Source organism: Mustela lutreola, chromosome 9, assembly GCF_030435805.1.
Source record: "Mustela lutreola isolate mMusLut2 chromosome 9, mMusLut2.pri, whole genome shotgun sequence".
Lineage (NCBI taxonomy): Eukaryota > Metazoa > Chordata > Mammalia > Carnivora > Mustelidae > Mustela > Mustela lutreola.
In genome coordinates, this window is record NC_081298.1 from 141718130 (window position 1) to 141861112 (window position 142983).

The 142983-nt window shown below is 51.4% G+C and overlaps 2 protein-coding genes and 1 long non-coding RNA gene across 5 annotated transcripts in view; 1 reads left to right on the plus strand and 2 right to left on the minus strand.

The window, feature by feature from the left end:
* Positions 1-6832: 6832 nt before the first annotated feature.
* Positions 6833-113915, minus strand: RNF144A (ring finger protein 144A). Of its 3 annotated transcripts, XM_059132743.1 has the most exons (9): positions 113846-113915; positions 91380-91577; positions 43226-43371; positions 33212-33316; positions 33009-33069; positions 27656-27863; positions 24263-24410; positions 18710-18799; positions 6833-11105 (listed from the first exon to the last, which is right to left on the minus strand). In XM_059132743.1, exons 3-9 carry the CDS (start codon positions 43358-43360, stop codon positions 10974-10976), a joined length of 879 nt encoding a protein of 292 aa, XP_058988726.1. In that variant the 5' UTR covers positions 43361-43371; positions 91380-91577; positions 113846-113915; the 3' UTR covers positions 6833-10973. The 3 variants fall into 3 exon arrangements, with proteins under 3 accessions (XP_058988726.1, XP_058988727.1, XP_058988725.1); XM_059132744.1 differs by lacking the exons at positions 91380-91577; positions 113846-113915 and adding an exon at positions 60325-60425; XM_059132742.1 differs by lacking the exons at positions 91380-91577; positions 113846-113915 and adding an exon at positions 59422-59443.
* A 320-nt stretch (positions 113916-114235) lies between these two features.
* On the plus strand, positions 114236-118561 carry LOC131807422 (uncharacterized). The gene is made up of 3 exons (XR_009344482.1): positions 114236-114845; positions 115444-115605; positions 117326-118561. It is a non-coding gene; the product is annotated as an uncharacterized LOC131807422 (long non-coding RNA).
* A 7085-nt stretch (positions 118562-125646) lies between these two features.
* RSAD2 (radical S-adenosyl methionine domain containing 2) overlaps positions 125647-142983 on the minus strand; it is an 18846-nt gene continuing 1509 nt past the window's right edge. Inside the window, exons 2-6 of the mRNA XM_059132747.1 lie at positions 137217-137378; positions 134571-134800; positions 131986-132135; positions 131191-131223; positions 125647-129063 (exon numbers count right to left, since the gene is read on the minus strand). Coding sequence (XP_058988730.1) covers positions 128899-129063; positions 131191-131223; positions 131986-132135; positions 134571-134800; positions 137217-137378 — 740 coding nt within the window. The 3' untranslated portion in view covers positions 125647-128898. The remainder of the gene's footprint in view (positions 129064-131190; positions 131224-131985; positions 132136-134570; positions 134801-137216; positions 137379-142983) is intronic.

The window sequence follows — 142983 nt, forward strand, 5'->3', positions numbered from 1 at the left end:
AAAATCATGAATGAAAGAGGAGAGATCACAACCAACACCAAAGAAATACAAACAATTATAAGAAAACATTATGAGCAATTATATGCCAGCAAATTTGACAACCTGGAAGAAATGGTGAATGCATTCCTAGAAACATATGAACTACCAAAACTGAACCAGAAAGAAACAGAAAACCTGAACAGACCCATAACCAGTAATGAAATTGATGTAGTCATCAAAAATCTCCCAAAAAAGAGTCCATGGCCAGACAGCTTCCCAGGGGAATTCTACCAAACATTTAATAAATAATTAATGTCTATTCTCCTGAAACTGTTCCAAAAAATAGAAATGGAAGGAAAACTTCCAAACTCATTTTATGAGGCCAGCATTACCTTGAGCCCCAAACCAGACAAAGATCCCATCAAAAAGAAGAATTACAGACCAATATCCTTGATGAACATGGATAAGATAAAAAATTCACACCAAAATACTAGTCAATAGGTTCCAACAGTATATTAAAAGGATTATTCACCACAACCAAGTGGGATTTATTCCTGGGCTGCAAGGTTGGTTCAACATCCACAAATCAATCAGTGTGATACAATACACTAATAAAAGAAAGAACAAGAACCATAGGATATTCTCAATAGATGCTGAAAGAGCATTTGACAAGTACAGCATCCTTTCTTGATCAAAACTCTTAACAGTGTAGGGATAGAGGGTACTTACCTCAGTATCATCAAAGCCATCTATCAAAAATACACAGTGAATATCATTCTCAATGGGGAGAAACCGAGAGCTTTTTTCACTAAGGTCAGGAACACAGCAGGGATGTCCATTATCAGCACTGCTATTCAACATAGTACTAGAAGTCCCAGCCTCAGCAATCAGACAACAAGAAGGCATCTGAAACAGCAAAGAAGAAGCCAAATTCTCACTCTTTGCAAATGATATGATACTTTATGTGAAAAACCCAGAAGAAAAACCACTTTCAAACTGCTAGAACTCATACAGGAGTTCAGTAAAGTGTCAGGATATAAAATCAATGCACAGAAATCAGTTGCATTTCTATGCACCAACAGCAAGACAGAAGAAAGCGAAATTAAGGAGTTGATCCCATTTATAATTGCACCCAAGACCATAAGACACCTAGGAATAAACCTAACCAAAGAGGCAAGGAATCTGTACTCAGAAAACTGTGAAGTACTTGTTAAAGAAATTGAGGAAGACACAAAGAAATAGAAAAAACATTTAATGCTCATGGATTGGAAGAACAAATATTGTGAAAATGTCTGTGCTGCCTAAAGTGATCTACACATTTAATGCAAACTCTATCAAAATACCATCCTTTTTTTTTTTTTTTTCAAAGAAATGGGACAAATAATCCTACAACTTATATGGGACTAGAAAAGACCCCAAATAGCCAGGGGAATGTTGAAAAAGAAAACCAAAGCTGGTGGTGTCATAATTCCAGACTTCAAGCTCTACTACAAAGCTGTCATCATTGAGATAGTGTGGTACTGGCACAAAAACAGACACATAGATCAGTAGAACAGAATAATAGAGAGCTAAGAAATGGACCCTCAACTCTATGGTCAACTAATCTTCAACAAAGCAGGAAAGAATGTTCAGGGGGAAATAGACAGCCTCTTCAACAAATGGTGTTGTGAAAATTGGACAGCCACATGCAGAAGGGTGAAACTGGACCATTTCCTTACACCGCACACAAAATACACTCAAAATGGATGAAGGACCTCACTGTGAGGCAGGAACCCATCAAAATCCCTGAGAACAGAGGCAGCAACCTCTTCAACTTCAGCCACACAACTTCTTCCTAGAAATAGTGCCAAAAGCAAGGGAAGCAAGGGCAAAAATGAACTATTGGGATTTCACCAAGATCAAAAGCTTTTGCACAGCAAAGGAAATGTCAACAAAACCAAAAGACAACCGACAGAATGAGAGAAAATATTTGCAAATGATATAACAGATAAAGGGCTAGTATCCAGAATCTATAAAGAATTTATCAAACTCAACATCCAAAGAACAAATAATCCAATCAAGAAATGGGAAGAAGACATGAACAGACATTTCTGCAAAGAAGACATCCAGATGGCCAACAGACACATGAGAAAGTGTTCAACACCACCAGCATCAGGGAAATACAAATCAAAACCACAATGAGCTATCACCTCACACCAGTCAGAATGGCTGAAATCAACAAGTCAGGAAATGACAGATGCTGGCGAGGATGCGGAGAAAGGGGAACCCTCTTACACTGTTGGTGGGAATGCAAGCTAGTGCAGCCACTCTGGAAAACAGCATGGAGGTTCCTCAAAAGGTTGAAAATAGGGCTACTCTATGATCCAGCAATTGCACTACGGGGTATTTACCCTAAAGACACGAATGTAGTGATCTGAAGGGGTACGTGAACCTGAATGTTTATAGCAGCAATGTCTACAATAGCCAAACTATGGAAAGAACCTAGATGTCCATCAACAGATGAATGCATAAAGAAGATGTGGTGTATATACACAATGGAATTCTATGAGGCAATAAAAAATGAAATCTTGCCATTTGCAATGACGTGGATGGAACTAGTGGGTATCACACTAAGCAAAATAAGTCAATCACAGAAAGACAATGATCATATGATCTCCCTTATATGAGGAATTTGAGAGGCAGGGCAGGGGTGGTTGGGGGAAAAGGGAAGGAAAAATGAAACAATATGGGATCAGGAGGGAGACAAACCATAACAGATTGTTAATCTCATGAAAGAAACTGAAGGTTTCTGGGGGATTGGAGGTAGGGATAGGGTGGCTGGATGATGGACATTGGGGACAGTATGTGCTATGGTGAGTGCTGTGAAATGTGTAAGCCTGATGATTCATAGACCTGTATCCCTGGGGCAATTATTACATTATATGTTAATAAAGAAAAATAATTCAGATCCTGCCAGTGTCCCTGTACTTTCAGGTAGGACGGTGGCTGGTTTACCCATTGATCCCATTAGACCTTGAGTCCCATGAGGACAGGGCCTAGGAAGCTCTGCATCTCCTGGTGTTCCTGTTATCAGTGACTTCCATAAAGCAGGTGTCCAGGGCAGGAGCAATAGCACCGTGTCTGTTGTGTTTCATCCATGACCTGCAAGTTCATACCTGGCTTTCGGGTACAGTGATTCTCTTCCAGAAGGTCCTGAGTGGCCTTTGTCAACATTTACATCTGTGGTTTTCAATTTCATCCTTGCTCTTCTTTTGATTCCATTTCATACCATGGGGAATGTCTATTTCCAAGGTGATCTTGTCCTAGGAAGTGCTTTACCATCCTAGAAGCCCACTTTGGAAAGTCCTCATGCTGTTGGGAATTCCTCTCGATCCCAGAAAGGTGGCCCTATTCCCCCATCTCTGAAACATTTTCTGAGGAGAGGTTCCCCTGCTCACCATGGGCCCTTGCCCTTGACGTGGCTTTTGGGGTCTTGCTCAGGTCCTGATTTTCCTTCTATAAGACAGGAGGTGGGTCTCTGCTCCACAGTCTACTAATCACTGTTATTGGGCCCATTCTTAACAAAAGTCTCAGTTTCCCTCACCTAATATTTTCTTTTCCAGGGTTGTTATGAGAATGAGTTTCAGCTGTCCACAATGTTGATCTGGAAGGAACAGGATCAGCTCCAGAGACCCTGAAAGGTCATGGTGTAATAAATGGGGGGTGTTGGTGAGACATGTTTTGTTCAGAGTATCTGAAAGCATCTGAGACAGCCTATGTGCCTCTAGAGGAACGATTTCCCCCTTGAGATTCCCTGGGGCCCCTATTCTCCCTCACTGAGCAGGATAAATATCTGTAGGATCAGGATCTTCTGCCTTCAAATGCAATACTATCTTCAGACCCAGAGCTCCACCTCTCCCAGGGACAAGACAAAATAAATAAATAAATAAATAAAAAGCCACCACACACCTTGGAGGGATGTCTCTGCACATTGACAAGGGCGGGTCAGAAAAGGGAGGGCTGGAGGGGCCCCTGGGTGGCTCAGTTGTTAAGCGTCTGCCTTCAGCTCATGTCATGATCCTAGGGTCCTGGGATCAAGCCCCGCATTGGGCTCCCTGCTCAGCAGGAAGTCTGCTTCTCTCTCTCCCACCCCCACTTCTTGTGTTCCCTCTCTCACTGTGTCTCTGTCAAATAAATTTAAAAAATATATTTAAAAAAAAAAAGGGGGGGGACTGGAAAGCAGTGTAGTGGGGGCATGCTGGCCCAGCAGGCTGCCCAGGGTCCCTCCCTGTGTGGCTACTTCCTATTGGTGTCACTTGTGGTCATGACTCCCCAAGACCCCGTTTCTTCACTGTAATATGGAGACAATTGTCTTGGCAGGTCTGTGAGCATTCAAATTAACCCATTAGGGCATAAGCCAAGTTCCTGGCTCATAAGAGGGTCTCAATTCCTAACAGTGATTTTTTACACCTTTAATGAAACATCTACTTCTAGACTGTCTATATACCTCTAGCTCAAATTTGATGGTTGATTTCTTTAACCAAGTGACCCCATGTGATTGACACTCCTTCCTCAAACACACACACACACACACACACATGCGCGTGTGCGCACGCACACACACACACAGCAACAGCTGAAACTCCCTTCATGGAACAAGCATTTAATAGATCCCTACTGTATGTCCCACCGTAGTAGGAGTTGGTGATACAAACATAAACACCTCCTATTAATAATGTTCATTTCCCAAATTCCTAGATAAAATGGAGTCCAATTGTCAGAGCCTCTCAAAATTTATTCTCCCTTACATTTTGAGCCTTTCATAAAAGTTGCGATAAGTGGAGGTCCCAAGGAGTGGAAACAGACTATGCCCCGCAGGGTCCTTCGAGTGTGGTGGGGAACACAGTTATTTACATTCTGTATGGATTTTCTAAGTCAGGGACAAAAATAAGTTAATAGAACAAACAAAACTATGTATTTAAAAAGACCCAAATAATTGCCTGGGGGACCAAGTGAATGACTTTTGAGTTTCCCATATGGAGAATTGTGCCCCATTTTCCTTCATGTTAACCAGAGCCCTGCATAGCCACGCATCAATGTCCCAGGTAGCGTGAACCAGATGCAGGCAGGAAAGTGGTCAGACCCCATCTGAGTCGTGAATCCAGGAAAGAGAACATTTGGGTGGGTGATGCTTTGCTGTTTGGGAGTTAGAGGAGGCGGGCATTCCTGACAGGACGGTCATCCCCATCACTGCTAGGACTCATTCATGGCTTCAGATCTTACCACTCTCCTGTGCAATTGACTTGACCCTCCCCATTTATCCTTAGAAAGATACTGTGAGGTACTGTTACCTGCGTTTTCAAGTGAGGAAACGGATGCCCCAAGTGGTCATGTGCCCAGATCAGAGCACGTCTGGGACTTGTTTCTGACCACTAGAGGCCGCACCCTGGAGTCGGGGAAGGACTGTTTCGGGGAGAGGGGGCTTCAGCAACAGAAGCTTCTGGACCCCAGGGCAATCCTTCTCATTTTGTTCTTGTCTGTCTTCCCTGATTGGCCTCGTCAGGGCAGGACGGTCTACATGTGGGCCATGCTCCCTGTTATGGACTAAGTTGTGTCCCCAGAAAAGATGTTGGAGTCCCGGCCCCCAAGACCTGTGAATGTGAAATGAGGCCTTTGAAGATGATCACGTTAAGATGAGGTCATCATGGACTAGGGTGGGCCCAGGTACAATGACTGGTGTCCTCATAAAGAGGGACTTTGTACACAGACATGCACACAGAGATGACACAAGGTGAGGATGAGAGAGATTGGGATGATGCATCTATAAGGCAAGGGACATGAAGGATTGCCAGCCAACCAGGAGAAGCCGAGGAGAGGCCGGGAACAGATTGTTCCTCGCGGTCCTCACCCACAACACTGCTGGCACTTTCGTCTTGGACTTCCAGCCTCGAAACCATGAGAGAATAAATTTCTGTTGCTGGAGGACCCCAGTCTTGACAGCCTTGGACCAAACTCCTGCTTGATGGATTGACCGCTCCTTCGAACACTCTTGCCCTGTGTTTGCTTAGCTGATACCTACTCATCGGCAAGACCCAGCTCACACACCGGGTCCTCCCAGCAGCCTCCTCTGACCGGCTCCCTCGGCTGAGTGCTGTGCAAGTGCCCACCAGAGCACCTGCCACACCTTATTCCCCTTACTGTTTGGCAGATCTGCGTCCCCTCCAGACCAGGAGCAGGAGCTCCCAGTGACTAGGAATAGTGTCTTTGTGGTCAGCCATGAGTCACGGGCTAACAAAACACACCTCCTCTGATCTGCACCTTATGATTCTAAGGATGGTTTTGAACATGCAACCATAGGACCAGGACCAGGTGCCTGTTCCTAGCCTGCAGCTTCCTGCTAATGAATAAGGTATATATTCTCCCATGAAGTCTAAACGAAGGAATGAAAAGGAAGGTGAGTTATCAGAATCACTAGGAAAGCAAACAGCATCAGTGTCTGCTCTTCCTTCCCTCAGTAGTAAAAGGATGCCCACTGGTCGTCATGACGTGCCCATCAACTCTGATAGGGTTGTAAGTACTTGTCTTGGACTGGGAGGCAGCCAGGGTAGAGATGCTTTCCGACGCCGTGATACCAGGCTGGCACCACAAGGAGAGGAGGACACATGCCCCTTCCCCAGCCACTCAGATCCATCTGGCACCAAGAGTTGAGAACACTCCCAGCAGAGGAAACCTCAGAACAGACACGTGTTTGTGCCAGTGATGGGAGATCCCTCTCCCACGGCCCCTTCCGCTCCCGTCTCCTCCAATCATCGTATTATCAGTCCCCCAGGCCAGGCGTCAACCAAGAACATGCAAAAGATGGAGCCAGACAGGATTTACGAAAGTAACCTGTATTCCAGCCAAAATCTCTTTTAAAAAGAAATCCCTTCTAAAGGGGCACAAACTACATAAGACACAATACATTTAAAATATGTATTGAAATTACAAATCAAACTTCTCCATGAGATTCCAAAGTACAAAACACAACATTAAAAGGCATTCAAACAGTTCTTTTATACATCACAGTGTTAGTGGCACGGAGTGGACTGACGTTTCAAAAAACACAAACCGAACTTTTGTGTTTTACCACCGCTCGTCAAATACGTACTGTATACATGTGCGCGACCTGTTCATGCATAGGTTTATACAAGGTTAAAATACACCCATGGTAAAGTGAGCAAAGACTGAAGGAAAGGCTGGGCGTGTGGCAGGCGCCTTGCCCTCGCCGAGGGCTCCCGGAAGTGTGGAAGACAGGAGTACACAGACCAGAGGAAGGACGGAGCTCTCTTGGGACTGATGCTTTAGCAACTATATCTGAGTGCAGGCCCTTCCTTCCATTTGGCTATTTTGGCAACACCAGCCAGAATCTCTTCATGTCATGTATTTTCAAAAGGGCTTAGAGTAATTAGAAGGAACAAACAAGCTTTGGTATTTTTTTAAAGAGACCTTCATGAAGCTTTATACATGCAAAATGTTTTCCCTTGATGATTTTACTGTGATTTACATATATATATTTACATTTATATACAGGGGTATTTATTAATAAATGAAAATCTGAGAAATATACAAAAGCCCTCCCTGGTTCTTTCCAACCCACTAAGTTTTAAAGACCACCAAGGGAAAAATGTCCTCTTCGAATTGGTTAAATAACTATTAACTCTGCAATATAGACGAAAAAGATAGACTCATCTTGGAGTAAGTTTTGCGTAGCTGAGACTCCCTTTCTCTGTGGGCCCTGTATTCTAATCAGGAATCGGCCTGGTTCCTAAACTGGTTTTATGAAATAGTATGTCGTAAAGAGACTTTGTCCCCCTTTTAAAAGGGTGTAACAAGTGATTTCCCCAGTTTCTGGCAACTCCTGGAGAGGGAGGAAGAACGAATCTGGACAGTGGCTCGCGCAATTGAAGGATTTGATTATGGTCAGACCTGGAGCCAGTCTCTGCTGCATGACCATCCGTGGGGCCTCCTCCTCTGAGGGCACTGGCCTCCGGCGACCAATGCAAAGCTCAAGGGCCGGGCTTCACAGTGCACGGACAGCCGGACCGAGAGACCAGGCACGTCCACTGAGACGGCATGATGGCTCAGAGGGACACAGAGGACCTAAGGTCAGCCGCCCCTCCAGCGACCCCAACCAGACACCAGTCGAGTCAGCCATGGTCTAACGTCTTCGCTCGCCTCCAGGATTCCAAGGCCTCCAAAGGAATAAACATGCATGTGCTTCCAGAAGGCCAGCATGAAACCGTCCGTGAAAGCGAATGCAATTTTCAACTAAGACAAGCTCTGCCATGGGACAGTCCCCCTACGAAGCATAGACAGCCCCCCCGCCCCGCCCAAGTTTCCCCTGGGAGCGATGGTGAGGTTAAAATCTAAGACGCAGGCCTGCATCCCCATGAACGATGGGACGGAGTTCCCTACCGAAATCGAAGCAGTCAGCAGGGGAAATCCAAGTTCACGTAAGACCGCAATGCAGTCCTGCTGGCATCTTCCTAAGAGTGGACAAGTCTAGTTGTGTGACTATGAAAGCAAAGCAAGCGGACGGAAGCACGGTTGGTGCAAAGACTCAGAGCAGGCAGGCGTGACTGGCTGCGGCCGGCCCCATCTCTGTGGTCCTCTCCTGGCTTGAAACATGCGTTTGGGAGACGTGTCGGAGGGGAAGGCACGAGGACGGCTGAGGCTACGGAGGAGTGTGATTTGCTTGTGGGTTTCTCCAGGCTACACGGAAGGCCCGATCCACTAGGACATCTGAGCTCCAGCCCAGGGAACGCCTCCTTTCCAAAGGGTCGGGTTCTCCCCCCCAAGGAGAGGGGTGCTGCTACGGGCGGACTCGGGGACCGCGCAGTGGGAGGCAGCAAGCACAGGAAAGAACGGTGGCCCGGGATGGGGCGGGGCTGGCCCGTGGACACTGGAAACCGAGCCACAAGCCTGCTGCTGTCTTTGATAGGCATTTGGAAGGGTCTGGCTACACAAGTGCATCTGTGGGTCCCAGTCTCGGCCGCCAACTCGATCCTAGGACTCCTGGAGCACCACTGTCTCCAGAAAGCCATCTACCACCAGACCCTGTTGCAACAGTTGGAGCTGCAGAGAATCACTGCCCAGGCTCCACTGAAAAGATGATCTTCTGTGCGTTCTTGTTTCGTCACTGAATTAAAAATTCAACCGTGGTCGTAAGGAGAATGTTCTGAATGTGATTTCGACACGGACTAGTTTCCTACCGGCTTCAGGTCATAAAGATAATAAACACCACAAGTGGAGAGTGAAGGGATACTGTGTCTTCTCATCTATCAAACGTTAAGAAATAAGGTAGATGCTTCTGTACAGGGAAGCAAACCGGGACCCGAGGCCCACACACAAACATAGAAGTCAAACACGCCCGGAAAACCACTGCATTTTATGAGCAACGAGCAAACTGGTCTGATTCTGTTTCCATTTCTCTCCTTTGTGGAATGTCTAGGAAGTTTTAAAAAGCGCCACTATAATAAATCTGCATTTGCCTATTAGTTCTGAAGTCCCAAGTTCAATGCAGTCAGTTTGTTCCTTAAAAGTGCAGGTGGCTTTGAACGTCCTATTCAAGCCCGCTCTCTCTAAAGAAGACGATTTCTCCACCTTTTAAACATCGACGCCTACAGCGTGCGTCTTACTGACCCGCCCATCCCGCTGCTGGGGGAACAGTCACCCCCAGCCCGGGAGGGGCTGAACGGGAAGATCTCCTAATCAAAATAAGTGAAATGGAAGGTTTTTTCCAGTGGGGCAAATGGTTAGCAACAGGGCTTGGAGCTGGGTCAGACACAGATTTCTCCAAAGTAACTTAGTCATTTGAAAAAACTGAAAATTAGGAAGCTTCTCCCCCGGCTCCCAGGAGTCCTCCAGTCTTGCCAGGAAGCCCTAATGGTGAGGACCAATAGCACTGCCCTCCTCTCGCTGTCGACACGAGGAGGCGGAGGCAAGCAGCCAAACCACCGTGACTCCCAGCAGAGCAAGTCCCGAGTAAAGCACTTGGTTTCCAAAGACATTAAAAAGTATTTGCTCATACCTGGATGAGAAGAGAGAAGCCCCGAGAGAGAGAGAGGGAGAGAGGGAGAGAGAGAGAGAGGGAGAAAGGGAGAGAAAACAAGAACAAAAAAGGAAAATGTAATGATGAAGACACTCCTCTTAAACACGCTGGTATTTTCTAAGAAACACAACAACAGAGGAACCCACGTTTACAACAGTACACCACTTGTCGTGTTCGAAACGTCGTTACAAGTTTCTAGAAAAACACAAAGAGCGCGTAAGGCTTTCTAAATCTCCTGAAAAGTGGCCGAGCCAGAAAAGTCGTTTATCGATATCTTCCTAAAATGCACATTTCCAGAAAGGCATAGGATGGTGTAGATGCACCTTGTTGATTTTCCACTACTCAGTTGGAAGAAGGAAAAACAAAAAACAAACAAATTAAAAAAAAAAAAACGCCTTCTAAAAAAGGATTTTACTAAATGCCATTAGTAATAAAAACAGTTGTCATAAACAGAGTGCTTTTCTCAAGTCAGAATTATCGGATTCCGTCCGAAGTGAGTTGCAATCCTCAAAAGAATTCTTCTCCCAGCAACATGGCACCATCTTGACGCCAAGGAGGAGACGGACGCCAATTGCACGAGAGGGTCTCTTAAGCAACCATCAGACACTCCTAGTCTATCCCCACTGGGAGAAAACCGCCCGGTGTGCTCCGTGCAGCACCTCCCTTGTCAAGTCGGCAGAGACGGATTGTGGTGACGTGCCCTCCCCACGCCAGCCTGCCTTCCCCACACCCGGGTGACTGCCCCCAGGGCCTCAGCAGAAGTTCTGACATTAGTCCCTGAAATCACGGCATCCAGCGTGACACTGTGAAGCTCAATGGGGCACATAAGGCAAGAAAGATGTTTAGTGAGAGGGGACGGTGGGGCGGGGTGGGGGAGAGCCACGCTTCCCAGAGGCAGGGTCTTGATCCAGCATCGCGCCTTCCTCTAGGTGGGTAATGGGTCGTCGTCACCTTTACTGCACTTGCACTTGCAGCAGAGTACAAATGGAGTGGCCAAGAGCAGGAAAGGCGAGGCCACCAATAGCAGGAGCCCAAATCCAGCAAAAATGCCCACGACCTGTAAGAAGGGAACACAGGAGCAGAGGGTAAGGTGGTTCGTCTGCAAGTTCCACAACCGAAGCATAAGCCACACAACCGCCCACCCACCCATCCTCTACCCATCCACCATCCCTTTATGTGCCTCCCTCAGCATGGGCACAGAGCATGAGGCTATGTGTGTCTACACAGATGTCCACACACACACAGAAAAAAGATGTTATCTCTAGCAAAGTAAAACTCTCTGGCCACCCGTCTACCCATCTATCCGTTCCTCCATCATCCATCATCCATCCGTCCATGAACCCATCATCCAGCCATCCCTCACCTGCTATTCATCTGCCCACACATCCGTTCACCCAACCACACAGCTAGCTATCCACTCAACCACCCACCCATCCACTCAACAACCCATGCATCACCCTTCCATCCATCATCCACCCCACCCATCCACCCATCCACCCCACCCATCCATCCATCCATCCATCCAACCGTATCCCACCCATCCATCCATCCATCCATCCAACCATATCTCACCCATCCATCCACCCACCCACCCATCCATCCATCCATCCAACCGTATCCCACCCATCCATCCACCCATCCATCCACACATGCATCCACTGCCCATCCCCCATCATCCTCCTATCCAGCCATCTACCCACCCCCCTCCATTCCTCTACCCATCCGTATCATCTGTCCCGTCAAGCTCCCATCCATTCCTCGACACCCCCACCCAGCCGTATCCCCCGTCCATCCTGCCTTCTACCCACACGTCATCCCCACGTCATCCACCCCGTCCTCCTCATACAACCATACGCCCCCCACCTACCACCTACCTATCGTGTATCCATCAGTCACCATTCACCTACCCGCCCATCCACCAATACTGCCTCCCCTTACTGCCTGCCCCTCACTCCTCCTGCCCTTTCTTTTTCTTCCTTTCCCTCTCCTCCCCCCTCCTTCTATCTAAGCACCCAGACCGCGACCTATTTATAGATCTACTTAGCCAACAAGCCTCCCCTGAGCCAGACACTGTGCTGGGTATTACAAATACAGAAACACATCAGACCATGGATCCTAGAGGAGCACCCAGTTCACTGGAAAGACACTGAGATTTAACTGATTGCCAATACACTGCCATCACGTTCCAGGTATAAAGGGAGCCCAAGGGTCAAACATTTGCTAAGAGGATGGAGGACTGAGATTACGAAGAGGAAGGGGTAGCTGATGAACCAGAAAGACTAGGATCGGACGTTCCAGATGGGAGAACAGGAGAGACCCAGGTGCAGCGTATCAGGGAGGAAGCAGACCCATGACACTTCCAGAGTTTGAACCCAGGACTACTTTCAAAACTGTTACAAGTTCTGGCTTTGTTTTATAATGCATGCTTACGCCGAGGGATGAGTAAATGTAGACATGTTGTCAAGGAAGTCGGGCAGTGTAGCTGGTTAAAAGAGCCAGGTGTTTCCTCTTTGAAAGCCTTTGGCCAGGGCGGCACACCCCCCAGGCGGAGGGCAGCCCCAAGGGCCATCTGAGGGCAGAGTCAGACCGCCACCTAGTGTTCACAATGATATATATACACGACCACCCAGGCACGCCGTTCTAAGCCAGACTCCCCTGTTAGTGCCTCATCATTCTCAAAGACAAAATAAACCATCGAGGTACAGGATCTCTAAGGGCCATTATCGGCTCTGAAGCTGGATACCAGGCCAGGGCACCCAGATGTGTGGAAGAGAGGACACCTTCGCTTAGACCTCCGCCTGGAAACTGTCCTGCAGGCACCACATGCTTCTGCAACCGCGTGGCTCACGCAAGGAGCCTGGCTCTCCCGCCTGCGGACTCCGTCCGTCCGTGGAGGTAATGTCGACGGTGGGTTACGGGATGTGAAATCAGGTCAGGCTTTATTAAAATCACGTGCACGCCAATACTTCAGAAGAGATGAAAACGCCAGCAAGGGGTTATTTCGAGGGCGCTCACACCATCCCTACCACTTGGAGCGCTTAGTCAGTCCCAAAGAAGCCAGGGACTCCTCGTGGCCACAAACATACCAATATCCTTGACCAAACGCTCCCATTCTTGGGAAATAACACGCCTTCGTTTTCACCCTCTCTTGCCTCTTACTCTGCCTGCCGTTTCGTAAGCAAGGACACCGATCTCTTGCCAACTGGTGGCAGGAAGGAGCAGATGTTGCCAGAAGGAAAACAGCCAGAGGTAAGGGATGACATAGGGAGCAAATGTCGCAAAGCAAAACCAGCCAGTCAGTGAGTGTGTTACAAACGTGCATCAGGCGCTGGGTCCGTCGCTGCAGGAGACACGGGGGCCCGGGGGTCCAGGCTCCGCGGGCGTCACCGCAGCGCAGCACCGCTTGTGCTGGCGATCTCGGGGAGTCCACGGCCTGGCGGGGCTTCTCTGACCGCGCGCGGCCCCCTGCGTCTCCCACCGTAAACGCATCATGGATGTTCAAGAGATGAGCCGGCTGCGGGGAAACCGGTAGGCTCGGAGTCACCTCCCCCGGAGAGTTCTACAAACCACACTCCGGTGCTGGGGGACAAGACGCCAAAATCAAAGACATGTGAGGTGAATGCGCAGAACGTCTTTAATTCACTGGTGCCGGGCACGTGCCCCCAGCATCAGTGCCTGCCCAGCACGGGCTAGATGCGGCAGAGGAGTCTGGGTGACAGGGGAGAGGGACCCAGGGCTGTGTCCGCTCACATGGCTCTTCCTAGTTCCCCCTGCAGGGACAGCACGGATACAGCCTGAAAGAGCCACCGCGGGAGTATTTGCACCACGCGGCGCTGCAGACTGGGGTGTCCCCTGCCTGGGAGCCAGCAGTTAAATACCCACCATGGCACTGCTGGGGTGTGCGCTTGAGGTGAGGGATTCCGGGAGGTACGACAGCCGGCAGTGAGCCGAGCCTACGCCGATGTCCACCAGGGGACAGCGCCACCTCTCTCCTGCCTGCCTTCGGTCATAGCACCTCTTTCCTCTGCTGGTGAATACTTTTTGCTCTGAACTCCTTAGGCTCCTCTCTGTTCTCTGCACGAACGGGTTCTGCTGCGAGGGCCAGAAGACACCAGTTGTGACAAAGGGGTGAAAACTGCCCAGACACAGATTTGAGATGCAGAAAACAGGTGCTGGGAAGCTCGGGGGCTTCTCTGGGGAGGCCACAGCTCCAAGCGGCGTGAGCCAGGTGCAGATGTGCTGAGGCGGCCAGAAGAGAGAGTCTCAGACAGTCTGGCTGAGCAGAGCGAACACAGATAACCGGACGAGTGCAGGCAGGACACCGGGGTGGAGTCCGGCAGAGCCAAACCCGGGAGCGCAGGGTCACCGCTCGGAAGCTGACCGTTTGTCATGTTGAGACACTAGGGAGCAGGTGAGTTCCAGGGGCTTTATGGCGGATGCCCCACAGGAAGGAAGACGGAGCCGGGAGACCCTTCCGGGACTCCCAGCAGGCCAGGCAGGTGGAAGGGGGGAGGATGATGGGGAGGAGAGACTCGGACCAGAAGACAGTTCAGAAAGCAAAGTCAGCAAGACGCGAAGGGATCCAAGAATGCTGCGCTCAGTTTTGGCCAGAGGGGACAAAGTTAATGTGACCTCGGTAATGAGAGAAGAACCGTGAGTTCCACTCAGATGTTCTGAGCGAGAGCGACGGACGGATCCCCACGTGAAGATATCTATGAGGCAGTCGGTGTGCCCATGGGTCTTGAGCTCGGGGAGGAGCCAGCAGATTTCAGGACCATCAGCACACAGATGCTCATACGAGGGACTGCCTCCCAGGGAGGGAGCACGGATTGCAGAAAACAACTGAGTTAAGCCATCCCACCATCTGTGTGCAGAAGAGAAGGCCATCTAGAAAGCTCTCATCAACTCAGGCCACCAGAACCAAGCACCACAGACATCTGTCTTTTCACCATCCTTGGGGGCACGAGGTCTGAGGCCGAGCCGCACCCTCTGCACTGGTCTGTGCCCTCATCTTCTCAGAAGGGCACCGGTCACGCTGGATCAGGCCCACCCAGCAGCTCCCCAGTCACATCATCCCCTTTCCGAGGGACCCACTTCCAGACACAGTTACGCTCAGAGGCACTGGGGCTTTGGGCTATAAGACGTGAATTCTGGGGGTGAGGGGGCTAATTTAGCCCCTAACAAAGGAGGTCCCCGGGAGGAGTATCTGTGTACGTGTGTATGTATATGTATATGTGCTGCCAAAGTGAGCTCAGGATTACAGGAGAGTCAGGAAAAGCTGAGCATCCGGGAAGCCCCCAGGTGGGGTGGAGTGGGATTGGGGGCTGACACAGGTATCACAGGGACGGACGCAGGGACTGACGGCACCCCTCTCCGGGAGACTTGGATCCCATGCGCTGGTTCTTGGGGGCCCCCAACGGGCTGCCCGCACCCTCTAGACCGACCTGTCCTCAACTCCCTCTACTCCTCTCCAGGCTCCCAAGGGCTCTGGGGCACCCACCTTCCAACTCTGCACCACGAGTGCTCTGGGGACCCAGACAGTGAGGTACCTGCAAGATGGGCCATGAGGGCCACGGGGCGGACGGCCGGCCTCGGCCGTGCAAACCACTGCATTTCCAAGAGGGTGGGACAGTGGTGCTGCCTGAGGGGAAGCGGGAAAGGGAGCAAGGCCGGGAGTGGGGTTTAGGGCACACAAAGGAGCCACACTGGCTGCAGGGGCGTGAGCCCGGGAGGAACTGGGGGGTCTGGGTCACGCAGGCTTCTTGTCTGAGTGACAAGGAGGCTGGAGAGGCACGTCCCCAAATGGGCAGCACGTGGAGGAGGAGGGGACCTCAAGGGAAAATCCAGTCCCACTCACACACGTTCTGTCGCCCCCACGGGGAGAGCTAGTGGCAGCTGGGAGCCGAGGGGGCTCTGCGGCCCCAGGAGGGACCGGGAGTGCACCAGGAGAGCTCCCCCATCACTGGGGTCACAAGGGCTGGTCCCACCTCCCCATAAACAGAATGAGAAGCCATCGGTGACCCCTCCGTCACAGTCCACTCCGGGTCCTCGTCTCACCGGCACAAAGTCTGCGGCCCGAAAGCAACGCAGCTGTCTCCAGATCTGCTGCAGACTGAAGGCACGGGGCACCCTGGGTTAGGACAAGAGACAGTGCCTGTGCCCGTCCCACGGAGCTCTGGGAGACATACTCTCGGGCGGGCTCCCCGCACGGGCCGTCCAGGATGGGCTGCCTGGGGCACGCTCCCGCCCTTCAGCCTGGCCCCGCGGGTGCTCGTGGACACAGGTCCGGGCACGGGTGTGCGTCCAGAGCCTGGTTATCCGCTGGAGCCCTTAAATGCCATCCTTTGGCTAAAAGGGAGCCCCCCCTTCATTGCGTGGGAAGAGACCCGAGGGTTCCCTGCTCAGGAGCGAAGGAAGAGCCAGTGTGGAGCAGACCCTCGCCCACGGGGTAACGGAGTCCTCTGGGAGGACACGGATCTAGGGCGGAGGTCATGGACTTCCACCCCTGACGCTGGATGCCGACGCTGGATGCCCACGCCGGACCCCGGGCCAGCACCAGAGACAGCGACCGTGGCTAAGAGACGGTGTCTAAGGGACGGGAGAGGGGCAGAGGACGCGCAGACAAGTGAGCATCTCCTGCCCCCATCGAGCACTCTGTGCGGGGTCAGGGGACGGCAAGCTGGACAGCCCTCGCACCTGCCGCCAGAGCCTCCCAGACCTCCCTGCGACGGCTGCCTCCTGATCGCAAGACCACGTGTCCACAGAGACCCTGTGACACCGGATAAACGAAGTGACGTCACTCGGGCAGAATGGAATTGTGCGAAACTTTTACGTGACAGACCCTTCTGCTCACGGCAGGACACCTTGTGAGAAAACTCACGGCGGGGCTCTAGGTAGAATGTACTTGGCACGTGATACTTTTAGTCCCACGAAAATACGGGGAGCAGCCTACAAGGATCAGGAGAACTCACGCTAAAATTCTCCAAAAAAATCTCCTAAAACAATGTTGTCTAACTTTGCATCTAAAATTGGGAAAGCAAAGGCACAGGGACTTTGTAACGTCAACAAATGACACAGAGTGACCGATCACCACCCCTAGAAATGGGGAGTCACTGTGGGGCAGTTGCCGGAGGAGAACCCAACAGCCCTGCCAGGCACCTCAGCAACTCCACCACGTGGGCCGTAGAGACGGTGATTCAGGCACTTCTGGGGCCTCTGCCCGGAGACCTGCTCTTCCAACCCCTCCCTGGGCAGCCCCACCCGCCTCAAGCAGCCACACAGGGGCGGTGAGCCCGAGGGCAGATGCGGGCTGGCCTCTCATCCCATCTCTGACTGCTCTGCTTCACCCCTGCTCTGTCCCCTCAGACCATCACCCCATGGCTCTACCCCCAACCCTCCCTGCCCCCCTTGCCTGTCTCCCCCCCTGCCTGACTGACTGTCCCCCCTCTGCCTGACTGTCCCTTCTCTGTCTGACTCCCCCCTCTGCCCCATCCCCCACTCCCACAGCCAGCTCCTCCTCGTCACTGGGAAAACTACCCCAAGGAAACCTCATTTACAATGGCATCAGGGGGTCAGCAGGTAGACCTCAGCTGTCCTCAGGGTCAGACCCAACAGGGACCCACGTGGGGATAGTACTTTAGCGACTCCTTTGCTTCCTCAGCAGGAGGAAGGACAGTTTCCTCCTCCCCACGTCCCCCAGGAGCAGCCCAACCACGGAGAGCTGCTCACAGCTCCGCCAGGGAGAAGCCACGACATCTGGGGCTCGCAGCTTGTTTCAAAGGACTTCTGATGTCCGTGGCAGCCTTCCCTGCGGCCGCCTTTCTTCTATCAAAGGGACTCGCTCTCCTCTGCTCTCCAGACCTGCCTAGGGTTTGGCTGTAGCTCGCTCGTCCCAAGTGGCATTCCTATGCTATTGCCCAGTACAGCCGTTTTTGCCAGGAGAGCCGCTGGGAATTTTACTCTTAGGGCTAGCGTCACTCAGCACTCCGCCGTGGGCACCACCTCCTACGGCCCTTCCCGGCCAGGCCCTCCTAACCCATCTCCTCTCCCGCTGACTCCTGGCACCTGTTATTCCTGTCCCTGCACGGAACGTGGGTCCCGCAAGACAGGGACACACCGGTCTTATCCCCTGGAGTATTGCCAGCCCTAGAAGAGGGTTGGCGTGCGGGAGGAAATCGATGCGAGTTCCAAGTGTGAAGGAACACGAAGGCACAGGCCCTGCGGAAACCCCGCCGGCTGCCTAGACTCTCCCGGGGAGGGGCTTTTTCCATTCTCTCTGTCCCCCTTTCCTGGGACTACCTTGCTTACCCCAAGGCCACTAGAGAAAGATCCGCATTAAGGGCCACGCAAGGATTAAGCCACCAGAGGCTCACCATCAAAGCCGTGGGTCAGGTGCGGGGAAGCCAGTCTGTCCTTAAGGAGCTCTCACGTGCTAAACACAATGCATACTTACTGCCACTTCGGGCCAGGGCTACCCCGGGGGTACCCTGCACACCTAACCCTTCGGTACCCTTAGGATTATGGTAAGCATGATCTTAGACCAAGAAAGTGAGGTGCGACCCAGGCCGACCAGCTCTGCTTTTCCATACAGCGTGTCTCCAAGCCCCTGGCGCACCGGGTCTCTTTCCCGGAGATCAAAGTTCCAGGTGAGTCACCTCCTACCTGTGTCCGATGCCAGATGACTGACGCCCTGGAATGGCCCAGCTTATTCCGGCACGGTCCTTTATCGTAATGGATCAGGAGGAAATCATCCTGTGAAGACGAGAGAGAGAGAGAGAGAGAGAGAGAGAGGAGAGAGAGAGAGAGAGCAGGGCTGATGGCAGGTTCCTCTCCGAACAGTGAGCGAGTCCTGCCAGGGCCGAGTTTCTTTCTTTAGTTCCAAAGCGAGTCAGGGTCTGAGAGGGAGTGGGTGGCTGAGGAAGGACACCCACGGTGCTGGGCGGCCAGTGGGATCTCAGTCCTCAGGGTCCCGGTCCCGGGAGCATCCCCAGAGGGAGGCGGCTGTGGGCACTAGAGGGAGCCCTGCCCCAGATTTCCGCCTCCTGCTTTTGCAGACAGATAATCTCTGGGAAGCGGGGCTTATGAACAAGTAGGTCACAGGCTCCTGCTAGCTCAGGAGCGACTCGGGGGCCCTGGCTGCGTTTGATTCCACGGGAGCAAGTCGGCTTCACATCTTCCTGCCGCCTGCCCGCAGGATCACCCCTGGATTAGAGGATTCCCTTGATCTCTGGCTCGTCCCCCTCCATTACCGAGGGGCTTGTCACCGGTGAAGTGCCTTTCCTTTCTGCTCAGACCACGAAAGCGGACTCATTACTCAGCACAACTGGGTCGGCAACCACCTGCCGCCTACGGGCCCTCCGATGGTCTGAAGTGAGTTCTGACTCACCGAGACATCCTGTTCCTGCTGCTCCCCACGCCCCGAGCTCTCTCCTCCCATCCAACCTCCGGTCGCCCCCAGGCTCTACGAGTTGGGCCCCCAGCTGAGGACAAGCGTGAACTACGTGCCTGCCTCTGTGCGTGGCACCCCAGCCCTGAGCACGCCCCCGCTGAGCCAGCGGGAACGGGGTTCTCTACCCAAACCCTCCGCTCCCCGCCCTCTGAACAGGAAGTACCATTTTCTCTCCCGTTTAACAGACAAAGACACAGCTCCATAAACAGTACCCAGAGGGGCTGACGGCTGTTTACTCACTCAGCCAACGGTGTAAACAGACAGCCTCATCCTGAAAAAGGAATAAATAAGCGACCAGGACCCGTGTTACTGAGGGCGGGGAAGTCACTCTTCCCAGAGTCCTGGGCTGCCGCGCATTCAGCCTAGAGTCTGGCCCTTAAAATCAGCCTGGCTTGAACCAGACTGGGGGACCGCGTTCAGCGAACCTGGCTCCCCTCCGGAGAACGGCGCCGGCCTGGAGTCTGTGGACCGTCCAGGGCCTCCTCCTCCTGGTGCCAGGCTGCACCGTGTGCATCACAGAGCACTGGTCTCTCTGGGGTCGCAGTGGGAAGCCTTGTGGGAGGCTGGAAGGCCCAGCCTGCCACCACCTGCCTCCCCGCCATTCCCTGAGTCTCTTGCACGGTGGGAGGAAGCCCGGGCGTAAATGAAGAGGAAGCCTCTTCCAGCCCGAGCTTCAGTGTCTCTGAAACAATTTTTGACATCTGTCCACTGTGGACTTGCTTCCTTAAATTTCTAATTAAGATTTTATTTACTTATTTATTTATCTGTCTATCTAGAGAGCATGTAAGTCAGGGGGAGGGGCAGACAGAGAGGGAGGCTCTCCAAGAGACGCCCCGCTAAGCGCAGAGCCCAACAGTTGAGCTCTATCCTGAGATCACGGCCTTGAGTGGAAGCCAAGAGTCAGTCGCTTAACTGAGCCCAGCTGAGCCACCCAGGCGCCCCTCGAATTCTCCGTTCCGCTTTCCCTTCTGCTGACATCATCGTACGCTGAGATTAGCTCATTCTCCGTGCCTGGGTCTTGCGCTCCCAGACTGCCTATCACAAAGTTTCGCACCATAGGCGAACAGAGAGCTTCTGAATTCGTTTTCTGAAACAAACTGGAAATGTGTCCGGGCGACCCCAGCTCCTCCTGATCGGGGGGCGCTGCTGCTCCGAGTCCCGGGCTGAACGGAAGCACATTCACACGGTACCTTCCACTCTACGATGCTTTTTACAAAATATAAATGATTTCCTCGTGACTTGAAGTATATTGGCAAAGGCCTTGGGCAGAACAGCCCCCGGGACCTGCCAGGAATCCAAGTGTATTTCTGTACGGAGACAGTTTGTCCTGACTACTGTTCAGGGAGGTCTCATGAAGCCCCTGGCTGGAAACAGAAACAATGCAATGCAGCAGAAAGCTGCCATCACAGAGATCTTCAAAGATAAAAATAAATCCCCTCGGGCCTTTTGAGTCAAACTCTGGCCGGCGCTAGTCTAACCCCAAACTGTGGTATTTTTCGGAGACTGAAAGATGAAAGAGTGGATGCGGGTTCATTCCTCACTCCTCCGGTGCCTTTGGGGAAGGCTGTTAAATCTTCCTGGGTTCCCCATGGGAAAGGAAATACCTCCCACTCTCACAGAAAGAACGCACGCATCAAAGACGATGGGTGCGCAGAGCCAATCGCACAGGGTGGGCACTGAACAATTACCCCCACAAAGATGATCTAGGTACTCCCCGAAAAGACAGAAGAAAGAAAGAAAGTGCGAGTGTCCCTTGCTGGGAGGGCATCCCAGAGGGGATGCGGGGGAGCGCTACGGGCGGGCCGTTGAGGACCCTGGACAGGCACAGACCTGGGAATGAGGCACATGCTGGGAGGAAGCAGCTGCACAGGATCTAGACTCCCCCCCCCCCCCCCAGTCGAGTGGACAGGCACAAGCAAAAGACAAGTGACAGGCGTTCCTGTGTTAGAAGCCCTGCCTGCCTCCAGCCAGGCGTTCGCACTTGTCTTAAATCACGGTGATGGCCCTGGGTGAACCGCTCCACAGCAGACTCCCTTTCTCTGAGAATCTGCGTTCTAAGGCCACAGGGTCATTTCTCAGCAGCTCTTTGTTTACAAACAGGAAGCACTTGGCCTTGAGGATGGATGACTTTCATGGTGGAAAAGGGCAAGGCGGTGCCCGAGTCCTTAGTTCAGGCAGAGTAGGGATGGCAGGGCTTCAGAACTCAGACAGACAGACAGACAGACAGGGTGCTTCTCCAGGGAGCAGAGCAGGGTCGACAGTCTTGAGTTCCGTGAAGACCACTCCCATTCCTGTAGCTTCATCAACGCAGGGCAGTGATCACGCCCGAAACTATACCTCCTGCTCTGTCAGCCTGTTTCCAATACTTTCCCCAAAGTCTCTTCAAGGAGACTGGGCAACACAGAGTAAAATGGACATTTCCTTCCACTCCCCTTTAGGAAAAGTCATAAGGAGTGGCAAATCACAGACCAGACACTAGATGATACATCCTAACTTAAAAATCAGTTTTCCCCATAAAATTGGAACATGGTATGATACAAAACTATATATATAATGTAGAGAAAGACCATATATACACACATATATTATCTCATATATATACTGTATACATATGTAGTACACAGATCTGAAAACTTCAAGGCCCTAAAGACTTCAGAGTGCTTGAGACAGGCTCCTAGATGTCTCTTCCCACCACACAAGGTCACAGAACACACTTGCTTGGATCTAAGATAAAGAAGATTAATCTTGCCAAACTGATTTCTTAAACTTGACCTTGGATAAGATAATGAAGCCTCCAGGATAGCAAAAGGGTGTTATCTTCCCAAGATTTGTTGAATGGTTCAACAAATGGTTCTACTGTCGCTTTAGTAATTTATAGTTAATAAAGGAAAAACAGACTTCTCAAAACAAACCAACCCCAAAGAAGCAATCTAGCTGACACCTTTAAAGGTGGCCTTCAGGTTACAGACCTTCTTGGAGACTCCATCTCAAACAGGCATTGACTTTCTTCCTGATAATCTGTAGGCCCATCCTGAAGACAACAGGCCAAGTTTCAAAGTTACTCCACTTGACCCACTATTAGGAACCCTTCTTCCTTCACCTTGGCAGCCCTGAGACGCTGGCCCCTTTTTGGCCCTCAGGAGTTAAGCGGACTGCTCTGATGTGGGCCCTATGAGGGACACTTCTCCTGAAAAGTGCTTTGATGGCACAGAGGGAGGGAAGCAGGGGTAGGCTGTGGACAATTCCTAAAAAGGTAAAGCAGGGATCTGCGGCAACCCTCCTTTATTTCAGTTAGGTCTTAATGGCTTAATACTATTTTTGGAAGAACTGGACAGAGTTGTCCTGCTGTACAGGACAGACATATATAAATACATAGGACACATGATTTGATGTGCTTTGACAGTCACTAAGCACAGTCATTTAACAGATGACTATCTCTGCTACTTAACTGTGGTTTAAAAAACCTAGGTACAGGGGCACTTGGGTGGTGCAGTCGGTTAAGCGTCTGACTCTAGGTTTTGCCTCAGGTCATGATCTCAGGGTCCTGAGACGGAGCCTGGTGTCGGGTTCACAGGGAGCATGGAGCCTGCTTAAGATTCTTTCTCCCTCTCCCTCTGCCCCTCCCCACAGCATGCACTCTCTCTTTTTACACTAAATAAGTAAATCTTAAAACAAAAACAAAAACCTAGGTACAAATAAACTCTTGTAAAACTAAAGTCCGAATGTCATCACTTTGGCAAAATGCCCATTTTCCTCAGCGGGCTGAGGAAGGAGACTATGGAACTGAAAAGAAGTGTTCTCTGCATCTGGCCTTGAAACTCCAGAAAAACAAACAAACAAACAAACAAAAACAAACCAGGTGCTTCAAGAGGGGAGAGCCAGGCACTCCCAGCAGGAAGTGCAGAGATCCTGGGGTACAGAAGCACTCAGCACAGGGCACACTTGCCAGGAGGTGGCCATATGAGGCCGGGAACTTCCCCTCTGCCAGATGGCTCAGAGTGTGAGTTTTTCTGTCGTGAAGGTGACAGATCAGCAGAGTAGCTGTGTCCCCACGACTCCAGTTCCCTGTCCCGTGCCTCTGTTACCCTTCCCAACGCACTGACAGCCCCTGCTGTGCTCCCTGCGGTGCGCTACACATTTACACCCCCCCAGACTCCTAGGTTGAAGCCAAGCCCCGCCCCCTGCCGTCCCGTACCCTGGGATGCTATCTAAAGTGGGATCTTTGGGAGGTGATTAGGCTCAGATGAGGTAATGAGGTGGGCAGACGCCCCATGACGGGATTAGTGCCCTTGTACAATGAGAGCGAGACACCCATCTCTCTCTCTGCCACATGAAAGTGGCCATCTGTAAACCAAGAGAAAGCTTCTCTTGTCTCTCTGGGCACTGGGTCAGATGCCAAGAACCGAATCTGCTCGGATCCTAATCTTGGGCTACCCAGCGTTGGAGCATGAGCAATAAATGTCCTGTTTCAGCTCCCAGTCTCTGGCGTTCTGTGACAGCAGGCGGAGCCAAGACCGTCCCCACAGACCAAACCTGCGGCCCGAAGACCCCATCCACCTGGGCTGAATGCCAAACCCAAGCTGATCTTCTGTTTCACGGAACTCCTCCCACCACGGCACTGATGAATCCGTATTTCCATAAGCACAGAGAAACACCCGACGGCCTTACTTCTGTTCCAGACGCACTCCCGAAGCTCTTTAGGAAATGGCTGGTGTGTTCCCCCCTCCCGGGCCGAAGCTCAAAGCCGAGCTCGAAGCTGTACTCACGTCCAGAGACTCGAGGCAGTACCAGCAGAAGGCGTGTTTGCAGTTCTTACACATCATCTGGGCGCACCCCTCGTCCCGCTCGATGTAGACCTTGCACTTGGGGCAGCGTTTGATGGGTGCGTCGTCCTCCTCCAGCTTGAAAGCAGAGCTGCAGGGGGAAAGTCCATCAGTGGGAGGCTCAGCAGGGCTGGGTGGGGTGGGCGGTGCTGTCAGGATCAGCGAGGCTGCAACCATTAGTGTGACTAGAGGGGGCCCAGGTGACTTCTAATTAAATGTTATAAAATGAAACTAAGACTCCGTAAAACATTTACCCAAAAAAACATGTGGATCAGCCAGTTGGGTTTAAAAGCAATTATCAGTATGTACTTAGGTTTAGATGTGTGCAGACAAAAGAAATTATGGCAGAGGTTTATAAAGAAGGTGTCTGCGTCATGGGATGATGGTCAAATTTTATGTCTTTATTCATGTATTTGTCTAATTTCCAAAGGATCGATGAGAATTTTTACGTACTTTGCTATTATCAGGAAAAAATTAATAAATGTTAAAAATCCGTGCTCATCGATGAGTTAGATCTACTGGGCCTGTCTTTACAGAGTCACTTTCCTGAGAAGTCTGGTGAGGTCTGCAGTGGTTGGCGTGACGGGCTATAAGCCCGGGGTCTCACGGCTGGCGTGACACAGACTGGCTGTAACAGCCGCACCGGGCCTCGGGCCTCTCAGTGTGGGCATGCTGGAACAACACATGGGACAGGAACACACTATCGCATCGAGCACGGGTGAACTTGGCCATAAACGGCATCAATCATTCTATGTTGCTAGTAAAGAGAGGACAGAGACATTTTGGTGTGACCCCAGAAGAATGTTCATCCCATGCCATTAAATTTAAAGAGAAAGCTAAAAAAAGTGCATGGAAACATCTGGAAGAAAAAGTGGTCAGCTGCTACAAGCAGTTATCACCGACTGTGGGAACGCATTTGTTGTATTATTTGAACTCACTCATCAGTCCAACATCTGCAGGAGAAAAATGATCTCCCACTGGAATGAGCAGCCTTCTAGAACATAATGCCTTCTGGAGCATATGCTCACGGACAGGGAGCAGATTCTGGCATTTGGAGTACATTCTGGAGGAAGGACCTTCCACAAGCATCAGAGTAAACATAACGATTCAAATCGTTTGCCTATAGTATAAGCTATCGGATAATTAGGAGGGGTTCCTCCTCAGTGAGGCGTGGGATCCCGCTGAATGTGGTTGTGTGCTGGTCACTAGCAGCTGGTGACCAGTGGGGACATCCCCAAAGGCGGCAGCGTGTCCTCACAGTGAGGAGCACGGGGTCTAGAGACAGTTCCTGACCATGTGGCTCGGGTATCAGCAGCGTGAGTGTGTCCCCTGCTCTAGGCGAGGCTATCGGCCTCCACCTCGGGGTGCAGTGGGGCCGGATAGGGTTTCTGTGCACGTGGTACACACACCCAGAGCTCGGCGGGCAGGCAGTGGGCACTCAGTAAGCGACAGCTCTTATTCTAGTCCCCCTGAAAGGTAACAGTCTCTCCTGCTCTGATTCTTGTCCAATATGAAACACACAGCTACCAGGCTGCACAGGACGGGCTCGAACTGAGCCAGGGCGGTCACACTCAAGGGCCTCTAGCGGGCCCAGGGAACACAGTCAGCTCTGCGCAAACACGAGCTGTGCACTCTGGATTGCTGCAACGTGCCCAACAGTCATGGGCACCAAACCCAGAGACCGAGGCTGCCTATCGGGTTAGATAACACTGCTTCGGTCTGAAAGCCAGTTGTGACCCTAACGTAATGGAACTAATTTCCTCATGTGAGTCATAAGCTCATTTGGAGGGAAATTGCAGGAACGGGGACAACGTTATCAGCGGAGAATGAAGACCATGTCTCAGGGAAACTTCTAAATGGGAACAGTTGAAATACGTAAGTTCTGGTGTGGTGCGGGTGCCTAGAAATTCACGTGGTATGGACGATGGTTTCCAAACACCTCCAGGCACCTGAATTACATTTCAAATTATTATTAACAACCGTTACTATTATAAACTCAAATTTATGAAAGTAGGTTAGGGCATCTTCGACCGCTTCCCGCCATCGGCCCAGGGCAGACACACCGCAGTCATCAGCGCTGGTCAGGTGCTGGACGGGAACATGCGCTGAGGGAAAAAAGAACGTAACGCAACCCTACTGCATGGAAAAGGAGGAAGCGGTTCATTCTAGTATCCGAGTGCCGGCTGGATGCCCAGATCTGGGGTGACAAAGTCCCCGCAAGCCCAGGCCGTGAGGTGGGGAGCTCAGCTTAGTGGGAGAATCAGCTACACACGCAGGTGAGCTCCAGCAGAAGGTGCCTGGCGTTCCGATCAATACAGTATCTGGTGGGGGCACACAGGTGCGGTCAGCAGCCCTGCCCTGGGAATGGGGTAGCTTGATGAAGGAGGGATGTGAGCCCATCTTCGCCCGCGGTGAGGGGTCTCCAGGGAAAGAGGGGGTTGGGGGGCACGCAGGCACAGGTACAAACGTGCTGACCCGGGAGAGGAAGGATGGGCCGAGAGGTTCTCCGTGCAGGTGCAGCTGTGGGCAGTGGGGCAGCGGCAGCAGGGGGGGAGAGGAAAAAGGGAGCAGCTGGTGACCACACCTTTGGGTGGCCAGTGGGAGCCCCTCGATCAAGAACACAGCCTCAACAGGCACAGGGCCAACACCATCTTGGGGAACCATCTGTGCTACAGACTTCACAGGACATCAATTGCTGAATATTACCAACTGCTTATGACTCATCCGACTTAATTTCAGGGTACATACACTGATGCTGCCCTGTCTCTCTGGGCTTCGGCCTCAGGGTCTGACCAGGGGACAAGAGGGGGGAGATGCAGTCTGTTTCCCCGCCCTCGCCCATCTTCCCGTCGGCCCGCTCTGCTAGGGAAGTGCAGCCCCTCGCTCCCAGACACCTGGAAACCTATTTCTGGCAATCCCTTTGGTATCCGCAACCGCTGACCACCTACCCTTGTCACTGTGCCCCCTGTCTCAGATCACCGTACACACGGGAGGGTCTTGGACAACTTTAGGTACCATAGGACTTCAAACTCCTCATGGTAAGAAACTGTCTCTACGTTTGTCCTTCCAGACAGGCTGTGTGTGTCTGCTTCCTGGGCAGACAGTGCTGGCTTACTGTGCCACTGCTTCACATGGTACCTGACACATAGTCAGTTCTCAGAAATAATCAACCCACTCGCCCACCCACCCAGGTTTATTAAACGAGGCTCAAGAGGAAGAGACTGATCCAGAAGCAGTCACATCTTCTGAAGCCCCATTCAAGGACACGTGGCTTCCTTCCCTTCCTTCTCCCCAGCCCTCTGCCCAGGCCTCCCACTGTAACTGGGCAGAGGGTACCTGGTCTCTCCGGGAAGGAAGGTGATCGGCATGGTCTCCGGGCAGCCTTGGCCAGGGTGCCAGCTGGCTTTGCAGGCAGAGCAGAATTCCATGGCACAGGCTTTGCACTGCACCAGCTGTGGGCTCTGCAGGCCCATGTCCTGGAGTTGGCACACAGCTTGGCAGGTGGACGCCGGGCACCAAGTCCGACAGGGGTCCAGGAGCACTTCTGGCACAGGGAGACAAAAATGGGCAAGTCAACATCTGCACACGGAGGCTCTCGGGGGTGTTCGGACTGAGGGAACACAGTAGCGTGTGGCTTCACATTTTTAATAGGGAGGGAATGTCCAGACCCTGCAGTCTTTCCATGTCCCTCATGACCCGGTGCCTGTCTGGCTCTTGGTCCACCCCTCCAGATGCTTCCCACTTCCAATCACTCCCAAAACACACCCAGAGGCCTTTAGTAATGCTGCTGGCTGTGGCTGCTGGGTAGCACCCCCCCCACCACCACACACACACCAATGGTTGGTCTGGGTTCTCTCTGAGTGCCCACAGGCCACGGTCCACTTCCTGGTCCACCTCCCCAGGGTGCAGCTTCCTGAAGTCAGGCCTATGTCTTTGGTTTTGTGGCCTCACAACCTGGCCCAGGGCAAGGTGTGCAGGGGTCCTTGGGCAACATTTGGTAAGGAGCACAGAAAGACAGGGGGGAAGGAACATGGCCAAATTCTTCTCATCAAAGGGCTCATTTGCCTAAGGCTGTCCCTTCTCCCAAATTTAAATCTAAGCCATGAACTACTGTGTGAATGGCCAGGTTGCCTCTCCCACTGGAGACCAAGATGTTAAGAAGCCCCATTACAGTGACAGATTTTATTCTGAAAAGCAGGAGACCTTCCTGTTTCCACTCCCGCTCGGGCCCGAGCTACCCTGCCTCGCGAACCTGGGTGATTGCTTCATTCCCAGCCTGTCGGGGTAACGCCGAGTCCTCGGGGAGGGGCAGTGGCAGGGAAGACCTGACAGGAAACCACACAGAACGCTGAGGCTCCGCCAAAAACCTACCACAGGCCGGAGGGCTATTTTCAAAGGCCTTCAAGTAGGCCACTGGTTTCTAAGCTTTCCAGCCACAGCTCTGGGGAAGTAACTGGAGACCACTGGGTTCTGCCAGGGAAACTTGGAAGGCAATGAAAGGACTTGGGAGCTTCCTGGCCGTGTGACTGACCGACAGCCAGGGGTGGGTTAAGTTCACCTGCATCGCGGACAGGACGTGCGCACACTGGGACCTACAGCCGCTTGGGGGCTGGACGGGGCTGGAAGTGCGCCCAGACTTCACCTACACGGGCTGCCACAGGACACGCGTAGGTGTGCCATGTTCCCCAATTAAACGAGAAGCCGGATTCAGGCCTCTAGGAATAAGCTGTGTCAGGTACAACCCTGAAAACGGTCTTCTATTCCAGGAATGAGCAAACATTCTCTGCAAAGGAGCAGACAGTGAGTATATTTTAGTCTTCGAGAGTCGTGTGGTCTGTCTCCAATGACTCCGCTCTGCTACTGTAGCCAAAAGCAGCCATGCTGATCCGCAAATGGCTGTTCCAATAAAACTTTATTTACAACGCCAGGCTGTGGGCCGGGCCACTCTGGGCCTCTGGTCATGGCTGGCCCACTCCCGCTCTAACCTAACTCCTCCCCTGACCTGTTATTTGGAAGGGAGAATTAATCAATGGCTGGAAACTATCCAGTTGGTAAGTCTAGGGAGGATATAGTAGAACCTGCTAATATGAAGGGACTCTGGAATCCAGGAAAATGTGCTACTTTTTAGCTAGATTCTGGGGTCCCCTATGAGCAGAGCACCTGCAGAAGGGCCAAGCAGGTCACGTAGCACACGAACCTCCCCAGGGCACGTGGGGAGAGCGCCTGCGCCTGCTCTGCTCTTCCCACCGGGACCCTGTGGTTCGCGCTGGTCCGGCTGGGGGCGTCAGTGAGCCTGCTGCCCTCCCACACCCTGTGGGTTCTCTCCCCGCCTCTGCTGTGAGGGGTCCGGAGGCGTCTGGGCCGGCTGCGGGCCCTCACACACCTCGCGGCCGTGCCCAACCTCCCAGTTACTCTCCTCACACGCAAACGCAGCTGCGCAGCGGCCTCATCGTCAGAGACCCAATTACCCAGCGGAGCAGAGGCCAAGGAGACCTAGTGAAGGTTTCCATGGTAATGGCTTCAGTTGCGGGACTTTTGTCCTCACGGAGCTGTGACAGGAACTGCCTGTTCCTGGGGGGGAGATTCCCTATCGGAGAAGGAAAGGGCTGAGTCTGTCCCTGCCTGCCTAAGGCAAACACCCTTCCCGTGCCGCCAGGACCCCTCAAACCCCCGAATACAGCCGCGGGGCTCTTCTCGTGGGCTGGCACCCACGCTCCCATCACCGGGCCGAGTTCCGCCAGCCGGTGTACAAGACAGGAATCGGTCAGGAAGAAAATCCACACCGGGAAAAGAGAGCTCTTCTTTGGGGGAAGCATGTCAGTACTGACATCTAAGGCTATGGATCACATATATATTAATATACATGGGGCGTACCTCACGTATATACGATCTCTCTGATACACCGTATCTAATGTTTTACACACACATGTCTGTGTACAGCACAGGCTTTCAAGCAAGGCCAGTGGCCTACTTTCTTGCATAGCAGAAGAAAATACTCTCAGCTCCCATCTCCCAGAGACACATTAACCCTAGATAAAGGAAGCAGGTCCCCAGTAGCTCTGCTTATAAAAAAGCCCAAGACTTTTTTAAAAAGGCACTTTTCTTTTTAAACATGGTGCTCCTGGAGAAGCATGCAAGAGAGTCAGGGTTCCGGCTTCTACCAAGCGCCTGTCCAGGCTCGCGCTCCAGCCACACCCCTGCAGCAGCACATCCGTCCGGTGGAGAGTCCTTGGCCCGGGTCAGGTCTGCCTACTGATGGATCAGCTCAGCAAGTGGGTTCATCTGTCTGGGCTTTACTCTGGCAGAAAGCACCAACGCCACACAGGACAAGACCTGACTTCAGCATTCATCCGACCTGTTGTCCCAAGGATAAAGAACCTAGGAGGTCACAGATACTGCCCCTGGATGGCAAGGACTTCAGGAGCGAGGAACGGGGGAGAGAAACACCTGCCTTCTGACTCCGTGGCTTAGCCAGAAGCACGGGTGTAGCACAGTGGGGCGTGCAAGGGGCCAGCCCCCTGCAGTGGCGGCCCCCATGGGCCTCTGGAGTCTCCGACATGGAAAAGTGGGCAGTCAGAAAGAAAAACAAGCCCACAGTCTCCTTGGCAAAGACCCCAACTGGAGGAGTGGCAGAGGAGATGAAAATCAAGCTTGCGATGCCTGAAGCTAACGCGACATTGTGTCAGCTACTTCCACTTTAATGAAAGATCACGGCCGGAATGTGAGAGGAGACGTTCTAAGACACAACAGAGACAATGCTTACCACTTAGACTGATTAGGAAGGAGGTGCTGTCAGAGGACCGGGGAGCTGGGTCCTCCTCCTGGACGCCCTCCCTGAATGCATTTCAAAACGACAAAGGAGGCCGGAAGCTCCCCATCTGATCGTACCTCGAAACGTGTTCACCGCCGTACTAGCTAGAAGCAATTGCTTCACATGAGCTCCAACATTTTAACATTTCACTCAGACAGGTCTTGGGCCTGAGTTCATTGTGTGTTTTCACGTAACGCTACCAAAATGTTCTCAAGTAATAATAGCCTTGAGAGATTTGGTTAACATAAGTCAACTTGGCTTCCTTTTTATGCAAGGTTAAAAAAAAAAAAAAAATCCTTGGCTTATCCAAAGCACTTGAAATCACAAAGTATTTGAAAGTACAAAGTTGAAATTATTAGGTAGGAAAGTTTACCCAGCTGCATTTTTACATGAAATTCAAGGTCAGAGAAAGTGAATTTTCTTAAAAGCCAAAGAACTACCAGTTTCTGTCAAGATTCTCTCTGGAAAATATTTTCAGACAAGACTGAAAATTTCAGAAATCCAAATTAATCAATTGTATAGCCCCACACGCTGACCTCTATATCGCATGGTGTTACATTTAAACTATAAACCCAAACAAAATGATATATACCATTTAAATAAACAAGCTCTTGAAAACAATTTCAATGCCATCAGAATCCTGTTTGATTAAAAAAATATATATTTAACTTGGCCTCCCACTGCCTTTTCTTTTTCCCCCCAGAAGTAAGCCCCAAGAGGCAATGCAACTACCTTTAACATTTCGTAAAGAAAGAAAGAGCTCTCCACACTTGGCTAAGCTAGTAAGCACTGGATCCTTTCCTCTGCTCTACTCTGCTTTCTTCCCATCTCGAGTGTTTTCCTGTAAACACGCAGCCCAGGACTGCCTCTCAGTAATGCGCATCTGATGCAGAGGAGGCTCTCTCTGTACAGAGCAGGAAGAGGGGAGAGCACTCTTGAACAATTATAGTGTGAGCTGAAAAGGTCAGAGTTGGATGCACAGTAAAATCGTGCATGAGAAGCATCATCTAAATGTGTCTGTTACTCTGCTTCTTTTCTGGTGCGCCCAAGGTCCAGGACACATGAGAATGAAGCCAAACGGAAGGCACAGACTCTTTAGAACATCATTTTATGACGTTGGCACACTGCAGTGAGCCAAGCCAAAGGCCAGTCCTGGACATCCAACACATTTCAATGCTTGGCAAGGCCACCGTGGAAATGATGTCATCTCCACTCTGCACGTGCCACATGGTGCTCCTGGGAAACCCTGAGGTCTGTGGCAAGGCCTGGCTCCTGCCAAGTGGGTGTGCAGGACACAGATCTGGTCCGCACTGCACCCTACGACGCATGAGAGCTGAAAGTCTGGGCAGGTCAGTCAGCCTCTGCAGGGGCCATGTTTACAGAAGGGAGCAAGCTGGCAGGGCCACCAGAATACTTACAAGGGACTCGGGGCCGGCCCCAGGGCAAAGGGACAGACTACACTCTCTGTCAAGATGCCACCTATGGTGGCCTCCCAACTTCCTTCTGCGCCTTTGGAACTTTTAAATTCTGCAGCGTCTAAGAATTTAGTCCCGGTACTCTTAGCCCTAACCTGGCTGAGGAATCATCATGCCCCATGAGGGTCAGATCTGTTTAAACCACCCCCTGCACCCAAATCTCCCTAACGAGGTGTGTTGTAGGATTCCTTCTCATTACCGCGCAGAACCCCAACAAAGACTTTCCACCTGGGAGCTCTGCAGAGAATCAAAATGACGCAGACATTTCAGGAATCTAACTTACATCGACGCTTTCCTTCCAATATGGCCAAACCAGGCGCAAGGCTATCCACCGAACACGCCGCCCCCGCCGCCCCGGCTCTCCGCCCCGGGAACCATGACCCCAACCACGGCGGGCACCTACCTCTTTCAAACTGCAGCTTTTTGTATCTTTGCATAATTTCGGCGGCAACCATGCACTCAATCTAAGAAGAGAAAGAACACAAACAAGACCTTTAGTGGCTGTGCGCTGGAGCAGAGCCTGGCCGCCTGCGCAGAGCCCACGGCCCCCCGTGCAGCAGGGCACCCGGCCCACGTGCAAAACCCCGTCTGCTCAGGCGCTCGTGCCTCGTCCTCCCGCAGACGGCCCTGTTTAGGGCAGGCGGCATCGGGGCAGCTGATTGCGGTTTCTAGTCCTTCCTTGATCAAGAGCTCGACGTACTGTTTCAGGCACTGAAAAGAAAAAGAACAGAGAAGCGTCTTTCAACACCTTGACCTCCTTCGGGGCGAAGACCCGTTGACGCTTAACCCAGCGCGCCACCCGGCTGCGGCTCCCTGTCTTCACTGTGCGGCTCACAGCAACCACCAAATTGGAGGTTCTGATCACTGGACAAATATTTACAGGGTGCCCCCCCCCCATCCCAGGCCACAGAACGAAGGCAGCAGGTGGATCCGCACACACAACCTTGGCCAGCACCACGCTGGCGGATCTCACGGCAGGAAGAGAAGCAGAGAGGAAGGTTGGAATCAGACCTCAGGCTCTGTACCCAGCTCTTCCTACTCCACTGTTTCCTGCACTCCTTAGATCATTCTTACAAGAAGGGGAGGACGGTTTCACCTTTCGGGTGTGAACACTGAGTCCCCACAGAAGGGGCCCGACAGCAAGGGCAGAAAGCCCTGCATCAAGCCCGGCCTGGCTCGACTCGGAAATGCCCCGGCACCCCCCCACCATAACCTGTACGTAGATGCCGTCCCTCACCCCCGAATCCCACTTCCCCAGCAGTCACTGACTCCCACTGCACCCACTGAAGGACTGCTGAAAGTCGCAGCCAGACAGATATGGGGGAGACACCGCAGAGTTCTATAGAAGAGGAGGAAGCCATACACGGTGCCCATGTGTTCCCGTCCCGTCTATGAGCCTGGGAAGCCCTCTCTCCCCGGAAGAGCACAGTGAGAAGAAGGATGCGGCCTCCCTGGAGAGGCTTGCCACTGAAAGCAGCAAGAGAGGCTGAAAGGTTCACAGGAGAACCAGAAGAGCACCAACACTGGGGCTACTATGGGAAGAGGAACCAGCGGCAACCATCTCAACAGCCTCCCCACGTCAACTTCAATCACAGCCCAGTCCAGTATTTGGGGTTCATGATGCCGACACCACTGTCACAGTAACACAATTAAACGTTATCATGATTCAGAGCACCTGGGTGGCTCAGTTAAGTGTCTGCCTTTGGCTCGGGCCATGATCTCAGGGTCCTGGGCAGGGAGCCTGCTTCTCCCTCTCCCTGTGCTGCTCCCCCTGCTTGTGCTCTCTCATGCTCTCTCTCAAATAAATAAATAAACTGTATTTAAAAGAACAGTGTATGTATGTATAATAATTCAATCTAAATGGGTAAGTTTCACCCTTCTGGCACATCAGAATATTTATTCCACCGGAGACACAAGGCAGCCGTTTTGGCAATCCTCAAAAAGAGCCATTTCCCACAGAATGCAAGGCTTCGTGCGTCAGCAGCAAGACGGCTGCCCAGAGCCCAGCCCAAGGTCAGCTTGCTCTCCTCAGCCCTGCCCGGGCTGCCCGTGAGTGCAGAGGCTCCATGAACTTCCATAATGCCCAGACCTCTGACATCTCACCAGGGTGATGGTTATGGAGAGCTCCCAGAGGCCTGGGTTTGTGGTCTCAAACGTACGCCATCAAAACCCACACCAGGAGGAGGCCGGGCAGCAGAGGAGGGGGCTTTCCCACAGAGCCGCAGGCAGGCCTGGCCCCCACCCCCACTCTGGCTGTGAGCGCCACGGCAGCTGCCTCAGGGAGACAGCCACGCTATGGAGTGGTGGCCTGCGATCCTTGTGACTATGCTGTGTTTCCAGTCGGGAGCAACCTGGAATGTACCAGGGATGGCTGGGCGACTGTGAGGAGGGAGGAAGACCACAGGCTTTGGAGCTAGACAGACTCATGGAACTGCTGTAGGCAGAGGCCACAGAAGGGCTCCCTAATGAGTTCAGGCCACAGCTCCCTCGACCATAAAACAGGGATGGCCAACTTGCTGGGCTTCCGCGATTCTAAGGAAGAAGGTAAAAGCACCCAGCACAACTTCCCTGACCTTAGCGACTGTTGGCGCCTCTAGTGTGTCTGTCTGCATGGTAGGATTCCTAGAGTCAGACGCATAAAAATCTACAGGAACCTTAGCCACAAGATGATGATTTTATTTTTTCTCATCAGTTTGCCTATCTGGGATCTCTGCAGAACGGTCCAATGCCCTCAGCTCTCTCTGGAGAATGGTCCAATGCCCTCAACTCTCCCAGCACTTTGCAGGGCCGTGCACCACAGCACCCTCTGGGCTCCCCGGGAAGCACACCACCTAACACCCGTGGGAAACTGCAAGAGGGCCTCTCAACGCCCCCGAACATCACTGCTCAGAATGGGCCTGCAGCCCAACAGTGAGCACGTCACGTCCGGCTGGATCCCTGGGAGCCTCCGCATGGCGCACACAGCGACTGCGTTCTGGGAGCTCCCGTGTGTTTACTCTGTAAGAAGACATGCGGATCCAAGCGTCTGGCTGGCCCTCCCCGGAACACCAGCCTAGTCTCCTTCCAGATGTGAAGAGATCATGACTGCAAGCCTTGTTTCTCCATCTAAGCGCAAGAAGAGGTCCCAAAAGGAGGACGAAAGAGCGGGCCGAGGAACTTCTCTCAGAATAGAGACACAGGGGCGCCTGGGTGGCTCAGTGGGTGAAGCCTCTGCCTTCAGCATAGGTCATGATCGCAGGGCCCTGAGATCGAGCCCCGCATTGGGCTCTCTGCGCTGCAGGGAGCCTGCTTCCTCCTCTCTCTCTGCCTGCCTCTCTGCCTACTTGTGATCTCTCTCTCTGTGTCAAATAAATAAATAAAAACTTAAAAAAATAATAAAAAAAAAAATAGAGACACAGTGCAAAGGCCAATGGATGGGTTTCCTGCTCTCGGGGATCCAGCGGCCTCCCTGCGGCAAGAATCTGGCAAGGCCTCAGGGCTCCCAGCTTACAGAGGAGAAGACAAAGACTCGGGGAAGTGACGCATGGACCCAAAGACACACTCCATAAGTGCTGGAGCCGGGGCTCACTTGTGCCTGACTCCAAAGCGGGGAGGGTGTTTTTTGTTTTTGTTCTTAATTTCTGCCTTCTTCCTCAATGAAACACTCTTTCATGGGCAATCATTTAGTAATTTAGTACGAACTTCCAGCTCCCTCTTACATTTTTTTTTTTTTAAGTAGGACATAGAATTGTAGGTACTTTTTTTTTTTTTTTTTTGAGTAGGTTCCACACCCAGCATGGAGCCCAATGCAGGGCTTGATCTCACGCCCTGAGATCAAGACCTGAGCTAAAATCGAGTCAGACCATTAACTGACTGAGCCACTCAGGCACCCCTGTTGTATGTACTTTAAGCCGGAGAAGTCCCAGTCACCCTGCAATGCATCTGTACACGTCCCTGATGCTCGGAGGCTATGACCCCAAGCCCCCCCACCGCCACTGCGGGGAAAGACGCTCCTGCAGGTCGGGATGGTGCCGTGTTCCCAACACCCTAATGGGGAGTAGGGCCCCCCAGGGGGTGGTCAGGAAGGCTTCCCAGAGGGGACACACTGGCCAGAGGGACAAGGGCATCCCAGGAAAGGGGGCATCTGCTGCACAAAGGGCAGAAGGAAGGAGGGGGAGCGTCAAGAGCCACAGAATGTTCCGGGCATTTCATTTTCCATTTTGTCTTCCAACTCTTGGAACCCAGTTCCAAGAGGAGACGGCACTGCAGATTTGTTTCAGTTTCCTGCCAAGGAGAAGTGGGCCACAGAGACCCAGCGGCCTTGCCTGAGCTACAGCAAGCCTCTGCGCTGTTTTCTCACTGGAGGGTCTGCGGGCTGCTGCAGACCCAGAGAGCAGGAGAAAACCGCTCAGAAACTGTGCTTCAAAGCGCCGGAGTAGTTTACAATCCTGGGGGATCCACTCCTTATGAACAGGCAGGACAAGAGATTGCAGTGAGACCCCAGCGGTGGGTCCCCAGCAGACACCATCTGAAGAACAGGGGCCCGGGAAGCACAGCCCTGGGTCTGACTCCCAGCCTACCCAGCTCCCAGCTGTGCACGAGGGACCATACCTCCCGGGGCCCCATGCCACGTGCTGTGGGAGGAGCGAAGCCGCCCACCACCACCAAGCCTGTTCCAACCACAAGGCCAACCCAAGGTGGCCATGGTCACATGCCCAGGCAGGCACTGTGCGTCTTCCGTGGGTGTCAGCACGGCAGCCCCTATGGCTATAGCTGCCCCGAATATTAGTGCACGGTGGGCCGTGCACACAGGTCAGGACCCAAGGAACGCACACCCCTCTGCAGGCTTGTGCTTACAGATGCCCAGTAAGGATGGGGAGCCCCAGACCTGGCGTGAAACACTCTCTTTGAAGAGCACCAAGTCGGAAGTCCACAGGTGTGAGTTTGTCACCTGTTTGGGGTTTCTAGATCGGTTCAGCAGGCAGGACCTGCTTTTGAGAGAGGGTGTGCCAGAACCGTACCAGAGGCGGCAACTCTTGGGGGGGGCTTCCTTCAGCACAGTCAAAGCAAAGAGAGAGACGAGCCAGCTATGGGTTACGTGAGGACAGGGCTGGACGGGGGCTCGTTCAAGGAAGGCAGAGCACAGGGTGCTTACTCCCACGTCAGGCCCACACGATGCACAGCGACCCCAGGAGGGCTGGCTTGACCACAGGTGTGCCCCACACCGCAGCTGGTACCGGAGAGGCAGGAGGGGGCCCGGGCCACATGCAGCAGTGGGGGGCTTCGCGTGGGAGGTGGTGGGGACTCCTCCCGGTGTGGCTGGAGTGGATTTACCCCAGTAGAGTCTGCATTCAAGAACTCAGCCTCAGAGGGGTGAGGTAAACGTGAGTGGGGCGAGAAGACCAGGTAAGCGGCTCAGGCCAACTGTCCCCGACAGGGCAGTGTGCCACCCTGGCTTCAGGAAGTAACAGTGACGGCAGCTCATCGGGGGAGCTGGACACATCCCACTGCCTGGCCTGGAGCCAGCAGGGACTGGAAAAATCGACCATCAAAATGAGGCGTCCCCTATGGAGTCCTGCAGGGGGTCCCTGGCCCCGCTGACGGAGCGCAGGAGGACTGTTCTGAGAACCCGGCTGCGGCCAGTAACCGGCAGGCTCTGATGAGGCGGGACCAGAGCGGGGCATAGGGTGAGGCTGAGGGAGATCTGGAGGCGACGGTTAGGATGGTCTGAAGAGGACTCAGTCCCGCTCTGACAACTTGGGGGCTTTTCTGGGGACTCAGAGGCCTTGGCACCACTGCTCTACATGGAGCGAAGAGCCTGGAGTTGAAGCTGGTCTGCTCCTGCACAGAGACCAGGGAATCCTGGACCCCCTTCTCCTGGGGCAGTGGCTGCACTCGCCAGCTGGGGCAGGGGTGAGAGGCGATCCCGGAGAGAGTGTGAACCCCTCCTCTGCAGGGGGCACAAGCCCCTCCCTGGGGAGGGGGACACAGCCTCCTCTTTGGGGGCCGATGGTCCTCCCTGGGGTGTGGGAAACACAGCCTCCTCTGTGGGGGGACATAGCCTCCTCTGTGGGTTGTGGGAGGCAGCCTCCTCCGCAGGGCGGCGGGGGGAGGAGGCAAGCACAGCCCCCCACCCCACCACACCTGTAAGCAGCAAATGCGGACAAGGCTTGCAATCAGCTGATGTGAAAAACCGAAGTCACAGAGCAGCGAAGATGAGTCTTGAAGCAAACCTCACCGTCACTGCAAAGACCTCCCAGCGGAAGGCAAGCAGAGGCATTGTGGAGGGAGGGTGCTAACACAGACGTTAGAGGCAGAAACACGGAGAAGCCGTCATGTCACACACTCAACAAATACCGATTTGCTCTGCACCCAAAGTCTAGGAGCCAACACTATGGAAGGCAGAGAAGTCTCGGGGGGAACTCGTGCTGATGGGAGAGTCAGTGCATTTCTGTGTGCGGCTCTGTGGGGTCTCTGTGTGTGTGCGGACAGAAGGGGACACAGATACGTGACTTTGAGGCCCAAGTGGCAGACAACATGAGTCCGCACACGGCTGCTCAGAATCAGGACACCTGAGGGTTCCTTCTGTAGAGGGAGGCTCCACTCACTTCCCCTCAGTGCCCTAGGCTGTCTCGACTGTCCACAGAGCTGAGGACTATTCCAGCAAACAGAGAAACCGACGACATGCTTGCTTGTGGACAAGAAGGGGCGGGGGCACTGCTAAGAATCTCCATCCGGGGACCTTGCCCACGACGGGGCAGGGGTCCAGGGCCCTAACTGCAAGAGACTTGGATGGGTCTCCTGGGTGAGAACAGGGAGGGGGGCTTGGGGATGGAGGGTCAGGTGCACATAACAGGGAGAGAGAAAGACCCTGCGTGTCCTTCCTGGTTGGAAGGTGCCAAGACCCAGGGGTGTATGGAGGACGGCTCCTGCCCCTGACCTGGAGTGGCCCACAAATGACACCAGGGCAGCCCCCAGGCCTGTGTGTAGCTTCTCAGCAGAACAGATGCCAGGGGTCAGAGTTTTCTTAGGGGCAGCTAGTAGACACGCTTCAGATCAGGACACAAGTGCCAAGTGAGGGAGGCAACCAGAGAGCATTCTGGAGCGGGACATTTCATCTCTCTGAGCTGCTGTGTCTCTTCATGAGATGGGGGAATTCTGCCCACTTCAAAGGATTTTATGACAAGTGAGATGAATGTGGTATGTCACCAGCAATTAACAAACGGTATTCCCCCTCCTGTTCTACCCACAAGGCAGTTTGAGGGAACCTAGAAGACAGGGATAAAGACAAAAATGACTGTGGCGTGCCTGTGAGCAGTGGGGCAGAGAATCCGAGGGCCTGGGTGATAGCTCGAGACCATGCACATCAGGGAGCAGGTCTGCACAGGGACACAGAAAGGCCTTGCTGAGCTACGTGTCCATACGGCTGCCATCTTGGCGGCGGGAAGTCCCAGGCCATTCTCAGCCCCGGACCACAAGGTATGCCTTCCCCCATCGTGAGACCCAAGACTAGGATGAGGCCCTCTACAGCACCGGGCCCCAGCTCAGAGAGCAGAAACTGGGGAGCTGTGCCCCACAGAGGCCTAGGGAACTCAGAGCCCCCAGGAGCCAACGTGCAGGACAGATGACCCACCTGTGGGTCATCTACACTGACAGAGAGGCCTGCTTTAACCACTGACATAGTCTCTCCTGGAGACTTCATCTGAATGAACCTGAGCTGAAGGACACTTTGAACACCAGCCCCCCGGCACTCCCTCTTACCATGTGGTGAGCCCCAGCTGGCTTCCTCTTAACCTAAGACACTAGGATTTCCTAGACCCGGCTCAGATTAGAGGGAGAGGCAGAGGGAGAGCAGTTGCGATCGTGAAAGTAAGAAAAGTAAGAGTAGCATCTTCCTCACGCAACACAAGCTGTTGAGAACTCAAGCACCGACCATCCCAGTGACAGACACTTTTCTGAGCGTCACTGTGTGCCAAGGCTTAGGGAACAATGAAACAAAATTCCTGCTCCTCTGGGGTGGGGGGGTGGTTATCAGTAAGGGGATGTTACAACACAGTGGGGCAGAAGGAACCAGATACCGTAAGAGGAGCTGGAAGCGCCCAGTAGTTCGGAGCAGTTGCGGGCAGGAACTGAGGATGGGGGAGGGAATAGGAACAGGAGCTCGGAGTCTGGATAAAGGCAGGGACCCAATTACATTGGTGGCATTTCCACCCCAAAGGGCCCGAACTACAGAGGGTCATCTGAGCTAGCTATCGGAGAAAGTGTGAGCGGATAGAGCCACGTGGACACCAAGCAGCAGTGGGACTGTCGTGGTGCAGGGGCTGAATTGGGAGGGTTTTGCTAGGAAAAGTTTCCACCGGGCTCTAAAGTGGCCCCTCTGAGCCAGCCTCGGGTCGTCAGCTGCCCTACCAGGCCAGAGCCACCCAGGGGGCAGTAAGCTTAGGGGCTGGACCGTGGGTACATTTTCCAGTGAAAATGTACGGCACCGCCCACCTCAGGAGCCACGGCGTGGCCATCGTGGAAAGAGCACTTGACTACAAACCGCAAGTCTCAGCTTCCCCCACAGTTAACTACTGGGGGACCCAACATACAGAGGAGGCCTCAGCGGCTGTCAAGGTCAGAAGCAGCGCCTGCATTTCAAGGCAGAGATGCCTGACCTCCCCGTCCTGGATTCCCCTTGGGCCCCTCCCTGCTTGAGGTCAGCGTCCCTCAGAACCTAACAATAATCGTCCAGTCACTAGAAGAGGGCTTCCTGCCTTCCCGACAATTTTCTCTCTTTTCTCTTTCCCCCCTTCTCCTGTCTGTCCCCCAGGGAAGGGGCAGTTACGACGCCTCTGGCCGCGGCCCATGGTGGCGGGCTGGGGTGACTTGAGGCCCCCACACAGGGAAGACATGGGACGCAGGCACCTCCCCCACTCTCAGTCTGTCAACACACAGGTGCCTCCTCTGTTCTTGCTGCAAAAACAAGTGCAACTGTTTTTTCAACATTTTCATGTTTAATACCTGGATGTGAGAAAAAATAAATAAAATCTCCACTGTCCTGCTCTCTCTTAGAACTGCAGACGCCCCTCTTCGTGGGGACCGCGCTCTCTCCCCTCCTTCAAAGTCGGCCCCTTACATTAAGCACTTGATGTGAATTGGAGTTGCTTAAGGTTTTCACTACAATTCTCTAGAAATAGAAAACCCAAACAACAACAAAGAAGGGAGGAAAGGTGGGGGAGGGGAAGAGCCGGTGACGGAGAACCAGCAAGGTCGCCCACGGGCACCGGACAGGTAGGACTGACTCCACCCCTGGAGCCCACAGAAGACTCTCCCTCAGGTAAGAGGGAGGCAACCTACAGAAAGGAAACCTTGACTCGGTCCTGACTGCTCCCCCTCGCCAGCTCTTCCTCTAGAAATGAGCCGAGTCCCACGGCCGGTGCGCAGGGGCTGGGGGTCCCCAGCTCTGCCTCCCCCGCTCCCCTCTCCCTCCCAACCTTTCCTGTCTCAGGAAAACGTCAAAAGCAATTTCCTGGCCTCCAGGCTGAAGTGACTTTCCTGAGGCTTTAAGGAGCTGCATTTCTCGCAGATCAGCACCGAGGCAGACCCCCCCGTGGTGTGGTCTAGCGAACTTTTAGTGACGAGCAGCGGTCAGTCCTGGTGGACAAGGTGTTTAAGGGGTACGGAATCCCGCCCCCCAGGAAGGCAGCGTCAGAAGATGGACACGTGAAGGTCAGCAAAGCCCCGTCTCGCTATCTCCGAAAGAGACGCGCCGCCCCTCGTGCCCACGTCCCAGGGACATCAGGAGACATGAAGTCAGGTCTACGCAACAGGGGCGGGGAGGGAGGCCGCGGCTCCTGCAAAAGGGTGGGGAAGGCTGTCTGGTGACAGATTTTCACCTAGACATTTGAAAAACACACCGGCAGGCCACCCAGATGGTCCATTTATAACACGGTTAAATTCAGAAGCAACTTTTTGGGGTTTTTTATAGTTGGAAGAAAACATTCCTTTTTTCTGGACTTTCTTTTTTATTCCTTGAATGGGAAGAGAAATCAAGTAGAATTCAAGAAGATGAACTGAAAATAAACCCCATATCCTCACTTTCCCTTTCTGAGGGGTGACAGGCTGGGTATGAGTGAGGCCCGAGGGAGAGAGGTCCCTGGGTCCCTGTGGTCACTAAGAGCAGATCATTAGGCCCCAAATAATGCTGGCTAAGGCACACGGAAATTTAAATGCGATTTCAGCATCCTCGGGAGCGTGGCACGGAGCAAGCTGAGGGGAGTAGCCAGTATCCCACATGGTGTCCTCCGTGTGCACTCACTAGCTTAGCACCTTGAGTTATAATCTCAAGGATGCAATCATTAAATTTAAAATGAGGTGTGGTAAAGCTTTTTCTTTCTGGAAAGGAAAGCACACATCATGATCAGCTTTCCTGAGCTGCATTTCCAGCTTCTACAACTCCGTTTAACCTCTAACTTTTGCATCGCGAGCTCCTGGGCTGGAAATCTACTGGGGTGCCTGACGGATTCCAAGGCGCATTCTTCCAGGAACTGCATGAGAGACTCTGTCCCTGGCAAAGGTGGGGTCCAAGGTCACGAAAAACAAACGCAAAGGCTCCTCCTGGAAGTGTTTTAACCACTGTTTTCTCCCCAGGGGACCAACCAGAGTGCAGAAGATGCACTGGCACTGGGCGATGGTCGTCATCTGCTCCACTGGATACTCCCCGAGACACAGCTTGCACGACACCAGCGGGTCGAGGGCCAGGTCCCACGTGGGCCGGTACCGCGCCGTGGTCATGGCAGAGCAGTCTGAAATGAGAGAAGCGCAGGCCGTCAGACCCCCTTGTGCGAACTCACCAGCAGAACCGAGGCGGGGATCCCTTCCGGCTGCAGCAAGATCCCTGGGAAGGGGCCCACAGTTCTAGACAACGCATTTGGGCTCCCTGGGTTGTAACCAGGGATTCCTGACTTGGATCTGTTGGGGACCCCTTTCCCACACAGCTGGCATGATCGTGTCGACCCTCGGAATGGCAGATGACCCACCCAGCCCTCCATCCGCCCATCCGTCCATCCGTCCCTCCTTCCTCTGGGCACTGAGTAAGTCCTCTCCCGCCGACCAAGCACCTGGCTCAGGAGACCAAAACCTTCGCAAGCATGGAGAGGAAGCTTCTGCTGAAACAGTCTGGTACGATGAAGCTGCTCTCTGGTCTCTGTGTTGAACCAACCCCGGGGGAGCAGTGGGTGAAGCCCCCTCCTCACGCTCACGGCCCTCCAAGCAGAAGGCACCATTCCTCACGGGCTTCCAGCCATGCTGCCAGGTGTCACCTCACCCTCGAGAGTCAGCATGACACCTCCACCTCCTTACACACGCGCAGGTTTCCTAACATGTGAGCTGGAGGCCGGCAAGGGCCTTAGAGCAGACTTGCTCACGTGCATGGGCCAGGTGCGCCTTACAGGGCCTGGTGTCTAGCAGATTCTCCCTACACACGAATAAAAGCCCCCTTCACTTCCGCATCCTTCCCAAACCTCCCACCCTGCCCACAGCCTGCCTCCTGACAGCATGTTCATATTTATCACACCGATTCCCACCGCTAGCTGCTTGGGGAAGGCAGGGCAGGTGTGGGCCTCCAGGTGGTAGCTCAGCACCTGATCCACAGTGGCCTCTCCGCACCTGCTGGTTAAGTGAACGGACACATGCTTGCCTCTAGGCAGGCACATTCTCACCCTGAACTCCTGGAGCCTGACTGAAGCTAGTGAGGGCCAGTGTGCTCCTGCAATCAGTAAGCATGTTCCTTGCTCCCCAAACTCAGAAAGGAGTCAGGTTTGCTAAAATCTCAGACACAGTCCAGGGCCATCTGAATGCTGAGAGGGACCTCCAGCTACCCAGCTCTCAGGGTTCAAATGGACTTAGACAATGGGTGCCCTTCTCTGTCCAACCCCGCTTCTGAACTGGGGGACAGAAAGCAAAAGATAGCAAGAGACACCTGCTTTCCCTGCTAGTTGGCAAGGCCATGGCATCGGGATTTGTCTTGTCCAGTTTTCTACTTACAGCAAAGGCAGGTGTACGTTACAACAAAGATATAACACAGGAAGAAAAAACAAATCAAAACACAAACCAATGACCGGAAGGGACACAAAATGATTCTAGCATCTTAGAAAGACTCAGAGACGTAGGAGACACAATTTCCCGCCTTCGGGTCTTCAGATTCAATTCGCCACATAAAAAGCTAACTGATAATATAAGGCAGGATGTGGTCGATGTGAGAAATCAGCGCTCTAGGTACGTGGTAAAGATGCAAGGAAGTCTGGGTAGAATCGTTAAAATAGTTTCATGAGGAGGATGAAGTTTGAGTTTCGAAGGGAGGTGCCATTTCACACGGGTCAAAGAGAGCGGCTATCAAAACGGAAGAGAAGATACGCGAACATCTTTCCCTGGACAGAGACTGGCAGCCCCACGGTAGGAAGAAAAGGAGCTCTCTGCTCTGAGACAAAGAGGACACCCAGAACCAGTACGGGCAGCTCTGCGCCCATTACTGGCCTTGGTGCACTCGTGTTGTGATGGGGCTGATGAGCCCGTCCCCTGGGGATGCTGTGAGGACCTGGCATATACAGGAAATGCTCAGGAAAGACCAGGGAAGATCCCTACTCCCCCTCCCAAGAGGTCTCATCCAGCCATCCTTTTATGGATCTGCGAGAAAGACGGAGGAATCAGACATTTCCGTCACCTGTACCAGTTATCTCTAGGGACAAGGAACTGTCATGAGAACTTCTGAAAATGTATTTATGTCCCTTTCTCAGGTTCTGTCAGTCGTAGCTCACTAGGTATCACTAAGCCAGTGTTCGGGCAGAACTCAGCTCTGTGGACTCTATGCTGGGCGTCTGGATGGGGGAGAAGCTACAGCACAATCTTGAACACAGTCTGAGGAGATAAGACACAGTGACAAAGAACACAGGAACATCAGTGGTGTGAACTAACAGATAAGCAGGGAGAGCCTGACCTTCAAGAGCCAAGCAGATGAGGGCAGCTACGAAAGGCCGGCAGGAATCCCTGTGGGGAGTAAGGGCAGAGATCAGCATTCAGGGCCGGAAAGGGACAGTGCCCGTGAGGATCCGGACTCCTCCCAAGACTTCTAACAACCAGGAACACCTTAATCTAAGGTGTACTTCCTTTCGTTAGAAAAGAGCTCTTTGACACAAATTCAAATAACTTTTGGATTGGTTGGAGCTTTCAACGTAATTTAAGCAAGTTGTCCTTTGACCAGCCACCTAGGGGGCCAGCACTCACGATCTGGGGTCACTCAGCTATCTGGGGGTGCAGAGGGAACCAGATGTGCCCTCCCCTAAGTTCATTTTAATTTGGAACATTCCTCCACACCTTGAATCTATCCATACTAGTATTATTATTATTAATTATTATTATAACATTGTTATTATTACTTTAGATGTCCACAAGCATTTTCTAGATCCTGGGCTCATGAGTCAAGGTTTTTGTTTTGTTTTGTTTTGTTTTTCCTTCATATTCTTCTGTATCTTTTTTTGTTTGACTCTCTAAGGATTTTTTTTTTTTTTTTTTCAAGTAACATTGCTTAAACTCACTCTCTAGAGTGAGGATTAGGTTTTGACTATGAATGTTAGCTGGCCCTATAAGGGATCAAAACCTATATAAGAGGCATGGCAGGCCTGGGCCAAAGGCTTGTCCCTCCCAGAGAGCACAGGGCAGGTGGCTGCGAGCTATGGCCCAGGCTTGGATTCCAGAGGGCACTGTAGCAGCAGTCTCAGGAGAAAGAGCTCCCCACTTTGGAAGGGAGCAGACCTGGGTTCAAACGCTTGTTCTGCCACTTGGTCACTAACTTTGGAGAAACATCATAACTTCTAGGAACTTTAGTGTTTTGACTTCTTAAAACTAAACACCACAACCTCCCTTGCTTGTTGTAAAGAGTGAGAAGAAATATATTTACAATTCCTGGGTCTTTTTACCTGTTTGGTAGGTGGAAGTCACTATCATATGTCAGGTTCAGGACCCTGGACATGAACCCATGTGGGCTAATGGAAGAGACAAGCTGCTGAGCAGAGAAACTGTAGGATAAATTCAGTCTTTCAGGAAGCCCCTCGTGCTGGTGGAAATCTTTGGAAGAAGCAAACCAAAATGAAAGCGTCCTGCCTTTTTTTTTTTCCCTTAAATATTTATTTATTTTAGAAAGAGAGAAAGAAAGAGAGAGAGAGCACACACACCTGAGGGGCAGAGAGAGGAGAGAGATCTCAAGCAGACTCCATGCCGAGCACAGAGCCTGAGGCAAGGTTCAATCTCACGACCTGAGATCAGTGCCTGAGCTGAAACCAAGAGTCAGTTGCCTAACCAACTGAGCCCCCCAGGCACCCCTGAAGCCTCCTGCTTTATGGTCCACTGTCAGTGCGGTCCAAATTTGGACCACACTCCAGGATGCGGCAGAAAAGCAGACATCTACGGACAAACCTTCCTACAGTCCTCACAGCCCCAACCGCACATCCTGGGCAGACTGTGCATCACGGGAGCACTCGCCTGCCCCAGAAACCGCCTCTGCCTCCACACTAGACCACTTGTCCTCTCCTGGCTGTTCGCTCTCAGACACTCCTTGCTCTCCCCAGCCTCTGGGTTTGGCTCTGTTTCCTGTTTACAGCATCTCTGAAGACATGACCCTTTGCACAACTCCAGCCTTGACCCCTCACTTCCTTTCTTCCTGAACCACGATTTCCACTTGACCTCAAGACAGTGCGGCTGCCCGCTGCCCTGTGTACATGTCAACCATGGCCTCTCACTTCCCTCCCTGAGAACTACTCGAAGCAGGTCAAATTCCGACTTCCTGGCACCGTGTCAGTATTCTTTCCCCTCGAGATTAGAGACTCTCTGACTGCCCCAAATCAGGATTTAAATGTAGGTAACAATGGAACATATTTTCAAAAAAAAGAAAGAAAGAAAAAAATACTGTTTAAGCCTGTCATGGGCCACCCCTGCACACAGGATGCACCGAATATGATTTTACAAACACTGAACAGCTGCAAAGCTGAAATAGGAATTTGCTAAGAAAATCACAATGCACAATAAAAGAAAAAAACAGTCTTTGTTTTCCTAATGGGAAGGTCAAGTCACATGAAGCCAACTATTTTAAGAACATCTGGTCAATTATGAGTATTACTCAATGTAAGGAATTCAAACTGTTTCTGAGGGAAGCGACTTGTTACTCACTGCCGGGTCACGCGGAGCGGCACGTGGTGGAAGATGCGCGGCCTGAGGACGAAGGCTGGAAGGGAAAGCAGGCTGCGTGTTAGCCCAAGCCAACCCCGGGGATGGGCCAGAGCCCTCCCACCCCTGCGCTCGGGTCTGTGCTCATCTGTAGGTCCCTATGCTCCCCACCTTCACCCTTGCAAAGATGGCCAAGGAAGGCAGGGTATCTGTTGGCCACTCACTGTCCACCTGTCCCTCTCCCAAGGACTCCAACAAGCTCACCTCAGCTGGCTGAGTCTCACCCATTTGCTCCCATCCTCACGCCTTCCCTGTCCCATCACATGTCTGACTCCTCCGAGCCCTCCATGCACACCCTCAGCCCCTGGTGTTATGAGGGCTCCCTCAGTTCTCTCATCCTTTCGGCTGTCCCCCCTTCCTGGAGTCTCTGCTGCCTGCAGTCAATTGATTCTGGACACCTGCTCCCCAACACATCAGCCCCGGCACTGCCGGAGAACTTGCTAGTATGCGACTCCTTGGGCCCTGACCCAGACCTACAAAATCACAAACTCATGGGGGTAGGGGTGGGGGGAGCAGGGAGAGACCCAGCAATCTATGTCCCCATGAGCCTCCCAGGGATTCTCACCCACAGGGAGGTCTGAGAGCCGCTGGTCTGTGACACTCCGCCTCCCGCACTCCCCACCCAGGTCCACCTGAGCTGAAGCTCCAGGAAGTTATTGTCCCGCAAACACCACAGCACAGCACCGGTGTGTGCCAGGCACCGGGCTAGACTCTGCATACTGACTTTCATCTATTCTTTTTTATGTCTCTCTCTGGGTGAGTGTGGCTCTCCAGGTCTGCTGCATGTTTCAGCTTATCTCACCAACTTGCGAATTTATTATCCAGGGCTGCATGCTATTTTCTCTCCTCTCACCAGTGCTGGTCACAGGCAGATCTTCCTATTATATGAACATGTGTGTGTCTACATGTATGTGTATATAAATACACACACATCTTGATTGCTTCATGGCATCACGCATTTTGCGAATCCCTTCCATGCATCATTTCATTGATCTGCATGATGACTTTGAGACTTTAAAAGTTGCCATCATTCCAATTTTACAAATGAGGAAGTCAAGGCACAGAAATCGGGTAAGCCGGGTTACACAGGGTGGGGTCACACACAGCCATCGACCAGCACACTAGCCGTGTGTGCAAGACAGGAAGGTCCAGGCATTGCTCAAGCTCATTTTGATCTCCTTCTGGGAGACAGGAGAACAGGGCCTCCTCGGTCTGCAAAGATATAAGAGAAAGGAATTTCAGTTCTGCCTCTGAGCTTCCCGGGCCTTATTCATTTTGGCGGTGGTGGTGGAAAGCTGCGGCCTCGTAATTTGGGGCCGTCATGGTAGCAGAAACACGAGAATGGTAGCTGAGTAGAAAGTTAACTGTAGAGACGCCGACTTATCCAAGCGCACGGTTTCCTGATCCCTCAGGAAGACACACGGATGTTACCCCCTCCAAAGGAGAGGACCACAGCTCAAGGGCAGACAGTCACGATTTCTAGCCAACTGGGCTGCCAGGAATTTACACGAGTGACCTGAAAACCGCAGTCCCGGGAAAACCTGCACATGCACGTATAGAGAAGTTTCATGCACAAATGCCGACACTTGGAAGCACCCAAGGAGACGTCCTTCAGTGAGTGAATGAAATACACCAGTTTCTTCAGCTGGTGGGATGCCCAGACAATAAACTGTTATTCAGAGCTAAACAGAAATGAGTCAGGAAGCCATGAAAAGACACGGGGGATACGTAAATGCATATTCCTGAGGGAAAGAAACTGATCTGAAGCGTCTGCATACGGTGTGATTCAGACTACAGGACATTCGGGAACGCACAGAATTAGGAGACCCGTGATGGTGTGTGGGGGGAAGACAGAGAGCCGAGCTACGGAGGATGTTGTAGGACAGTGAAACTACTCAGAACGATACTGCAATGGTGAATACTGTCTTTGTACCTTTATGGAAACCCACATGACACGCAACAGCAGGTGTGGGCCCTACTGTCCGTGTCACGGACAGAACTGTGTCCTCCCCAAATCCCAAAGTTGTAGCCCTAACTCTCCGTGTGACTCTCCGTCTTTACGAGGTCCTTCAGGTTGCATGAGGCCATACAGGGCGGGGCTTACAGGGGAGGACCATCTGGGTCTCTCCCTCCCGCACTGTCTCTCATCTGCCTGTGAGGACACAGGGAAAAGGCGGCCCTCTGTGAGCCAGACAGGGGCTCTCTCCAGAACCTGCCCACGTGGGCACCTGATCTCAGACTTCCGGCTCCAAACTGCGGGAAAGACAGTCCTGCTGTTTAAGCCCTCCGCCCCTCCCTCAGTCTGCGCTGTTTTTTTGATGAAAACCTGAGCTGACAGGGTACATGATGGTCTTCAGGTGATTCTCATGTGTCCATATATGTTCATCCTGGGAACAGATGCCCTTCCTGGGGTGGGATGTCAGCAGTGAAGGTGAAAGACGTTGTGCACGTGTGTGAACTCGGTGCACGTGTGCGAACTCTGTGCACGTGTGCGAACTGTGCACATGTGCGAACTGTGCACGTGTGCGAACTCTGTGCAAGTGTGCGAACTGTGCACGTGTGCGAACTCTGCGCACGTGTGCGAACTGTGCACCTGTGCGAACTCTGCGCACGTGTGCGAACTGTGCACGTGTGCGAACTCTGCGCACGTGTGCGAACTGTGCACCTGTGCGAACTCTGCGCACGTGTGCGAACTCTGTGCACGTGTGCGAACTCTGTGCTTTGCCATCAGTCTTGCTATGAGCTTGAAACCTGGAGGAAAGAGCTCTTCTTCTTATTCTTTTTTTTAAAGGCTACATCCTGTATGGTTCTAATTACACGACATACTGGAACTGGCAAACTGCAGATCAGCCAACAGATCAGCAATCCCAGGGGACAGGAAGGAGGAGGAGGCCGGCTGACTAGGTGGGAGCAGGGGGTGTTTTAGGGCAGGGGGATATGCCACAAAAAGCTGCAGTGATATAGTCATGTCACTGTGCATTTACCAAAACTTCACAGCACAGAGAATGAGCCTAGATGCATGCACATTTAAAAACAAAAAACACAAAAAAACTTTAGGAAGCCAGGGCATCCTGAGACGGGGAGAGAGAGTCTAACTCTACCACAAACACACAAAATGACCTCACTGCAGGGGAGGGGCCGGTGCTGAGCCGAGTAAGCCTGGGAAAGAGTCGAGTCTGGAAGACCGCAGGCACAGGGAACGTCTACAGGCCCCGAGCCCCCGCCGATAGAGCCGTCTCCCCGGCAGGGTGGCTCAGCGGTGCCGAGACGACCATCCGTGTTCACTGGAATCAACACACAAGCAGGCGACGGCAGTGGGCAGGAGCCAGGTTTCTCACTGTTGGGAGTGGAAGGTCCAGACGAGCCAGGGGAGGCGGCCCACATGACCCACGTGGTCCCCACCAGAGCGAGAGTCAACAGCGGGAACTCGCAACAAACACGCCTCACGCAGGTGCAGACGGCTGCCTACAGGACCTCTTACGGACACGTGCGCGCGCGGGCTCCCAGGCACACAGCTGTCCCCGCGCTCGGCCGGCTGATGGGGCCCAGACGCAGGTCATACGTACAGGCAAGGACACCCCCGCCTGCAGCAGGCATACCACGTGCCTAGACCTGGGCTCCTACGGGCAATGAGGATACGAAGGAGGCCGATTGAAGGACCTGCGCGGGAATGTTCCCGCTGATTCTGGAACGTCCTGTAATGCCACAAAGCAAGACGTCCTCGAGCGGGGCAGCCGGCCACAGTGCTGGGGTATGTCACCGCAACACGGGAGCCAAACGCACTGGCCCTCAGGGCCTGACATAAAGTGTACAGATTACTACACAAAATAGAAAATAAATGTCCATAAGCTCACGCTGACATAAATACGTGGCTGAATGAATGAATGAATGAATGAGAGAGAAAAGATACTTCTCTCATGCAGAAAATAACCCAAGAACTCTTGGTGGCTTCCCCACCAGAAGCAGGAGCCTAAGTCCCACTCCACGTGTGGCTGTGCAGGGTGGCTTCCTGCGGGGAAGACAGCGTGGACGTGGAGTGGGGAGTCACCGTGCGGTGAGAAAGCGGCCGCGCACCCGAGCCAGACGACCCAGGCAGCCTGCGCCGTGGTGGGTCACGGCGACCGCGTGAACCCTTGAGTGTAGGAGACAGACACGGCACCTGTGTCTCCGTGGTCTTCTTCCCCAAACCCACAAGCCAGCCTCAGACAAACCCCCACAAGCCTCAGGGTCTTCCGAAGCAAGGAAAGTTGGAGAAACTGCTGGAGGCGCGGGAAGCCGGAGGAGGCAGGAGAAAGGCGTGCCCTGGGTGTCCTGGAGGGGACGGGCTTCGGGACAGAGGACGGACACTGGGGGCAGAGCATGGGTGTGGGAATGAGGAGTGGACTTCCATCGCTCACGTTCCAGCACCAGGTCACAAGCTGTGACAAGTGCAGCGGCCGCTGCGGACGTCACTAGTCCGGGGAGCGGGTGCGGGCGAGCTCCCAGTCCTTCCCATCTGCGTCATTTTCCTAAACTGAAATCCAGATCTGCTAACTGAATCTAATCTAAGTCTGTACATCTAAATCTGAAATGCACGAAAATAAAACGCTTATTAGCAAAAAAAAAAAAAAAAAAAATACACCGCCTTAACTTTTCCACTTAAACCCAAATAAGCCTACTGAAATGCAGATTCTACTGGAAAGGGTAACATTTTTAAGCCATTGTTTTCCCAAATGGCCTTATCAAGGGTGACACTGAAAACCTGAGAAATACATTTATTTTCATAAATGTCACCTGAGAAATATTGCGTGAAGTCTAGTTAGAGGGTTTGTTGCTTATTTTTAACCATTAGACTGTGTGGTTTCCACCTTTCTGGGCAGCCCAGTGACGCTGGAAGAAAGGTTCGAGTCTGAGTGGACCGGACCGCACTCGCTCACTCAGAGGCCACCACAGATCATCAGTGTGCAGGGGGCAGGGGACGGGGAGCTGCTCTTAGTTCTTTATCTGAAGCACTCCGCCCTCAGAGTCTGCAGGGGAGCGGGGAAGGGCAGACACCATCGACAGAGGAGGAGCCACAGAGCGGAGAGGGCCACCGCCCGTCCGGGTTGCCGCTGTGCACAGCCCCCATTCTTAACGGATCCACGCGAGAGACTGCCACGGACTTGCTGCGTGCTGCTTGGGTGGGCTTGGTGAGGACAGAGAGGGCTCCGCCGTTTGGAGCGGCCACAGCGGGACACTGAGGGCCCATGTCACGGGAGACATCTCCTGCCCCAAAATGCCACCCCGCATCTGTCCCGTCACAGCACGCGGAACAAAACACAGGGTTTGAGCAGAGGCTGCTAGTCTGATGCCTTCTGTAGCAAGGCCCCTGGGAAGCCCACGCAGACAGGACAGATTCCTACAGAAAACCCCCCCAGAGACACTTCCAGTCATGTCGGGGGCTGGGACTTTGAGATTCTTGCTCCCTGGCTGGGCAGATCTGCAGACTTGCAGACCTGCTTCCAGAAGGTGCAACTCTGGTGGGCAGCTTGGCTTGGGACACGGTCGGCATTCAAGGCAGGGCACTCACTCTCACTGCTCAGGGGGATAAAATACTTTGCAGACAAGCTGCAAATGAGCTGGTAGCTTCCATGCCCAGCCAGCTTCCCACGGACGGCCCAGACAAGCCTGTGCCCTGACCTCCATCCAGGAACGAAATGCAGAGGAGACACGAAGGACTTAGTGTTTCAGCTCCAATTTGCAAATGTTACACTGTGGCTACCAGCAAGGGACGCTTTAAAAGTCAAACACAGAACACCATTACTTAGGCTGGAGGAAGTCTCTGGATTATTTGTCCTCTTTTGTAAAATTTCTTTTTTTTTTTTTTTTTTTTTTTTTTTTTTTTTACTTATTTAACAGAAAGAGAGAAAGCACAAGCAAGGGGAGTGCCAGAGGGAGAAGCAGGCTCCCCGCTGAGCAGAGATCCTGATGCGGGGCTCCATCCCAGGACCCTGGGATCATGATTGAGCCGAAGGCAGACGCCTCACCAACTGAGCCACCTGGGCATCCCTGACTGTCCTCTCAGAGAGGATTTCCTTACTCTGAGCCATTCAGGGATCTCCTAAGAAGTCACACAAACACCCACCGCCCCACCCCACTTCCTTCCACCCGAGGATGAACTCCCTAAAGCATTCTTGCCAAACCCCGCCAGTGATACCGTCATTATGTCCCATCTGATTTTTCCGGATACGGATACAGAGATGAGCTGCAGAATATACAGACGTCCATGATGAAGCCTGAACTGATCCTAACCACACTCTGACCCTAAGCGATCCTAACCGCCCTCGGGCAGACAAGGGACAGTGTGTGGGCAGTAGGAGGCTGGTCCACGCCGTGGTCTCCCTGCCCCTGTAAGTCGCTGCTGGGTGGCAGCACGTGTCTGGCCAGCTCATGGGGGTGGCAGGTCCGACACAGTGTTGCTTTCTTTGAGGCACCGGCAGAAGCCTTGTTGCTAGGACGACAAGCCTGGGAAATTCCTGTACTTGGGGCTTTGCCAACCCCTTGAGTTCATGCATTAAGACATAATGGAATAAGGAGCAGGCAGTGGAGTGGGAGCAGGCCTCTGGGAAGAGTCAAGAAACCAGCTCTGTTGCTCACTGACCACACGACCCTCACGGCCCGTCACTAGCCCTCCATGGATCCATGGCCTCGCCCTCACTTTGGCCGCGAGAGCTGGCCCCCAGGGTTCCTGAGTCCACGAGCCCCTGCTGCTCCGACACAGCGGAGCAGGGTAGCTCGGCTCCCATGAGAGGCCTCCCCCCTGTGCTGCCGCCCCAGCAGCAAAGGTCTTCCCAGAGGTGGGCAACGGGTCTCAAGGGAGACAGCAGCTCCCGGATGCAGCCCTGCTACTACGGGTCTGCCTCCGAGCCCACGCTGTGCCTGCGCCCCTGAGTCCTGTTCTGTCCATCAGACCCTGTAAACACTCAGCATCCTCCCGTCCTGCCAACAAGTGCCCCTCAGGAGGCCCTCCCCCTCCCATTCCTGCACCTGCACACCCCGACCCTTTCACTGGCATCAGTGAGTTAGCCATTGTTGGTAGGTTCCCACGAGTCCGAAGCACCGTTCTGGACACGGGATAGAGAGAGCCAGACGTGCCACGCTGAGCACCGTCGGGTAACCAGAACCTTCCTTCCCTGGCTGAAGCACCTTCCCCGGGAGATCTCAGCCTGAAGGAAAAGGGATCCAATGAAAGGCAGAAAATGACAAGGAATCTGTTCAAAGAACCTTCAGGGAAGGTGAGAGGAATCCCTTTTCATTATGCTGAGGTTTGAACTTATTTGATCTACTCCAGCCAGAAAACTGAGTAAAATCTGCACCTTCCAGAGACATTTTACTGTACGGATATTCCAAGTTCGGTTATGTCTGGAGTGTGTCTTTGCCTTCTGTCCAGGAGCAGATGGGGAGGGTTATGGGGGGTCGGGGGCACTGGAAACACAGGACAAGGCAGGCACCGGCACTCCTTGCAGCCAGAGGAGGCAAGGAGCTTGGGGCAGGGAGGCAGGCACCGAACTGGCAGGACCGGGACCCACTCGTGTGTCTCAAATAAGCAAGCGGCCTCAACGGCCCAGCCTGATGTCCCGGTGGTGCAGAGGCAGGCCAGGACCAAGAACACTCCAGAGGTCAGCAACAGACGGGGTCTCCACACCTGGGCACGGTACACGCTGTTCACAAAAAGAAAGAAGCCCCAAATGGAGTCACGAGTCCCCAGCAGCCTCTCTCAGGAACATGACCTTTTGAAAGCCCTTCTAAAAGGTCCTGATGAGCTCTGGGGAGGCCATCTGCAGGATAAAATCCCGACTGCCAGGGCAGCTGGATGGCTCTGTTGGCTAAGCATCTGCCTTCGGCTCAGGTCATGATCCCAGGTCCGAGGATCGAGTCCCATGTCGGCCTTCCTGCGCAGCAGGGAATCTGCTTCTCCCTCTCCCTCTGCCTGCCTCCCCCCCTGCCCTGCCGCTTGTGCTCTCTCTCTGTCAAGTAAATAAATAAAATCTTAAAAAAAACAAAACAGAACAGCCCTGCTCTTCTTTCTTCCCTGGAAAGAAGACGCCCTGGCCTGAAGCAAGCCCTTCTTCCCTCCTGCTGCTGCTGGCTTCTTGCCCACCGTCCTTCCCACAAACAGCCTCTCCTGTGACACCCGCCAGAACTGCTCCCCCTTGCTGGATGGGGTGCTGCCCGGCTCAGGAGCTGCTCAGGGAAGCCAGCCCATACCCACACTCGTCACTCCCTGTCACCTTCCCCTCTCTGGCCCCCAAGGCCATGTTCCGACGTGTGCAATGAGCGCATCTTGATTTCTTTGCTCTCTTCCCCCTCAAGAATGCAAGCTCCACGAGGAGGTCAGTATAACCATTGGACAACTGGATTTCATTTTTTAACTCATGTACACACCCACTGGAATTTCTGAAATGCAGGTTGATGCTGCTGGGGTGGAGAAAACGTTACTCAGCTCACACAGGCTGCCACAGACGGTGGGGACCCCCACCCACCCCGTTACTAACCGAAGGGGACCCCAGAGTGCTGGGCTCCCACACGGCTCCAGTCACCAGGAAGGTCAGCCCTGAGCAGATGGACAGATGGTCCCGCCCTCGGGGAGCTTACGCTCCATGGGGAGTGGCCGCAGCAACCCAAGTCAGAGGTCGGGACCCGCTGGGCAGGACATGGTGACAAATAGGGCCGATGACAAGTGCCCACATTCTGGACACTGAAGGAGAAGCTGCTGGGACAGCTGAAGGTCAGGTGTGGGTGTGAGCAAGAGCAGTCTGGGGCCCGGGCTCTGACCCAGCAGACAGGACAGAAGCCAGGGGAGGAGCTGGTCTGGGTGGTCTGAGTTTCTCCAGCACCTGCCCGCTGGCTGCGGGAACATCCGTGAGACCCCCTGAGCCGCCCCCCTCCTACCCCATGAGGCAGACAGTATTTTGGGAGTGGCAGACGAGGCGGTGCTGGGCCAGGCCGAGCTCCGCAGAGCCTTTATGGAGCCAGGTTTGTGGACCAAGAGCCAGGCCCTCTCCTCGGATGGCCTTCAAACTCAGAATGCTTTTTTTTACACTTTTGAAGATCATAAAACCACCAAATAACAAGCCAACAAAGAAATGTAGGCCCCCAAAACCTAAAATACTCACTCTCTGGCTCTCCCCAGAAAAGTCTCCTGACCCCGGCCCGATCGGTGGGCACCTCTGCTCCACACATGGGGCCCACCCAGGCTTCCTGAACAAAGCTCACAAAGACCCTGAGAGCTGGTTCCAGGTCACGACCACAGCGAGGACTGGAGTAGCCGGAGTCCGGAAAACGCCAGGTGCGTGCACACGAGCGCTGGCCTGTACACTGAGACGTCTGGCTCCCCGGTACGGGACCTGAGGGGGACGTGCGACAGGCGAGTGCAGCTTGTGAAGGACATGTCTCTGCTTCCCTGCACTGGTGCCCCAGACCATTGAGACCCTCAGGCTCCCAGGATGTGTTCTGGAAAGAGTTTAGCACAGGTCAAAGGGCCCAACCCACACCCTTGAGCCAGGGGACACTTGCGTGGGAAAGCCCACAAGAGGCCCCACTGCTCTTGGGAGCGTGGCCAGGAGCTCTCACTAGGCCCCCATGCAAGCCCTGCAGCCCACGTGGGAGTCCAGACACATTCAGGCTCCACGTCTCTAGATATGGAAGCTGTATTGTGTGCCATCTGCCGATCCCAGCAGGGGACCAACAGGCGAGTCCCACCTGAAGAACAGGACTGGTTCTCCCTGACCTGGAGCTCACTGTACCTGTGACAGATCCTTCCTATGACATCTCCACGCGGATCTCTAACTGTGGCCATCATCAGAGCTCACTGTTAACGACTAATAAATTGTGAGCCGCTGTGCACGGGGCTGGGCAGAATCCACGGCGTTCTGGTCCATGGACCTCGACTATCTTATGCTATGACACAGAACCGCCGTCCAAGGGCTCTCTTGTTAGAAAACAAGCAGGACAAGCCTTAGGAATGGTATGTCACCCCAGCGGTATGATGATTGGGACAACCACGCTACTAACCTTTATGTTTTCCCAAACACAACGGCCCGCGACTCAGTACGGCCCCCTCTTCCTCAGCCCTCTGATCCCCCACATGAAACCGCCCATACCCACACTCGTCACTCCCTGTCACCTTCCCCTCTCTGGCCCCCATGGCCATGTTCCGACGTGTGCAATGAGCGCATCTTGATTTCTTTGCTCTCTTCCCCCTCAAGAATGCAAGCTCCACGAGGAGGTCAGTATAACCATTGGACAACTGAAAAAAACCCACTCAAAAGAAAAAAGTGCCAAATGCGATTTTGTTCTCTCCCTCACTGCCTCGTTAACTAGGTGGGAAAAGACGTGTCTCCATGGGGCAACGTGGGTTTCCCTGGGGCGGAGAGGACAGTTCCCTTCCCCAGGAGCCAAGGAGACAAGCCGGTGGGTCTCACTCTCCCTGCACAGACAGCAGAGAGGCGGATCCCGCAGAACTACCTTCTGATCGGAACAGCATCTCTTGTGCTCTTAGGAGAAGTGGCCTTGATTTCTGGCTTCTCTGCCCCACCTCTGTTCTGCACTCCATCAACCAACACTGCAGGGGCAGGAAGTCGGCTCAATTATCTTCACTTAACACATTAAGAAGCAGAGCTAGGGAAGATCAGTGATTTGCCCGAAGTCCCACAGTAACAAGTGGACACGCCCAGATTCTTCTCCTGCCGTGGGAAACCCACATTCCCTTCACATACCACACGCCCGGGCTGCACCAGGTCCCAACGGTCACCCCACGGCCCCGCCTGCTGGAGCCTGGGAGGGCTCCTTCCCCCACCAGGTCACCCCCTCCACAACACACAGGGGCAACTGCTCACCTGGCTGTCCTAGCTTCTAGAAAATGGAAGAGGCTGCCCTCTGAGGGCATGTACTCCTGGTGCTTTAAGTTTTCCCACCTGAGAAGAATAATTTTCATCACAGAGAACCTTCCGGTTGTTCCATTTGCATCTTGAGTAATGATGCAAACAATATGACTATTTAGTGGGCTCCAGTGCAGGGGCGGACCCAGCACTCCGCTTCCCTAATGAGAAGACGGTTCATCCCCACACGAAGGCTCTTCTGTCTTGCCCAAAGTTAACGCCAAAGACTGTCCTGCTAATATCTGGAGGGGAAAATCTCTCCTCTCACTGAGCCTCCCAAGCTCTCCACGAAGAAGGCTGGCCCTCGTTGGTCCTCACACAGGATCGCCCGGAGGTCTGGAAGCGCCCACCCGCCGCAGCCCCGTCCCCCCCCACGTCAGAGACGGGTCCCAACGGTCCTCGCACATCCAGACCCCAGTCACCTCTCTAGAGCTCACATTCCGGCAGGGCCTCCCCATCTCCCCCAGTCCCAGCCCTGGGTGGGGAGACCCGAAGTGCTGATGAGCTCACAGGACGGACACGGAGCCACCAAGTCACGACACAGAGAGGTGACAGGGGCTGTGCTGGAAACCCCTTCCCGCGCCCTCTGTTCCCGATGCCTCGCCTGCCCCCACGCTGCAGTCTCCAGCCAGACCACGCTGGGAGCTGTACCAGATGTTAAAAACAAACGGCAGAACTTACTCAAAATTAGCTCTGACATGGTGGCGTGGGTCCGCGGGACACCGGCAGACCTCTCACTCCAAGAGAAGAAATGCCCCGGACGAACAGGGTCGGTGCTCCACCCGCAGTCCGCTGCTTCCTGAGCCCGAGCTTCGTTCACAGCCCACCCACGGGGGACCGAGCATAATCAAATAAACTGATGCAACCTTTCCTGATGGGAGACGAAGACGCGAACTTCTGATTATTCCCAGGAAAACACCAGCCACAAGCCGGGAGCGCGCTTCCAAGGGGAAGCATTCCTGCTGGGAATGCCCAGAATAACACAAGTCTCTGAACCATATTCGCTTCCAGCGCGACCTGACAGCCTGGGGGTTTCCTCCCAGGACCCGGGCATGGAGCGCTTGGCCGCGGAGAGCAGACGTCGGCGTCGGGGAAGGACAGCACTGCCGCAGCGATAATGGGTCTAATGGGACCAGCTTCTCTTACGGACGTAAAACTCTGGTCACTTGAGAATCATTAGTGTAGTCTGGCAGCACCAAAAATAACAGAACCCACTCTGTCCACCACTGTTTTCCTCACTCACAAGTTAGCACCGGGCTCAGACACATCCACGGCCGTGCACGGATTTCCTGGCGTTCCAGAAGGAAGCAGGTCCAAGCTCTGCAGGGTTGCGTAAGGCTAAGTCTCCCCTCCTCTCCTGGCCGGCTCACCCTTCCCGCCGCCCCCCGTGCCCCCTGCAGGAACAAAGGGTTGGGCTGGGTGCTTTCTCGGGGTCCCTGCCAGCTGGGCACCTGGCACCACCATGACCACAGCCAGTTTCTCCCCTAGAAACTGAGGGTCTTCTCAAGAGCCTCCCCACCCACACGTCCTCACGTCTCTCCGGGCTCCCCTCTCCGCCCCAGCACTCCTCACCGTCTCGCTTACGGTACTAACGTGTGGACTCTGTCCCCGCTCCAGAATGTGCTGTCGCCGACGCAGCAGTCTCCATGTGGTCCGCTCAACCCTCGGTCCAGAGACCCCACAGCAGCACTCCCACAGCAGACCCGCACAAGAGGAGGTCGGCACACTCACACGCCAGACATCGCCTGGCCGGGGGGGCACGCGGGGACAGGGCGCTAAAAGGACTGCCCCTTCTATTACCTGAGGAGCTCCCCGAGTGACGGGGAGAATCCGATGCCCGTGGAGCACTGACTGCCTGATACAACGTTCGACATCACACCTGGTTCGATGTGCTCTACACGGAAAGTCAGTATTTGCTGAGTGGATGGCTCAGTAACTACTAGCAATTAAGGGTGATTTTCTCTACAGTGAAATAAAAAAAATAAAAAAAATTAAAAAACACAACAACACTCATTTTGGCCCAATAAATTTATGTGGAAATTGCCCAAAGGACCATGGTGTGAACATGGAGAAAATCTGCCAAGTTTCTCTTCCTGGGAACCAGGGCGCTGGCTCCTGGCCCCAGCTCTGCCCTCAGCCAGCTCCGTGACCTTGGCAGATCTCAAGTGCTTGGAGACCTAATGCACGCGCGTAAAAAATGATAGGGTTCATTTTCCACCTGTAAAAAATCAACTGCACATTTCCTAAATTACAATAACTTGGTTAGAGTTAAAGAGACACCAATCAATTTGCATCATTGCAAGTGCAACAAGAGGCCTTTTGGACTAGCAACAGGCAATATTCACTGACGTGCTTAACAGTGTTTAAATCCTTTGATCAGGAAGTCCCGTGTCTAGGAATGCACAGAACTGAAAACATTCGGGGCACGAAAATGCTCATTACAGTATTTCCCGTAACGTGGTTAAACGTGAAGTGCAAGGATACGATTTTTTAAAAGACTCAAAACCAGCAGAAGCATGGAAAGAAGAATGGAGAAGTGCAGGCGCACGGGTTGAAGTTCAACATGACACAGCAGGTGGAAAGACGTCTTGGTCGAAATCTGCAAACTGTACCTACGTTGACCCACTGACCCAGAAACCCCACTGCTGGGCACGGGAACACGATGTAAAGTCAGCCACAGGCGCCCTGTTTGAAACACCAAAAGATGGAAAACGATCCACATCGGACACTGGAGGAATAAGCCATGGGGCGTCCACGCCGTGGACAGCAGGCCGCTGCCGACAGCATGGACGGCTTGCTAGCCATGAGAATGGGAAGGTCTGCAAGACAAGTTAAGCAAAGAGAAAGCACACAGCGGTACGTCCTGTGCCCTGAACACTGTGAGCTTCATGTACGCTTGCACTTATGTTTACCTGCATAAAGAGACAGGGCATGAGTACCCTGGATCTTAATTAAAACAGCCTCCTAATGCAGGGAACAAGGCTTGATGGTGGAGGGAATGGCCAGGCACAAAGGCAAAGAGAACTTCTCAATATTTATGTTTAAATAAATCTGTTTGCAAACAATATGGACATCCCTATTTTAAAATCACAAGGTTTTGGGGGCTCCGGGAGTCTCAGTCGTTAAGCGTCTGCCTTCAGTGAGGGTCAGGATCCCAGAGTCCTGGGATCCGGCTCCGCAATCAGTGGGAAGCCAGCTTCTCCCTCTGCCACTCCCCTATTGGTGTTCCCTCTTTCACTCCCTCTCTTTGCCAAATAAATAAAATCTTAAAATAAAATAAAATAAAATAATAATGTTTTGGGCTTCCTTCAGCAGCACATATATTAAGATTGTGATGTTCTAATAAACTGAATTCGAATGTTATACTCATGGTAGTTCAGGATAAAGAAAGGGTCTCCTTCCTGGTCTTCAGACAGTGAAGGGTTAGCACCTTTCCACGCGGCACACCTGCTGCCTACCTAGGATAACGAAACATACATCACTGTTACGTAATTTGAGAGAAAAGTTCCCAGTGATATTTAATAGCATTTTTCTCCTCTGGGCTGGCTTAGAGTTCCAAAAATGTCAGTGCATCTCTGCTCTCCTACGTGTCTCCTTCGAATTCAAGATCTGACATTTAATTTATCGTTGACGGGTTCAACATCTTTCAACGGGCTGCCTGTCAGAGCCGGGACTTTGGACGAGCCCTTGTCAGCTCAAGGAGAAAGGCGTTCACAGGGCCAGGCTTCCCCACAGGGGAAAAAAAGAAAAAAGTGACATTAATTCAAATAAGAATTTTAAAAAATAATAATAATAGCTACTGTTTATTAAGACCTCCTGGGACACCTGCCCTTGTCATGCATCTGGCAGAGGGGCCCAGGCCCAGGGAGGCCGGCCACCAGTCCAGGCCCGCTCTCCGACCCACAGGGCTCCCTCGTCTGAAATGAAATTAGACCGGGTGAAGCCACAGGTGTCACAAGGCGGCGACACCACTGGCCACGTGTGGAACCGTGCTTCAAACCCGGTCAGACGACACCGGTGGAGAACAGGTGTGAGTGAGCTTCCGCCTCCCCTTCGGCAGGGTAGGATCTGAGAGGGAGCCGGTGACCGAGGGAGCCGGTGACCGAGCCGGCCGTGATGCACGGGGGAGGAGGAGCACCAGCCACAGCCCAGGAAACCGTGGGACCAGTCCTGAGTCCTACATCCTTCCTCCCGCCGCGGAACAGCCTGCTACCCCAAAGCCCAGGAGACGTGCGGCGCATCGGTCAGCAAATTTTATCCACTTGGGGTCAGACGGTAAGTATGTTGGGTTTTGAGGGCCACACGGCCTCCGTAGCGACGACCGGACTCTGCTGTTGGAGCCCCGCGGTAGCCGGGCACAGGTGCCGCTCCCGAGGGGCCGGGCGCGGGCGTGCACGTGGGACCGCCAGGGCCGAGATCCCGCTGGCCAGCCCAGCCCCTCCCCTTCTCCACACGGTTCACTCGCGTGACAAAGGTGCATCCCCCTAAAATTTCATTTCCACTCCAAAATGCCTGCGCCTGCTGGGATGACACGTCCCAACCCCTTCTCGGCCCCCACACCGCCCTCGTGGCCTCCCAGGACTCGGACCCCATCGGCATCGAGAAAGAACATTCCATCTCGGCCTCGCGCCCTAGTGCTTTTTGCCTGAAGAAGTTCTGGGCCTTCCCACACACGGCCTCACGGGCCCCGTTTCAGCCGCACAAACACCCTCCCCCTCCTTCTCCACGAGTGAATCTGCGTCCCTCCCTCACGAGCCTGCTGGTGGCATCGCCCAAGACCCCCACAGACAAGCAAGAGGACCCCGTGTGAATCTCAGGGGCCCGTGTCCGAGGCAGCTCCCCCCAAGTTAACCTCCACAGCAAGTGGACAAGCGTCTCGGGGTCGAAGCGGGGCCACCTGGCCTCACGCTTATGACTTTCTGTAGCTTTTGTTCTGCGGGTTTGACGACAACATGGCACTTTCCTACGCCCACATCCTCACAGAGGCCCAGGACGTGCCACAGGACGAACCCAGCCAGCCTGCGGTTAAACAGGGGATGTAGTTCTGAGGAAAGAGCCTCAGTCTCTTTTATGCATGGAGTACAAGACACCATGTGAGCCTCACACAAACAACGTCCTTCATGGACGGTATATGTGGTCTCTGGGGTCAGAGGCCACTGGGTTTGGATCCCACTCAGCTGCCACGTTACCACGTCAGCCACGCTGCTATGACAAGTCCTGCAAGGCCCATGGTTCCTGGGGCGCCAGATTGAACACGACACACATACCGCTTCACTTAACCTTCTCGCTGGCTGTGAAGTGCACACTCGTATCCCCACTTTACAGATAAGAAGACTGAGATGTTCAAGTCCCACAAAGTCTCCCCTGTTAAATATTGGAGCCCAGTGTCACCAAGGTAATGCAGCTCTCACAGCTCCAGCCGTAACTCAGGGCGTTGTGGGCACTGCTGGCGGCAGGGTCTTCCTGCCTCTGATCATTCAACATGTGCCTTTGGGATTTTCTGCCCCCGTTGGTGGAAGATGGGCACGGCCTAGCTAAGGTGAGCTGGAGAACTGATCTCACGACCTCTGTCCTGCCTGATCACCTGCCTTACAGCGGCAAGTGTCTATAAAACGTTTCCTCTGGAAGTTCCAGCCAGGACACAGTCCACGGAGAGGACCCCTGACCTTGGCCTGTACAGGCGCATGTACAGGTTGGACACATCCCAGAGACACAGCTGGTGCCTTGTCAGCCACGGTCATAAGAAACATCTGTAGCCAGTCTCTCAGGCAGGGGTGTTTATAAGCTCGAGGGGCCAGGAACCAGAGGACCTAGAAAGGGAAAGGGGTGCCAACAGGAGTCTGACCCTACTTTTCCACTCCAAAAAATCACTATTAGCCCATAGAAGACACCACCTGAGGCTGCCTCTGCTCAGCCCAACCCACTCGAAAAATTCTTCTAAAGGTAAAAATAAGTTGCAGGCATACGAAGATGTGCAGTTTAAGAAGACGAGTGGGGGTGAACGCCAGAAGTTATATAATATCCCGGCTGTAGGGCGGGGGGAAGTTCTCTCCCCAAGGTTGACAAACGAGCAAAGGGGCACGGCAGCATTTCAGACTGTCACTCCATCGCCCACAGAACCGCCACGCAAATGAGCGAGCTTGTGCTCCTGGGACAAGGAGGTAGGGAGGCGGCGGAGGAGGGGGACCAGTTAAAATTAGAGTCTGCTCGGGGGGTGCCATTGCTCGGACTTCCAGCGAAGAGGGTGGGAGCCGCTGGCTCCAACCTGGCCACCCGGTTGGCTTGTACTTGTACAAGGTGGTGGGCATGGGCGGGGGGGAGGCGCCGCCCCTGCCAGGACCCCACACATGAACCGGGCTGCCATCCCCCGACCCTTCTGCAAACCAGTGAGAAGGGGTCAGAAGGAAAACCACTTTCAGCTCAAAAGCAGCAAAGCAGGAAGCTAGAAATAGCTCTTCTGCACTCTCTTCATTTGCAGGAGGAAAGCATTCAAGGCCTCACTTCAAAGGTGGAGGACCAGGTGCGGGTCAGACAATCGGGAGTTGAACCCATGCCAAAAATACAGTAAAAGAACAAGGGAGAGCCTTGGGAATCCTATTGTCCACACTCTCGTTCTCTACGTCACTCAGAGATAAGTGACTTCCTCTGCCGAGGACCCAAGCGGCAGAATCAAACCAGGAGACAGGACTCCTGATGCCCAGATCATCGGTGTTGCCGGGCCGCCCCACTGAGACTCCAGGGCTGCCTACACTTCCTCTCCAGATTGACTGGCGGCCCATTCCCTGCGAGCTGTTCCACGGGGCTGAAAGACTGGGCTGAAGGCAGGAAGTCTGCCAGAGCGAAGGGTCGGGGAAAACACACCATCACCCTAAAACTACCTTGTCCTCAGCCAGACCCCACCTAAGAAACCCGTTTGGTTTTCAGTCATAACCTTCCCATCCCAAAAGCTTCTGTGTTGTTTATCTTGCAGCATTCTGGATCTTTCTGGTACCTGTGCCAAACGAGATCAGGATTATCCCGTAGGGCAAATGGGCCGCTCAGCGGGGCCCTCCCCACTCCGTGCAAGTCTCATGGTGCCCAAGGAATCAGGCCGGCTTGAGAAACCAGACAACTGAAGGCCACTCCTCACAGCCTCTTAGACATCGAGGGAGCAGAGAGAACACCCGTCTGCACAGCCCTCCCAGAGGTCCCAAGTAACTTCCGGGCTGGGGCCAGCCTCAAGCCAGCTGGAGTTTCTGGAACAAGGCCAGCACAGCGGGGCGGCAGGAGGCCAGCAGACAGCAGCAGTAAAGCAAAATGAAACGGTGACCCGTGCTTCTGGCTTTCTACGGCCGCCGGATACTCAACAAGGTGTGTGCTCACCCTCCCTCATAATCAAACAGGTAAGAAAATGCGGCAATGGAAAAAGACACGTTTAGGAAAATCATGTGGAGCCAGGAGTGATTTCAGTGCACAAAAATCCAGATCCTTGAGGTTTACTTTATTTAAGAAACATGTCTGTGCCCTCAGTTCTATGCAGGCCATGGCTTTGGGGGCATAAATGTAGCTCAAAACTTCCAGTGAGGATGAGGGTCTGGGAGGAAGCACCGGGCCACTGAGAGGTCACTGCAGGAAAGTTGTACGTAAAGAAGGCTCACGTCACCCACATTCCCGGCCTGGACACCGAGTGCTGACCCCAGGGGCATCACATCACCTGGTCACAGAGGCCTGCAGCTCTCCTGGGGAACCTCGGCAAGTCACTGAATCAAGCCAGGCCTCAGTTTCCACATCTACAAAAGGAGGGTGACTCCTGTAGTTTGCGAGTTCTGCCAGAACCAAGGACGGCAGACCGGGTGGCGCACATGATTTACTGTGGGCAGTTGTGGGGGCTGAAGTCTGAGATCAGGTGTCCCAGGGCTGGCTCCTTCAGAGGCTCTAGGGACAATCTGTCCGGGCCTCTCTCCCCTGGCTCACAGGTGGCTGTCTTCCTCCTCTGTCTCCTCCCGCCATCGTCCCTTCCGATGTGTCCGTCTCCACGTTTCCCCTTTTTAGGACGATACCCGCGGTGCTGCTGCACAGCCCACCCCAGTGTCCTCGTTTCTACCAGATTCTCTCTAGAAAGACCTTGTCTCCCCATAATAGCACATTACAAGGTCCTGGGGACAGGACTCAGCATGGGAATCTGGGGGCACACAGCCCACAGCAGTACTCAGGGCCGTCGTGAGGAACAGACACATGAATAGACGTGACACACTGCTATGGGGCCTGAACTGCATCAGTGCTCAGCCAGGAAGGGCAGTTGCTGTGGTCGTGATGACGCGTGCTCCATCACAGATGACGGGCTGTCACCAAGGCCACAGCCATGGACCAGGAGGCAGGAGAGCCGAGATGCCTGAGGCCATGGCCACCATGTCCCTGAACCTGAGACCTCATCTGACCGACACACTCTGCCAACCTCCTGCTGTCACTGCCAGGGAGTAGGACGGCTCTCGGAGGATGTGGCATGACAATCACTGCCCGTTCCTATATTTGAGGAGAGTGCTTCTCTGAGGTGTTGGCAGATGCCCCACCGGGTCCGAAAGTGCATCCTTTGTCCTGATGAAGAGTTACTTTGTTTCTCCCCAGAGAAACTGGCTCAACTGATTTGTAATCAACAAATTTGTAGGTAATTCTGGCTGCTACATTGTATGGCTGGAGAAAAGGACCAAGTTACCAAGGTGGGTTTGTCTGCTGTGAGGAGACCAGGCTGGCCCTGAGGAGCGAGCGGAGGGGGTCCTCTGGCCCTGGAGCCCTGCTGGGAAGCCCAGGGCCTCATTCCCGCCGGGCCACAGGCCACACTGTAATTACTGGACACTGTGCCATGTTCCCAGAATAAACCCTTGGTTTGCCCTGGCCGAGGATATGACTAGCAATTGGCTAAGTTGGATATTGCCAACTAGAAGTCTGTTCTGGCATTAATTCTGACCTGCCTGCCTTCTGTGCCCTAAACGTTCACTCTCCTCCTCCTTCAACCAAAGTAAAGTACAAATGCCTTCTGCCAACATATTTTAACTCGCGAGTCATCCCAGAGGATATTCTCATTCTGTATTTTCTAATGTAAATAAGGAAAGCCAGAAGGTTCTAGAATGCATCTGCAGAGCGGCTGCCGGAGAATACACTTGACGAAGGGACCCAGGCAAGGCTGGGCAGGCTGGTCCCACCGCTGTCACCGTCAGCCTGGGCCCTGCGGTCTTAGCCTCACACCATCCCAGCCGATGGCACAGTGCCCTCCCCACAAGTCCCCTCTGTTCCACGTCACAGCTGCAGGGCCCCCGGGGGCCAGCATGGTAGAGCAGGAGGGGCCCACATTTAAAAGCAGTGAACAAGTCCCAGAGAATGCAGGTTCCTTTCAAGAGGAAACCGTTTCCCCTACAGATGTCTGTGTCTCATTGCATGCAGTGACTCGTTTCTGGAAACCATCTGTGTTCCTTGAAATGCTAATAAGAGGCACCCCCAAAATACAGGTTCCAAAAGCAAACAGATCTGTGCTTTGAGTTTAAAGGTATGTTCATGTCCTTCAACTGATCTGATTCTCCCAGCAAGCTCCTGGGTTTTTCCCCATTCCCACACATAGGAAAATGGAAACCTATGGGAGAAACGCACCTTGCTTCCTTCAGAAGCAGACTCTGAGACACTGACCGAGTCAAGTAGCTTATTTAGAAAGAGATGCCAGGAGCACGGCCGTCGCTGCGGGGAGCTGAGGTAGGCTGGGAAAGGCGAGTGGTGAGGATCTGCTCGCCAGCAATGGCCAGGGCGGGGAATGGAAGCTCTTCCCTCTGGGAAGGTGGGGGGCCTCTGTCACTCCTTGTTCATCGTCACCCTATCCTAGAGGCAAGGGAAGCAGCTCTCCGTGGGCAGGGGCTGCTCCAGGCGGGGCTGGTGTGCTCGTCTCCACACCTGCAGCCCCCACAGGGGCAGGTCAAGGGGGCTCCTGGCACTAAGACCTCAGGCAAGGAGATGCAGGTGCCCACAGCCAGGCTAAGTGGCACTGGGGGGCAGGGGCAGGGTCCTTGCCGGCCCTAGGTCTCCTGTCCTTCCCCCGGCTGGGCGTGCCTGAGCCCTGTGCTTCTGGGAAGCTCTCCTGTGGACGGTGACCAGGAGCCCGGCCCTTCTGCGGAGGAGGAATTCCATGGTCCACGTACAGAGCCACGTACAGAGCCTGGTTTGCGGTCATCTGTCAGGCACTGGTTCGCGGTCATCTGTCAGGCACTGGTTCGCGGTCATCTGTCAGGCACAGTAGACTCTGACTGGAGGAGGAACAACTCGATGGCGCAGAGATGGGTTAGAAAGTGTTCCGCTCCGCGTGTGAACTGCTAAGAGCCTCTGGTCCTGAAGCGAACAACGGACCATTGGGGAGTCCCAGGAGGGTTGGGGACTGGGGGCATGCACGAGGACATGGGGATGGAGGGGCTCCCAAAATGCCCTGCAGATGGCTATAAACTCAGGACCCCATTAGCAGAAAACAGGCAGGAACCCAAGGGTCGATTTGGGGAAAGGCGTCTGTGCAGTGTAGACACATGCCCATGCAAGAACAGAGGGCTCCCAGGGGGCAGTGTCCAGGAGGCGGCGGGGAAGTGGACCCTGTGCCTGCTGGGGATCAGGGCCCCTGCAGAACCCCAGCGCTCGCCCACCCATGGGCTCCCTCTGCATCCTGCGCACACAACATCCCCCACGGTTCTTATTCCACTGAAGGAATGAGCTTCCTCAGACCAAGGGACCAGCTCCCCGAAACTATTTACTGTGCTGCGGGATGCCGGGGGAGGAGGCCCTCCCGGAGAGGGCACTGAGTGACGACGGACCTCTACCTTAAAATGTTCTTTTTATGACAGTCTGCTAGGGATATTTTGGGAATTGGGGATTTCAACAGGGGCAATTTGTCCTTCTCCCAAAACAAACCTCAAAGCACAGGCTCGCAGGTTCTGGGAAGCCGCTCCTGCCGACCAGAGACGGCCCGTCTGCGTCTCTGTCGTTTTGCATTCTGCTCCCTGGAAGGACAACATCCCCCACATGGGGGGTAAGCCCAACGCTGAAATCTTCCAGAAACGCCCCGGCCAGCGTGTCATGGTGACACTCACAGGGCCGACCAAAACACCTCTTTTCTTACTAAATACAGGACTTCAGAAACCGGCAAACACAGGGCCTCACAACAATTGTTTGCTGAGTGAATGCCTTCTCTTGGACTGAATGTGTGATTGTGGTGTTTGGAGTGTGTTTTCCTCTCTTTCTTGTTTCTTTCTTTCTTTTTATTTTTTTCTTTATTAAATTACACTAAATGTTTAACTCTCTCAAGACTAGAATGGACATCCTGTTTCAAGATGGGAAACAATACAGGAAAACCCCAGTGAACTTGTACTGGCTGTGAAAACAGGCATTTCCTCTTACTATTATAAAATTAATTAGCAAAAATTTAAAAAAAAATAAATATCATGCTTCTTTCACTGTTTACCCGGAAAGGACAGGGAAATGGCTTCATCTATGGAGCCCTGAAGACGCAGCCCTGTAATGTTCCCCAGAACCCGGGGCACGGGCCACCCGGCCTGCACCTCCTGTGAAGTCACACCCACATGCACCTACTGTGGATGCGAGATGTTCACGCCCATGTCCAAGGGTGTAAGAGGGTGCCCAACCCCTCGTAATGATCCCCAAAACTCATCAAACCCTAAACATACAGACCTTTCTGTAACTGGGTAATTGCAAGAAAACACATTCCCTGTAAGAGGGGGCCCAGGGCTGCCAACCCGCTGGCCCAGCCCTCCCCCCAGATCCCACGAGCACGGCTCTGCACACACACCACTGAGCAGCTCAGCCTCCCGCCACGGCCACCAACACGCCCCCTTGCAGCCACCAAGGATGTGTCCCATCTCCCCTCCCGGCCACGTCACAAACCACTCCAGGCAGAGTGTTTTATGCATCCTGTGATGCCCCCTCCCGGCGGCGCTCAGCCCGCGGAGCTGAGGGAAGCTCTTGTCTACACACCCCTCCAAGGACGCGTCCCGCACGGTGATCCGGCTTCTGCACCCACACCCCCCACACCCTCCTCCATCTCAAGCCACAGGACGGGGACTCCACGGAAGGAGAATTCGACCAGAGGGCGACGTGCTCTCTGGCTGTCGGTTTTGTTGTCTGTTCCTTTACTAAAGTCTCTGCTCCACTTGCAACAGTTTCCTCTTGTGGGGGCCCCTCTGTTAGTCCTGCTACAGTGCTGCCTCTGAGCTGGTTGTGGGGCCCAGTCGGTGAGTGAGGAGGCCACGAGACTCGACAACCAGTCCCCAGCGCAGCTCCCAGAGGGACGGTTCTCCCGTGCAAACCCCTACCGCGTGCACGCCACGTGCCCCGCGTCTTCCTCTCGTGTGCGGCTGTCTGGGGGCAGAAACTGTATAAAACTCATCTTAAAAACCCCGATCCGTCATCCCGCGATGGCACGTAAAGGACATCTAACCCAGAAACCCTGGGTTTTACCTCCAGATGTGTCTGGAACCAGCAAGAAGGGCCCCTCCTCGACAGAAAGGAAGGACAGAAGGGAGGTAACCTGCCCTCCCGGGTCCGTCCGAGCCCCTCCTCTGGCCGTGTTCTCTCCTGTCCTTCTGGGTGGAGGCCCCCAGGGGAACGGCATCTACACAGATTCGGTTACACAGATTTGTCCGAGCAGGGAATGAAGCGAGACAAAGGGACTTCGCAGAGAACAAGAGCCAAGCGGCAGCTCAGCCCATGGCAAGGCATGTCGGGTGCTGGGGGGGCCCAGACCTCCCGGCTGATGGCACCGAGGCCTCAGTGGGGACGAGGGAGCACACGGAACCCATCCGACCAGCGGGCTGCGTGTTAACTCCAGGGCCCCAACAACAAACTGGGCGGAAGCTCTCTCACCCCTAAAATTGCAAGGACACGTGTCCACCTGAAGGCTCCTTGCCTGGCCTGTAAGAGCGAACATCTGCCCCACCAGGTCAGGCCTGCGTTCTGAAGGAGGGAACGTTCCTTCCCCTGGGAACTCTGGATGGCACCTTGCCCCCTCCTCTCCAGACCCCAGTGTGTCTTTGTGGAAGGAGCAGTTCAGAAAGCAGCGTCCTCACATGTCCAAACCCAGACACCGGATCGCAGGAGTTGAACCCCTTCCCCCGGACTTGAGAGCCCGAGTCCAGTCTATGTACAGCTCGTCCCCCCCAGTCCTCAGCTCCTGTGCGCAGGACAGTCCTCGTACTCATCCATCTTTTAAAATCACCAGTATGCTCAGGCTCCTGGATGGTCGGTCAAGCTTCCAACTCTTGATCTCAGCTCAGGTTGCAATGTCAGGGTTGTGAGATCGAGCCCCATGTCAGGCTTGGTGCTGAGTGTGGAGTCTGCTTAGGATTCTCTCTCTCCGCCTCCCCCCCACCCAGGTCCATCCCCAATCTCTCTCTCCCTCCCTAAAGAAAATAATAAAATAAAATAAAATAAAATCATAACACTCATGTGGTCTCTCTTCCATGGCCAACCCTACCACAGTTCAAAGACCCCCAAAAGTTCGGCACCAGCCTCATGATGGCACAAGCCAGAGGAAGAGCATGGGGTTGTCCAGTCAGGAACTGAAGATATCCTCTGTGTGGGGGCCTGGGCTGGGCGCCAGCTAAGGACACCCCACCTCAGGAAGCTTACACAGAGCGATGAAATAACTCACACGCATAATTAACCACATGATTGACTGATTGCCCGGTATGACCTATCCCATTGAAGTAGCTGTCGCCACAGCCCAAAGGGATATATACGAGGTACCCTGAATTTACAGATGAGGACACTGAGCCAGAAGGATAGAGCTCACACAAAATGTGACACGTGTTTACAGTAAGTGACAGGGAGTTCCCAAAGGCCAACAGACACGACCAGTCCCACGTCCACCCTGCCATCCAGGGACAGCAGCTCCAGGAGGAGGCGGCATGTCCAGGCGGCCTCGCCAGGAATGCTTCACGGAAGAAGGCCCTCTGGGATCGGGGGGATGTCGCTACATGAGAGCGAAGTAATGCCGGGCAGGACCACAGACGAGACACGGCCCAGCCACGCTGTGGAAGTGAAGGCGGGGCCTGACCGAGCCCCCCACGGCACGATGGGCCTCGCCAGGGTTCCCGCTTACTGAAATCAATGCTACTGGCCTCCTTGCTCAGCACAGCTCATCTCTCCAAACCCATGAAGATCTCCTTCAAGGCCGGATCTACGTCTCTCTTTGGATCCCCAAAAGCTGTACTCACAGAGCTCTGAACAATGTCAGTGCTTAACACAGAACTCAATGAACAGTGAGCATCCTGAGACAGACAATGCACTTCTATAGGAGTCCAATCTCAAAGAATTCGTCCTTTCCTGGTCAGATCTGGACTGCATACATCATTTTAACACCTGAGTACAGCTAAAGGAAGAGAGTATAATCTGAATATAGATCAAATACCTACAGAGCAACCAACCTTTCCATGATGGGACAAGGGGCAGCAAGAAACCCATGAACCGACTTAACATTCGACGTAGGAAAATAAAGGCATTTATTCCTTCTCCTCCAGCCGCAGAAGCTCCCGGGTCTCCGCATGCCATCCCTGCACGGGCGCCACGCTCATCTTCACTGTGTGGTTCCAAACTTTTAGTACGTGCACATTATCAAAAGATGTTTTAAAAGAGAAAATATAACAAAAGGCATACAGAAGAAAAATAAGCCCACAAATCAAGAAAGACAGCAAGGGGACCAGGTTTACTTCAAACACCAAAGCACCACACACACACACACACACACACACACACACACACCCCTTCAGCTGGCATTACGCTGACCAGTGACCTCACACCATCCCTTTGCTGCCAAGTTCAAAACAACACGCAGGCCAGTTATTTCTTCAGCAGAAGGAAGTACACAAACCACTCGTGGACGCGCTTCTGGGAACAGGGCCAGGACCTGTGACACTCGCCGGGCACACACCGGGACCCACGTGGGCACAGACGTCACAGGCATGACCGTATCTCTGTGGACGAGGACACTTGGAGGCACGGAGAAGAAATAAATGCCGAGAGCAAGCGAATGGCTCTTCTAACTCCCATAGGCCTGTCCGCACGCCAGCATTGTCTCACGCACACCCAGCAGGAGTCACGACTGCTTTCTCGTCACTTCACAGACTGGGTCAAGTTCCTTTAGCTGTGTGTGTCGGTCCTCACCTTCTAGAACACAAGCCGGCTGCTCTCATCGCCCTGAGGAAGTAGCATCTGGGATCCTGGCCGCCCTCCCCCCTATGCCACTGTTCTAACAAAACAAAAGCAGAGCTTCCCTTCCTGGCCTGTCTTCCATGCATCAGAAGCAAACCTTCGCTAGGTCGCGTTTGCAAAAGTAAGAACGTAAGCCGGACTCGAAGCGCTGCTCTGGAAACTTCTGAGAGGCGCGGCTGGGCTTTAAAGGTGTCCTTCCAAAGGTACAGACGTCCGTGCGGCACCTCCCAGCCCACCCCAGGGGAGAAACAGAAGGAAATAAAATCAAAGGGTTTCCATGACCAAAAAAACCCAAAACACTGCACAGTTTACATTCCTCCTCCTGTGTTTCCATGTCATTTTCCATCGGCCAGACACTACAGGCAACATGTGCGTTTGTAAAGAATAGCTGATTCTCAGAATCCTGGAGTGCGAGGTCTGCGGTGGGGTGCCCAGCAAACAAAGGGTCAGAGCAAGGAAATGACAAAGCGGACCGGGTAGGCCCCACGTGAGAGCAGGCACCGAGGTCGGAGACCTATGTCATGCCAGACAAGCCACGCGTGGTCCCAGGGGTCGGGCACCCCACCGGCTGCTGCAGCCGCCTACACTTCCCCGGGATGCGAGCGACCAAATGGACCCCGGGGTCTCCGTGTACTTCACCATCAAACTCCTTCACAGACGTTCTCTGTCCCCGCCCCACCTCCCAGTCCCTCTGCTTCTTTCTACCTTCGCCCCCTGCCCCGACAGTCGCGAGCTCATCGCAGAGCTGAAGGGGACAGAGCTTGGAAACTTATTCCCAAAGGACAGACACCAGTGCTCCCTAACATTTAATATAAAGTGTCACGTCCTAGCTGCGAGTGCTTCTGCCGAGTGGTCAGCGGGGGGACTGCCTGTCCCCCACCACTGTGCGTGCAGACAGAAGTCACCCTTCTGAGCACACGGGCAAAGGCCACGACCCCGAGGGGATGCAGGTCGGGCTCCGCTCCCTCACAGCCTCAAGTCCACAGGGCTCCGGCAAGTGTGAGCTAGTGTACATGGAGATTAAGCAGCACTCACACAAATGCTGCCCGTGACCCTGGCTTGCGGCTGGAGGCGGGGGCAGCACAGACCCAGGCCCTGTGGTGCCAGCAGGTGCCAGCCTCGGGTAGGAAGGCCCACTGTGCCACGCAGCCTCAGTGAGCAGAGAACAGGGTTCTGGGTCCTCCACCCCAGCTCACACTGCACGCCCTAGGGGTCTGGAAACAAGAGAAAGAGAATGTTCTGCTGCCAAAACAAAAGCGTTCTGTGAGCATGTGGCCTGCGTGAGTGCTCAGGCCCCCGCAGGTCTGAGACACCCAGACAGCAACCCCACAGTCTGAGACACCCGGACAGCAACCCCACAACCGAGCACAGCCTTGTCCTCGGGTGAGGCCGTCTCCCCAGCCCTGCACACGAGGCCGGCAAGGAGCGCGCAGCATGCATGTGTCTCCGACTTCGGTGTCCTCAGGCACATGCAGCAGAAACAGAGAAGCGCTATCAGTGACCCTGCGCCAGGCCCCGCCCTGCACGTCCCCCTGCCCACGTTCCCAGGAACCACTGCCCTACTGGGAAGGATCCTTTGGGAAGTCAATTATGGTCACAGGGTCGCTCCCAGAATAGTGGAGAATAAGGCTGTGGCCTGGCACAGAAGATCCACATCAAAGCGCCACAAACGTGCCCCTATGATTCTGGGAAGGGTCAGCTGCGTGGCGGCTGAAGGCGTGGGTCACAGCTGCCTTCTGCCACTTCCCAGAGCACCTGCTGCTCCACTAGCCACGGGCTTCTGAGGGGGTATCACACGGGTCACTCTCTCCAGATGTACACTCTCTCCAGTACACACAACTGGATGTTTGGGCCTGGAACTTTCTCTTTAATAGGCTGCTCCACTAAAACTTTTCTTTCCTTCCAAACCAGGTGAGAGCTAGAGGGGTGGGGAATAAGCAAGGAGGGCTTGTCCTCTCTGATGTCCGTTCGTCTGGGCCGTCTCTGTCGCAGCAGTTAGCAAGCCAGCGGGCTTTGTCGTGAAACAGCCCTTTGACGCTCTGGATGTCTGGCCAGCCTTGCGAGGGGCCAGCAGGTCAGAGCAGTGAGGACACAAAGGGAAGGCGAGGGGAGGCTCCGCGGGACGGGTTCCAGCACCCCACGGGAGGCGCACTGGACCGCCTTCCATCTGCCACCTCCCAGAACAACGTGATGGGAGCCCTGCGGCGGTCCATACGTTCCCTCCATCCTGACCACCCACTGGAATCCGTTATGGCCTCACGGGGCACTTCCTGGATCAGGGGGCCTCGGCGGCAGCCTCCGCACCCTGAGAGCCCAGTACCAGGCTGCTAAAACCCAGACACACTGGGACCGGGCCGAACGGGGTGGGGTGAGGGGTCGAGACGCCTGCAGCACCGACAGGGGTTTGTCGGGTTCAGAGACTGAGGAAGGGGTACAGCACACAGGACATGTCTTCTCCTCACGGACTCTGCAGGGCTGGTTCTCTGATTATACCCTTAGGGGTGCTCTAGGGTCTCAGAAGATGCCCAGAGCAGAAGCCCCAAACAGTCTCGGTATTTAGAGACATGACAGGGTTACTCGCAAAGCTACCTGGAAAAGCATGTGGTCGACAGCACAGGAGCACCACCCCCTGTGGACTCCAGGGCACCCGTGCATCAGGCATGAGGGGCCAGGACCACACGTGCCGCGGCGGGCAGACCAGCCCCCCCACCGGCAGACCAGCCGTCGCAGTTACAAGGGGACACAAATGGGGCTTGCGTCTCGGTTGCTCCTTCGCTCAGCAACACTCCCACCTACGGCTGACCTCCAGGGGCTCTCTCAAAGCCCAGCAGACGCAAGGCCCTCCTCGCGGAGCTCACAGCGCAGATGCCGTCGAGCAGATCCGTGACCGCCGCCCCCAGGCAGGGCGCAGGGCGGGTGGGGCTGCCGCAGAAGCTCCGGGACGGAGAAGGGGCTTCTGCACCAGACCCGGCCCACCCCAGCGTCCTGCAGGCGCCTGACTGAGCTGAGGGGGGAGCCGTGGAAAGCCCTCCCGCCCGGCGGTCACGGGCCCTGAGAGCATGAGGTAGCAGCAGGCCAGGCGCAGAGTCTGAAGGGGGCCGCCGAGGCCCGGGAGCCGCGGATGGAGTTCTGCACGGTGTCTTCATGCTTGTCACTTTAGACCCATGACTCCAGAGCCCGAGGGCGGAGAAACCAGCAAGAATGTGGAACGGCCTCCGAGTCTTCTGTAGCACGTGGACGCTATCCGATGTTAGTACAGCAAGGGAGTGGAAGACACGCGACCGAGCCTTCCAGAAGTGACACGCTGAGTGAGGCCGCACACCGGCCCCGGATGACGGAGACCCGAAACCAGCCGCTCCGGGGACCTGCCTGGAGACCCTGGAGAGACGGAGCGCGCGGGACTCCAGAGTCAACGGCGCGCCGGGCTCCGGAGCTCTCGGACACTCCGTCCCCTCCCGCCCGCAAGCGTCATGCCGCCACCCGTCCAGGTGGTCATGGAGACGGGGAGACAGCGCGCGCCCGGGGGCGGGGAAACACCAGAGGCGCTCGGACGACAGCGGGGACAGGGAGGCTCTGAACACCTCCAACCGCGGCCCGGCCGCCCACCGCTGTGCCAGGTACGCGCGCCACACACGGGCACACGGGGGACACGGGGACAGTTACGGAAGCTGTTGTCCTCAGGGACTTTACAGGAAAATAAAAAGCTCCGCCTGCGCGTCTTACCTCAGGAAAACAGAAACTCGCAATCGGCCAGCCGGCAGCCGAGACTCGGTGGTACCAGACACGTTCTCTGGGTATCAAAGCCCCTTCGCATGTCCTCCGGGCTCTCCTGGAACAGCCACGAACCGTAACGAGGCTTGCAGGGACCACCTCGCTGTCCACGGCCTCGGAGCCCCCACCACCCTGTGGTATTTTTACAGCTTCTTTTGGAACAAGGAGCTGCAGGGATCGTGTCCTCGGAATTTAACTGGTCTTTAGTGCACCCTTTATAGCTGCAAACACAGCCTGTTCCCGCGTGCGGTTGGAGAGGTGGCTGGGAAGGAGCCCTGGGAAGTCACAGCACAGAAATAGCATGTGGCCTGTCTGCTTGAAAGAACCTGTGGCCAGCAGGTTCCTGTCCCTCTGTGGCCAGCAGGGAGAAGCCAAGTGAGAGCCTGAAGCAGACAGAAGACAGGGACGAGACGAGTCCCCGCTATGGGACACTCCTCAGCCTGCTCCGGCCTCCCCAGGAAGCCCACGGCAGGCCCAGGGCTGCGGTTGAGGAGATGCGGCAAGTCTGGCTGGAAACCTCGGGTTCCCCGAGTAAAAGAGCAGGACAGACAGGAGCTGGCATTGAAGAAGTCATTCACGGTGGAAATGTGACCTCAAGTCTTGGTTGACTCCACAGGGAGCGGTTACGCTAGCTGGTTGGAGGAACAAGCTGGTGACGGCAGAGCCCAGAAGGAGCCGTGTAGACCTGCTCCAGCCACCAGCCGAGCCGTGACCCCCTTGGAGCCCCTGGTTTCTCTTCTGCTGAGAGGGAGGGGTTAAAGGCACAGGAGTGTTGGTGGGCTCTGCAGCTCCCCAGCTCTACCAGAGGACAGGGTGAGGAAGCCTTAGCTAGTGCAGGGTCAGGTGCCCCAAATTTGTTCCAGTCTGAGTTGGCTCTGACTTTTATTTGCATTTATTTTTAAGACATTGGCCTACCATGAGACTTATTTGAAGAAAGGGCCACCACACCACCACCTCCCTGAAATAATTTTGGAAACTGCTACAGCACGGAGCTCCATGACTTCCTTTGAGCTGAAGGTTCTACGAGGTTACATCCAGACACACTGGTGCTGCCATACAGGGAAACATTCAGGAGGAAAGGCCCATCTGATCAGCCCTAATAGGGTCTGGCACAGTGCCACAGACCTAATAAACACTTTAGAGAATGAAACCCTGGTGGGTCCCAGAAGTTCAATTCCCTGAGAAAAACATGGGACAGAGGGGTTTCTTTTAAAAATCTCTATATACCATTGGCCTTTTCTTTTGTGCCCGGTCATGGTGTGAGCCCCCTTATATACATGTTAATACACTATAGAAAATAAAAGTAGAATGAAATTATAGAACTAAAAAGTCTACAATACCTTGCTGAAAATAACTAGTTTTGACAACGTCCTGTCCTTTCTTTATGTTTATAGTTGGACATTAATGGAGGAAGGAGCTTCTCTACTTGCATACAGGTTGGACCCGGATCATTCACTCAGTCCAAACTGACTGACGAACAGGTCTTCACAGTAACACTTGCACATTCTCCACTGACAGTCTGCACGGAGGCACCAGCACCTTCCGGACTGAAGGGTTAGCACCCTCTGGGATATTCCCAATACAGAAATGGGTCTAGGACTCAGGAGACCACACCTTTAGTACCAAAAGAGATGTAATGACCTTAAAACAAAAAGGGGAGACAGCTATTCCTCTCAGGAGGATGAATTATTTCCTATAAAGGTCCCTCACACTAGAAAATAACAAAAGTCCAGTTAAAATATTGAACCAAGAAAAAACACACATAGCTTATAAATTTAAGTTAATCGCAGTGCTCTACAGCTTTGTGTATTTTAAAAACCAAGGAGTTACAATATTTGTCTTATACTTTATGTATAATATATGGTAGAATTTCAGCAGTATCCACCAGGAGAAAAGGAATAGAATGTATAACTGTCCAATTATAAAAGGAAAAAATTACAGTAAGATTACAAAGAAATGAACATGTATTTTTAAAAAAAAGGAAGACGGGTGCCAGGGTGGCTCAGTGGGTTAAGCCTCTGCCTTTAGCTCAGGTCATGATCCTGGGGTCCTGGGATTGAGTCCGGCATCGGGCTCTCTGCTCAGCAGGGAGCCTGCTTACTCCTCTCTCTCTGCCTGCCTCTGCCTACTTGTGATCTCTCTCTCTCTCTCTGTCAAATAAATAAATAAAATCTTTAAAAATATATAAATAGATAAATAAATTAAAGGAAGAAAGAAAATAGTATAAAATAACTTGGGAGATGAAATCCAAATATATTACAGATCATAAGAAATAGATAGGTTATGAACTTGATAGCCAAAAGAAAAAAAAAATGATAAAACTGATCTGTAAAGAGAGAGGGAGATGCAGAAAACCTTAAGAAATTGGAAAGATTGGAAGTCAAAGGGCAGAGAAAAGTGATCCAGGGAAATGCTAACCAAAAGAAAGCTATCACAAAAATTAGCATTTAAACCAAAAAACATAACTGGAAAAAAGAAATCAACTATGTAACAACAAAAGGTCCACTTCATTATTATTAATTATTCTACAAATGTAGAATTTGTATAGCTTCATGGATTTGTATACATTGAATAGCTTCAAAACATAAAAAGCGAAATTGACAGAGTCGCTGAAAAAATGGCAGCTACACCATCAGGGGGAAATTCACTAGACATTACATAACTCAACAAACATAGAGCATTTGTAACACTATGGGAGATATAAGAAGCATGATCACTGTAAATTTAATAAATACGTAAACCTCATAATCAACAAAGTGAGAATTCATAAACTTCTCGAAACTATACAGAACTTACAAAACCTGAGACCACACGGGGGCATACAAAAAAATGACCCAGCAAATTTCACATCATAATATCACATGGACCAGGCATTCCGCACTCAGTGCCGTCAAGACAGACCTCAATGATGTAGAGTCCCCAGCTGTGAGAACTGGAAAAGACTTCATAACTCATGGGTTCAGAAGAAAGTACAGAACAATGATAAGAATATTATTTAACCAAAGTTGAGATGCCATTAAAGCAATACTAAGAGACAAACTGATTATCTTAATGCCTCTATTAGAAAAGAAGCCTAAAAGGGGTTGTCTGAGACTTAAGAAGTTAGAAGAGCAACTACAGAATAAACACAGAGTAGAAGGAAAGACCCATTACAGAGAAAAATGAAAATAAAACACAAATAAATCTAAAGAGACTCAACAAAGCCAAAAGTGTTTTTCTTTGAAAATAATAATAAAACGTACACTCTTTGGCAAGTTGGTCAAGAAAAAAAAGAAAAGAAACTATACATGTAGTGAAACCTAAATAGCAGAGACTTAAATGAGTAACTTTGCACTGATTTTAACTTAAAAAGGGAATATTAAATAGACTCCTAGAAAAATACAATTTTTAAAAATACAATTTAAGAAAACTGTCTCAAAAAGAAAGGAGTTCAGAGAGCCTGGATGGCTCATTCGGATAAGCCTCTGCCTTCAGCTCAGGTCATGATCCTGGGGTCCTGGGATTTGGTCCTGCATCAGGCTCTCTGCTCAGCAGCGAATCTGTTTCTCCTCCCCTCCCCACAACCCTCTGCTTGGTGCTTGCGCTCTCTCTCCCTTTCACTCTCTCTCACAAAAGTAAATAAATAAAATCTTTAAGAAAAATGAAAGGACTTCAAATAATGTTATAAGCCTTGAAAAAAAAACTGAGCAGATAGAAATCTCCCAACAAGGAAAGCGCTAGGTCTTGTTTTCAGTTGAGTGCAACTGAAATTTCAAGATAATTTAAATCATACATCCTTGCAAGGAATAGGAACAAAAGGAAAAAAAAAAAAAACTCTTTCACAATCAGACAAAACCAGTTAGAGTAAGCAAAAATATAGGCAGACTCACTCATGAGTAAAGAAAAAAAAAATTAAAGTAAGACCAAAGAGAATCCAGATGTGTATCAGAATTGTATTTAGGGGAGAAAAGCCATAAAGTTGAATGAGCTGGATTTACCTTAGGAGTATGAGAGACTTTGCCATTGGAATAACACCTGTAATGCAGCACAGCAAGAGGGAAACAGTGGAAACTACATGGTCATCCTAACAGATGCAGAACAGACTTTGATAAAACTCAATATGCATTTATGATTAAGAACATAAAACACAGCTCTGCAAAACAGAAGCATACGGGAACTTCCTTAACCTAACAAGAAACATTAAAAAAAAAATAAATAACATCATTCTTAATTAACTTAGAACATTACTTTAAATAAAAAATCAGGAACAAGGAAAAGACATCTTCTATTATATCAATGCAACATTGTATTAACGGGCCAAACTCGACAGGAAAACAAGAAAAGAGGAAATGAAAAGGAATAAACAATATTTAGTCACACATGACTTTCTATATATGAAGATCTACGGACAAAATATTAGAAATAATGAAGGCTTAGTAAAACGGCTAAATGCAAATGTCAACCACATTATTATCCTCCAGCAAAGATGGAAAAGCAGCCTAGACTAAGGAGCCTAGGACAAAATGTATGTACCTAGCAGAACACAGAAGACGGAAGACCTAGCTACAGAGAAGCATAAAACTACCAAAAATACATTTGTGAAGACAAATGGAAAGACAGTGATAGATACAATGTTCATGAATAAGACTCAGTATGAAAAAAAAAAAAAAACCTAAATTCTTTATAAACTGACATACAGAACTAATGCAATTCAAGCAACACCCAAAAGGTTTTACGTTAACAATGGCTGTCCTCTTGTTTCATAAATTAACTTTAAAATTTCTACAGAACGGCAAAGGTCTAAGTACAGCCAAACATCACTCAGTAAGAGGAAAAAAGGTGAGGGTGCCAAATCTCGAGTCTCAGTAGAGGCTACAGTAATTAAGAGAATGATGGGGCCCCTGGGTGACTTGGTCAGTTAAGCATGTGCCTTCGGCTCAGGTCATGATTTCAAAGTCATGGGATCAAGCCCCGCCTCAGGCTCCCAGCTCAGCGCGGGGGTGGGGGGGTGTCTGCTTCTTCCTCTGCCCCTCCCCCCATTCATACACACACTCTGTCCCTCTGTGTCTCAAGTAAATAAGTAAAATAAAATAATTTTTAAAAAGAGCATGCTGCAGGACGCCTGGGTGGCTCAGTGGGTTAAGCCGCTGCCTTCGGCTCAGGTCATAATCCCAGAGTCCTGGGATCGAGTCCTGCATCGGGCTCCTTGCTCGGCAGGGAACCTGCCTGCCTCTCTCTCTGCCTCGGCCTGTCTCTCTGCCCGCTTGTGTGCTTTCTCTCTCTTTCTGACAAATAAGTAAATATAAATAAAATCTTAAAAAAAAAAAAAAAAAGATCATGCTGCACTGATACAGAGGTGGGGAAATGCAGGAACACGTAAATACAGAAGACCCGGGAAGAAACCCACGCACATATGGAAACCAGAATGCACGACAGAATGCGTATTTCAGATCATTATTACGCAATAAATGGTTCTCAGTAAATTATTTCTCCTATGGATAAAGATCATATTGGATTCCTACATCACACACCAAAATTAACTCCACGTAATGTTAAAACTGGCAAAGGAAAATACAGAAGTAACTTCCGACCTCAAGATACAGAAAAGCGTCTTAAATGAAAGGTCCCAGTGATAAACGGGCAAGGTTGGCACTTTATCAAATATGCTAAAATCCAGAACGTCTATTTATCAAAAGACACACCTTGTAAAAAATAGATGGCGCAAACGGGGAGGTAGTAGTTTAACGCATGAGACGTACATTACTCTTCAGAATATATTCAGGATGTTCTCAATGAGAAGAGCATACCCAATCCACAGAAAATGAGGCCAAAGAGAGAAACGGTCTTTTTACAACGAGGAAACAGGTGGTGATTAAGTGTGCAGAAAGCTCTGTGCTCCGGGCACCTTCCGCTCGCTCGACTGTGAGCTGGGCAGAATTTAAGGAGCCCATGAACACGAGCGATGGGATATGACAGGCAGGGGTCTTCCAAGAAACCTATTCAGTGTTGACGATGACACAAACCAGTAAAGTCACTTCGCAAATCACTGCGTTTTCTCCTGAAGTTGGTCATGAATGAGCCTTTCTTCAGGCCCAGACGCTCCTCCTAACTAAATAATCAAGAAAACAATGCAAAGACCTGGGCCCGAATATCAACAGCCGAATGTTCTAGGCCAGACAGTGAAATCACCCAACGCCCCCTGGCAGAAAGACGCATGGATTGCCGAGTGTCGATACTGTCGAGTACCCAGAATGGGAGGTTGGATAAACTCATCCACAGAGAAGCACGCCCGCAGAAACAGCACTGAGCACACACAGGTCTCCTCACAGCCGGAGCCCGCTTCTCAGAGTCAGATTCTACAGGGTTTAGCGAGATACACACCGCCCAGGCTCGCAAGGGAGTGTTAGAAGGTGGGGGGCGGGGGTTTGGGGGGCAAGGGTGGACAGAGCGGGGAGGAGCGTTCATAGGATGCCACGGTATTGACATCTTTGCATAGGACCCAGGACATTCCCTACACGTGCTCCGTAACTCGCACACGCGAGGACATCTGTGTATCACATCCTACTCGACACTTCCTTAAAAGCCCTCTTTGGAAGGGTTCCAACGGCTTACCCGGTTTACATTTAAAAGGGTATCTTTTGGGGCGCTTGGGTGGCTCAGTTGGTGAAGCAGCTGACTCTCCATCTCAGCTCAGGTCATGATCTCAGGGTCCGGGGTGCAGCCCGGTGTCTTTAGGCTCTGCACTCGGCAAGGAGTCTGCTTGCGATTCTGTCATTCCATCTCCCTCTGCCCCTCCTCACCCCACCCCTGCCACATGCGTGCTTATGCGCTCTCTTTAAAGTTAATAAATCAGTCGTTAAAAGATAAAATAAAGATCAAAAGAGTATCTTTTCATTAGTACTACATTTTTCTAGATGAGTAAACAAAAAACAAAAATTATACTGGTTTTCTCTGGGGAAATCAAAGAGACCATTTAAATTGGTATTTATTATCTTCTCTGTAGTTTTATTTTCATGATTTTACTATGTGTGTGTACTTATTTAAAAATTAAGGAACCAGCTTAGCTGGCAAACTTTCAAAGTGCAAAGTCTGAGGTTAAGAGCAAAGACAGATCCTGGATGGATTCAGAAAGCCTACTGTTGACTCGCCAGCTCTGAACTCAAGAGAACAGGATAGTCTAGCTGAGCCGCTGGCCAGATCTCTGAATGGAAATCTTGGAAGATACCCACGCCCTCCCCCACCTCCATCTCCATCACTAGAGATGCAGCTCTGGGCTACAGAGGTCCAGATTCAACACTGGCATCAGCTCTTAACATCTGTGATGTCATGATCCTTAGTATAGAGGACATCCTTCATGTCCTGTCCGCTAACGGAACAAGAATCTTGCTCAGAACGTGCACTTTTGATTTATTCTCTGTTCTATAGAAAACATCTTGAGTCCTTTACAGAAGAAAGAATGTTGTGAAATGTTTTCTCTAGGTTAGCACCCTCTTCAAAGATTATGAAATATGATTTTTCCCCATCTTGAAACAATTTATACACAAAACACCCTGTTTCTGGTTGAACCTCACATTCACTTACCCATACAGTGGAAAAATCACAAAATGTTCCCCATTCCGATTTTTCAAAACCCCACATTGTCTTTGAGCTCCTTGCTGGGGGGTTGAGAAGATTATATTCTCTGGTGCTCTCTCCAGCTCACACCACGGTGCTGCACAAAGAGGACCCAGAACAAAACTGCACGGTACTGGGTGGCCATCTTGCATGGCCTACACTTCCAGGGATAAATCCCCAAAGCCCCACTGGCACCCCTCCTTGCCTACACACCATCCCTGCCCATCCATGGTCCCAAACTGCAAATAATGCCTGGGATTGTGGTACCTGTGGCCGCCCCCCTCTCTGGGCGTGCTTCCTCACAGGACTCCCATAAAGCACCAGTTCAAGGTCATGTTGTTCCTAAGTACATAGATGGGAACGGATCATGTGTCTAAAAAAATGAAACTTCCATATATATGCCAAAAATCACATAATAATCAAATAAAAACTAGCTTTAGTGATCCACCAATAACTTAATCACTGGATCTTCCTACAAAAGAAAACCTCGGGAAGCCACCTGATCTGTGAGAAAACGAATTACCCCGACATCAGTCATGCAAGGCCCAATTTCTGGGAAGTACATCAATACAGTGGACTAAGGCCGCAGAAACGCTTTAATCGTGCTCGTTACTTTTTCTCCTGGGGCACCTTGTTTCAACCAACATACCCAGAAAGAATTTGAAAAAAATATAAATTTTAATGTGCCTTTCCATGTAAAATATCTCAGTGCATGACTCTATTATAACAATGCTTCAATTATATGTTTGTGCTTATTACTTGCATGTTTAGTTTGTTCTAATATCTTAAGAGACAAAGATCCTTTTCACTGCCAAACCAGTCAGCCAGTGAGATGCCTTTTCTATCACCTTCGTATTAAATTCAAATAAATGTGTTGATAGATAGATAGACACTTTTTAAAATACGAGAAATAAATTATGGAACACACTTGTAAAATCAATTATTAAAATCAGTAAAGTCAGAATGAAAATGAGTTGAGGTAATTGAATTATGTCATCCATTTGACAATAAATTATGATGACCCGATACTAATGGTTTCCTCATTGATATTTAATCAAACAATGTTAAATGTAGCTAAGGTCCTAAGTTATTTATGCAACTCCAAGTACAGGAGACGGTATGAGATTTCTTTGGTAACTTTGTATATGCAGGAGTCTATGATAAATATATATATTTATTTATTTATTTATTTAAAGATTTTATTTATTTATTTGACAGGGAGATCACAAGTAGGCAGAGAGGCAGGTAGAGAGAGGGGGAAGCAGGCTCTGATGCGCGGCTTGCTGAAGGCAGAGGCTTAACCCACTGAGCCACCCAGGCGCCCTGAAACTACTACACTTTTAAAATCGGGGGGACGTCCCTTGATTTTGTTAGGTCATGTGATCCAACTTTCCTGTCTGACTCTTTTCGCTGCTTCCAATCTTCTCTTCATATCGGAAGCACAATGGCCCCCAACGAATCTGCCCAGAACACTTTTTTTCTTTTTAATCCTATCTTTATCTCAAATTTTAGTGGCTCTCCATCAGCCACGGATTGATTCTGACTCCCAATATGCAGGGTCCAGCACAGGTGGCTGCTGAGACCTCTGTCCTCTCTCTCTGTCCCCGTCCCCGCCCCAGAGCCGCGCACAGGGTCTCAGTTCCAGGCATCTTCCCGCCCTCAGCACCCACCCCTCATCACCTCTGTTTTGGAAACCGGAGCTCTACTCGGCCAGCTTGTCAACATCAGTCAAAGAGAAACATTAAAGCGAAACACCTGCCTCCCTGGTCCCTCCCAGCCCCACGCACGGCCTTGCACGTGACCGATGCCCACGGAGGTGAGCGGCTGACCCATCCAGAGAGGCCCGCAGTCCCAGGGCTGTGTTCTCTCTCCCTCTCTCTCTCTCTCTGCCCTTGTACCCTCCAACCCGGCAGATAGAAACCCGGTGCTTGTGCAGGCCACGGCCAGCCTCACACCGGCCGGCCGGCAGAGCAGCCCAGAGACCAAAGCTGCCCAAAGCTCTCCCACAAACAGAAAAGACACAAAAATAAATAAAAAGAAACTGCAATGGAGTTACACACGGAAAATGTGCTTGTTAGGATTTATCTGAACAGAGCCTTCAGCCATGGAAACTCACAACAGCATCTCTAACTGTTCTCATTTCTAAAAATACCGCCCGTTTAACCCCCGCAGCCACTCTGAAACCGAGAGCACTACTGATGTTTTTGCTGCTAGTTAGTGTTTCAAAGGACCTTTGCCCTAAAGCTTCACTAGCCCAGAGCAGAGGTAACGGGGGGCCTCAGGGTGCGCCCTTCCTGGTGCTGGGTCACGGCCAAGGCCGGGCCGCAGCTGCTCAGCCCAAGACATCTTTTTTCACCAATGACATTCTCCCCTTGACGAGAAAAGCAAACCAGAATTATCTTTCAGATTTAGCTACTTCAATCCCCAAAGTGTGAACTGGGGTGGGGGGTGGTTCGTATTCCATGAAGACTGTTTCTCTTTCTAAATCCTAAACATTTAAAAATAGCTCTCTGCTTGGGCTGGAATGTCATGTTCTGGTATTTTGGCCTCTTCAACGTGGCTCTTTTGTGATTCTGAAGCCATTTCACCGCTCCTGGAATTTGTTGGAGACAGACTGGCAAACAGAACGTCCTGGGAGGTGGGTGGGGGCAGGAACACGGGCCAGGCCACCCGGCCCCAGCGCATTTTCTCTAGGGAGCTTCCCTGCCTCCCTCGCCCCTGCAGACCCGCTCTCCATCTCCGCGCGGTACACGCACTGCTCAGAAAGATGCCACCACTGGAGAAAGTTTAAGTTTAGGTTAAAAAGCAAAAGGTTGGCAAGCACACAGCCTCCAAGGCACGTGAGGAATGGCAAGAAGCAGCCGCCAATGTCAACGTCCACATTTCCTCTTTCTTTCCAGGGTGCTGAGGTCCTGCCCACCTGCCCACACCTTCCTCTGCTGCACGAAGCACCGTGCTGCTGGCCGTGTGCTCCCAGCCCCACTCCAGGGGCCAGTCAGCTACATGGGCTTGCCCATCAGGGTTTGCGGGATGGCAGGGGTAGGCCCTGGGAAGTCAGGCAGCGGAAGCCGGGCCTCAGCAGGAAGGAATACTGGAGTTTAGGCACCTGCCAAGGCCCCAGATCCCTGGCTCCCTGCACAGCTGCAGCCCAGCTCCGGTGTCCCTCACCCAGTTCCACCAGTGACCCTCCTCTGTGCCCCCTCCACCCCTCGTCCGTCCAGTCCAGCCCAGGCTCTTCCTCCCACCCCCCTGCCTCACCATCTGCAGCTCCGCAGGCCTGACTCCCTCCTGCAGACACGGTCGACTCAGGTGACCCACTCACTCTGCACCCTCTGCTCGGCCAAACAAGAATTTGATTCTTGACCTACTGGGTGCCTCTGCTCCCCAGCTGAGCTAAGAAAACACACAATCTCCCTAATAGAGGTTTTGCTTCAGGGGCACTCCCAATGCTACCACGTGACCGCTCTTTCTAGAGGACTTGTCATTCCTTCCCCGGTCTCCCCAAAATCACAACCCCTCCTCCACCATGGCTGCCTCCACTGGCCACCTCGCTTCCTATTTCGCAAGGAAAATAGAAGCAATCAGAAGAAAACTGCCGAGTGAGCACCACACCTGGGTCCCCACACATCTGTCACTAGCCTACCCTCCCCCACTTACCTGCACGTTTCTTGAAGCAAGAACTGCTTGTACACAGAGGCACCTCTCGCCCGCTCAAGAAATGCCTGCCACAGCCCCCCGTCCCACATTATCCATCTTCCACTCTCTACCAACTTGCCGCCAGCCTGTAAGTATAAAGTTACTGCTTCCCACCCAAAATCAATGCTCTCAGCCTTATTTACACCAGACACCACCCCATATTCTGCTCCCTTTGTGGCAAAGCTTCTCAAGACGGTTGGCAACAGTATGTCTCCAACTCCTCCCCTCCATCCTTCCCTCGGAATTCACTCCAATGGCACTTCTGGTTCCCAAAGTCACCAGACCCACCTGCCATTTTTCTGTTCTTCCCAAAGCCACCAATGACCTGCCCGGCGCTAACCCAAGAGAACTCTCCGCCCTCATGTCGCCAGACCGTAGCTTCTGACTCCCTGCTTCTGCGATGATCTCACGTGGCTTCCAACATCTCTGGCGGCTCCTGCTCGGTCTCCTTTGCTGCCTCTTCCTTCTCTCTCGCTCTTCATAGAGCTAGAAATGTCCCAGGGCCCAGAGTCCTCACACCGCGCCTTTCCCTGGGATCTCATCTGATGGTGCTCCTTGAAAGACCATCCACAGGCCCAAGACTCCCACTGCGCCCCAGCTCCCTTCACAGACCTCACTAGGGGAATGTACAGAACTGTCCACTCACCATCTGTCCTACAGCCTCTCCGTGTCTCAGCCCGAGCTTCCGACCCTCCTGTAGCCCAGCTTTCTCTCTCCGCAGACTTCCTGTCTCAGTGGGGGACAACTCAGTCTAGTTGCAGCAGCTGAAATCCCTGACGTACTTAGCTGTGACCCTTCCTCTCGCACCCCACACCCTTTCTCCTGGGACATTTTAGGGACTCTATCTTCAAACTAGCCAGAATATGACCACTTTTCACTACTTCCACTGCTACCAGCAGGACAAGCCACCCTTATCTCTTGTCTGAATTACTGTAACAGATGTCTCTACTGACCTTTACATGGTCTCTTCATCTACCCTCCGCCTCCACCCCTACATCCTGTATCAATACAGAGGCCAAATGAGTCTATCAAAATGGATGCAGGGGCCCCTGGGGTGGCTCAGTCAGTTAAGTGTCTGCATTTGGCTCAGGTCATGATCCCAGGGTCCTGGGGTCACGCCCCTCGTCCCCCCTCCTCTGCCACTCACCCTGCTTCTGCTCTCTCTGTCAGACAAATAAATAAAATCTTAAAATAAAAATGAAGATAAAATGGAATGCAGAGCTTGTCTCTCTTCTGTTTAATACCCTGCACTGATTTCCCATCATCAAACCTAGAATTCCCCGATGTCTGCAGTGCTAGACAGACACCTCCTGACCAGCCCCCACCCCAACTCGCTTCCCTCGGCTGGTTCCCCTCCAGCCACCCTGCCTCCTTGGTGTTCCTCCAAGACGCAAGGGAACCTCTGCAACCACCTTTTCTTCTAACTGCAGTGCTCTTGTCCCAGACGCCAAGCAGTTAGTTAGCACCACTCCTTAAATCCATGTTCAAATGTCCACTTTTTTTTTTTTAAAGATTTTATTTATTTATTTGTCAAAGAGAGAGCGAGAGTGAGCACAGGCAGACAGAGTGGAAGGCAGAGTCAGAGGGAGAAGCAGGCTCCCTGCGGAGCAAGGAGCCCGATGTGGGACTCGATCCCAGGATGCTGGGATCATGACCTGAGCCGAAGGCAGCTGCTTAACCAACTGAGCCACCCAGGCATCCCCAAATGTCCACTTTTTAATGACACCTTTCTAACCACGCCCTTTAAAACTGCAAGCTACCCCGCCCTCCTAAATTTGGTCTGCTCTTAGTTTTTTCCACGACACGCAGGCCTTGTAACAAAACATGTAATTTCCTTCTTCACGCTGTCAGCTGTCTGTGGTCTGTCCCGGTCCCCAGCCCACTCCGTCCTCCACTCACACCCCCACTAAACTAGGATCCCCGGGAGAGCGGCGGTTTGCATCTGTTGTGTTCACTGTGGGTCCCGAGTTAGAACAGGGCCCGGGAGCACAGCCCTCTGGTTCTCCGTGAATGAATAAATCAGTGAGACCCCAGCCACATTTTCCAGACCTGTTTCCCGATCTACCAGACAAGACCAGCAAGCTCTACCTCACAGCTTGTTAAAAGCAGTAAATGAGACCCATGTGGAAATCTTCATAAAATATTCATTACTATAACAGCTGAACATAATATGTTGAGAAACATCCTTAAAATTAATTCAGGAGCAGTATAGTAGGAAATTGCTTACATGATGTAGCTTAAGAGGTACAGAAAAATCTACCCAGGCAGGGTTACAGTCTCCCCGGTGGCCGAGATTCTGCTAAGACATAAACGAAGGTTTTTAAGCCTTCATTTTCCAATTTCAAAATTACCTCCGAGAAGTCCTGAGGGGAGGGGAGGAGCTGTCTTCGGCCAAAATCCCGGGGCCCCGACGGGCTTCCGCGCATTCAGCTGGTTCCTCCCTTCATGACGGGATGTCCATGCGGAGCCGTGGGAGGTGGTCTCAGTCACCAGGGTCCCTCCAGACCTGGGGACCAGGAGCGTACCAGACTCAGCCAAGGGCTGGGAACCTGGGGAACAAGAGGAGAGCACAGGAGCTCAGAGAACCGGTTGCAGGAGGAGGAAGCAAGACCCACCAGGCTGACTCCCAGCCACGCCAGCCCCGGCCTCTCGCAACTCCAAGCCAGGAGGGACGGCGACGGACGGACCCACCAAATGCTGTCCGGAATCAAACATGCGAGAAGGATCGTGGTTCACGGACAGGTCTGTGGGGTAAGCAGCCCAATTCCACCCAGAAGTGAACAGATAAGTCCACCCACACAGATCATTCTCAGATAATAAACTATCCCTCAGCTTGAGCCTTCTGGCCACTCCCTTTCCAGTCACAGCTACCAGAGTTCTCCCGATTGGATTCCTACAGGGACAGACTCAGGTCCGAGGAAAAGCGAAGAATAAGACAAGATGATGTTCATTGTAATCCCTAAGGCAACCGCTCAGAAAGTAATCCAAAAACATATTTTAAAAAATGAATAATGGAGGGGCACTTGGGTGGCTCAGTGGGTTAAAGCCTCTGCTTTCAGCTCAGGTCATGATCTTAGGGTCCTGGGGTTAAGCCCCGCATCGGGCTCTCTGCTCAGCAGGAGGCCTGCTTCCTCCTCTCTCTCTGCCTGCCTCTCTGCCTGCTTGTGATCTCTGTCAGTCAAATAAATAAATAAAATCTTTACAATTAAAAAAAAAAAAGAATTCAAAGACCTAAATAAATGGAAAGACATCCTGTGCACGAGGGTCAGACGACAATGTTGTTAAGACAGCAACACTCCCTGATCTGATCTTTGGATTCAGTGTCCTGTCCACTCAAATCCCAGGTTCTCTTTTTTTGTTGTTAGTTTAAAATTGACAAGCTGATTCTAAAATTCATATGGGAATGCAAGAGACTTTGAATAGCCAAAAGATCCTTGAAAGAGAAGGAAAGTTGGAGCCATACTTCCTGACGTTAAAAAAAAAAAAAAAAAAAAGGCCAAAATAATCAAGATGGTGTGGCCTTGGCATAGGGACAGACACACAGATCACGGGATTAGAACTGACAGTCTAGAAATAAACCCATACATCAACGGGTAACTGGTTGTTGACAAGAATGTCATGGCATTTTAAAGGGTAAGTGACGGTCTTTTCGGCACCTGGAATGAATCACAAGACAAACTTTATACCTCTCACAAAAAATTAACCCACAATAGGCCTGACCTCAATGTAAGAGTGAAAATCATAAAACTCTTCAAAGAAAACATAGGAGTTAAATCCTTGTGGCCTTACATTAGGCACCAGTGTCTTAGGTATGTTGTCAAAAGCACACACAATTTAAAAAAAGAGAGAGAGAGAAGAAAAGAAATTTTAAAATTTCAGGAGTCAAAAAAGCATCATTGATAAAGTTAAAAAAAACAACTCACAAAAGGGAAGAAAATACATACAAAACCTCCAACTGACAGGGACCTAGTATCTATCCAGATTACATAAAGGACCAACTCAACGCAAGAGTAACGAAGAGACAAATAACTCAAATAAAAAAATGGGCAAAAAGTCTGAAGAGACATTTCCCTAAGGAAGATATTGAAATGTCCAATAAGCACATAAAATTTTCACCATTTGATTCACACATATTCTGTACGTTAGAGGTACTGTATACTGTGTTCTTATAATAAAGTAACGTAAAGGAAAGGACATGTTAAGAAAATCATTAAGGAAGAGAAAGTACGTTGACAGAACTGTACTGGATTTATTAAACGAAATCTGTGTATAAGTGGACCACGCGTTTCAAACCCGTGTTGCCTGAGGGTCAGCTGTACTTTAAAAATGGTCAGTTGTACCTCGTGAAACTATTAATAAAAAAGAAACAGCAGGGGCGCCTGGGGGACTCAGTTGGTAGAACATTTGGCTGTTCATCTTGGGGCCATGAGTTCGGTTCCCACATCGGGTGTAAAGATTGCTGAAATAAATACACTTAGAAACAAACAAGCAAACATCAACGGGAAGAAGCTGGAGTAAGGCAAGGTCGCCCCTGGTCTCCTACGCTCCTCTCAAGTGCGGTGCCTGCTCAGGAACGTAACACCAACGTCTGAACTTGGCTTATTTTTAGGCATGTCTGCTCAGGGAGTAAAGAACAAAATCAATTCCGTCTTTCTGGTCACTTCAAAGAGGGGCATCGGAGAGCAGCAAATGTTTAAATGTGACGAGACATGAGACACGCCCCGGTGCCTAGACCCACAGCTACTCCTTCCTCACTGCTCTGTGGCTAAAAGGACAAGCGTTCTCACGCGCAGCCTGAGCCCTGCATCGCTCAGGACCCAGCTCCTGGCTGGGAAGCCTCCCCGGGAAGGTGAGGGAGGGGGTTCCACCTGCCCCCGGCATCGCCTGGCACAGGCCCAGCCTCTTCACCTGTGGAAAGGGGCCCCTCTTTGGTCCTGACACATCAAGATGCTGACTCCAGAAATCCTGACCGCATTTTTTGCAAATTTATTCTCTGCCTTTACTTGGCAATAAATTCAGACCCTTCCAACAAAACACAATACAATACAGTCTCTGACTGGCTGCTTGCGCCACTTCCCCCAGGGAAGAAGAGCTGGGCTCAGAATTAGCATCTTGAGCAGGAAAGAGAAGCTCTCTGCTCAGCTGGCGCACGGGCCACAGGAGACTTTTCTAGCTGCCTTTTAAAAAGATGTATAAAGGGAAGCCACCTGCAGAGCTCTGGACACAGAGGGGTGTGCCGGGAGCCTGTGTGGCTTTCAGGCTGTTGGCAGGTTGCAAAGACCCTTGACCCCTCCTTTCCGGAGCCCCAGGGCCAGGGAGCTGCCCACTCCCGCGCCGCCCCAGCCCAACAACCGGGCTGGAGCTAAAGTGTGGCAGCGTTTCCCGCCGGGCCTTTTCCATCCATGTGGAGTAAGAGCGGCGGCGGCGGCCTGCAGCCACGGCCCGCCAGCCTGGGTACCAGGCGCTGCTCTTAGCACTGGCCGGCCTCTGAAGCCGCAGGGCATGTGAGCGGTCAGTCCCTGTCCTGACATTTCCCCACAAGCCCCGCTATTGTTAGCGCGCAGCTCTGCAGAGCGCCAGGAATGCACAGATGGCGGTGGAGCCCAAGCCCAGTGGTACTCGCTCGGCTATCAACCTTTTCTGCCCTCCTCCAGCCACTGAGATCCCGGGTAGGAGTGACATAAAAATGGATGGAATGTGGGGCGCCTGGCTGGCTCAGTCAGAGAAGCATGCGACTCTCGATGGGCTTGATGTCAGGGTCGTGAGTTCGAGCCCTGTGTTGGGAGTGGAGATTACAAAAAAAAAAAAAGGCCTTTCAAAGTAAACCTCCAAACTAAAGAAGAAAAAAGATGCCATCAGACCAGCAATGATTGAAAATTCAACACGGCTGGATAAAAGTCAATACTGTTGAGTGTGGTATAATAGGAAATTTCATTTATTGTTTTAGGAGTATAATAATGGGTGCCATTTTTAAAATGACTTGGAAATAGATCCAAATATAAAACATGCCGGGGCACTTGATGGCTCATTTGGTTAAGGCTCTGACTTCATTTCAGCTCTGACTCATGACCTCAGGGTCGTGGAATTGAGCCCCACATCGGGCTCTTCCCTGGGCATGAAGTCTGCTTGAGATTCTCTCCTGCTGCCCATCCCCCTGCTCACACTCTCTCTCTCTCTCTCTCAAATAAATACATAAATCTTTAAATATATATATTTTAAAACGCACACCTTTGGCCCACACGTGCCACCCTATTTATTCTACAGATAGACCGTCAAAAATATCTCCTATGTATGTAAAAACATAGTCTTGGTAGCATTCTTTGAAAGAGGAAACACTGAAAAGCTACTTAAATGTCCAGCAAGAGGGACAAAGTGAATAAATAACTTGGTGTCATCCACGCGAGTCCAGAATGAGCCAGCCCTGCATGGGTTGGAATGAAGAGATGTCTAGGACATAACAGCAAATAAAAAGACATAGTACAAGACCGTTTATACAACAATCCAATATGTGAACATAAATTTAAGTAATATATTCACACATAATTTTTCTAGAAGAATTTAGGAAAAGGGAAAACCCACTGATCATTTTAGACTAAAGGGAATTTTACTTTTCATTTTATTCCCAACTGAACTTTTTTTTTTAAATTTCTGCATTTATAACTCTAAGGTTTTAGAGATAAAGATTTTTTTTTTGAGCTAAAGATTTTTGATGTAGTATATTGCCCATGAAATAATACACACTGAGGAAAAAAATTTTTTTTGTTTGGTCTCACAAAAGATCACATTAAGTGCAAAATATTGCAATTCTGAATTAAAATCCCACAAAAATGCCCCCTTGCTTTGCATTCTCAGGTCTCTGAAGTAAATCCTCAGTGTGGGGCCTGTTGTCACATCTAAACTAGGACTGGTTAGTGAAGACTCCTCCTCCTCCGTGTCTCTCTCCTCTCCATGATGAACGCACTTTTAGATTTGGTGTCTAATGATGACCAGGCACCAGCACAGAACTTTGCTCATGAAGATAAAGCTCCCCACTTCTCCCCCAATCTTTCAGTTTCCACATTGAGGACTTCTTTTAGCTACTGCCCAATGTGCAAGTTTCTATTCCCCAAGTCAACACAGTTCTATGCATTTCAGCCTGAGCAGCCATGATAAGTGGAGGTTTTCACATATGCGATTCGTTTGACTTTAATATGAATAGAGGTCTTGTCCGGAGTCAAGAAAGCAATCTCTGTCTACAGGCGTTGTACACTAATGGTCATGCACGCTGGGGGACAGAGGGCCCCACGGGCTTCCCTTTAGAGCTGTCCTGCAGTTAGTTGTTCCACATTTGTCTTCTCTGGGGGAAAATGAAATGCTTTCTCCAGTAATGAAGACATTTGTGAAATTAGCTATGGAACAAATTCATTGGCTCATTGACTATCAATTAATTAAATGAGTTGTTTTTTTAATTCTCTTGCTGTGATAAAAGGCATTTGGCTAATTCCACCATCACTCCTGATTCTGAGAAATGACTCATAAAAAAATGAAGCTGATTCTTAGCTTTAAACCTGCTCACACAAAGAGCTGACTGATTTACCCAACTGGATACTGAATTAGGCACAAAACAAGAAGCTTGTTAAAGCAGAAGTATTACCGAAGGGGAGCGGGGAAAGATTGAAATGGTGAGATAAAACATACACCAACTTTAAAGAACTTCGAAAGTAATCCCTTTGACTCTATAGTTTGAAGGTAGATTTTATGTGCTGATAAGGGGGAAAAAAATCTCCAGATCAAGTAGAAAAAAGCAATATGCAGTATTTCCCACTTACAAAGGGAGGTAAGGGGGCAGGTGGGCAAGTATATGGAAGAAACTGATTAGAGGCTAAAGGCCTGCGGCAGCAGAAAGAATTGCATCGCACTGTGAAAGTTTTTGTACTGCTAGATTTTTTAATTTTTAATGTAATATATATTTTTTATTGACGTGAAATTCACATGACATAAAATTAACCATTTTAAAGTAAACGATTCAGTGGCATGGATTACATTCACAATGAGCAATCAGCACCTCTAGTTCCAAAACACTTCCATCTCCCCAAAACAAAACACATCACTCATTAAACCGGGATTGCCCACCCCACCCCCCACCACCCAGTTCCTGAAAAACAGCAATCTACATTCCGTCTCTATGGTTTTACCTATTCTGGATATTTCATAGAAACAGGATAACACACTAAGTCACCTTTTGTGTGTGGCTTCTTTTGTACTTCACTTTTAAAGACTATCAGTTACATCGAATATTTCCTGGAAATATTCTATCCAAGTCACTCATTGTAATTTTTTTTCAAAAATATTTGAAGGCCTAATATCTGTAAACCAATTATATCATGGCCCATAGATGATAGAGAAATGAAACAATCCATGCAAAGATTATCCAGATAATCATTTTCTGCTTACTAGGGCAAAGGTTATCAGTAGACTGAAAATTCTGAACACACAATGGCTAGTGAATATCCTGCAAGCTATTGTAAGTCATCAAGAAGAAAACATTGGAGCCAAAGCTGGAAGGGACTGGAGGGCTCATTACATTTTACTTACAGGTTAGAAAGTCAAAGCCTACATGCACAGAATTGGCCTGCTTCATGCTATAGAGAGAGCCTATGTCCACTACTATGGCGAGGCCTCCACAGGGCTCATAAGTGGACAAGAGCAAGGAAGAAGAGCACACATGGGTATAAAATGCAGGGTGGGAGGGGCCCCTGGGTGGCTCAGTGGGTTAAAGCCTCTGCCTTCAGCTCAGGTGATGATCTCAGGGTCCTGGGATCGAGCCCCACATCAGGCTTTCTGCTTGGCGGGGAGCCTGATTCCCTTTCTCTCTCTCTCTGCCTACTTGTGATCTCTGTCTGTCAAATAAATAAATAAATAATCTTAAAAAAAAAAAAAAAAAAAAAAGGAATGAAGAATGCTTTTGTCAGGCTCACCAGAATACTGAGCACACCTGATGGAAAAAGCAGTGAGCCTGAAGAGAGTTCAACAGAAAGTTCCCAAACTAAAAGACCAACAGAACAGAACATCCAAGAACTGTAGGATAATTTCAAAATACATAACATATGCATAATGGGAATGCTAGAATAAGAGAGAAGAGGGGGATTTTTTTTTTTTTTTGAAGTGAGAATCATGGTTGAGAATGTTCCAAAATCAATGACAGACATCAAACTGTGGATTCAGGAAGCTCAGAGAACATAAATCAGAATAAATAACAAAAGAAAAAGAAAAAGTACACCTACTCATACAGTGGTGAGTTGGAAAAATTGAAGACAGTGCAATTCTTTAAAAAAGCCAGAGCAGGGGGAGGTGGAGGGTAGAACACTGTACCAAGACAGGAGCAAGAAAAAGAATCAGGTCTGATTTCCCTTCAGAAACCATGCAAGCAAGAAGAGAGCAAAGTGAAATAGTTAAAAACTGAAAGAAAAATACCAACCTAAAATTCTATTTCCAGCAAAACTATCCTTCAAAACTGAGATAGAAAAACACTCTCAGATAAGCAAAAACTGAGGCAGTGTGTTACCAGCTGTTCTGTACTGCAAGAAATATTAAAAGTTATTCAGAGAGAAGAAAAGCGATTTGTCAAAAATGCAGATCAACGTAAACACAGGAAAAGAAAGAAGGAATAAATGAAGTTAAAATAAAATATTTTGGGGGCACTTGGCTGCCCCCAAGTAGGAAGAGAATGGGACTTTCGATCTCAAGGTCATGGGGTTCAAGCCCCATGTTGATTATAGAGATCATTATAAATAAATGAATGAATAAATAAATAAACTTAGAAAAATGAAATAAATACTTTATTTTTCTTATTTTTAATTGATCTAAAAGAAAATTGTTTAAACACTAACAATAGCAATGTATTGGGTAATTATAGCATATGGATAAGAGAAATGAGCAAAGTCATAAGGGAACAGAGAGAAGACCCCACAATACTGTCTAAAGATAACATCATTACATATCAAGTGATATAGTATTATTTGAAAGTGTGCTCAGTTTACTTAACAAACATATATTGCAAACTCTGGGGCAACCACCAAAAATGTTAGAAAGTTAGAAAAATGTTAGAAACTACCAAAAATGTGTAACTGCTATGTTAACAGGGGAGATGAAAAGGATTTATATACAATATTAAGAAGCAAAGAAGTCAGTGAAAGAAGGAGAAAAAAGACCAGATGTAACGACCAAAACCAATTATGGGACACCTGGCTGGCTCAGGGGATGGAATTTGTGACTCTTTACTTAAAGATAAAATCTTTACGGTACCTGACTCAGTCAGCGGTAGAACATGTGACTCTTGATCTCAGAGTTGAACGTTCGAGTTCCACTTTGGGTGTAGAGTTCTGGGATCGAACCCAGAGTCAGGGTCCCTGCTCAGCGGTAAGTCTGCTTCTCCCTTCCTCTCTGCCTCACTTCCCTCCTCATTCTCTCTCTCTCTCTCTCTCTCTCAAATAGATAAAAAAAGGTCTAAGGAAAAATAAAATAAAATCTTAAGATAAATAAACACATAAAAATAAAATCGTAGGGACGCCTGCCTGGGTGGCTAAGTCTGTTAAGCAACTGCATTCAGCTCAGGTCATGATCCCGGGGTCCTGGGATCGAGCCCCGCATCGCATTTCTCCCTCTCCTCTCCCTCTGCCTGCCACTCTGCCTACTTGTACTCTCTCTCTCTGTGTCAAAATAAATAAAATATTATAAATAAATAAATAAATAGATAAATAAAAACTTAAACAATTATGAGCACTATGGATATTAATTCAACTATATCAGAATCACTTTAAATGTAAACAGTTCAAAAATGTTGGATTAAAGTTAAAAGAGGGGATTTTCAAGGTGAATAAATAAGCCAGACTCAACTATGTTGTTTAAGGAAGTCCACAGTAAATAAAAAGGCTCCATTTAAAAGTGAGAGCTGGAGAAGGATACAGCATGCCAATGCTAATCCATGAACCAGAGTAGCTACGTTAATTTCAGACAACACTAACTTCCGAACAAGGCAAATCACTGCAGATCAAGAGAGACATTACATAAGGATACAGGGGTCGGTTCTCTAAGACATAGTAACACTAAATGTATATGCAACTAACAACAGAGTATCCAAATACAGAAGCACAACCTGGCAGACCTGCAAGGAAGAAATACACAAATCCACAGTCCTATGGGACACACCACTCCGTTCAGGAACTGACAGATCCAGCAGGCAGGCAATCAGTCAAGACACAGCTGAGCAAAGCAGCACCAACAAACAACTTGATTTATCTGACACATAGATTATTCCAACTAAGAATAACAGAATATACTTTCCTCTAGCTAACAGGGAATGTTCTAGGCCATTAAGCCCACCTTAACAAATAAACAAAAATAAATAAATAAAATCAAAATCATTAAGCTATGCTTTCACATCTCAATGGTCCTAAATTACAAGTCACTGACAGAAAATTGGAACATCCCCAAATATCTTTTAGATAACATTTGGTGCAAGGAAGAAGTCTCCAAAAAAAAATAAGTAAATAAATAAATTAATTAAATAAAAAAACAAACATTTTAAGTGAATGAAAATAAAAATAAAAGTTACCAAATGAGTACAATATACCAAAAGCAGCACTTATACGGAAATTTATAACATTAAATGCATAGATTAGAAAAGCAGAAAGATCTAAAGTAAGCCCTCCAAGCTGCCTCTTTAGGAAATGAGAGTTAGAAAAGCCAATTTAAGCCCAAAGCAAGCAGGAAAAAAAAAAAAAAAAAAAGAGAGACACAGTAAAATACTGGTGCAGAAATCAATGAAATCATAAACAGGAAAACAATAGAGAAAAACAACAAAACCCCTGGGCTGGTTCTTCAGAAGATCCATAAAACTGATAAACATCCAGTCAGGCTAAAATCGTAAGAGTAAGATGGGTAAGATGGGTCCAGATGTCCTGTGCCTACCGGCAATGTCACATTTTTGGGCATCATCACCGAAAACATACAGCAAAACAACAATTAAAAGAGGAAAGATAGCAAAAAGAGGAAATATGGCACTATTTCACTTAGGTTGTCCTCATTTTAGCTGAAAAGTTCAAGAGTAGACATCTTGATAGGTCTGATGGTTTTGGTTTTCGAAGACCAGAGGGCAATATTTTATTCGACCAGGATGTGTTTTCCAGAGGGAACTGGGGTACAGCAGGCAGCATTCCCCACTCACTCACGTCTCACTCCCGTGAAATGTCGAAGGGTTACTTGTGAATCTGCCTTTTGGTTAGGCCTTCCACCGTTTCTCTAAGTTTTCTTATTCACGATCTATTCAGTCCCGAAAAGGAAGGAATCTGAGTACTGTTCCCTCTCTTTAGATGAACAAAAGGAGAAATTTACAGACAGTCTCAAGGTTTGCAGAAGACCTAGTGGGATCTGAAGCCTGGAGCAGGATTTGGAGCCCCCAGCCCTGCAGTCTTGCAACCCTGCCCTCAAGCTGGGACCACACCTGCTCGGCGGTAAGGTGCTCGGCGGTAAGGTGCTCTGCTGGCCCCGCGGTCCGTCATGCTCCTGACGTTAACTGCCCGTGGTCAGATGAGCAGAGCTGGGACATAAAAGTGCCCTGAAAGAGGGCCCTGCAGGAAAAATGTGGCAGTTTGGATGGCTTGTGTTATTTATCAGTAACAGGAGCCTTCTCCGTGTTCGTTACCCATTCCTCTTCCAGCCCCCAGCAGCCATCAGCCGCTGCAGACATGGTTCATTTATCTGCTGGAAGATAGCTTCGTTGTGCATGCATATACACAGGATCATGACCTGATTATATAAATAATAAAATGTGTGTGTGTCAGTGGGCAAAATTTATAATTAATTGAATTTTAGAACGAAAATCATTTAGTTCACTGTAAAATATAACTGCAATTAAAAAAAAAAAAAAAGTAGGGGCACCAGGGTGGCTCAGTCAGTTAAACGTCTGACTTTGGATCTCAGCTCAGGTTACAGCCTCGGGGTCTAGGGACTGAACCCCATGTCGGGCTCCATGCTGGGCCTGCAGCCTGCTTAGGAGTCCCTCACTCTCTCTGTCCCTCTCTATTAAAAAAAAAAAAAAATCAAAAACATTAATTGCCACAATCCTTGGGACTTAGGATCCCTTTTCCTCAGCATATTTTCTAGGTTTGAACCACTTGGCATATGACAACTGGGTCTCACAGTTGTTTTCGCTTGATGATATAAACATTTTCCCATGTCCACAATCTCCAAAAATCTTATCTAATTAGAGCAGGATATTTACTTAACCATACTTAGATGTTTTCCATTTGGGACTGTGTAGATGTTTTTCCATTTTCCACACACTCACACACTCACAAACACACACTCACACACACACACACACAGAAGCATTCGTTCAATGCTTATTTAAATGCTATTTCCTTCTTTTTCCCTACATTGAATATCATATCCTTGAGCTAGATTCCCCAAAGCTCAACTGTCAGCAGGATTTGTGGCTGCAAATAAAAATCCAGCATTGATCCATCTGTCCTTAAGCCATCCTCCCCCTCAGCTGGCCCCGGTCAGGCCTACAGACGTTTTCCTTCTGCGGAGCCAACTTGATTTACCCTCGACCACTTCCTGTTCTGCTGGAGCCTTCATCAGATTAGCGTCCTATTAGCCAATGTTCCTTTTACCTAATTTCTCTTAGAAATCCTTTCAAATAACAATGTCGTGTTTACCGAGAAAAATCTTTCTTACTAACCAAGGTACTTATGATGGTGTCATGGTAGTTACATTGTAACCAGACTGGCTGGAGATAAACAGAATGGTATTGATAACGTACAGAGGGCCGGTACAAGGAGAGAGCCATACACAATTTAAACTAACATCATACAAGCCACGTTTGCAGCTTCCAGATGCTTATTCTTGTCAGCAGCTCATTTAAGGCGTTTACCATTTGGGATCAGCTTATAGATGTCATCGGGTTTAAAAACCACCCTGTGGGGATGCTTCAGAAAGAAGAACACATAACACTTCAGGCAGATCTGAAAGTCCTGTATTTATTTATTTTTTTAAAAGGATTGCGTTGAGTTAAATGTTTAACACCCTGAAGCAGTGGGTACCAGGTCCTGTGTTGGGGACAGGAGGAAGATGTGTCCTTCCTCCAGGACCCCAGACTGCCACAATGCACCCTAAGAAAGCGTGACAAACAGACGTGGACATCTCAGCCTCTGCTCTATGGCCCAGGAGAGCGTGGAGGACAGTACTTCGGTCAGAGAGGTTTTACTTCCCGGTAAACAATGCCGTCTTTTCAGGTTAAATGTTATTTCTATAAAATTGTGCCTTGAGTTTCTCTTGACTAAATGGCAGTTATATTTTGTTGACATAATAGGACACATGTGTCGACATCAGTTCTCTGGGTTTTGGGGGGTATTTTTTTTTTTTAACACTCTGGAGCTAATACTGGCTTCCAAGATTTAAAAATATTTTGTTTTGCAAAGCTCATAGGCCAGAGGCTCAGGGCCTGCTGTGTCTGGTGAGTAAAAGGATGCTCTCTCCAACCACGTCATCCACAAAATGCCAGAGCAGCTCAGGGACTCCATGAGGTCTGAGGGGCCACGCGGAGCTCCCAGGAAGTGGCAGAGGGAGACTGGCAGGGTGCCTGGCAGAGAAGGAAGCAGGATGTGGGAGAAAACAGGTGATGTGGGGGCACGGGTACCCTGGGATGCCCTGGACCATGGGGGCATGTCAGGTGACAGCCGGAAATGCAGCCGGCCAGGGACAACTGGCCAGAGAATGGAACCGGCCAGCAAAAGACACAGGCTTCCAAGATGCTGGAGAAACACGAAGCAGCTATGAAAGCAGGGGTTCACGGATGAAGGCCCCCGTCCAACAGCCTTCCCTGGGCCTGAAGGTGCGGGGCATGCAGTGGCGCACTTTACGTGATCCCATTTCCCACAGGGGAAAAATCAACGGTGGGGGAGGGGGCGGCTGGGAGACACACAGGGGCAGCTGGGGGAGGGGGGATGCGGCGGGCCTATAGCGATGCACTCGGTGCCAAGGTCAGAGTCAAGGCAAATCTCAAAGATCAAGATGCTGTTTGTCCAAACCGACCTCCTCACCTCATACACTGAAGAAAGCACAGTCCAAGGAGATTTCTAACTGAATTGATACCGAATTGAGCTCAGTCCCTTGAAGAGTCGACGCCGAGTAACACAGGGCGCGGAGGGGGGTGTAGGGATGGGCGGGAACCTCAAGCATCAGGCCTCAGCTCTGGACACCCGGGGGGCGTGACACCGAGAACACGGCCGGAGCAGCACCAGACGCGCTACTGAGCGGCCGCCAGTGGGTGACCCCCGCCGAGGCTTCTACCCAGGGGTGCGGAGGCTCGAAAGCCCAGTGAACCCCCAAAGAAACATGTGGGGACCAGTCCCTCTAGACCAGTGCTACGGCAAGGAAATAGATACAGCGAGGAGATACAATGTATCTGTGATTTTACATTTTCTGGCACTTTTTTTTTTTTTTAAGATTTATTTATTTGAGAGAGAGAGAGAGAAAGCAGGGGGAGGAGCAGAGGGAGAGAGAGAAGCCCAAGCCGACTCCCCAGTACGCAAGGGACCAGACACAGGGCTCGATCTCAGGACCCTGAGATCATGACCTGAGCCAAAATGAAGAGTCAGAAGCTTCAAGGACAGCGCCACCCAGGGGCCCCCTGCTCCATTTTTTTAAAAAGTAAAAATAAGCAAGAGAAATTAAGGTTAGTAACATTTTATTTAAATAAATAACATCACATCAACATGCAATCAATATTAAAGTTATTACTGAGGTATTCTGCGTTTCTACTCCATGTTTCACACGAGATCCCGGAGACCTGGTGTGCTTTCTACATGCACAGAAAGCTCCCTCAGGACTGGTCACAGGCTCAGGAGCCCAGGTAGCCAGAGGTTATGGGCTGGACAGTCCCGCGCCCCCCACTGCCCCGGTGCTCTCCCGCTTCTGCCCGGGCTTGCTTCTGCCGCACCAGCAAGAGGGCCTGCCTTCCCCAGATAAACCTGGTCTTGTAGACAGCAGCCTTCCCTGCCGGGCTGGCGGGACACAGCCCAAGCCGGTCCTGAGCTGGTCCCCACGAGCCAGCCTGCGCCCACAAGCCTGCACGTGGCCAGGAACTGAGAGAAAACAAGGTCACCGCCACGGAAGCAGGGCACTGGGCCAAAGGAGAAGGAGTCGTGGGAGTGATTAAAGTATTAACAGATAAGAACTGTCCCCTCGGCCACTCTGCGGCAAGGGGACTGCTCATTGAAGAAGGAACTGAAAACATTTCCTTCTGAAACATGCTCACGTTTGCCTATTCCAGAGCCCAGTTCCTGGGTGAGGACTCCGTGACGAGTCAGCATTAAAAACAAAAGAAAAAACACACACACCTTAAATTCTGAGCTATTGCACAAATGGGAAAAAGCAGAAGATGAGTGTCATTGCCACAGGATAAGGGACTCCTGGGTGTCCCAACTGCTGTTTTTCCTGGAGCAAAACCGGAATTTACAAAATTCCAAAAGTCTAAGAGGGTCACACCTGCCGGCTGATTACAGAACCCCGTCCCCTGTCTCGTTCTGGAAAGACCTCCCCAGCCCCCTCCCCTCCCCCCAGCCCCTTCCCTCCCGCTCTCCTCGCCCTCATGGCGTACCCTTCCCCCGCCTTGGAACCGAGGAGGTTTGCCGGAGGAAAGGGCAGACCAGATGAGAGGAGGGAAGGAGGGGCGCGTGAGCTTGCTCCGGGACTCCAGCATCTTCGGAGCGGAAAGAGGCCTACGCAGTTCGACCAATACTCACGGAGCACCTACTCGGTGCCAGGCACCGGGCCGGCTGCCAAGGGGCACAGAGATGAGCAGGACAGGTCAGTGATTCCCTGCTCCTTGCCGCGCCCGGAACAACAAGTAACTCTGGGAAGGTTCGGATGTGTGCACGCGACACGGGCAAGACCCCGAGACTACATGAGCCACGTGCACACAGGCCCCGACCTCGCCGGAAGGATTCCCGCCTTTCAAAGCAGAGCGGGTGAGCCAAGCAAGCGAGGGCAAACCCACACGGGCTTCGTGCTCCGCGCTGTCCCTACCGCTCCAGGACCGTTGTCCCGGCCCCCGTGGCCTCTCCCTCCCCCAGCGCCCCGGTTCACCTGCAGCCACGGTGTGCTCTGAAAAGCCCGTTCTTCTTGGACAGAAGGACAAGTGTCACCACACTCCCGCCACCCTCTTGCCACCTGAACAGGGAAGGGAGCCTGCAGCGCGCGGTGCCATCGGGACCCCGGGGCGCCCACCAAGTCAGAGGGTGCCGCGCCAAGGACAGAGGAGCCACAGAGCAGAATGTGGCCCTCGTGAGCAGCCCCGAGCTGCCAAGCCGGGGCCAGCAACGTCCCCGCCCGCCACCACAGAGGAAACACGAGCCCATTGCTCAAGTCCTTGCTCCTGAGCCTTCTGCGTGAGCCCAACACACGGGAGCACACAAAGACATAAAATTAACATGTTACAGGTAAAATCGTGTCCCCAAAAGGCATGCTGGGCTCCTCAGCCCCCAAATCTATGGCTGTGACCTCACTAGGGTCTTTGACAATGGGGGGGGGGGCCGACACTGGGACAACGGGTGACCGGCCGCTGCTGCCCACCTGCACTCACCGGAACTGCCACGGTCACCATCCCAGCGAGCGGGTAGCTTCTAACCAACAGACGTCTGTTTCTCACAGTGGAAAAGCCTGGAAGCCCAGACCCAGGGGCTGGAAGACTCGGTGTCTGCTGAAAGCCCCATGTCCTGCGCTGTCGGCCGACCATCCACTTACTGTGCCCTCACCGCAGGGGCGCTCAGGGGGCCCTCCGGGGTCTGTTTGTCAGGACACCCACCCCATTCACGAGCGCTCCCACTCCTGACCGAAGCACCTCCCAAAGGCCCCACCTCCTCACCCGTCCCACTGGGGATGAGGTTCGGGGGCGTCCGCTGGCTGCAGAGACAGCCCCCGTGGGGGACGGGGGCGAGTCAGGAAGGCGTCCGTGCCCACGCCTGGGAGGCAGACGCTCCACCCCGACACGGAGGTGGTTTCTTAGGGTCCCGCCAGGGGAGGGAATACAGACACCTTCCTTCTTTCTTCCGCTACATCCGGCCCTCCCGGCCGCGCCGCGGGCCTCCCACGGCCACACTGTCCTGATTCCCAGGGTCTCCGGCTGACGCTTCATTGAGACGCGGAGAAGAAAGAAGCGACTGTGATCTCCGCAGAGCACCCGGCCTGTCTCATCCACACCAGGCACCGGGGCTGCCGCGCCTGCCAAGCCAGGAGGAAGGAGACACAGTTTTAGCCAATAAATCCGCACCCCAAGGCACCAGCTCCAAACGTCCTCTTTCTGGAAGCTCTTTCTCTTCCACGGATACCGAGCGCCGCTGCGTGTGCTCCCAAGGACCACTGCGTGGCAAACGGGGCATTGGGAAAAATCACTTTCTGGGACTGTTGGTTTCAGGGGCCCCGGAGCTCCCCGTAAGCCTTCGTACTTCGCGAAGCTCCGGGAGCACGCGGCCTGTGTGAAGCGCGGGAACGGGAACTGGAACCAGAGACAGAAGGAGAGCGTAAGGCGCTCAAGAAACAGAATCCACTGGGTACGCGTTACCCCGCACACAGGCTCTGGGATCTTTGCAGCTGATCGTTCTGGTTCCTCTGTGGGGAGAACCGCGTGACTCAACGGCCCACAGTGTGTCTCCCCGACCCTCTTTCTAGGAACCCCGACCACCTCTCCACCCAGAGCACCTCAGTCTCCCACTGGAAAAACCCAAACGGTAAGGCGGAAGGAGCCCACCTCAGAGGGTCTGACCACCCCCGGGAGCTCAGGATCCTCTAGAACAAATCTCGCTGGGCCCGACCCCGCGCCCCTCGGCGTGCCGCACGGGGGCTGCCTCGTCAGCGCTGTCGGCCCTCCAAGTCTGCGCTCACTCATGCCCGTCTCCAGCGTTTGCGAGACACACGCTAGGAGCCACACACTGTGGTCCTCGTGCACACCCACAGAGCAAGGCCCACGTCTGCCTCATGGTCCCCAGTGTGACAGAGTGCCTCCAGGCAGCCCAGCGAGCCCTTGTCTGAAGCTGGAATGGACCTGGTCTGCTGTCAACACAACCACAGCTCAGGACTGGCGAGGCCTTCTGTCCTGCACCCCTGACCCACCGGGCCGCGTGCTCCGGCCTTCCTCCTCCCGCCCAAACCAACACTCCCGCCTCCTTTGTGCTCAGCGTCTTACGGTCCTGCGGGGCGCTGTTTAGTGGACTCGGCTCCGAGAGAACCCTCTGGAGTGGCTCAGATCAGAACGTGAACTCGAGTCCCATTTCTCGTTTCCCTAGTGAGCCATGTTTCTCCATCTTGTTTGCAACCACTTAACACACACGGACTTAGCAAGTGCAGATATGCACTAGGGGCAGGCAAAAACGAGTAAGCTGTTACCCTTGTAGGGCTTATGATTTAGCAGAGGAAATCAAACAGTTACATAAACCACTAAAATTAGAGGAGAGAGTTTTAAGTGCAGTCACAGGTTGTGAAGGAGAAGTTGCTGTGGAGGCACCTGGAGGAGAGAACGTTTCAGCACCTGACGGGAGAGGGACAGCCAGGGCTTGGGAGGGAAGGGGCTGGCCAGGACCCAAGGCCTGCGGTTCCGGCCTGTGCTCTGGACAAGTCCAGTGTCCCATGACAGGATGCCAGCACCCAGGGAGTGGACCTACCTCTAGCCCCACGTTAATGACCCTACAGCTTTGAGAGAAAGGCGGTGCGTGTTCCCAGACTGGAAGGACCCCTGGGAAGGGGGCACATGGAGATGGCAGGAGGACGCCCAGGACCCCCGTCGGAAGCCCGCTGGGAGAGCCACCCCAGAGACATGTGCTGGGGCCGCGCAGTGAAGCATCCCAAAGGCTCCACCAGGAGGCACACTCCGTACCCAACAAGCAATGGCGGTAGCTGAGGTGGTCCCAGCAGCAAAGTGACAAGAGGTCCACGGAGAGACGAGGAGGGACTCCACTGGGGTTGACAAAATACTTCCCAAGAAAGTCAGAAAGTACCTGTGTAGACCTGGCTTCAGAACAGCTGTTGAAGAGAATGTTTTACCTCAAGAAAGAAGAGGGTGCCTGATACAGGGGTCTACATGCTTCTGGGAAGGGGACCTTTCCCATCACCCACAAGCTGGGGGAGAGGGCCGGCCTCTCTGCCCCGCCAGCTGCCCTTCCTGCTGGAGAGACCGGCATGCCTGACGGGGGAGGGGGCAGCGGGGAAGGCAAGTGATTGAGGGGGGGGGGGAGGGACAGCCCGCAGACAACCCAGCCACGGGGGGCAAACGGAGAGGATCAGAGCGCACCGGTCAGTACCGGTTAACACATGTCCCAGAGGAAGACCATAGAGGAAGGGCTCCCGCACGGTCCAGAGACCAGCAGGAGGGCAGTGGAAGTCTGGGAGGCATTCTCTCCATGCTAGAGGCAGTCTGCACGGGCCCACCTCCCTCCAGAGAGCCTTAAAATGCTGCCCCCCCTAAAGTCACACATGCCCTTTCCAAAGAACTGCTTGGAGCCTGACCCTTTGGCAGCCATAAAGGGTCCCAGGAAAATCACGTAAGTAGGAGGTGTTCCGAGGACAGACACAAAACCTCATTTAGCCAATAACCAAGCTAGAGACAAAGTCAATGAGGAAGCTCCCCTCTGTTCTACTGGGCCTGGGCACAGGCTCCCCACGCCCACCCCACAGAGCTGTGCCAGTTGGGGCAGAAGCTACGGGAGCCGGCAGCTGCACTGCTGGGCCCGACTCCCAGCTCTGAGGCCCTCTGCAGCAGGCCATAGGCCACGACAGGCCTAGGGAATCACAGCGGCCCTGCTCAGGGTACAGCAGTGCAAGAGGACAGGTTTCCGGATGGTAAAAATGATGGCTGCCGCCGTGGTTCTGCTCACCTTCTCAGAACCCAATCTCCTCCAGCAGACCTGGGGCGGGGGGGGGGGGGGGGTCACGGGGAGGGAAATGAAAGGACAGAGGCTCCAAAACCAAACAAGGAAAACCCCACACTGGCAGGACCTTTTAGAAGACACCAGCCATGAAAGCTACTGTTGACACTCGGGAATGCCGGTTGGAACGGCGATCAGAGACAGCCAGCCTCCTGCAGAACAGGCCCGTGGCAGCACGGCCGGCCCTCAGCTCCCGGCACACCCTGGCTGCGACTTGCGGTTTCCAGGCCCAGAATCTGACCTTGACCCTCCCATGTGGTCCAGCTAACGGGGACTCTGGCACCCTCAGTTCCAGTAGACAAATCCCGCACTGCGGCCCGCGGCTCTCTACACACCAACCCCCCCAAAGAACAGTCTGAGAACATGCGGGCCTCCCCCACCCCCAAACTGTGGCCTCCATAAGGTCACAGGATATATATATATGCTTTCCTGAGTCCCACATGGGCTTCAATAGTTACCATGTGCCTGGCCTTGGACAACCCAACCACTCTCTGTTTCACCTCCATCCTCTGCAAGGTGGGGACAGGCACAGTGTCCGTCGTGGAGGGCCCTAGAAGAACGGGGGCCACAGCCAGGGCCCCATCAGGCAACAGGACCTGCCAAGTGACTGCTAACTGCTGTGTCCTCTCTCCTGCGGCCAACGCTAGGTGAACTCAGAAACGTTGGCTGCTACACTACTTCCCACCCCCGACGAACTGATTTGTCCTGGTAACACTGCATCTACCTTGTCAACTTGCTTCTCCAGGGGAAGCCCGGATCTCAGACTCCAGGCCATTGAGGAAATATGCTCCAATTCAGATTTTAGATTCCAGGAGGGAAGGCAGATGGAAAGTCTCACCCCCAAGAACCACCACCTCCAAAGCCTATCTCGCAACACATCATTTGTAGGCAAAAACACTCTTCTTGAAAAATCCCTAAAATTGATTGCATTTGGTAAGTTATCCTGTAATGCTGATTCTCCTGGGAACCACCGTTAATACAGCACATCATTATTTCTGGATCTTGGAAATCACTTCAGCCAACACCTGAGTTTTACAGTGCAAGATCTGGGGCCACGCGAGAAGGCTAAGACCTTGCCATTGGTCCCTGGCTGGGTCAGAGGCTGTACAAGCTCCGTCCTTCCGGACTAATCCCCAGCAAGTATGTGAACAGTTGCTGCAATTCAATTTCTTCCTCTAATTAAGAAAAGCTATTCATGTGTGTCAGCAACGCCGAAACAGAGGACAGAGGAAGCCGGTCCTGAGAATGATCACCTCAGATGACTTTCCTAGCCGTTAAGAGAAGGCACCTTCAACTTAGTTCTTGGATCTCCAAGGTAGGAAGCCACCCAGGTGAATACGGAGAGGGTCTGTCCTCCTGGGAAGCAATCCATTCTGCTCACAGCCTCCTGGCTCCCTCTGGCATGCCACACCCAGAGATCCAGGGACAGGGGGCGGTCCCTGCGTGGTCAGATGCCCTGCTAGTGTCTGAGGCCTCAGTATCCCCACGAGTGACTCCAGACCCCCAGACCCCCGGAGCAGCTGACACATCCCCATTCTCACTAGCCCAAGCACAGAGCAAGAGAAAGAACAGCTTGCAGTCAGGATCGCTGAGGCCAGGCCCAGGCCCACCACAGCCCTGTGGGGGGGTGCCCAGGCTGGGGTCTCTGGGGTCTCTGGCCTCTCTTCCCTCCAAATCCCAGTGAGCGGCTGGGCTAGGAATCCGCGGTGACCATCTAGCTCTGTGATTCTCAGTCTGCAACGACGTGCCTCCTCCGGTCTCACCACCAGAGAGAAAGGCTCTCAAGAGGAGGGGGAATTTGAACAAAAGAAGGCAGCAGAGCCAAATTATGAACCACAATGGGAAAAACAAGCGACGTGGCTCCCAGCTTCTGGCCAAGCCCCAGATTTCCCCGCTAGACGTCAGCAGCTTCGACTGAAGTGTGTGTGGGGTCCCGTCCAAGTCCCAAACCGCACCAAGTCCACAAGAGAAGCGCTGGCCTCTAGGGCAGATCTGCCCGCGGGAATGACGCGCTACCAGACCAGGGGCACTCCGTGTGCTCCTAAAGCACACGCGTGTCAACGTGCTCTGCCGGTTGTCTACCCTCCCCCTCCATGCACGGTCTGTGGGTGCCGGCCCAGGCGCTCCTCTCTGTGGCTCCCCCCCCCCCCCCCCGCCTCTGAGTTCCTAGCTCTCCCCAGCTACTGGCTTTAGAATCAGGGCCCCTTTAAACGTGTAAACCTCCAAACTCCAACTGTGATGGATCTGGAAAATTCCCATCCCATTAAAATTAGGTTATTTGCATCCCATTTTCTCCTGAGATCTGCAAACCATGCCTGACCTCTGGTCAGGGGTACAGGAAGCGCAGGTCCCAGCAGGTGGGAGATGGGGAAGGGGTCAGGCTCTAGAGGCAGCACTGGCACAAGGCACGGCAGGACACCTCCTTCATGACACAAAGCAGGGTTCAGCTCACTCATTCTCCTCTACTCTTCCACAGTCATCCAGGGCTCCCACAGCCACCAGATCAAGACCCACGTCAGCCTGCAGTTCAAAGACAGTAAGTTGTCCCCATCAGAAGTCTCCACTCACATTTCCTTTGCACTCTTGACAAAATAATAAAAACAAACATTATCAAGTCACTAGAAAACCACAAGGGACCAGGTCCCTCATCTCAGTATTGGGGAAGGGAAGCTCAGACCCACAGGAAAGGTCCCGGCCCCACACACCTCCTGTTCCCAACCCCTCCTCCAGCACGCAGTTCCCTCCCAGCAGGTGCCCTTACTAGGACACCTCCCCTGCCGCACCTTCCAGCTTTGACTCAGGAGCCCGCCCTCACGGAGCGGCCCTGACCCTGTCTGCACGGACTTACTTTGTGTCCTGCCCTTGACCTCAGAGCACAGCTCCTCCGCTGGCTGATCTGGGGCGGCGGGGTGGGGGTGGGCGGGCACCCCCTCCTGTCCCCCCTTCACTAGAATATCTCCTTACCTATCGCCAGGCCCCACTCCCAGGGAAGAAGCTTCCCAGCAGAACTGTGCGTCAGGGCACAACTGTGCATCGCGGCATGTCCAAGTCGAAGGTCTTCCTAGTGCAGGGGCCACACGCCCCTTCCCCGGGGCAGGGGCACCCGCTCCGGATATCCCCTGGGGACTGTCTCTAACCCTTTTTCAGTCACCCAGACTTCTTCCCCGCACAAGACAAGCACAGGGTATTTGTTGGACATTTTTTTTTTTTTTAAATTCACTGAAAAGAAAGGCAGGGAGGGAACTTTTTAAGTGTCCATCCTAGAACTGACCATGGAGATCATGAGGGTACAGTTAGGAGCCCCTTCCTCCCTGTAACCCGAGCCTTGCCCAAGAGACCAGCGCTGGGCGCCCAGGACGGTGCCAGGACCTGGGGCAGCGCCAGAGGGCGGATGCAGAGACCCCGCAGGAGCCGAGGGCTCCGAGGAAGGGCAGCGGCCGCGGCCACCGGGCTGCGGGGATGGGCGAAGCGGGGGACGCGCGGCACCCGGCCGGGCTGACCTTCCCGCCGCCTCCGCGTCCGGGCGGTTCGCGCTCTCCAGACCCCGCGGCCCGCGGGCCTGCGTTCGCCCCTCGCCCGGGAGACACCTCCGCCCGCCCGGCCGGGGCGCCGGGGTCACAGCGCCGCAGAGCGGCTCCCGGCCCGGGAGGCGACGCGGGACCCGAGCTTCCCGAGCGGCCGCGGCGCTGGGGCGGCCGAGGGGCCGGGCCGGGCCGGGGTGGCGCCCTCGGCCGGGAGCCCGCGCGGCCCCGCCCCGCCCCCAGCGCCTGGGACCCCGGCGCTGCCCCGTCCCTCCGTCCCCGCTCGGCCGCGCCCCGCTCCCGCGATGCCGACACAAAGCGACGCGCGTCACCCACCTGGTCCCGCACGGCCGGGGCTCCGGGGACCGCCGCTCCCGCTCGGCCGCGGGCGGGGCTCCGAGCGCCGCGCCCGCCGGAGCCGCCCTTTCTGCCCAGCCCGGCCTCCAGCGGGGCGCGCCGCCGGCGGGGGACAGTGGGCGGCGGCGAGCGGCACAAAGACGCGGGCGCCCAGGCTCGGCCCGCGCCCCCGCCCGCCGCGCAGCGCCCCCTGCCGCCCGCCGCGCGCCCGGCCGCCGCCCTGCGCCCTCCGCCCTCCGCCCTCCGCCCTCCGCCCGCCCTGGGCGGTGCCTCTGCCCGCCCCGGGCGGGGGACTGCGGGGTCGCCGCTCGGCGGGGCCGCGGGGACTCGGGCCGGGACGCCAGCCCTCGCCGTGCGGGAGGCGCCAGCCGGCGGCGCAGGAAGCGGGCGGCCCCCGGCGCTCCCCGCCGGCCGATGGGGTGCCCTGGGCCGGGCAGCGAGGCCGGGCTCGAGTCCCCGCGCGGCCCCGGCCTGACCCGAGCCCGCAGAAGCGCAGCCCGAGCCCGGCGGTCCGAGGACCTGGCTGCGGGGCTGTCCAGGCGTCCCGGAGGGCTCTTTTCCCAGCACCTGGCGGCTCTGATGGACGGAGGGAGCCAGCCGGACGGTCGGGGACCCGGGATCCGGGCGCAGCAGCCCACCTCCTGTTCTAGGCTTCCCGGCTCGGTGCAGTCCGAGGCTGTGGAGGGCAGAATTCCTGCAGGATTTATTTTTGCCACTTCCTCTAGGAGCTAGAAGTTGGCCAAGTGTTGAATTGTGTGCCTCTCGGGCATGCACCGCTGAACAAAACTTGTTGGCGTCTATGAAACAATGCCGCCTCCAACGCCTGGACTCGGCTCCTGAGTGACGGGGACGCAGCCGAGCGGCCTTCCTCAGCACCGTCCCCTCCTCTGCGGGCTCTGAATTCGAGTGCCCCCACCTGCCAGACCCGCTTAAGCGAGTTATGTCCCTGTGCTGCCCTGTTTCTGGCTGGGAGACACAGGTGATAAGAGGGCGCGGGTCATCACCTTCTGGGGAGGGACCAAGGAGGTCAGACGTGCACAGAGCCACATCGACATGGCGGATACACCAACTCTCGGGACTCTGCGGTCCTTACCGATTATCCCTCCCATTTCCGTCCGTTATACAAGGTTCTCAACTACCTGCAGGCTGTGAAGGAGTTATCTTCCCCTGCTACATACTCATCTTTCCTTAAAGCATAAATGTGTCTCTTCTCCACTGAGAAGTTGTTCTGGTCAATATCTCCCCTCTTCAAAGACAGGAACAGGCGCCTGACCTTGAAGGTCTCTCAAATTCTTCACAGAAGTGTTATTATTGAAGAAAAAGGCACCATGAGGGGCACCTGGGTTATTCAGTTACTTATCCCGGAGTCCTGGGGTCCAGCCTGGGTCAGGCTCCCCGCTCAGCAGGGAGTCTGCTTCTCCCGCAGCCTCTGCAACCCTCCCTCACCCCCAACTGGAGCGCACTCTCTCTCTCTCTTGCTCAGTCTCTCTCAAATAAATTTTATTTTTTTTTTTAAATGAAAGAAAAAGGCACAGTGAGAAAAATCCTAATACTCGGTTGTTCTGATCTCTCAACAGGAGATGCAAGTGGATCCTCACAGAGCCAGTATTCGCCCCTCCTGGAATGTGGTCAGGGCACCAGACGGGACCCAGCGATGAGCGGGCAGATGGACGGATGTCTGCAAATCCACCAGGGATGGAAACAAGCCACGGACTCCATGCCGGATGGGTCCATACTGGGTACCATTTCTACCGCAAACAGGGGCATAGGGTTTCTAAGGGAGAGAGGGGGCGGGGATTGGTAGGGAGTGTGCTCAGAGAAGCCATGCTCTCCCTCAAGTGCATAACTGAGACCGGGGTGTGCTCACGAGTTGACCTGTGTCTGACTTCATTCCCACTGTCTTCACTAATGACGTCAGTCAGGGCATGAGGACACCATGAGTGATCATCAAATTTACATACAATACGTCTCAAGCAATTGTTTTCTATGATGACCTCGTCCCCTATCTCCAGATCTCTGAACTTGTCAGACATTAAGCTTGTTTCTGTGTCGATCACGCCCTCTGTCACACTTCATGTTTTGGATATTTACTGTCTGGTTGTTAGACCTCAAGATTCTGTAGAAGAGTGATGAAGTCATTTTTCTATGTGTCTCCCATAGGGCCCTGGACAGGCTAAGCACTCAATAAATAAAGAGTGAGATCATCTACTGGGAGCTTTGCCTTGGAGCGACCATCCTGGGTCTCTCCAGGGATGAGCTGCCTGTGTCTCTCCAGGTCACGTCCACTCCCCAGTCCATTGCCTTCACAGGTCATGAGCTGGGGCCATCTTCCCCAGAGGACTTTCAGGTTGAGCCCATTTGAAAAGATACCCATTGTTCCTGTTTGTGACTCATCATTCCCTCACGGAACAAGTGTCGCTTTGATTACCTAGTAGAGGCAAGGTTCTGTGCTCGATGGTTAAACAGACTGCCACCATACATGGTCCCAGACCAGAGAAATGGACTTCGGTTCTCAAGTTTCTCCTCTCCACAGAAAATGGGGGGAAGCTCCAGCTTCACACTCACGACCTAAAATAAAAACATTTTAGACAGTTTGTATGAATATATAATCACACGTTCTATAAGTACAGAAAATTGGTCATTCCTTTTAAAGTCCGTTTAAAGCACCTGGTTGGCTCAGTCCGTTAACCGTTGGCCTCAGGTCACGCTCTCAGCGTCTGCCCAGGCTGGAGCCGCGGTCGGGCGCTCTGCTCCTCCCCCGCCTCCTTCCTCTCCTTCCATCTCTCTCTCTTTCTCTCTCAAAATGGATAAATAAAATATTTCTACAGAAATCAAATAAAATCAACTTAGATGCAATCCCTTGTTTCTAGAGAGCCGCCAGCCACTAAATGCCGGTTATTGTTCGGACTCTCTTGGCTGGGATACCCAGGAATCAGGAGGGTTTCATGGTTCTGGCGATGAGGGATGTGACCTGTATTCACCCCCAGCATGTGGCCATGTCCTCCGGCAGTCTCCTCCAAGACACGCTAGCCCTTTTGAGCAGGCTGGCCACAGTTTCTCGTCAAAGGGCTCAGTTCCCCAGGAGGCCCAGGGGGCCTGAGAGGGACAGGGCAAAGCCAAGTCTCTGCCACTCTCAGAACTTCATTGGAAAGCTCCCCAGATCCGCACTCCTGCTTTCTGCCTCTCAAAGGCCTCCTTGGGGTGTCCGGGTAGCTCAGTAGGTTGGGTATCGTCCTTCAGTTCAGGTCATGATCCCAGGGTCCTGGGATCCAGTCCCATATAGGATTCCTTACTCAGCGGGAAGCCTGCTTCTCCCTCTTAATCTGTATCTCTCTCTCTCTCTCTGTTTTTCATGCATAAATAAATCATATATATATACACACACATATATATATATATATATATATATATATGTGTGTGTATATATATAATCTCAAAGGCTTCCTCTTTCTTTCCCAGCCTACCCATCCCAAATAATCTCATCCATGCACAGAACGTCCACATAAGACAGGATGAAGAAGGATTGTCCCCAGGCAGCTCTGCCATCAGCTCTGCAAACACCCTTGGAGCTAGAAAAAAATACAAGGTTCCAGCAATTTTCCTAGGCAGTCCAGAGAGAAGATTCAAAAAAAGGAAGCTTACATTACTATCACATGAAATATGTGGTCAAAACAACCAGAGTAATAGCTTGAGGAAGAAAAACAGAACTTCAAGGAAGAAAATACAAGTGAAGAGAAAAAATGCAGCCCTGCTGTCGTTTAAGAGCACTGCTGTGGGTTGATTTGAGTGCCTCCAAAGTCTTAGGGTGAAGTTCTAACCACCTCATGGTACAACCTTTTATGGAAACGGGGTTGTTGCCGATGTCCTTAATTCAGATGAGGCCATCCTGGAGCACAGCGGGCCCTAATCTAATGTGATTTATAAGAAGGGTAGACAGACATACACCTACAGAGGATGCTCTGTAAGCTTGAACCCAGAGGCTTGGTGATGCTTGCACCAACTGGGTCTCCCTGAAGTTTGCCAGCAAAGCACCGGAAGCTAGGAGAAGCCTGGGAAAGATGGTCGCTCCCAGCCTCAGAAGGAGCCAACCCAGCCAAGCCCTTAATCTCAGACTTCCGGCCTCCAGAGCTGCTAGATGATCCATTTCTGTGGTCTAAGGCTTCTGGCCCTGGTTATTTTCTTTTGACTACTCTAGCTGACTGATACATGCAGCTGAAAATATGCCCATGTGTGACTACAATGTAGGGAATAAGTGTCATGACAAAATTAAAATGCAATATACAAAGGCGGTAAAATAAACAGTACTGTGAAAATTAATAAGGGGATACCTCACTGAAGGGGCGTCAGGAGGGAGCTCTCAGACCCTCTCACTCCTGGTCAGTCACAAATCCAGCAGGAAGAGAGGGACCTTGCAGGTGGAGGCTGCTCTACTACACACGCGGGAGGAAGGAAGGCTCTCCTTGAGGCCAACAGCCCAGCCCATGAGAAACGGTCACAGCTCAGCCAAGGAGGAGTCGCCACATCCCAGCTCTCAGTTTACGCCAATGGACCTTCTGTGGGTAAGAGCCTTCCCACCCTCCCGGTTTCCTTCACAAAAGAGCGTTCCTCTCCTTTGCTGGGTGGACTTGTCTGTGGCTTTTGCCCTAGCTTCCTTGTCCCAGATCGCAGTTCTCTGCTATTCCTAATAAACTCATTTTGTGGGTAAAATAACCAGCAACCTTGTTTTTAAGATTAATAGTCATAAAGAGGAACGTCACTATGCCAAGAACAAAGTAAGATCACTTTTCTTGGCATCTTTTCCAGAAGGTAGAGACATTTTCTTCCCTGTTCACCACCACACTCTGCTCAGGCAGGACAAGTTCTGGGCACTCAAAGAGTATCTGTTGAATGAAGTAAATGCATCGTGTCTTCCACGATTCTTGCAAACTAGTTCTTCTCTCTGGCTTAGACGGAAATGCCGTAGATCCTCAATAGATGTTTAGAGCAGAGAGAAGGCTGAGTTTAATCTTTTTGTTGCACATATAGAAACACTGAGGTTTAAAGTGGCCTTTGACAATTCTAAGATCACCGCTAGCTAGTGGCGTAAGCACCGCTATTACTCAAGGTTCTTGGCAGATTCAGAGTTCTTCTGACATTTTATTACACTGCTTTTCTATAGCAATCAATAGAATATGGCCCTTGTGGCTCAACAGAATTTAGAGAGCCCTTTTCAGTTCTGAAGGGATGATTAAATTATATTCAATGTTAGTTGGACTTAATTGTGGGCAGACATTTAATGCTCACTAAATATCCACGTGTTTCTCCACATTTCCAAGCTCGTTTGCAGTTAGGCAGTGACATAAGACTCATTTTCTTCAACATACTGTGGGTGAGGCGGGACATCACTTCGGGGCTGAGGCAGAGAAGAATTTCAGAACCTGACTCGGCCAGCCCTATCGTAGTGATTCTCGAGCCGCTCCCTGAGCTGTCTGGGTCACAACATCAGCCTGGGTCTCTAAGGTGCCTCTCCGTAGGACAGTTCCCCAAAGAATAGAAAACCCAATGTGTCGAGCTCCTGAAATTGCTAGATGTACTTGTTACTACAGCTTCATGGAGTCTCAGCCATCGAAGGCATGCATTACAGACACCTTTCAAAGAGCAGGGAAGAGAGTCAGTGTGCATTGCCAAGTAAGAACTGGTTGCCAAGTGTTAGACATGAAAGCTCCCCTGAGGCAGGTAGCAAAGGGCCTGGAAAATAAGGGGACCTGGAAGGAATCCAGTACCAGGTCGACAGGAAACATAGTGTGCAAACCAGGAGTGTGTCAGGACAGGAGGTGGGGGGCCCAGAGCACATTCATCGTGCTGTGGCCGCATGGTATCGTGGGTTCGAGCTGGAAAGGATGGTGGGGCAGGGTATGGTACCGTAGCCACGGATCAGGCATTGGGTGAAGCGTCACAGGTGTAATGAATGAAATGCGTCATGCAGACCCATCCACAGAGTCAAGGCTCTCCCTCCCCCAGCTGCTGGGAGTTTGGGATGCTGACAGCTTACCTCCCAGGCATTATCCTCTCCCAAAGGAAGTTCCTGCACCAAATTTCTACCCCCTTTCTAGAGGCAGCTGCTTCCAATAGCTGGTCTGTCGTCCAGGGTTAAAGACCAGCTCTGCCACCTTACCCGGAGCCAGACCTGAAGGGCCCCAACCCACAGCTCCCCATCCACAGATGATCCACAGCAAATACATCCCAGACCCCTGCTCGCCACTCTGGTCTGACAGCATCCTGGCCAGCCAACAGCCACCTCAGAGCCTGCTTCCCAGGGCCCCAACCACTGTACCTGAAGACCAGAGAAGAGTTCTAGCTACCACGATGGGGAAAATCAGGTAACACCTTCCCCAGGAAAGATTGTCTGGCTCGACAGAACAGAGGGTTTGTCTCTTAGAAATGAGGGTGGCCGCTGGGCCTAGGCCTCGGTTCCACCTGGGAGTGGAAAGGTCTGGGGGGACCATGGAGAGTCAGAAGAGAACTGGGTCTATGCAGACCGTTTATGGACCTAAACAGATATAAAGACCTCTTTAGAGACTGTTTTGTTTCTGTTTCTTTCTTTCTTTTTTTTTTTTTTTTAAGATTTTATTTATTTGAGAGAGAGAGAGAGAGAGAACACAAAGAGAGAGGGAGAAGCCAACTCTCCACGGAGCGCAGCGCCAGACTCGGACCTCGATCCCAGGACCCTGAGATCACAACCTGAGCTGAAGGCAGACCCTTAACCGACAGAGCCACCCAGGTGCCCTGTCTCTGTTTCTTTCTAAAAACTGTTCTGATTGTAGTTAACCTATTCTGGTATGATTTTCAATGTACTAGTCCTGGATTATTCAATCTCCTTAATTACAGACAATTCATAGAAATCTTTCTTTCTCGCTATGAACACACACACACACACACACACACAACACCATCACCACCGCTAACATGGCGAGGCACACACAGGGATTCCCTCCTCACCTGGTAGCCTGGCAAGCCTCTGCTCGTATTTCAGACTCAGTCCTTGATGATGTCTTTGCTAACACTTCTATGACTCCTTCGGATGTTTTTGTTTTGTTTTGTTTTGTTTTGTTTTAAGACTTTATTTATTTGAGAGAAAGAGAGAGCAAAGGAGAGAGCACAAGCAGGAGAGAGGGAGAAGCAGGCTCCCCGCCAAGCAGGGGGAGTGATGTGGGGCCGGATCCCAGGACTTAGGGATCATGACCTGAGCTGAAGGCAGAGGCTTAACCGGCTGAGCCACCCAGGCACCCCCCCCGCCCCGCCTTTGGATTCTTTAATCTCTTTTGCTCCCTGCACTTCTGCAACTTTTTCTTTTTATCTGTGTGTCTGGCACTGGATGGGGCTGAGAGCAAATTTAGGCTGAAGAATGCGGCTCCTTCTCCATCTGGCGCGCATCTGAAGGTCCAGCCGTCCACCTTCCCTCCCCACCTCCTGTCCCATAGCTGGTGTGAATGTTGGACCGACTGGGCCACACGGGAACCTACTCTTCTACCTCTCTCTTCGGAGAACCTACTCTTCTCCCAAGGATGTAGTCTGGGGATGTTGGTGAGGTCTGGAGCCCATGGCCAAGAAAAATTCTTGAGACATCTTTGGTGCAAAAAATGTGGTCTTATTAACGCATGGGGACACAGGACCCGTGGGCAGAAAGAGCTGCTGCATGGGGCTGCTGCTGCTTGAGCCGTTCCTCAGAACGGCTGATGATGCCCTTGGGGGCCGGGGGCAGTGAGGAGAAACAGTGGTGTCCAAAAGGGCTTTCATATGCTCAAGAAGACTTGTAGGATGCTGGGGGTGTGGCTACGGTCAAGCTTAGAGAGTTTTTTCCTTCCAGTAAAGCGTTAGCATTAAGGACTGTTATACATTCCCTATCACAGGTCCTTGTCAATGGGCTGCAGGTCGTAAGGAAATTTGATTTTATTTATGTTCCCTTTTGCCTCTGTTTCCCACATCACTGTGGAGGCAAGGGTGACGTCAGTGCTCTAGGAAACTGAGCTATGGCTTTCTGGAAGTTAGGCTATTGTTAAGAATGTGTTTTCCGTGTAAATCACTGGGATGTTGGTGACCTGATGCAGGCTCCTGCGGAGCAGGACTGTGATCTTGTCACCGTCAGTTAACCATTCGTTCTTCCTTCCCTTTGTTTTAGGTCCGCCAGGGTGCCTGGGGAATGTCACATGCATCCCACTCCAGAACTGGGGGCTGGAGGTTGTGCAGTGGCCTCTACTTGCCTCCTGTTCCCTCATCACCAGGACCACGAGCTAAGGACAGACCCCGTTTCCCAAAAAGAAGACATGCATTCACAGTATCTAACAGTCAAGAGGTGGCTCCACAGCTCAGCATAAACAAACAAAACCTTTAGGCAATATTAGAGAGGGCACGGATTGCATGGAGCACTGGGTGTGGTGAAAAAATAATGAATACTGTTTTTCTGAAAATAAATAAATAAATTTAAAAAAAGCAAAAACAAAAAACCTTTAGGCAGCTGTGGAGTCTGGGTGTCCTGCAGTTGGGAAGGAAGAAGGAACAGCTCTCTGCTCCTCTTGGCCCTGACATGGTCTGAACTCCAAGCAGCCCCGAGGCTGCAGAACGGCGGTCTCTGCCACGTGAGGACAGACCAGTGGGGATTTTACCCATGTTAAAAAACAAGGTTCACAGAGTGAATTTGAAGATCAAATAGGCTTTCTTACGTGATTCATGAATCCGGTAGCACGTGGAGAGCCGCTAGGCCATGCACAGGGGAAGGTGTTTGGGGAGGGACAGTGGGCAAGAAGCCAGCAGCAGCAGCAGGAGGAAGAAAGGCTTGTTTCAGGCCAGGACGTCTTCTTTCCAGGGCGAAACCACAGCAGGGGTTCATCCTGCAGATGGCCTCACCAGAGCCCATTAGGACCTTCCAGAAGGACGTGTAAAAGGTCACGTCCCAGGGAGAGGCTGAAATTATTCTCAGTCTTGTCAGCTGTACCAGGGACAAAATGCCTCCGTTGAGGGCTTGATGTTTCTTTCTTTCTTTCTTTTTCTTTTTCTTTTTTTTTTTTTTTTAACACCGGGAACCAAATCAGCCAGCACCTTGATCTTGGATTTCCAGCCTCCAGAACCGGAAGAAACACGGGTGTGTGCTGGACCCAGTCTGTGGTGGTTTGTCGTCCGAGCTGAGTCGGGCCAGCTCCGTTCAGACAACACTGGGAGGCTTACCTGGTCAGGTTTCCTGGGAAAGGTGACAGCTCTGACTCAGGATGTGAGGGGCAGCAAGTTATCCCTCCTGTAAAGACAGGGCTCTAACCTCACAAATTCTCCGTTTTTCCGACTCCTCAGTAACTACTTGCTTGTGGGAGAGAATTCTCAGGAAGTTGGTTACAGCTCAGACCTCAAGAGAGAGCACTGATTAGAGGTCAGAGGAGCTAAGCAGGGTCTCAGGGTGTGCGACTATGATTTATAATGAGATGTACCTTTTGTCTTTGCTCTACTTCCTGGCAGAGAACTCCAAAGACCCGTGCAATTTCCTAAGTGATAAGAGCAAGTGGATGTTGTTATGCTAAAAGGTGACTTTGGAAAAGCCCTCAGGATGCAAGCTCATTGCCAAGAGAGACAACCTGGTGATTTGAAGGTTGGAACTTGCATTCCTACCCCCAGACCTCTGGGAGGGGAGAGAGGCTGGAGATTTTCAATCACTAATGTCCTATAATTTACTCAATCACCCCTCTGTAATGAGTCCTCCATAAAAGCCCAAAAGGTTGGGGTTCAGAGCGTTCCCAGGTTGGGAAGAAATCTAGATTTGGGGAAATCATGCCCCTGGAGTCAGCATGGGGCTCCTAACCTTTTCCCCATACCTGGCCCTACACATCTCTTCCTTCTGGCTGTTTCTGAGCTCTATCCTTTTATAATAAACCTCGCTCTGTCCTTTTATAATAAACATCTAGAAAGTAAAATGTCTGAGTTTTCATGAGCCTCTCTAGAGAATTAATTGAACCCCAGGAGGAGTTGTGGGAACCTCTAATCTATAGCTGGTCCGTCAGGAACACAGGCGATGCCCCGGGCTTGGGACTGGCATCTGAGGAAGGAAGTGTGGGGCAGTCCTGTGGGCTGAACCCTTAGCCAGGGCACCCGCCGCTATCTCAAGCACATCCATCAGAGTGAGGTGAATTATGGAGCACCCACAGGTCCTGGAGAATTGCTCCGTGGTAGGAAGAAAGCTTGCATCGAATTAAGAGCAAAATCAGTCAGGGCCAAGTCAAGATGGCGTTGAATGAAAACATAAATCACTTTTGGGCCATTTCTCAGACTCTCCAGGAATGAGTTTGCACAGAGAAGCTTTATTATTATTATTATTATTATTATTTGGATAAAGTGGATTCTCAGAACATGAGATATAGTCACATTCATCAACAAATGTGTAAGCAACTCAAAAACCAATGCCAGTGATTTTTTTTTTTTTTTCAAACCAACTGTGGTTTTTAGAAGGACATTGAATGTCTTCTCATCTATTAGTGTGAATCGTGAGGAACTGGCTGTTCTCATTAAAGTATAAGAATGCTAATTGGCTTTAAAAACCTTCAGATGATTTTATGTGGGTAATAAAATTGAGAATGAACTCAATTCTGTTAAAAAATATGCCTGACCAGAAAGACGTGAAGTAAATTAACAGTTACCTCTGGGTGATACGATTATGGATAATTTTTATTTTTTTCATTTTGCTTTCCTCTGTTTTCCAAATGTATGCCAAAAATGTATTATTTTTAGAATCATGAAAAAAAAAAAAAGTTAAAGTCTTTCGGGCTTTTCCAGCCCAACTCAGTAGCATCTGAGCCGGACTTGCTGCGTGGGCTTTCTTTGTAATTCACCCTCCCCCCAGCCCCGACTGGATAGGGCACTTGGCAGCAGGGGTTGTGTACCCAGATGTGGCCCAGACACAATGATCAAGGACTCAAGCTGCCTCCTGAAGACTCTTTCCCTGTCCTCAAGGCCCTGATCTGACCCGTTCTCTGGGGCTGGCGCCCAGCGCCGGCAGGCATCCAGGAGGATGAGGGTAGCTGAGGTCGCATCTCTCCCGGAGAGGTGAGTGCCCTAAGCAGAGGTCAGGTGAAGGGGCATGTCTGAGAGAATGCTGCATGCCCAAGGGGACCTATCCAAGTCTGGAGGGCATGAGGTGAACACTGGGGCCAGGAATGCAGAGCTCTTGGCTCTAGGAGCCAGAAACTGCGAGCAGAATCAGACAGGAACAAGTTGAGATGCTCTGAATGAACAAATAAATCAGTTATGGGACGGATGAGAGGGAGGAGTGTTCGACTGCAGCAGGGGGAGGGCTCGCTGTTCCCACACTCGTGGGGCCCATAAGGACAGGTGGATGGAGGTAAAGGAAGGGCTCGGGAACTGAACCCACAGCTGGGAACCAGGGTGCCAGGGTGAGCTCTGCACCTCCTTGGACTCCAGTGCAAGGCACCTGCCTGCCCCTTGGACGTCTGACCAGTTCACACTCAGAGCGTGGAGCTAGGGCCCCCGGTATGGAGGCCAGTGCTATCCCAGGCATGACCAAGTTTTAGATACCCGGTCCCCCAGATGCTGGCTTTCATTTTAAAATAGAAAGGGCATTTCCCCAAGGATTCATCTATACTCTATCTTGTTGCTGATTGGGTTGCTTAAATATACTTAATTATTGATAACCTTGATTTTTAAATTGTACTTGCCTTTAGCAATGGCATTTTGTAAAAACACACAATTCCTTTAATTATGCACGAAGGAGGGGCTTCATTACATTGACCCACCGAGAGAGAGGGTGTTGTACAAAAATATTTTAATATATTATAGCATCTTACAACACATCAGACCGGTATTCAGGAACATTACATAGGAAGAAGAAAATACATTTTTCCCCCAAATTGGGACCTGTATACACTCAAGACAAAGACTTAAAATCTCACAGCATGGCAAGTTTCCCCCTAACCCCAGCTGATTAAACGGTCTTTCAACAAGTGGGCAGCCAAGAAGGAGAAGTATTGCCTGACGGAGCCTCATCGAGACTTCTGCTAGTTTTAACATCACGGTTCTCTCTACCAATCCTACGGCTCAAGTCCAAACATGGGGAGATAGAACAGGAGCCCGAGTTCCAGATGATTCAGCTGGATGACCTCGCCATCTTCAAACTTCAGAGAAAATAGGCAACTTTCATGTCCTTTATCACTAAATGACAGCGATGCTTCATGCTTTTTAAACCAATACAGTGTTACTCGTGTCTGACTTTCATGGGTTTCTTAAGGCAGAATTCTGTTCTTATTATTACCGTGTAAACTTACTTAAAAACACCACAAAACCTTTGCACTCAACACTTATGTTGAGATGCCTCAGATAAATTACATTTGATACTTCCCTTTCTTTTTTCATTAATTATGATGATTTTTTTAAATTCCAGGTAACCAAAAGTGTTGTGTTAGTTCCTGCTGTGCAATAGAGTGACCCAACACTTCCATCCACCCCCGAGCGCCCATCACGGTGAGTGGCCTCTGCTTGCTTTTTCAAAAAAAAAAAAAAAAAAAAGTGTTTCACAAAACTGCAAACTCCTATTTAGAACTGAAAACATAAAGCAAAATGTTAGGTAATCCAAATCTGAATTTTACCCTAATGCTATATGTCCATATCTCTCCCCTCTAAGAAAAAGAAAACTTTTAGGTATTTTAAACATTGCAAATCCTGACTGGGCACGAGACTGTGGAGCACTGGTGTCCAACTGGTTGGAAAAATATTTAAAATATTTCTCAGGTGCCATTGTTTTATTTTTCTATGCTTTAGACTTCCCTTTGGGAGAAGAGTTATACAATTCCCCGCATTTTGAATTTGAGTGAATTTGAGAGAAATTCATTCCAACTCAGAGGATGTGGGCTTCTGACCTAGATTTTGTTTCAAATAATGACGACTGAGGCCCCGCTGTCTTCCAGTCAATGTCTGCAGGGCTTCCACATCTGTGGTCTCTCTTTGCTGAACTCGCTCTTGCTGAGTAATGTGAGTATCAGCAAAGTGTGCTTATGTTACATTAAAGAAAAAAAAAAACAAACAAAAAACCTTTTATATTTATACAGATTATATTAAGGTAATTCTAGCTTAGTAGCTGTCAAAACCCAGACAGGAAAAAAGCTTTCTAGTTCATTTTTCTCTTAAAGCATAACATAAAGTAAAATGGAAAAATACATGACGACCTATCCTGTTTTTAAAAAGGCTTTAAAATTAATTTAATTTAATTTAAAATTAATTAATTAATTTTAAAATTCATTAATTTTTTAAAAGTAAATGAAATTTAAAATTAGTTAATTAATTTTAAAATTTCATTTCATTTATATATTTATATATTTATTTTACCCATTTATGTTACCTTGCTTGAGATGAGACACAAAAATATTCAGTTGAATTATAGTGACTTAAAATATGAAGTATAAATATGTTTTCTGACAAACAAACAAAAAATTTTCAAAAACCAAACTTTCAAAACCACCGAGTCTGGAAAGTAGATTAAGTGGGATTGTGTGTCGCTGCTTTATGGACTCAGGCGACATTTACTGCCACCTAGTGACCCATACTGGTATGGCAGCTAGATTGAAACTTGCCCGCTTGGGCAAAAAAATTTTCCATGATTTTGCTTTTCTGAAACAATGATAGGAAATTGTTGTTTTCCAGGCAAGGAGATACTGTCTAAATTACATAAACCAGCTGCACTGATATTTCCACAAGGAGACAACTTTGTTCCCTGACCCAGTTTAGGTGACATTTCCCAAAGAAGCTGAAAAAGGAAGGCCCTTCTCCTACTGACTGAAATTATGTCCTTACTGCCAGTGATTCAGAGTTAGTGCAGACCTATGATATGGTGCCCTGGCTTCACTGACATAAAATCCAGGTACATTCCAGACGCTTCCATACGTGCCTTCCTACATCCCAGTCCAGTGCTTTTCCTAACACAACAGGTCCATCTAGTAAGATGCCCACCTTCCCCCCGCCCTTCCTCTCTTTCTTTTTCCTTCTTTTTTTTTTTTTTTTTTTAGATTTAAAAAAAAAAATCACTTTGAGAGGGAGAGAAAGGGAGGAAGACAGAGAAGCAGAGGGAGCACAAGCAGGGGGAGCGGCAGGCAGAGGGAGAAGCAGGCTCCCCGCTTAGCCAGAAGCCCGATGCAGGGCTCGATCCCAGGACCTGGAGGTCGTGGCATGAGCTGAAGGCTTAACCATCTGAGCCATAAGGCATCATTTCTCAGAGATGTGGGGACAACTGTCTATTCCAATGAACTCATTTGGCAGAACTCACTTGGCAGACTCAGGTGGCAGGAGTAAGAGGTTCGTAAGGCAACCCAAGCACGGACCCTGTGTCAGCTTTGTCACGAAGTGCACAGGGTTTGCTGCTTTAGCTGCGACTCTTGGGAAGGAAGGAGAGCAGCAGAGATGGCTCACATTCACAGAACAGTCGGCGCGGGCCAGGGTCGTGCAGAGCACGGGAAGACCAACCATCTCCTTCGAGGTACTTACTGGAAACTGGAAAGGTGATCATTGCCTACTCTTTGAAACATGTGCTGACCATTTCTAGACCTCTGGGTAAAGAGTCCAAGACTTCAGTGGTAGAAAGGCAGAAAGGAAAGAGCATTACAACAAGCAGAGCAGTTGGGGGAGAGATTTTGTACTGGCTCTAGGTGTGAAAATTGGCATCTTCGTATTTAGCAGAAAAACAAAAAACAACAACTTGACTCTATGAAATGAAAGGATTGGAAACAGAACATCAAAACTGGGGAACCAGGAGTCCCAGAAAACACTGCTCAAAAACCAAAATTTCAAATAAGCAAATTAACTAAAGTTAATGGCTTGGCATTATATGTGGGTTTTGATGGCCCAAGTGATTCGTGTGTTCAGGTACCACAGATAATCGGAGAGCCTGCGCAACAGAAAATCAGCTCTGGGGCCATAGCAAAACGCCGACAGGAAGTGCCGCTCCTGGAAGTTGCCACACCTGGAGTCTGAGAGTCCCCACCGGTGGGGGGATGTTGGCTCCTTGTCCAGCTCTACCAGTCCAGCTTCAGATCTGCCTTGCTCCACACATACTTCCCTCCTCGCTTCAGAAACATCTTTTCATCAAATCCACTGAATTTGATAGCTTCCTCTACACCAACATCCAGGATTGACTTGGAAGGGTCCTTCCGTCCATTCCTACAATTTAGGAAGCGCATCTAGAAAATTCAAAGACAGAAAGGAGATATTTTTGTATAATCGATTCCTTGAAAAACTCAATTCTGGGAATTAATTCAGAATGATTTGTGATAGTGCTGTCATCTCAACAAACATTTATTGAAGGCTGTGGGCCAGATACCATGTGAGGACGCTAACCTCCTTGAAGATCCTTTCTCTGCCTCAGTAGCTCACTTTAACTAACAAAAACACATCTGACCAATTAAGTGCACGATCAACCAAATTTCACGTGTGCCACAGCTGGTGCGTGTGCCTCCAGGCGGGAGGGAGATGTTCAGAAATCGTAGTCTGGAGAGAACAGTGGTATAGAAGCACAGATGCATGAAACAGGATGGTGTCTTCAGGAAACTGCAGGTAGATGATGTTGCTGGAGTGAAAATCGTTTATAAATATATGGCATAACAAGAGTAAAAATCTCTTTTGAGAAAAGGAGAAAGACGAATAAGAAAGGAAGTTCAAAGGCAGGTATGAGGCCAAGAAGCGTCGTAGACGCCTACTGAAGGGTCGCACTTTTCCTCCTACGTTAAACACCTTACAGGCAAGAATGAGGTCTTCACAGGTTTTCTGACCCACCCTGTCACTACGCATCTTGTAGGAATACCTTGAATATTCCTAAATTACCAAAAGCAACTTTTGGTTCACGGTTTGTGGCAACTGTGTGGAGAGCCGAGAGTTTGTTGAAGAGAGAGTTTGGTCAAAACAGCCCGTCATGCCGCTCCAAAAATAAAAACTGGGGTGCCGGGGTGGCTCAGTCAACGAAGCGTCCAGCTCCTGACCTCAGGTCGGGTCACCATCTCAGGGTCGTGAGATGAAGCTCCGCCTTGGGCCCTACACTCACCGCGGCGCCCAAGATTCTCTCTCTCCCCCTTCCTCTGCCCCTTCCCCTCCGTCCCCTCCTCACACGCGTGCTCTCTAAAAATGAAATTGAAAAGACAAAAATAAAAATAAATTGTTTGACCTTTCCTCTCTACCTCAAACCCACACGCAGAACGTTCGCGTCACTACCTTTCGCCTTACGCCCCATGAAGAATGCTCATATTGAGAAACAACGAAATGGTTATGAAGCGTCATTGATTAATTTGAAAACACTAAAATACCAAAAGTCAAAACAAGTATTTCCCAAAACACCAAACTCCATGTATACACTGAATCATTTTTCTGTTAGAGCTCATTTCTTTCTTTCTTTTGTAAAATAAATAAATAAATATAAAATAAAAATTATTTTTATTATTTTTTAAAATGTACTTATTTTTTTGAGAGAGAGAGAGAGAGAGAGAGAGACGCAGGAGCTGGGGGTGGGCGGGGGCAGGGTGAGGGAGAAACAGGCTCCCCGCTGAGCAAGAAGCTGGACATGGGGTCGGATCTTAGGACCCCCAGATCGTGACCTAAGCCAAAAGCAGGCCCTTAACCCCTCAGTCACCCAGGTGCTCTGAGCTCATTTCTTAGAAACATCTTTGAATGGACTGGTTCATCCTATCCTAGAACAATTGGCAATAGTTTATGAATCTGGCCCTTCCCCCCCAAAAAAAAGACAAAGGAAAGAAAAAAATGATTTGTCTTTCAAATTTGAGAAGGGATAGATTTTCTTTTTCTTTCTGAGGCAGAGGGTAGCAATATAATCCGGGGCTTTGGGAGAGGAGCTGTAATGGATTCTTACCTGGACTAAGGCTTTTCTGTCAGGGACAAGGAGCATCAGAGGTGTGAAAGGTAATGGGAAGTGTGATAAGACCTTCCTCCAAAGTTCCCTGGGTTCCCACTGCCAGGAAACTCCCAGCCCAAGACTGTGTGACACAGGACTGTGCTTCACAGTGTCCGATTTAAGGTGACATCCAGGGACCCATCACCTAGGGTCGGTGCAAACACGGGGCCCGCGTTCAAGCAAAGCCCTGCCCACGTGCGTAGCTCGGAACCCACCCAGTGCAGGAAGGGCTCTGCACGGACGCCAGTCAGTGACCACAAAAGCAGGACGTGCTGGCTCGGAAGACAAATCGGAACCAGTCAGGCTCATGATAGTACAACACTGACATGGCGGCTTAATTAATTTTTCATTTTAAAAATTATTTTTATTTAAAAGTTTTCAAAGTTTATAATCCCTTACTAATACTTACATACTCATCCAGAATAAGGTAGGAATCCTTCATCTGTGAAAGAGAAATGGAACACAAATTTAGTTTCAACTGTATTTCTCAGTGCGCGCACTCAACGGTCTGTCCTTCAGTGTCTGTATGTTTGTGCTCTACTACTTCGGTGGCTTTGGGTGTGTCCCTTCCAAGACAATCCATCGGCTGGCGCCCCTAGCCCCCCTAACATGCATCTGTGTCTGTTCAGATTCTAGCAGAGGCCAGGCTTCTCTGGGTTTTCCACCCCAAGCTGGAAGCATCAAATGGCCTCCACTGACAGTTCCTCTGACAACCATCCCCAGGAGAATTTCCCATTTCCTCAAGCTGTGGGAGAGCCCTGCTCTTCACTTGGTATTCCCAATGGCTATTCCGACCCTACACTGAATGTCCCCCTTTATTCAATCTGTAAAGCTTTAATGTTATTCCCTGGGAGCTTCCCTGAAGATTCTACTGTGACTTCATTCCCTGTATCCTAGTTATACCTTCTCTAGGTAAGTGGAAGGTGCACCTACCCTCCTATAGGAAGCTATCCCTGCTCAAGGCCGTGTCCTTGGAGCAGCTCCCATTGCGGGAATAGTGGGGGATACATGGTCAAGGATGGGGAGGGGGAAGGGCCACTGAAGCTCCTCCAGAGGTCCCCCAGCGGGAAGGGGACGGCACCCCTCCCAGCCTGCTCTAGAACCCTCTACAGGATCAGTGTGTGAATCCCTCCGGGCTACAGCTCCTGTTTGGAATCAGTCTCAAGTTGTGGTGATGAACCAAGCCATGTTTGCGTCATACAACCTTCTGGTTGGACTCGGGCACCAGGCAGGACACCTCGTTGTGGCGGTCTAAGAATCCTTCAAATTCTTCGTCGCTGATAACGAATTGTTGCGCTTCCCTCAGAGCTTCCTCTCCGGAATTCTCGCCCTCAATCAGGAGGCACTGGAACACCTGGAGGACAAGGATGGTGCCTGCTTCGCCAACAGGCTCCCACCGTTTGCACCCGAACCCCATCCCCCAGACCCAGCGCCATCTCTTCTAAGCAAAGAAGACTCCACGGACTCAGGAACAGTCTAGAAAGACATTGCTCTGGGGCCTTCAACATCAGGAAGTACCAACTGTCTGAAAATATAAGTTTTCAGTGTATGCTTGATTTAGTCAGACACTCTGACTATTCAGACCACCAGATAACAGGTGTTCATTGCAGGGAATATGGACTATACAAAAGCATCAAGAAAATAAACAAATCATTTGTGATCCCCAAACCAGGAAATGATATTTTCAAAACGTTGTTTTTGCTGACTTCATTATATTCTTATTAAGGCCTCTCGACTATGGGGTTTATTTTTTAGTTATTAATATACAAGGACAGTTTCCAAAGGCATTAATAATAGTCTTCCAACATTCTTTTAAGTCAATAATTGTGTGTGTGTGTGTGTGTGTGTGTGTGTGTGTGTGTGAGAATGTATCATTCCCTTGTACGGAATACCATCATCTGAGAAGGAACAACTCTTCTCCAGGGACCTGCTCAAGGTGAAACAAGACGGTTGCTGATGACACACACGGGCGCCCGCAGAGCCCGGGTCTGTGGGGTTTTCATGGGAGGGGATCATACATAGTATTTAATTAACATTTTAGTCAGCTTAGATCTAACTGTAAAGTTCCCTAACATTGCCTTCTTTGCTCACTCTATGTCCACCCCCTTCCTCTGTGCTCCCCGGTCCTCACAGACCGTCGTCCCACAGCTTTCATGGCTGTCTTGCTCAGTAGGCTGGCTTCTAGGGAGGGGACACCCCTCACTGCTGTCCCCACGGCACTGGAGCCCAGTCCAGGCAACAGGGTGAGGAGAGTGGCCTGCCAGGGAGGTCAGGGGAGGTGTCCGCACGGGTTGGAAGCCCACGCTGATTTGAACATCCGGCAGGGGAAGACTTTGGTTCTAGAATCCACAGCTCGAATGGAGCTTGAGAAGCAGAATGGGGGGAGGAGGGTGAGATAGGCTGAGCCAGGTTAGGAGGGGCCACTCTCTTGTCACTACGGCCAGCCTCCAGGTGACCACAAAGCCCTCTGTGGAGGAGTCCCAGGAGGTCTACTCCGGCCCGTGCATGGTCGGTGCTGGGTACTGCTGATGGGCTGCGAGCCCAGGCCCTCGCGTGGAGGAGGCAGCCTGGGGGGCCACACACCGAGCCACGGACATCGATGGTCATCGGTTTGCAGCCTGCAGACACCCGTGATCTGAGCCGAAACCTGCTCTCCAAAGAGGCAGCAGCTGATCTGCTCCCTCCAGAATACTCGGGGTTTTGAACGGGCAGTTCTGGAGTGGATCCGTGCGTGGGATCGGAGAAGAGAGCGCTGAGGTCGAGAGGCCACGAGGAGGTCCTGGCAAACCGGCGTCAAGAGGAAGAATGTGTACACCGATGCAGGGACGCTGAAGAGAGTATGAGGTGGAGAAGTGGGACGGGGTGAGCGTTGTCAGGGAAAAGGAGGGGATGGGCGGGTGGTTCTAGAAGGAGGATCTAAGAACCCGGAGTCTGCCTCAGGCCCTCACCCTCCCCCTTCCTGGACCACAGCCTCTGTTCCTCCCACCGGCCCACCTCCAGTGCCTTCTGGGCAGGGGGTGCAGGTCCAGGAAGGTGCTTTTTAAACAGTTCCCCAGGTTGATTCTGAAGGACAGCCAGGGGCAAGAATGACTGACCGTATTTCTGAATCCTGCTCATCGTGGGCCGTAAACACGCCCTGAGTTTGAACTTTAGACTCTGTCATAGCGGACCCAAGGGTCAGTCCTAAAGCACTGATCTTGGCATTAAGCTTTGCCGCAACCTGGGAATACTGTTGCTCCGGTAACTTCAAATAATTCAAAGAAAAATGTATTAACAGAATTTATGAAGAACATGTATCCATTGATGACTAAGCCGAGAGTTTTAAAAAGAAATCCAGTCTTAATATATTTAATAGATATGTCCAGGTTAGGTTTTCTATGGGCATATTCTTCAGAACCTGTCCAAGCACTGACTGTATCTTTTCTTTTTTTTTTTTAAGATTTTATTTTGAGTCATCTCCACACCCAACATGGGACTTGAACTCACAACCCCAAGGTCAAGAATCTCGTGCTGCACTGACTGAGCCAGCCAGGTGCCCCCTAACTAGGTCTTTTGACCTCTACCCTCCCCATATCGCAGAAGGGAATCGGGTCCAGTTCTCAGAGGGGAGATTGGGACAGAGGGGGTGGAGGCAGGTTAAGAGAGCTGGAGGAAGGGCCAAGGACCTGGTTTCCCGGCCGGCTCGGTCGGAGCAGAGTCCTCTCTCACCTAGACATTTTGGGTTTCAGTGTCAAAGTCTCTCCGGAACATTTTCTGAACTCCCCTCCGCAAAGGGGACCCGGCACTTACTTTCCAGCGGACAGGATTCAAGGCTTTAACGGGCTCCCTCATATCCTCATCTACGTTGAATCGATTAATGACAGAATTTATCTTGAAGGCCACTCTGTAATCGCGACACCACGCCCTCAGTTTCTGAAGATTTTCCACATGGTTCTTCTTTCCTTGACCACGGCCGATGAGGACATTGACTTGTTCATCGAAGCTGTCACAGGAGATGGCGAGGATGTCCAGATACTCACCTGAGGAGAAGTGAGCACCTTTAAGCTTTTCTGTTCAAGGACAAACACTTTTAGACCATTTATCTCTCTTTAGGATAAAACACATCTTGCTTGTATCTAAGTTCTAATGCTTAAAAAGACTTTTTTTTTTCATGCCTACAACATTCACAGAAATGTCAACGATACTTGGTATTTGTTTAAATAATCTTGGAAAAAATATGCGTATCATGACGTCACGGAGACGATCTGGAGGAGACGGCCCTTTGACCATCCTAGAGCCACACTTGCATGTGTGCGAGCGTGTATTGGTATATTTAAATGAGGTCCTTCATTAATTGCTACATCTGGATTATGTCCCCTTTTCCTGCTCTCAGACTGCCTTGTAGGAGCCCCTGTGAAGACAGAGTTAGCGCAGCAGATCTGTTCGCTGACTCCTTGTGAGTCTCTGGAAGGGCATGGAACGATGATGAGGTTTGGCCAGTCCCTGCCAGTCCCCCAGAATGCTCTCTGTCTCCCGTTGATGGTGTGTCTATGTCTGAGCAATGGGGCACGTTAAGTCAGCTTGTCAAGAGTCGCTGGGATCGTTGCACAAGATTCGTGATGTAGCTGGTTTTGTAGCTAGGCCCTACATAAAGGCCTCAGACCCTAAGACTCACGTGAACATTCCTCGGCAACAACGTTCCAGAAATGTCCCTATATATAGCTCACCGCGTGAGAGAAAACACATCTTCTACATCCTAGAAGGGAAGGACTCAGAAGCCCGTGTCTCTGGCCCCCCATGATGCCCATCCCTGCTGTTTCTGCACCACGGCCTTTGCCCTGATGAACCTCAGCCGTGAGTCTACTGGCTGCTGAGTCTTGTGAGCGATCCCAGAAAACTGTCAATCTTAGAGACGTGGCGGTCTCTCCAAAGCGGCTCTCTTGCAGACCACGCTGTCACACATAAACTTTGCTGTCGTCTTCCCTCATGACGTCCGGCAATATTCCAAATTATTTGCAAATATTTCATTGGGAGATTTCACATGGAATGTAGGTTTCTGAATTTGGCAACACCAACCCTACGTTCCCACAGAGGATAGACGTCCACGGAAGCTCAGGGCTCACGGGCCGCCCGTCCGTCCGCCAGGACAGGGCATGGCGCTTCCTGTGCCTCATGGCCTTCCACCTGCTTACGGTCTCCCTACGACTGAAGCAGGTTTTTCTGCTGTAGCTCCACAGTCACTCCCTCCCACGGAGTCTCCCACACCAGCATCTGAGCTTCTGACTCTGGACACTCTGAGCTTCTGACCCTGGACGCTGTGATCCTTCGTGCCGCACGGGGCATGGGGAGCCAGTGCTGGAGGGAGAGCATGGCTCGGGGCCAGCGCCAGCAAGCCTGACCGATTCTCCCTGCTCATACCGTTCCCTCAACCCTCCCTCCCTCTCCGAATCCGGCTCCCAGAGTTTATTTGGAAACTTCTGACCCCATTTCACTCAGTGACTCCCTTCACAGTCATTTGGGTTCTCACAGGTCGTCTTCCGGCCTCCCCTGATCTACTTTCCCCAGAGACTTCCGCCTTTGTCCTCCTGCTTCCCCCCATGAGACAGGCTGCCCTGCCCTCACCCACGCATCCCTCCCCACACGCCTCTCTCCGCCGTCTCAGCAGGGGTGTGTGGTCAGAGACTTCCCGTGAGCGGCCTCAACAGAGGGGAAAGGCAACCCTCTCGCAGTGATGTCCAGGCTCCAACAGCTCCTACAAAGTGAGGACAGAAAACTGTGCTCTGAGAGGCTATGACTGTCTACGAAAATGACAGTAGAAATAACAGCTAACATTCTCCACTGCCCCCCCCCTCGTTCCGGTGCTGCTCTACCCCTACGGAAACTCCGCTGTAAGGTCTTAGGGTCTGTGGTTCGCCATCCTGTGCGGAGGGGAATCCCTGGGAGCCTCCCAGGTTGGTCTGTGACACAGCACGAGGTTCTGATGTAATTAGTCCGAGCTCCAGTCCCCACGCAGATATTTTACTTAACTTTCTTCAGCAGCCAAATATAGAGCCAAAGATAGGAAACACAGTTTTGGTCCAGTTGCTTCATTCATGAGACTAATGAAGTGAGGGTTCCTTCAATATTTAAAAATAAAATATCAGTGGCAAACAATGAGGTAGAGGTTGCAGAACGTGTCGGTGCTCCCTGCTAGTGGCTAAGCTAAAGCCATTGGCCTCAGCACCTGCTGAACTGGGATGCGTAACATAGTTGCGCTAACATGCTGTTACCTGTCCTGCCGCACCTGTTCGTCAAGGAGCACAGGGCTCTAAGCGTAGAGTCCCGCAGAAGCTTGCGGGCTTGCAGAGGGATTCGAGTTTGGTGTCCCCTCCCCCAGCAAGCCCGGCTTAAGGACCAGGGTGTTTGGAACCACCAGTCATTGCGGTGGCGACCACAGCACGAGGGCGGGAAGCTCACCGTAGTTCTGGAACCAGCGCTCGTGGATCAGGCTCCCGTTGCTCACGATGCTCACGCTGGGCAGCCGCAGTTCCTCTTTGCAGAACCTCACCAGCTTGCCCAGGTACTCGCCGCGGTCGTGAATAAACGGCTCTCCGCCCGAAAAGTTTATCTTCTCCATCCCTGTGAGAGGCAGAACGTGAATCCTTCCGTCCCCCACCTCCATTGCACAAACACCCCTTGCCATTATTTTAATGACAGAAGGAATGTTTTCTCAAAGTAACAAAAAAATGAAATGAAAGCCTCCCATTATCCCCAGCCCTCACCCCCAACCTTGACTCCCCATGCCCCCCACAGGGCTTGGCGGGGGGGGGGGGGGAACAGACCATATACATGACCCGGGGCCAATCCTTCCCCCTGCTTTGAAATACATACACTTTAGGGCACCTGGGTGGCTCAGGCTGTTAAGCATCTGCCTTTGGCTCAGGTCATGAACTCAGGGTCTTGGGGTCGGGCATCAGGCTCTCTGCTTCTCTCTCTACCCCTCCCCCCTGCTCATGCTACGCTCACTCAAATAATTAAGTAAATGAAATCTTTGAAAAATAAAAATAATGAAATAGATGTGCTTTAAAGTAGGGAATCAGTTACAGAGATGGAGAAGACAGCACAGGGATGTGCAGAAAACCCCCTCCGCCGCACCTAGATCGGTCTTGCTTGGGACTCTAGCCTGAGACAGCTCCATGCACCCAGCCCTGCGGCCCCCTCCCTCTCCCACATGCTCGGTGCCTCTTGGGCTGGAATTCCTGCCCTTTCCTCTCTTGATGCACTCCCTGGTTTTGGAAAAGCCCTTAGCAGTTTCCTGGGGGGAAAAAATGCACAATATGAACCAAGGTGAGATCTTACTTATATGTTTCAAAATTCATCTGTGATCACTGGTTTGGACAGGTATAGTATTCTGGGTGAAGTCATTTTGAGCTTGGAATGTTAAGGGCATGCTTTGCTCTCTTCTAGGTTTTAATATTACTGTTCTGAAGCCTGATAACACTTTGATTTATAACCTTTTAAACTGCATAACTCTCCCTTCCAGAAGTTTTCTTTCCAGTGTCCCCAGATTTCAAGGTGAGGTGCCTTAGCCAAATCTGTCTCTATTCATTGTTCTGGCCACTTGGCAGGCCCTTGTTAGAAAAAGACCGCTTCTTCTGGTACGGCAAGTTTCTCATACCATGTGTTTGAGAGCTCCTACCCCTCCACCACTGTGCAGATCTCTCTGGAGGTCCTATCCAGGGTTTACTGGCGCTCTGGCTGGTAACCACCTGCCCTTCCTGCTGTGTCTCCTGCATCCCATTTTCCCAAGACCTTATCTTTTAGTCTTTCTATTAAAATTTTAATTTTAGAAATCCCAGTTTCCGTTCCCCAGACTTTCCCACATCTTATTTTCTTAGTACCACATCGCTATTTCTTACATGGAAATTTTCTCTTATCTCTCTGGGATTATCGGTTAAAGAGTTTTGAAGTTTTCCTATATTCTCTTTGCTTATTTTGGTGTCTGCCTTTTACTTCAGTGTTTCTATTTGTCCTTTCTTATTTGAGTGATGCTTCAAAGAGCGGCAGGGGAATTCCTGTGATTGAGGAAGAAACCCCTCACTGGGAGGGTTCTGTTTCGGAGCGACAGAGAGAGAAACTGACTTCCTCCCTGGATTACGTCCCACATGCTGGGAGCCTTGGTCATGCCTCTGGGCCATTCTGTTCTGCTCCTGCTATGCCATACCCCCAGGTGTCTGCACCCCGGAATGTGGGCTCTCACACCCAGCAGGCAGACTCTCGCTCCCCCATCTTCACTATGGTGCTTTTCTTCTCCCTGCTTCTCCTGGGGTGGTTGAGCCCAGCCTCGTGTCCAGATCCTTCTGAAAATATGCCTTCTATCATGCGCAGGAGGAGGGGCTCTCCTTGTGGTGGGGGCAGCAGGGGATCTGCCTTGGACCTGCTGTCTCGCTCCTGCCTCACTCCCTCCTTGATCAGTGCTGTCCTTCTGTGTGATACGCTGCATTCCACGGGGCAGGCTGGAGAACCCGGGCAGCCACCACCCTGTGCACACAGGCTGAAGATGCCCAAGTGCCATCCACCAGTTCCAACAACTGTGTTGACTTCTTTTTGCGTTTGTTCCCCTGTTTTCAGTGATGCTACTGGAATTTCAGTGGAGCGAAGGAAAGATTGGAGGGAGTGTGGACATGAACTAGAAGGTCCAGAAGTTCATGAAATACAGACTTTATACAGTGACATTAACCTGGTGGAGTTCATTTTGAATTCAGTTCAGTTCAATTCGGTTGGCTGAGTGAGTCTTTCTTAGATGCCCGGTGCTAGTGGCCACATCAGAGTGGGCCATTTCCAGAATGAACTCGTAATCAGGAAGCAACTGCCTCCGCTAAGAGAAGTGTGAGATGCCCACTCCGGTAGATGTTGAGGGTGTCGAAGGCACGGGCACCGGACAGCATGCTCAGATCAGAGACAGATACCAGGCGCCTCAGAGCATGGCAAGGAAGGACCCGGGCTGATGAGCCACAGAAACAGAAGCACATGTGAGGTTAAAGGGGGAAGCATGAGACTGGTAAGAAGTGCAGACAGATCTGGTCATAGGAATGAAATAATTAGAGACACCAGCCAGGCTGGCAGAGAGGGCTGGGGAACTTAGTAAGGGGCAAACAGCACATTATGCCGTAAAATTCCCTGAGAATGTTATTTGTTGAGATTTGTTCAATAAACTTTGTACCAGCTAAGTAACAAACACTGTGCGTGGAAATCCAAGCTGTGCAAATTCCCCGTAGCGCAGCCTTCGGAATGCTGCCCTGACTCAGTCTCCAGGTCCCGGCTGAAGGGTGGTCACCTCTTCTTGAGCAACACCCCAAGCTCCTGATCTATGAGGGTCTCTCTCGGGGCCATGGTCCTCTCTGCCCTCTGAGTCCCAGAGCCAGGTCTCGGACAACCGGGACAGCCCCGGCACCCAGGGCTCGCTGAGATTGTTCAGACTAGCCTGTGCTAAGCTGGCTTTGCCTCCCTATCAGTTCCTATGAAAACCACATTGATGAGGTCACATTTACAGTCCCCTCCTGCCCCGATCTGGGACTTCCTGTGAGGCGAGGGCGGTCCTGCCCCAGGAACGGTGAATAGCAAATTACATGACTCTTTCTAGTTTTTCTCTCTTGATCTGCATCTGGCCTCCCCAAACCTCACCCAAGGTAACATGGTTCAGGCAAGCATTTAATCCTGAAACCCATTCAGCAAGGAAGAGATTATCATCCTAGTTTTTAGCTGCTGGCATCAAAGCTCAGGAAGGTTCAAAGGTTTATTCAAGATCATAAGACTAGGGAAAAATGGGAGTGAGGATGGGTATCGAAGCTCCACAGCCTCCGTCTCTATCAGGGGCACTGCCCTTCCGCCAGCGCGCCCAGCACAGCCCCGCTGTGTGGCAGACCAAATGCCATCTGCTATGGCTTTCAACACCGTCTTTCTCTCTCAGATGGGTCTGTGACTGGACAGTGGTCCACTCCGTCATCTCACTATTGGAATCCAACATGCTGGGAGCCTGCCTGTGTGACAGTGACTATCGTTCGCTAGAAACATCATTTTTCCCGACAGTGAAGTAGGATCAGATTAACCAGAGAAGGTGAGACGGCGTATTGGCCAGCGGCCCTTGAAGAGTATGAAGGGAAGATGTAGACCGGATGAAAGGAACAGAAAGTTGAAGGAACAGGATGCAGGTGCGTAGTTCAGATCATAGACGAGCAACGACTACTTCACAATGAAGTCAGCCTACGAGGAGCGATCCTACCATAGCACCGATCAATAACAGGTGCTCACAGAGGCCAAATTCCGCTCGATCTTCTCCGTGTGTACGTGAGAGAAGTAAAAAATATGTTGTAAAAGTACCTCCCACCTGAGTAGCACATTTTAAATATAATTTACATTTAGCTTTACATTCTTAATCATCACCAAAATAGATTTTCCTCTATTAACCAGAAATCTCACTTAGAAGTTATATGACCTATGTTATACCTTGATCATTTTAGTTGACTTTGACTTTCTTTACTTAAAACTGAGAAATCATTATATAAAAATATTAATTATAACCATAATAGTTTATACTCGCTTTAAAACCCCCTGAACATTCACTTATTTGTGCCATGTGGCAACTTTTTCAGGTTGGTATGGGCGTTATCCTTTTTTTTAAAGATTTTATTCATTTGAGATTGAAAGTTTGAGAGAGAGAGAGAGATTGAGAGCAGGAGCGGGGGGCAGCAGGCAGAAAGAGGAGAAGCAGGCTCCCCACTGAGCAGGGAGCCTGACGTCCAGCTCCATCCCAGGACTCTGGCATCAGGACCCGAGCTGAAGGCAGACACTTAACCAACTGAGCCACTCAGGTTATCTTGATTATCTACATTTTAAAGATTGTTAAACTGCTACTCAGAAAATTTAAATGTCTTCACAAGTCTTTTAAGTGTTAGGGCAAGAGCTCAAACCCTGGCCTTGTAAGTCAGGAGTCTAGGTTCTTCCCATGACACTAGACCTCCCTTTGTTCATTCATCTATTAATCCATCTCTCCAAAAACATTCATCAACCCCATTTTACACTCTAGATATCCTGGTAGCCACAAAGATACATAGAATGCTCAAATTCTACCTTGAAACTCAAACTCTTTGGGGGATCCAAATTTTAAAAACAAAACAGCAAAACAAAACATAATGGCATAACTTTAAAAAAAACTACAATAGGGGCACCTGGGTGGCTCAGTTGGTTGAGCGTCTGCCTTCGGCTCAAGGTCACGAACCCGGGGTCCCGGGAGCGAGCTCCATGTGGGGCTCCCTGCTCTGTGGGAACCTACTTCTTCCTCTGCCCCTCCCCTGCTCATGCTTTCTCTCTCTCAAATATATACATAAAACCTTTGTAAAAAAGTGTTAGAATACATATTTGTAATAGGCTCCAAGGGGTCACAAATGAAGGAGAGAGCATTCCAGAAACCGAGGACAGCATGATCACAGCCTGGATTGATGCAGCTGTTGGGAGAGAAGGGGTGTAATACACTGTGCCTAGAGGCACTGGGGTGCAGGAATTGATGTCCCAATGGGGACCTCAGAGACAGTTATATGAATTGCAGCAATCCAGGTGAGAAATGGGGAGACCCTGAGCTGAAACCCACTGGGACCAGTGAGGCGGGTCTGTACTTGGATGAACAGCTGTGGATGATTGTGCAAACGTAATGGAGAACCAAATAAGTCAGATCCAAGGCAGTGCAATGATGTAATTTCATTATATAAAGTAAAAAACCAGGCAAAAACTACTGTCTGTTACAAGACAAACTCATGGTTACCTGGGCAGGGCAGTGGCTGGAAGGGAGATGTTTCTAGATGCTGTGATGTTCTCTCTCAGCATCTTGGGCTGTTTATGTGGGTGTGGTCACCTTGTGAAACTTGCCTAGCTAAACCCTCAGGATGTGTGCAATTCTGTGCATGCATGGTATACTTCCGTAAAAAAAGTTAAGCAAATTGAGAAAAAGTTGGCAAGGCTGCTAAGTTACTAGCTTGGTTGGAGCTCGAGGAAAGACAGGAGGAGAAGGTGAGAAGGGACAGGTCTGGTGCGGAAGATGTTGCCAGGCTGAGCTCTCCCGAAGATGCCTTCACTGTACTGCTTCGGGGAAGTTCAGCAAACAAGCCTAGAGCAAAGTCATTGCCATATTTGTATTGTAAATAGCTTCTTTAAAGTTTCATGTTAGGAGCACTTACATGATTCAAAATAA

Bases quoted from the DNA above. Each gene is read 5' to 3' on its own strand.
- RNF144A (XM_059132742.1), bottom strand. The intron at 33,317-43,225 runs GTTGGTCCCCTG...TTTTCTTTTCAG, and splicing joins AGTGCATCTTCTGCACTCTG to TGCCTGAAACAGTACGTCGA. The intron at 18,800-24,262 runs GTGAGTACAGCT...TCGTCTTCACAG, and splicing joins ACTGCCTCGAGTCTCTGGAC to GATGATTTCCTCCTGATCCA.